The sequence below is a fragment of the Schistocerca americana genome, chromosome 6 (genome assembly GCF_021461395.2).
Source record: "Schistocerca americana isolate TAMUIC-IGC-003095 chromosome 6, iqSchAmer2.1, whole genome shotgun sequence".
In the NCBI taxonomy this organism is placed as follows: domain Eukaryota; kingdom Metazoa; phylum Arthropoda; class Insecta; order Orthoptera; family Acrididae; genus Schistocerca; species Schistocerca americana.
The window spans coordinates 155679536-155796530 of NC_060124.1; the positions used below are offsets into that span (position 1 = coordinate 155679536).

At 43.1% G+C, this 116995-nt stretch overlaps 1 protein-coding gene across 1 annotated transcript; it reads right to left on the reverse strand.

Annotated features, from left to right (window-relative positions):
• Positions 1-8101: 8101 nt before the first annotated feature.
• On the reverse strand, positions 8102-94017 carry LOC124620021. The gene is given in 4 exon segments (XM_047146687.1): positions 8102-8223; positions 8226-8702; positions 44934-45153; positions 93856-94017. Coding segments are annotated over 4 exon segments (981 nt in total).
• Positions 94018-116995: the final 22978 nt, after the last annotated feature.

Consider the following 116995-nt stretch of genomic DNA (forward strand, 5'->3'; position numbering starts at 1 on the left):
TTTTCTTTCACTCCATGTCTGTTCCGTTTAACGTATGTCACTGTTGTGCTTCATGATAGCCTTATTTACCAGATACGTGTTCTTTTCTACGTGTTGCTTTGATCTTTCTTTCCTGTTTTTACAAATGTAACTATTGTTTATTTGTGAATTTTCGATACCACTGTCGTCGCATGTAAGTTTCTGTGTGAGGAATGTCCAATTGCACCGTGTTTGGGTCACAGCGTAAAACTATAGACTCCCCTACAGTTGGTCGTTTCAAAAGCCAGCGGTATGCTACCATCGAAAGCACAGCGCCTACTATCGCACAGAGGTGTTCAAACCAACCTGCGAGCTATGATAGATTTACCTTCAACGGAAATATACTACACACATGGTCGGAAATGAAAATGTAGCGTCTCATGTAAGGAAAGGTAGCGCATACTTGAATTAACCTGGATACTGTGTAGTTGCCAAAAGACAGCGTGAGTCAGGAGAAAAGTTACACGCTTTGAGGATTGGTAGTAATTTTGAACAAACAACGTCATAGGAATGTATGTCCTGTTCTCAATGAGAACACTGGGGAATAGGACAGATGCTGGTGATAGCAAACGAAACACTGTGATCTAGTATTTTATTTAATTGTGTACATTTGCCCACGAAAGATGTTCAAAATGTTCACCATCAACTGCAAGGCATTTTGCAGATCTTGTTGACAGCTGCTGTTCAGCTCGTCTCAGCTCATTCGTACGGTCCTTTACCTGAGTACATGCATCTAAAATACGAACAAGAAGTTCCTACATTGCGTCCGCTCTGCGCGTGTAGACTGATTTCTTAAGACACCCCACAAAAGTAATCTGACGGAGTAAGATCGTGTGACCTCGGTGACCAGGAAATGACTCTACAGCGACCAAGCGAATGCCCAGGGTAAGTTTCAGAGAGGTTTTGTACAGAGTCACCGGTTGTACGGAATGTCCAGGAGCTCTATCGAGCTGGAAGTGCATACGACGTCGTGTTGCCAAAGGAATATCCAAGTATTCTGGAAAAACATTTTGAAGGAAATCAAAATACCGTGTCCCCTTCATACAGTTATCTAAAACAACTGGACCGAAGAGTTGGTCATCAATAATACCGTATCATACGTTCACCGAGAAACGCCGTTGAATTTTTTTTTTTTTTTCGACTGTAGCGTGTAAATTTTCAACTGTTCACTTGTGGGAGTTGTTCGTGTTATTGATGCTGTGGCCGGCCGCTGTGCTCAAGCGGTTCTAGGTGCTTCAGTCCGGAATCGCGCTGCTGCTACGGTCGCAGGTTCAAATCCTGCCTCGGGCATGGGTGTGTGTGATGACCTTAGCTTAGTTAGGTTTAAGTAGTTCTAAGTATAGGGGACTGATGACCTCAGATGTTATAAGTCCCATAGTGCTTAGAGCCATTTGAACCATTTTATTGATGCCGTTTCGGGTAAATGTTGACTCATCAGTAAACATAATACGTGGAATACAGCGTTCATTGGCAATGATCTATTGGAAGAATTAATCTCGTTTGGCATCATCTCCTAGCTACAGATGTTCCACACTCTACCAGTGATACGGATGCGACCCTGCTCACGCACTGTGTGGTTCAAAATGGTTCAAATGGCTCTGAGCACTAGGGGACTTAACATCTGAGGTCATCAGTCCCCTAGAACTTAGAACTTAAAAACCTAACTAACCTAAGGACATCACACACATCCATGCCCCAGGCAGGATTCGAACCTGCGACCGTAGCAGTCGCGCGGTTCCGGACTGAAGCTCCTAGAACCGCTCGGCCACCGCGGCCGGCTGTACTGTGTGCACCACTCGCGTTTGTGGGATAACAAACGGTGCAGAAATTCTTATAGAGCTGGTAGTTGAGCTACGATGTACCTTTTCAAGACTATCTCAACCTCACTAAGACCTTGCTGAACGGGACGTTCACACACAACATGTACTCTGGGATGCGTACCACGCGGACGCAATCTGCGTAACACCCCGCTAAATACCCTGATACCCGGAACTCTGCGATTAGGAAATAGTCCTTCGCATTCGCAAATAGAGGCTCTGGAATTCCCATTGCAAACCCATAGACATAGATCGCCTTACTGGGCGTGTGTGGAGTCCTTTGGTATTTTCACTACACTGATCCATTACTGTTTTGATTGTACACGTAACAACACTGTAGTAAGCTAGTGCAACTACTGTAGTACTGTAATCACGTTTTATTCAGCTTGTTGCTGCAGTTATCTTCTTTTCACTGCATTCAGTCAATCCATGCACGAGATAATTATCGACATCATCTGTAGACGTACCCATACTACTGTGCGTTACTCTTAACATACAGCTAATACTGCCATAAAAACAAAACTCAGACACAACCGAAGACTACTGAACGCAAACTTGAAGGCGAAAAGGAAAGTGGGCGTTATTGTCGTCAACAGCAAGTACCATGAGTGACTGGAGCAATTATGTTTCCAAACAGGACACACAGCACACACAGCCGACTATTCAGCGGAATGCAAATGTAAAGATAAAGAGGGGTAAGAATCAAACGAAAGGCATCTGCTCAATTGAGACTGCAGGTCTCTTATACCAAAACAGAAAATATTCCTGATTAAGTTTCGAAATTTTATCAGAGTTCAGATTCACTCTCTACAACTGCACTAAGAACGACACTGGTTTTTATTTCTTCTACAGGTGTACATTCACTTTATATACACAGCTAAAAAAGAGGAAGAGGGTGGGCTAAAAAGGTATTCTACTGCGTTAGACACTTTCAAACACAGTAATTATTTCGATACAAATAACGTCTACCTCTTAACACACCAAACGAAGCTCATTGAACTGGTCAGTACGTAGTCAGCCAAACACTTGCTACAATGGCAAACGAATAAAGTTCCATGCACTCTGGTCCAGCTTCCTAGATGCTTCGTGGAGTGGTTCGCACGATGACTCTTGCTGATGGCCCAGTACTGCAGCAATTTGCGGAAGGATTGCAGTTCTGTCACGTTGAACGATTCTCTTCAGTCGTCGTTGGTCCCGTTCTTGCAGGATCTTTTTTCTGACCACAGCGATGTCGGAGATTTGATGTGTTACCGGATCCCTGATATTCACGGTACACTCGTGAAATGTTCGCACGAGAAAATCCCCACTTCGTCGCTACATTGGAGATGCTGTGTCCCATCACTCGCGCGCCGTCTATCGCTCCAAACTCACTTAAATCTTGCTAACCTGCCATTGTACTATAGTAGCAGTCATCTACCTACTGCGCCACACACTTTTTGTCTTATATAGGCGTTACCGACCGCAGCGCCGTATTCTGCCTGTTTACATAGCTCTGTATTTGAGTACGCATGCCTATACCAGTTTCTTTGGCGCTTCAGTGTAGATAATACGTTATTCTACGGACGACACCTTCTGAAGAAGGCAGTTTTAAAACTGTCGAAACCATGGTAAAAGTTCAATAAACCTGTATTTTCCAATTGGTTGGCCGTTATTTCCAATCCACTGAAATTAAAAAATGTTCTTTAAATGTATCATGTTCCAGAAACCATTCGGATATGAGCATATATTCATATGAAGCTTTTTGCTTCACATGATCGTTCCTGTCTTATCCCTTCAAACTGAACATCCCTCCTGGGACAACTAGTATATAGTACTTTTCACTTAACAAAAAGATATTTCGTATGTCAGCACCAAATTTAATTTATGCTCACACAATTAGTAACACAAATGAAAATACGTTATTGTCATTAAAATTATTATTCAATATTTGTCACTTAACTTTACCAATTGTTAGTAAATATGACATTTAAATAAAAGTAAAAGACATCGCTACTGGAAGGATTCGAACAAGCGACTACACGATTGCAAAATTATAAATACTGCTCACTCGAAGCTGGAAATTCGAGGTAAGTTCACATGGGACCGAACTGCTGAGGTCATCGTTCCCTAGGCTTACACTTTACTTAATCTAACTTAAACTAACTTACGCTGACAGCACACACACCCATGCTCGAGGCAGGACTCGAACCTCCGACGGGGGCAGCCGCGCGAATCGTGGCAAGGCGGCTCAGACTGAGTGGCTACGCTGCGAAGCGCTGTTCAGTCGACTTCGGACAAACGAATACGTTAATAATCTAAGAGTGTTCTGAAGTTAAAGGCGCTCGGGTATCCACTGATCTCGGAAGGCACTTTTTCGGAAGTTTGTGATAATTGCGTCATACCGCATTGGGAAACTGATGTCCTATCACCGAGCGTCAAGAGCCTGTTATATGAAGGGGATGGAAGAGGCCAGCTTGTCAATCTATCTTTCTTGACTGAGAAGCCCCTCACATCTCTTTCATTCCCGCAGACAAATATAGAAGGGGTGCTCTAGGCAGGCAGGAAGGGGGGGGGGGGGAGAGGAGGGGGTTGAAGAAGAAACGTGTGGACGCGAAATGTATCTCGATGTCTGACAGCGCTCTTTTATTATTCCCTCTGACCCAGTTAGGGGCCATTCCGCCCCTCAGTAGTTCCAGGGCATCCATATATTCCGCCCCCACAGATTTATCCGCGGAGTTCCTTTCTCCGTTCCCGGATCAAGCTCGGGACATAACGGCCGAATGAAAGCATTAGAAGGATCGACGACCGCTCCCTCACCTTCCTTACATCGCCGTCACAGAGGCGCCGCGCCGCATACAAAAAGCAAAGTGGCTGACGCGGAAAGCGACACGAGAGCCGTGCTGCAGTAGCTGGGTGTTTCTGAATGGCTGCGTGCAGCTGCAAGCCAGAGGGCACCGCGGGAGTCATTCGTGGCCGCACAGGTAGGACACAGCCGGCAGGGGTCTGTGAGAAACAGCTGCGTCGCTCCTGTGGGTTTCAAGGACGACTCAGGCAACCTTCACTTGAGCTGGAAGGGCGGGGTATCCCACACATGGTCACAATGTTCGAGACACAGTTTACCCTAACAAGGGGCTGTACGAACTTCCCCTCACCGAGCTGATTCATTTTGACAGGACATGCACTGCCCGACTGGGACTTCGACGTAATTATATAGCGCGACGCAACTCTTAAGGGGGGAAGGACGTCAAACGCGCCGACTTGGAGCAGGAGAGGCACCACAGGACATTTCAATTTCCACTCTCTATATTTTTACAAATAAATTTATAAAACTTTGTCACCATGACCAGGAAGGATTCAGAATTCACACTCTTAGCAGTGGAAGTTGTAAAACATAACTAAATAATTTTTTTCATGTGAAATTTCATCATTTTTTTCACTTACTAATGGCAGCATTTGCTGCTATAGGTACACTTTTCTTCATAAATAAGAGAGATTCTTTGATGAACTTTGCACAGCATACAAACCATACTTAAAGGTGTCTGAAACTCTAGAATTTTCCAAATCTATTAAAAACTGTGGTAAAAATTGCGGTAATTAACTACAAAATTTGTGTTTTTTCTAAACATGAAATTTAAAATACAACAGCTCATTCGTTTTTTCATAAATTAAATAAATTCTAGTTTCATACACCTGGAAGTATGGTATGTATGCTATGCAAAATTCATCGAAGAATCTCTCTAACTTATGAAAAGGAGTGTACCTACAGCAATTAAATGCAGCCATTAGTAAGTGAAAAAATGATGAAATTTCACACGTAAAAAATTTTTATTTTGTTATGATTTCGAACTTCCACTGCAATGAGTGTGAATCCTGAATCATTCCTGGCGATGCTTACAAAGTTATATGAATTTATTTGTAAAAGTATAGACACTGGAAATTAAAATGTCCTGTGATGCCTCTCCTGCTCCAAGTCGGCCCGTTTGACGTCCTACGCCCCTTCAACATTTTCGACAAAATCGAGTTTGAACATTTTACGTGTTCTTACGTGCTTTTTTCCATAGAAAGCGTTTATTGAACATCAATACAAACACTATCAGTCTTACAATGTGAGAATTATGCATCACTACAAACAGTACACAAAATGCATTCTTCAAACAGTTGTGTATGAAACATTGTTTTACACTTACAGAAAACTGATTCAAAACTCATTAAACACTCCTTTGAACGTGTACGCGCTATGCAGGTCTTGGAGTCACTCACGTCCATCTAGAAAGGTAAGGCCTTATCATAAGGCTTCGGCAATATAATTGCATTTCTGAGTGTCCGATCACTGGTCAATTCTCTTATCCGTTTTTACTATTTTATATTTCTAATATTTACTGAGGTTAACGAAGGCGATGTTGGCCTGATGTAATCGACGAAGCCTCTTTAACTACACTTTCTAAAGGATCGTCCTAAGAAATACGAAATTAAGGTATTTGCTCTTTCAGTATTTGATCTATTTATACATGCTTTTAGGTTATCCAGGTCTGCACAACACGAACGTGATCCTTACATAGATGTATTTTTTCTCTCTTTTCTATGTAGATCAGCCTGAAGATGGCTAAACAAGGTGAAATGTGTAGTTGATCAATAAAAAAACCAAAATTACAACCAAGACTGTTTCCAACTAATATCATTAAACGCAGTCTTTCACATACATAATACCTACATGATGAGAAGCAGAAAAATGAAGTGTTGAATTTCTTGAGCGGAAGAACAATGACAATACGAAAAAGAATCAATCAAGCAATACAAAATTTACACTCATGCTTATAAATTAAGGATAATGCTGATACATGATGAAACAACGCTCTGGTGGGCGGTTTGCGGGTTTAAATCACCTCGGGGTATGACCATGCGGTGCATTTGACCTGCGGTCGTCGCACGGTGGAGCTGGCAGCAGTCCACATACGCAGAGGTGTGTTGGTGCATGTCAGAGCACGGTGCAGCGAGTAAGTGTTCAGACGTTGTCAGTCGTGCTAATGGTGACTGTGTGTTGAAAATGGCTAAAAGAACACACATTGATGACGTTCTGAGGGGTAGAATACTAGGGCGACTGGAGGCTGGTCAAACACAGCAGGTCGTAGCAAGGGTTCTTCGTGTGCCACGAAGTGTGATCTCAAGATTATGGCAACGATTTCAGCAGACAGGAAACGTATCCAGGAGCTACAGTACGGGGCGTCCACAGTGTACAACACAAGACCGATATCTCACCATCAGTGCCCGCAGACGGCCACGGAGTACTGCAGGTAGCCTTGCTCGGGACATTACCGCAGCCACTGGAACACTTGTCTCCAGACACACAGTCTACAGACGACTGAACAGACATGGTTTATTCACCCAGAGACCTGCAAGGTGCATTCCACTGACCCCTGGTCACAGGAGAGCCCGTAAAGCCTGGTGTCAAGAACACAGTACATGGTCATTGGAACAGGGGTCCAAGGCTATGTTCACGGACGAGTCCAGGTATAGTCTGAACAGTGATTCTCACCGGATTTTCATCTGGCGTGAACCAGGAACCAGATACCAACCCCTTAATGTCCTTGAAAGGGACCTGTATGGAGGTGGTGGTTTGATGGTGTGGGGTGTGATTATGAGTGGTGCACGTACGCCCCTGCATGTCTCTGACAGAGGAACTGTAACAGGTACGGTGTATCGGGACGTCATTTTGCACCAGTATGTCCGCCTTTTCAGGGGTGCAGTGGATCCCACCTTCCTCCTGATGGATGATAACGCACGCCCCCACCGAGCTGCCATGTTGGAGGTGTACCTTGAAACAGAAGATATCAGGCGAATGGAGTGGCCTACCTGTTCTCCAGACCTAACCCCATCGAGCACGTCTAGGATGCTCTCGGACGACGTATCGCTGCACGTCTTCAAACTCCTATGAAACTGCAGGAACTCCGACAGGCACTTGTGCAAGAATGGGAGGCTATACCCCGGCTGCTGCTCGACCACCTGATCCAGAGAGTGCCAACCCGTTGTGCGGCCTGTCTACGTGAGCATGGTGATCATATCCCATACTGACGTCGGGGTACATGTGCAGGAAACAGCACACGTGTTTCGGGACAGTTTTCTCAACTTTACAAAAAAAAAAACCGTGGACTTACAGATCTGTGTCGTGTGTGTTCCCTATGTGCCTATGCTATTAGCGCCAGTATTGTGTAGTACCACGTTGCACCACATTGTGCAATTGTGCTTAATTTAAGAGCATGAGTGTGGTTTGTACACCAGCAATGGATTATTCACTGCTCCATCTTCTCTCCTCCCTGCTGTTGCTGGATGGTAACTGCTGGAACACGCGTCTGCACAACTTGTACTACTCGCTCACCGCCCTCTGCTGGAGGGATAGCCTTGTTTGTTGCGTGATTGTGAGGACACCATCCGATGACAGTTGCGTCTGCACCTGTTCAGTCACTACGTCCTTCGGCAGCAAATAGGGAAGCTGCACGTGGCGCAATATGTAACCGTGCTCATCTCGACGCCCTTCATGTTTTGTCTCTGGCACCACTCTTTCACCCACCACTTTTACCGTCAGTTCCTCCGGTTTGAACTGCAGGACGTCTAGATTAACCTTGAAGCCATCTTTGTTGTTCTGGATGGCAGATACGACAGAGTCACTAGCTGCCAAATGACACCATGGTCTGTAGTGACCAGACAGAGCAGGAACGAGAGACAGATGAGGGAAAAGCAAGTCGTCATGTATCAGCCCCAAGCCGAAGTGCTGGTCGAAGAATGACATCTGACGGTCGATATCAGCCAAAAAGTGGTGGATCATCGGTGGCAAAGCTTTCTTCACCAAAATTATTTTTGCCCTGTATCCAAGTGAAGTTTTGTTGTAGCAATCTGTTCTATTTCCATCGCTGAACCACAGGATAAATTAATCACGTGTATACAGATGGCAACACATGGATCTTATGAAACAGCCTATTAAAATCTTTAATATTCCTCACACCAATGCGCTAAACCACAAAGGGCTGGTTAGTTTTCAGATCTTCAATATTCTTATTGAAAGTTGTATTAGTCTTGCTTATACTAGGGTAAGTAAATTATTATCCGCAATTTAGTTATATTTTTGTTTATTTTGGTAGTACTGTCGTTTTACGTTGATGACGCATGCTTTGTTCATTTGTTGTTATATCTTTGCAATTTTCAAGCTGCTAGGTTAGTTTCGTTATCGCTGCCGTGCTGTTAATCATGGCCGCTCCGCTGTCTATTTGCACCAAAGAAGAGCAACATTCAGTGATCCATTTTTTGTGGTCGGAATGCGTATCAGAGGCAGAAATTCATCGAAGACAGTACAGTATGAGAACAGTGTTTTGCACAAAGGAGTGTCTACGAATGGATTGAAAAATTCCGAAATGGTCGCACAAGTGTTACGCACGATGAAGGAGCCGGACGAGCGTCTACTGCCACAAATGAAGAAACCATTGAGCGTTCACGCGAAATGATTCTCTTAGACAGACGATTAACTATTGACGAAGTGGCACATCGTCTGCAAATAAGTCACGATTCTACCTACGAAATCACCCACTACAGACTTGGGTTTCATAAAGTTTGTGCAAGATGGGTCCCAAAACAACTCACACAGTTGCATAAACTAACGCGCTTGGACATATGCAAACAACATTTGCATCGGTATGGTAACGAAAGGGACAATTTCTTAGACAGGATCATTACTGGTGACGAGACATGGATCCATCATTACGAGCTGGAGAGTAAATGGCAGAGTATGGAATGGAAACATCCAAATTCACAGTGCAAGAGAAAGTTCAAGAGCTAACCGTCAGCAGGAAAATTGATGCTTACTGTTTTCTAGGACGCACAAGGTCTAGTACTGGAACATTATGGGGAAAAGGGCACAACGCCGAGGATTGCTGTCAAAAGGTGTTGTGTTGTTGCACGACAATGCCCGTACGCATACTACTGCCCACACTGCTGAAACGCTCCAGAAACTCACATTTGAAGTACTGCATCATGCTCCGTATAGTGCCGATCTGGCCCCTTCTGACTATCACTTTTTTGGTCCACTCAAACAGGCATTAAGGGGCCGTCGATTTGCCTCGTACGAAGCAGTGAAAGAAGCGGTGCATTCCTGGCTCGCAGCTCAACCGAGAACCTTCTTTTATGAGGGCATCAGGAAGCTTGTATAACGATGTACCAAGTGCGTTGAAACGCAAGGAGACTATGTCAAAAATGATGTTCTTGTAAGTTTCCTATTTGATTACAATAAAATGATATGACTACTTTGCGGATAATAATTGACTTACCCTAGTAAATAAAGGATGTTAGTATTTGTAATGGTGGAGACAGGAACCGTTAAATTTCAAGCAATACCCTGCTATTGTCCACAAAATATTCTTCTCTTGGATAGTTGTGAATCAGAAATTTTGTTTTTGGTCTTCTTGTATTTTTATTACCCTTTTCCGTAGCTAAAAGAATACTGTCACGTTTGTTTGGCAAATGATATCTGTCTTCAGGTAGATGACAAGTAATCTTCTGATGATTTAAAATGTTCTCTTGTACAAACTAAAATTGGTTCCTTGCCAAATAAAGGAGAAAATAAGAAATAATAAGCGTATTAACATAGGACAGTTCTGTAAGTTTTTCCGGTTTTTCTTCTTGTGATACGTTGTTTTGTACTAAATAGTGACCTTCCACCTATCACGTGTGCTTCTCTAGAAAGCAGGATGACCAGCAGAAGAAGCAGACAGCACGTAAACAAGATGCAGTCTCTGCGCCAGCTACCTTGACAGATAAACAAAGGGTACAGACACGCTACGAACGCATCGAGTGAAAAGCAGCAGTAAGGAGCTATCTGGCTAAGACGGACCGCTGCGCAAATCTATAACTTCTTTACCTTGTCTGTAAATTTAACATCTTTTGTGGATAATGGGTTTGTTATTAACAGTGTAACGCGTGACAATGGTTCTCTTTTCAGTTTTAATGTTGCTTACTCTAGAAGAAGAAAATTTTTGTCTGTTTACATGTTTCTGCTTTTTGTTGTTGTGGTCTTCAGTCCTGAGACTCGTTTGATGCAGCTCTCCATGCTACTCTATCCTGTGCAAGCTTCTTCATCTCCCAGTACCTACTGCAGCCTACATCCTTCTGAATCTGCTTAGTGTATTCATCTCTTGGTCTCCCTCTACGATTTTTACCCTCCACGCTGCCCTCCAGTACTAAATCGGTGATCCCTTGCTGCCTCAGAACATATCCTACCAACCGATCCCTTCTTCTAGTCAAGTTGTGCCATAAACTCCTCTTCTCCCCAATTCTGTTCAATACCTCTTCATTAGTTGTGTAATCTACCCATCTAATCTTCAGAATTCATCTGTAGCACCACATTTCGAAAGCTTCTATGATGCTATTTATCGTCCATGTTTCACTTCCATACATGGCTACACTCCACACAAAAATTCTTTCAGAAACGACTTCCTGACACTTAAATCAATACTCGATGTTAACAAATTTCTCTTCTTCAGAAACACTTTCCTTGCCATTGCCAGTCTACATTTTATTTCCTCTCTACTTCGACCATCATCAGTTATTTTGCTCTCCAAATAGCAAAACTCCTTTACTACTTTAAGTGTCTCATTTCCTAATCTAATTCCCTTAGCATCACCCGACTTAATTCAACTACATTCCATTATCCTCGTTTTTCTTTTGTTGATGTTCATCTTATACCCTCCTTTAAAGACACTGTCCATTCCGATCAACTGCTCTTCCAAGTCCTTTGCTGTCTCTGACAGAATTACAATGTCATCGGCGAACCTCAAAGTTTTTATTTCTTCTCCATGGATTTTAATACCTACTCCGAACTTTTCTTTTGTTTCCTTTACTGCTTGCTCAATATACAGATTGAATAGCATCGGGGAGAGGCTACAACCCTGTCTCACACCCTTCCCAACCAGTGCTTCCCTTTCATGCCCCTCGACTCTTATAACTGCCATCTGGTTTCTGTACAAATTGTAAATAGCCTTTCGCTCCCTGTATTTTACCCCTGCCATCTTCAGAATTGCAAAGACAGTATTCCAGTCAACATTGTCAAAAGCTTTCTCTAAGTCTACAAATGCTAGAAACGTAGGTTTGCCTTTCCTTAATCTATCTTCTAAGATAAGTCGTAAGGTCAGTATTGCCTCACGTGTTCCAACATTTCTACGGAATCCAAATTGATCTTCCCCGAGGTCGGCTTCTATCAGTTTTTCCATTTGTCTGTAAAGAATTCGCGTTAGTCTTTTGCAGCTGTGACTTATTAAACTGATAGTTCAGTAATTTTCACATCTGCAAACACCTGCATTCTTTGGGATTGGAATTATTATATTCTTCTTGAAGTCTGAGAGTATTTCGCCTGTCTCATACATCTTGCTCACCAGATGGTAGAGTTTTGTCAGGACTGGCTCTGCCAAGGCTGTCAGTAGTTCTAATGGAATGTTGTCTACTCCCGGGGCCTTGCTTCGACTTAGGTTTCTGCTTACAATTAAATTAATACTAACGTAAAAATTTATTTTCTTGTTCAAATTATAATAAAGTATTCAAACTTTCATTAACCTATAGTTGATTTTTAAGAAAAAACCTACGACGTTTCTAAAAATTAATACATACCAGGGTTTTATGTACCCCAATGTGTCTTTTGCACTGTCGTTTACGGGGGTAAACCAGGGTGACGCTGGATTTTTGAGCCGATATGCACGACTTTTCCAATAAAATAACGAACAAATTACGAAAGGCCTTCATGGAGTGCGAGAGCCGTTGGTTGGAGCATTGAAGGCCCCATTTTTCAATCTAGAACAAAATTTCAAAAACTGCTTTGAAACTGGTGATACTGTCTAACGTAGTTCAAAATGGCTCTGAGCACTATGGGGCTTAACGTCTGAGGTCATCAGTCCCCTAGACTTAGAACTACTTAAACCTAGCTAACCTAAGGACACGACACACGTCAATGCCCGAGGCAGGATTCGAACCTGCGACCGTAGCGGTCGCGCGGTTCCGAACTGTAGCGCCTAGAACCGCTCGGCCACTCCGACCGGCCTAACGTAGTTCGTTGGGACATTTGAAAAATAGTTTTCAACAAAATGGCGGTACTCTGAAATAAAAAATCAACGTTTTCGACAAAAAAGTCGTTATAAAAAATGTGCACCAAAAGTCTAAACTAAAATATATCGCAAAAGTCTTACGTACAGTAGTATAACAAATGCCCACTCACAAGTTACAAAAAGGTATAAGGTAATTCTTTGTATACTCGTCTTTAGTGAGTTATAGCTTCCGCCAACTTGAAAAATGTTTAAATTTTTAATTTCTGTTTTTTAATATTGAAACTGAACAAACCTCTAATCGGTAATCCGGCAGTTGGTCTTTTCACGTCCGATGTCGAAACACTTTCATTTTGACGAAATTATATCGATTAACTGGCTTCCGCTTACCAATAGTAGCGTTTTCTGCACGATTGGGATTCCTTTTCCAACCTTTTCTACCTGTATAAATACGCTTGTTTGCATTTCCGGCATTCACGTTTTGCATCGTACATAGAACAAGCGAAATGACAACTTCAGTATAAGTGAGACAAGCACGTGCTTTCAGAGTGTTTACCATAAACGTATCATGTTACGAAGAGAAATCTTGTTGAGCATACTATTTTAGTTGATACTAATGCCCTCTGTGGTACTATGTTACATTAAAACTTGTTCCATAGACCATGAATATGACATTTCGTAATTATGTGGAACGTGTCAGTTTAACATAAGTTTTCTTTACACAGAATAATTAATTTTTTTTACATTTACTACTTCATATTTAAAAATTAATCTATTGAGTAGAAGGAGTTGCCATTCAGAAATTCTTTTATTTATTTTTAAATGTTGGCTGGCTATCTGTCAGACTTTTAACGCTATTGGACAAAGGACCAAAGATTTTTGTGGCAGCATAATTCACCCCTATCTGTACCAAAGTCAGATTTACCCAGAATAGTGAAGATCGTCCTTTCTTCTAGTGTTGTAGCTACGCATTTCGCTATTATTTTTGAATTGGGAGGGGTTATTAATAACGAATTTCATAAGTGAACATATGTATTGCGAAGGTATGTGTGTATCCCGAGTTCCTGAAATAAATGTCTGTAAGACTATCTTGGGTGGTCTCCAGTTCTGATTAAATGCTTTTGTGCAATGAATACCTTTTCTCTTAACGATGATTACCCCAAAATATGATGCCATATGAAAGCAGCAAATGCAAATATGCACAGTAGGATAATTTACCGATATGTTTATCACCAAAATTTGCAATCACCCTAATAGCACAGGTAGCTGAACCTAACTGTTTCAGTAGATCATCAATGTGTTTCTTCCAATTCAATTTCCCATAAATGCACACACCCAGAAGTTCTGAATATCCTGTCTTAGCAACAGACTTTCGTTTAAAGTCTATATTTATCAATGCTGTTATGCCCTTTACTGCACAGAACTGTAATCCTGTGTTTTCTGAAAATTTAGTGAGACTCCATTTGCAGAGAACTACTTAATAGTTTTCTGAAAGACGTTGTTTACAATTTCCTCAGCTAAGAAACTATCGAAACTCACTGGACTCCTGTTCGGTCGATAACTACAGTATTATAGAATTATATCAGTCGCATTTGAGCACACGGATACGCCAGACCCTCTGCAGTAAATCGCGACATTAACATATTTCAACATTTATGGCGTACTTTATATGAATGAATCTGAAAAGCAGACTCTCTAAGTAACATTTGAAGCCCATAAAAAATTAGACTCAATAAAATTTCTACCCTGTCTACCCCGAACCCCCTCCCCCTCTTGAGAAGTGTTAACGTTTATAGCTGCCGAATTATGACACCAACTTTTTTACCACAATTCGTAGTTTCTTCTACAGCACTGGAAAAGGTCTGCGAAAAGATCTTCGTCGCCATTAACATGTGTGACAGTCGACAAAATATTGAGAAGATAATAACGCTTCAAACTACTAACCCACAGTCAGGAGAAAAGTACCAGAACCGTCTGCCCTACTGTAGGAAAAGTAAGCAAAGAAAGGAAGATTAGGATTTAACGTCCCGTCGACACGGAGGTCATTAGCGACGGAGCACTGGCTCGGACTGTGTCAATGATGGGGTAGGAACTCGGCTTCACCATTTCAAAGGAGCCATCCGGCATTTGGGTGAAGCGACGCAGGGAAATCACACAAAATCTAAATCCGGATGACCAGAGGTAGACTTGAACGGTCGTCCTCCCTAATGCGAGTCAAGTGTGCTGACGACTGCTCCAACTCGCTCGGGAAGTGTAAGTAAACGCCTAACTCAGTTACGATTCGTGAATTGACTTGAATCGAATGCCAGGGTTGAGCTGTTGTAGAGATGAGAAAGTTACTTGTCAAACTATTTGGACTTTTAGAATCTATGTGGCAGTCGAAACATTGGAAATGGTTTTCGTTTATGGCAAATATCGCCGTACTGCTCCACCTGCTGTGTGGTTGTATGTTGAATGGTATCCTTCTCGTGCCAAGCATTACGATCTGTCATTGCAAACATTGGAAAAAGAAAAAAAATCAAGAAACTGGGTGTGTGAACAGTAAAACGTGCCAATCAAAAAACGGCACCTAATGGGGAAAATGAAACTAATATTTTAGCAGCTGTAACCCACAGTCCACATGTCCACAGTAGCTAGAATGTGGGAGTGTGAGCAGACAAAGGAGTGTTCTGTGGATGCTATATTGCAACGTATTTCTCACATTCTACAATTCCACTCCATCAACAGCTTCATGACAATTACTTTCTAATTCGATGGCAGCTCACCAAATGGTTACTACAAAAACTGTAAAGTATTCCATGTAGGATATTGTTTACTGATGCAGCATTGTTTCCAAGCTATGAGCAAATCAATCCTCACAATATGCACTAAAAGTCAGCTGAAAATCCACGCTGGCTAACAGAGGTGGATGAACAACGTTCTTCGTCTGTCAACGAGTGCTTCGAGCTTTTCAACAATTGCACTGTCGGTTCTTGTTTAACTGATTGAAGTTTAACTATCTGTCTAACAAACAACATATTGAGTGCGAAGTCGCAAGTTCAATCTTTAGTAAGGCCTGTTTGAAAGTGTTGTATTAACAGCTATGGCAGGAAAAATATTTTCTGCCAATGACCATGTGAATGAGAAGGGCGACAGAGAATGAGTGTCTGGGAGGTGCAGAGACAGATCTTTTATGGTATTCATGTATTACATGTATACATGTTACCGGTTTAAAATCAATGAAAGACGCAACTTGCTTACATAAAAAATCAATTGTATATGATACAGACTCTGATTACGAATGTAACTATTCAAACAATAAGAGTACTCACTTACATAAAAACACCATGGCAGGTTGGTCACGTAGGCCGATGTGCCCTATTTCAGTGGGCTGTTGTGCCACGTCACCATATTGGAATTATTTCAGTTCATTTACGAAAAGTTTTAAACATTTATCGCTGTAAGCATTGTCAAAGTAATCCTTAAACTTTTGACTTTAATCGTGTTACTTACTGGTTTAGTTTGAGCGTTGTCTTCGAGCACACAGAAAATATCTTGCGGAAGCAAAATTTCCTTTCACTAACAAGGAAACATAAAATGCGTGCCTATCCCTTCTCGACAGTTTACCTGCAACGATGTGCTTGTGGAAAGTAGACAGTATTGTTGCTGCCAATCTCCTTGGTCGATGGCTTATTCTGCTGGCAGTTCAACGAAATAATCCCGATAGGCCATCGTGCTCCCCTCGCCCCCCCCCCCCCCCCCCCCCCCACCCACTATATATGTGTACAAGACTGTTCTGGGATTACAAATTAAGAGGACTTTAACAGATTATACAGACAGAAGTAATTCGATATATAAATGATCTTTTCTTCATTCTCATAAATACTTCCAAGGTAAACTATAGCAATAACTGTAAGGTCAATTTCCAAAACCAAATAAAATTTAAAAAATAGGTTTAAATATTGCTACTGCGTTATTTAGCATCAGAATAACAAGGCAGGAAGTAATCCAAATGTTACTAAAGAAGTTCGAACTAGTCTTCTCACGCGCACTGATAGGTTCTGGTATTGTATCTACCACTAAATACAACTAAAGGCAGTAATGGAACAGCTAATCCGCGAGAGATTTTGATAAATTTTACGACACTGCAGAATAGCTCAGAGCAAGCTAAAGCAACAATGAGATCGCTGAAGCTAGGGAAAGACGAATTTTCGTCGAGGGAACAGTCGCTGCAACTGTACTGAATGGAGAAGACCGGCAGTGGAAACTAAGATGGCTGCAGCGGAGATGGGGAGGTCTCAGCGTTTTGGCGCGGCGCCATATCTCTTGGTAAACAGTTGCCGGTATTGACGTCCGGTAAGCGCCACCTCGAAATCGGAAATCAAGCGCCAGCTGCTTAACCACGTCCATAATAATCAACTCACAGGTTTCTGCTAGCAGTAGGTATAAAACCACCCGCCTTTCTCTGGCCTTGGTATACATCCATCAACGTTCCTTCATTACCCTAGACCTATATTACATCGCGAGGACACTATTTCTTATCTTCTTCCTCCGATGTTTTGCACAATAATTTGCACCGCGAGGAAAAGTAGAGTGAAAACGAATTCCTGCGTGATTTTGTGTTGTTGTTGTGCATGAACAGTAAAATAAAGAAAATTGAAAAAGGACTCTATAATAAGGTACCAGAATGTTAATTTAAATTTTCGTGTCCTGCTTCTTTTCTCATTTGTTTGACTACTTTGCCGTTTACAGCCTAACTTTGGCCTGCAAACTGTTACATTTGGTTATATTCATGATCAAAAAGGACACAGCAGTTAAGTTTGTTATTTTCAGTGTGTTTTCTGTCTCGCACACGCAGTAATATTACTTTAGTCGTGTCACATATGTTCCCAGTCTTGTATTTGGTTGCGTGGGTCACTGTATGAAACCCGGCCACGGTGGCCGAGCGGTTCTAGGCGCTTCAGTCCGGAACCGCGCGACTAGTAAGGTCGCAGGTTCGAATCCTGCCTCAGGCATGGATGAGTGTGATGTCCTTAGGTTAGTTAGGTTTAAGTAGTTCTAAGTTCTAGGGGACTGATGACCTCAGATGTTAAGTCCCATAGCGCTCAGAGCCACTGTATGAAACTGTAGTTGTTGTTGTGGTCTTCACTCCTAAGACTGGTCTGACGCAGCTCTCCATGCTACTCTATCCTGTGCAAGCTTCTTAATCTCCAAGTACCTATTTCAACCTACATCCTTCTAAATCTGCTTAGTGTATTGATCTCTTGGTCTCCCTCTACGATTTTTACCCTCCAACCTGCCCCCCAATACTAAATTGGTGATACCTTGATGCCTCAAAATGGTTCAAATGGCTCTCAGCACTACGGGACTTAACATCTATGGTCATCAGTCCCCTAGAACTTAGAACTACTTAAACCTGACTAACCTAAGGACATCACACAACACCCAGCCATCACGAGGCAGAGAAAATCCCTGACCCCGCCGGGAATCGAACCCGGGAACCCGGGCGTGGGAAGCGAGAACGCTACCGCACGACCACGAGATGCGGGCTTGATGCCTCAGAACATGTGCTACCAACCGATCCCTTCTTCTAGTCAAGTTGTACCACAAACTCCTCTTCTCCCCAAATCTATTCAATACCTCCTCATTAGTTATGTCATCTACCCATCTAATCTTCAGCATTCTTCTGTAGCACCACATTTCGAAAGCTTCTATTCTCTTCTTGTCTAAACTATTTATCGTCCATGTTTCACTTCCATACATGGCTACACTCCACACAAATACTTTCAGAAACGACTTCCTGACACTTAAATCTATACTCGATGTTAACAAATTTCTCTTCTTCAGAAACGCTTTCCTTGCCATTGCCAGTCTACATTTTATATCCTCCCTACTTCGACCACCATCAGGTATTTTGCTCCCCAAATAGCAAAAGTGCTTTACTATTTTAAGTGTCTCATTTCCTAATCTAATTCCCGTAGCATCACCCCACTTAATTCGACTACATTCCATTATCCTAGTTTTGCTTTTGTTGATGTTTATCTTTTATCCTCCTTTCAAGACACTGTCCATTCCGTTCAACAGCTCTTCCAAGTCCTTTGCCGTCGCTGACATAATTACAATGTCATTAGCGAACCTCAATGTTTTTATTTCTTCTCCATGGATTATAATACCTACTCCGAATTTTTCTTTTTTTTCCCTTTACTGCTTGCTCAGTATACAGATTGATGAACATCGGGGAGAGGCTACAACCCTGTCTCACTCCCTTCCCAACCACTGTTTCCCTTTCATGTCCCACGACTCTTATAACTTTCCTGTACAAATTGTAAATAGCCTTTCGCTCCCTGTATTTTACCCCTGCCACCTTCAGAATTTGAAGGAGAGTTTTGCAGTTAACATTGTCAAAAGCTTTCTCTAAGTCTACAAATGGTAGAAATCTATCTTCTAAGATAAGTTGTAGGGTGGCTATTGAATACGTGTTCCAATATTTCTACGGAATCCAAACTGATCTTCCCCGAGGTCGGCTTCTACCAGTTTTTCCATTCGTCTGTAAAGAATTCACGTTAGTATTTTGCAGCCGTGACTTATTAAACTGATAGTTCTGTAATTTTCACAACTGTCAACACCTGCTTTCTTTGCGATTGGAATTATTATATTCTTCTTGAAGTCTGAGGGTATTTCGCCTGTCTCATACATCTTGCTCACCAGATGGTAGAGTTTTGTCAGGACTGGCTCTCCCAAGGCTGTCAGTAGTTCTATTGGAATGTTGTCTACTCCCGGGGCCTTGTTTCGACTCAGGTCTTTCAGTGCTCTATCAAACTCTTCACGCAGTATCATATCTCCCATTCCATCTTCATCTACATCCTCTTCCATTTCCGTAATATTGTCCTCAAGTACATCGCTCTTGTATAGACCCTCTATATACTCCTTCCACCTTTCTGCATTCCCTTGTTTGCTTAGAACTGGGTTTCCATCTGAGCTCTTGATATTCATACAAGTAGTTCTCTTTTCTCCAAAGGTCTCTTTAATTTTCCTGTAGGCAGTATGTATCTTACCCCTAGTGAGATAAGCCTCTACATCCTTACATATGGCCGAGCGGTGCTAGGCGCTTCAGTCCGGAACCGCGCGACTGCTACGGTCGCAGGTTCGAATCCTGCCTCGGGCATGGATGTGTGTGATGTCCTTAGGTTAGTTAAGTTCAAGTAGTTCTAAGTTCTAGGGGACTGATGACCACAGATGTTAAGTCCCATAGTGCTCAGAGCCATTTGAACCATTTGACCAGTATGCCGAAGCATAAGGCAACAGTACAACGGTATCTCTCCAGATTCTAATCTGACGATCGTGGTGGTGCTCGCAGACTCGGGATTTGTCGGTAGGAACAATGGCCGTCGTTCACTGCACTATTGCCAGCGCGATCGCCTTTGGCATTGACTAAGTGGTAGACGCAACAATGGACGCCTTACGGTCTCTGCTGCAAACATCGTCGAATGGTACACGCGGACACTGCTTACCTATTGTTGCGCAACAGACCGAATTTGTTGTGATATGCTTTGTGATGTGGCAGAGCGGTCCATCGCTGCCACGCCCACAGTATTCCTGTAGTGGTGCAACGAGGTGGGTCCAGCGATTACACATCCGCGTCACAGTAGCTTGGTTCCGATTTCTCCGAAGGGCAGTCCGCAATCCCTATAGGCGGCTTACGCGAAACAATAGAGATGTATAAGCCAACAGTCTCTCACCACTGTCTCCAGACTCTAATGTGACCATCGTGGTGGTCCAGTAGGTTCATATGGCCGTCTGTTTCCTTTTTGCATAGAGCCTGCAAGTGGCGCTACTGACAAATTTCACCTGATTTGAAAGTTTCCTTCAGGGTGTTGGATTTTGGGTGGCCAGCTGTGCAAATGATTTTCAAGGGGAATTTTACGTGCCCGTTCGACAAGGAGGCCGCAAATATGTCTCGTGCAATATACGTTTCATCGACATGTTTTAATAGGGACAGTAAAAAACGAAGAACAAGCAATGCTACAGCAGCGACAACACCCCCCTGGCCCGCGCTGACTGGAGTGCTCCCGCCATGCAATGGCTCTGAGCCCTACGCGACTTAACTTCTGAGGTCATCAGTCTACTAGAACTTAGAACTAATTAAACCTAACTAACCTAAGGACATCACACACATCCATACCCGAGGCAGGATTCGAATCTGCGACCGTAGCGGTCGCTCGGCTCGAGACTGTAGCGCCTAGAACCGCACGGCCACTCCGACCGTCCCCGCCATGCAGCACCGCTGCTCAGTGTTGCTGGAGTACTGTTTATTCTTCGTTTTTTACTGTCCCTGTTAATAAATATCGATAAAACGAATATTGCACAAGACTAATTTGGGAGCAGTCTTCACGATGAACACGTAAAATTGCGTTCTAAAATTCATTTTGTTTGTTATGCCATACAAACCTGCGCTTTCCGTCGACGCTGGGCTCCGCGTGATAGATGCGATGAGCAGGTTTGTTTGGGATGACGCCAGCTTCACATTGCAAAAACGAACTTGCAAAAATCTGCCGAAACACCAGAGAAAATAAACCTAACGACTCTTAGGAGGTACACAGTACATACATCGATCAGGCAGAGCATTATGATCACCGACCCACTATCGATATAAACCAGTCCAGGCGATAGTAGCTTCACCAGGCGAGGAATGATTGCTAGTCAGACACAAGGAACGGTGCTTGTAGTATCAGTGAGCGTGCTGTCCGTGTGTAGAATGGGGAAGGCACGCGATCTATCTGAGTCTGACCGAGGGCAATTTCTGATGGCCCGGAGGCTCGGCACGAGCATTTCGCCAACTGCACAGGATTGTCGGTTGTTCGAGGAGTGCTGTCGTGAGTGTCTTCAACATGTGGCGAAACCAAGGTGACACCACGTCCAGAAGTCGTAGGGTTGGTCACCTACCCCTCATCACAAATGTCGGACGACGTAGGTTGGGGAGACTGGTAAAACAAGAAAGGCGGCCATCTGTAGTGGAGTACAGGTGTGTCTGAACACACAGTGCATCGGGCATGAGCCGCAGCAGGCGACGACCCATGCATGTGCCAATGTTAACACCACGACATCGGCAACTACCACTGAAATGGGCACGTGACCATCGTCACTGGACCTTCTTCACCACGCCCATATGAGGGCGGCAATCCGTAGTCTTCCACGGAACAGCTCATTGACACCTGTACTGCGGGACGGAGACAAGCTGGCGGCGGCTCCATTATGCCCTGGAAACATTATCGTGGGCATCGATGGGTCCAGTGAGCTCGTCAAGGCACCGTGACGGCCAACGGGTATCTTACACTAGTTGCAGAACACGTACACCCCTTCATGATTATCACTCTTCCCGACGGCAGTGGCATTTCTCAACAAGATAAGTCGCCATGTCACAAGGCCAGGAGCGTGACGGAGTGGTTCGAGGTTCAAATGGCTCTGAGCACCATGGGCCCCTAGACTTAGAACTACTTAGACCTAACTAACCTAAGGGCATCACACACATCCATGCCCGAGGCAGGATTCGAACCTGCGACTGTAGCAGCAGCGCGGTTCCAGACTGAAGCGCCTAGAATGGCTCGGCATTAGCGGCCGGCATGGTTCGAGGAACACAGTGCCGAGTTCCAATTCATGTGCTGGTCCCCAACTCGTCAGATATGAACCCTATCTAACACATCTTGGATGTGATTGAACGTAGCGTCAGAGCTCATCGCCCCCTCCCCAGAATTTCCGGGGATTAGGTGACTTGTGTGTGCAGATGTGGTGCCAACTCCTTCCAGCAACCTAAGTAGGCCTCACTGATTCCATGCCACTACGCGTCGCCGCTGTTATCCGTGCTAAAGGTGGACATACCGTCTATTAGGTAAGTGTTCATAATGTTCTGGCTGGTCTGATCCTTACTAGTGAACGAAACTGAAACATTAATGGTTACTGGGATCTAAAATGCTGCCCCAAAAAAGCCTGTAGCTGTCACATGACCTTTAGCGGCTTGTGATAATCTGGTCGCAACTGGGTGGTCACCGAGCAACGGAGAAGTCAGGACATGTGAGCTGCCACACTCGATGCCGCTGTAGAGCGATCCTAACTTGACTGCTGGTATTTGCAACGTCAGAATCTGAGCGGTGATGGGGAGAGAGATGAGTTGCCACTCAGTTCCTCAATGCCAGGCTGTACGTCAACGCCCCACCTCCAAAGCGCTCCGCAGGGGCCCATAAAGAGAATTTATGAGCACAGTTGGTTGCCTCGTAAGTGGTATTCGAGAGGAGTAGTCAGTACAGCTACGTCGGTTTCATTTTCTCGCCATTCACTCGACTGCTTGCTCACCGTGCGAATACTCGAGCACAGGTCTAAGAAAGGTAATGGCGGATTACCTTAACGAGAAGGGTGGCAACATTTATTTAATCAGTTTTAGTTAGTTACATATTTCATATATCATTTTGAACGATAGACCGTAATTCATATCGCGAATTAATTTGTACATGTGGTTACATTCTGAACATCTCTAAGCTCTTTTTATGTTATTATTTTTTACTAGAAAAAGAAAAAATATTCAGATGTAAGTTAGTAATTCTTGACCACCACCTTTTTAACATTACAGTAAAAGAAATTCTTCTAGGGAATAGAAGGACTTGTCAATGAGAAACTTTCTCAGTTCTTTTTCAAATTTTACTTTGCTGTCTGTCAGACATTTTATATCATTGAGTAAGTCGTAAAAAATTTTTGCTGGATTGTTGTGCAGGCGTTATTGTGCTATAGACAACCTTAATGTGAGTAATTACAGTCATTTTTCCATCTGGTATTGTAATTATGTACATCATTGTTCCTTTAGAACTGTAGTTCTATTTGTGAAGGAGTAAATACACTGTGAAGCAATAGTCAGAATGTCCACTCCTTACACAGACGTCATCGAGATTATCGTGGCTGAGTACCACATATTATTCTTACAGCACGGTTTTCTGTAACGAAGACTTCGTTTCCTAAAGATGAGTGACCCCAGAGCATTATTCCATATGACATAATTGAATGAAAATATGCAAAATATGTAAACTTACCGATTTGTCTCTTCCCAAGATTTTCAATGATTCTAAGCGCAAATGTGGCTGAACAAGGTTGTTTTAGGAGTTCCAAAATGTGTTTCTTCCAATTTACACTACCGGCCATTAAAACCGCTACACCACGAAGACGACGTGCTACAGACGCGAAATTTAACCGACAGGAAGAAGATGCTGTGATGTGCAAATGGTTAGCTTTTCAGAGCATTCACACGAGGTTGGCGCCGGTGTCGACACCTACAACGTGATGACATGAGGAAAGATTCCAACCGATTTCTCATACACAAACAACAGTTGACCGGCGTTGCCTGGTGAAACTTTATTGTGATGCCTCGTGTAAGGAGGAGAAATGCGTACCATCACGTTTCCGACTTTGATAAAGGTCGGATTGTAGCCTATCGCGATTGTGGTTTATTGTATCGCACCATTGCTGCTCGCGTTGGTCGAGATCCAATCACTGTTAGCAGAATATGGAATCGGTGGGTTCAGAAGGGTAATACGGAACGCCGTGCTGGATCCCAACGGCCTCGTATCACTAGCAGTCGAGATGACAGACATCTTATCTGCATGTCTGTAACGGATCGTGCAGCCACATCTCGATCCCTGAGTCAACAGATGGGGAACTTTGCAAGACAACAGCCATTTGCACGAACAGTTCGACGACGTTTGCAGCAGCATGGACTATCAGCTCGGAGACCATGGCTGCGGTTACGCTTGACGTATCACAGACAGGAGCGCCTGCGATGGTGTACTCAACGACGAACCTGGGTGCACGAATGGCAAAACGTCATTTCTTCGGATGAATCCAGGCTCTGTTTACAACATCATGATGATCACATCCGTGTTTGGCGACATCACGGTGAACGCACATTGGAACCGTGTATTCGTCATCGACATACTGGCGTATCACCCGGCGTGATGGTATGGGGTGGCACTGGTTACACGTCTCGGTCACCTCTTGTTCGCAATGACGGCACTTTGAACAGTGGACGTTATATTTCAGATGTGTTACGACCCGTGGCTCTACCCTTCATTCGATCCCTGCGAAACCCTACATTTCGGGAGGATAGTGCACGACCGCATGTTGCAGGTCCTGTACGGACTGCTGTCCTGGCCAGCACATTCTCTAGATCTCTCACCAATTGAAAATGTCTGGTCAATGGTGGCCGAGCAACTGGCTTGTCACAATACGCCAGTCACTACTCTTGATGAACTGTAGTATCGTGTTGAAGCTGCATGGGCAGCTGTACCTGTACACGCCATCTGTTTGACTCAATGCCCAGGCGTATCAATGCCGTTATTACGGCCAGAGGTGGTTGTTCTGGGTACTGATTTCTCAGGATCTATGCACCCAAATTGTGTGAAAATGTAATCACATGTCAGTTCTAGTGTAATATATTTGTCCTATGAATACCCGTTTATCATCTGCATTTCTTCTTGGTGTAGAATGGCCAGTAGTGTAAATTCTCATCAGTATGAACCTCTAAGAAATTTGAAGGTTCCACCCTATTTATTATTTCCTCACCATAAGTTCCACTTCTCTTCAGTGTAGTACCCCTAGATGTGCAGAACTGAATATGTTGCGTCTTTTTAAAATTGAGGGTGAGATCATTTGCAGAAAACCAATCAATGATACTTTCTTCTGTTTCTGTACGTATGCTTGGAATGATTACGATATTAGTGATATCTACAAAAAGAACTAATTCTGATTTTCGTATTAGATGGAAGATCGTTTACATGTATGAGGAGCAGTAGTGGAGCTAAGATTGAACCTTGCAGAACCTCATGCGTGATTTCTCACTAGTCAGAATTATGGCCCTGGACTACATTGCATGAATTACTTAGTACAACCTTCTGCATTATTTTGGTTAGATACAACATTATCCATTAGTTGGCTACACCATCAATCCCATAAAACGTCAGTTTATCTCGGAGAATACTGTGATTCACACAATCAAATGTCTTAAAGAGGTTGCAGACAGTACAAGCCAGATCTATTTTATTGTTTAATGCTTGTAAAATCTGGTGAGCGAACATGTAAATGGCATACCCAGTAGAGCAACCTTTCTGAAACCCAAACTGTGATTTGCTAAGAATAGTATTGTTATTACGGTGAGATACGATTCTAGAATATATCACCCTCTCAAAAGTTTTGGAGAATGATGTTAGTAGTGAAGCAGGTCGGTAGTTACTGACAGAATGTCCTTACGTTCTTCACTTAGTAAACTCACTAAACTTCGTAAGTAGGTTTTGGTAAAGTGGCTACCTACAAGCGTCTACAACTTCAGGTTTCTCAGCATTTACGTGACCCTCTTGCGTGAATCGCACAAACCTGTCACAATTCGAGCCGCTTTTCTTTGTTTAGTCCTCTTCTGTATATGTTTGACTCACTTGAGTAATATTCAAAGATGTGTGTCACAAACTGTTTCGTAAAGCCTCCTTTTTTAAACTGACTGCTTTTTCCCAGTGTTCTGCCAGCGAACCGAAGTTCGACACCTGCATTACAACACAAATAAGTCTATGTGATCATCCCATTTCATATGGCTTCAAATTCTTACTTACGGCTATTTGCATGAGCTGACTGATTCCGTTTGTTACTCACTTGTGACATAGTCATAAGATAATACTTTACTGCATAAAACACAACATTGTGTATATTAGGATCTCTCTTCATATCACTTATTTGCTGTGCGATTGGTCACTTCGACTACCATTTCATTAACAAACACATATACATTAATGGTATGCTCTCTGTCGCACACGATGTGGCTTACAAATTAAATTATGAATCCACATGTGAAGCCGCACCTGAAACAGTCCACATACAGTATAACTTGCGAACGAAAACACCGTCATTTCACTACAGACCACATCGTATCACGTGTGAACCACAACTAGGCATTGAAGAGATGAACTTCTTGACATTTTATTTACTTACCTAGCAGCAGCTGTTCGTAAAATATTTCAATTTTCCCTCAAATCAATATTTAATCTTTTCTTAATTATCGTGATTACTTCCAAGCAATTAGATATTTTCTGCAAATCTAGACCTCGCACTGGTCTAATTGATACTCCGTTCATCCATTTCCCACTCTTCTCTTTGTTGTGTAAAACGGAACAAAATTTTTTCCTCAAATCATTAATTAAATTTTTCATAATAACTCTGAGTAATGTCGAGCAATTAAACTCTTTTTCGCGAAACTAGACATCACACTAGTCGCTAAAGAGCCTAAAGAACCTGAAAACTATGGACTCGATAGCAACGTCGGTCGTTGGCGAATATTTTTACATGTCAGTGTTTCTCGTACTCACTCCTACCCCGTGGGATGGTAGATGTTTATTACCCCCGCAACATTTTCCCACAAACAGCTAGCTAAGAAACTCGATTTTTCCCAGGTATTTATTTATATCTGTGCGTCCACGCTCGTATCATGCAGGGAGTGGCCTTGTGCTTAATGTTTACGACGTCTTATCTCCTGAACTAAGCATATACAACGGTACAATTTTGTAGGTACGTTCGGTGGTATATGTTGATAACAGTGTGGAAAATGTGTTGTGAATGGAGTTACTAGCAACAAAGTAATAAATTTAAACGTCATTTATGATGCGTCAGTTTTTCAAGCATCTCACTGTTTTTGATGTCATATCTCCTGAACTATCTATCGTAGAATGATATAACATCGTAGGATATTGTGATTGCTTTGTTCCACGAGACTGGAACTTATGCTCGGTCAATAGACGAAGCAGGGATTTTAAACGTGTGCTCTTAAGTTTTCTTGCCACGAAACTTCCTAATGTCAACAGACAACTCATCGTAACTACGAACAGGGCCCTTTTCCAAAGTATCAATAGCACATTTGACTTCCGAAGTAAGTCTTTCAGGAACTGTAGGTGCATCGAAGAGAATGTTGTAATCAGCTTTTGTTTTGCATGTTGGAGACTCTAAAAAAAATTCCTGATAAACTTTAAAATTTCCTTTTTTTCGTAAAGCTACCGTTGTCTCCATCTATTGGAATAATCTGCTTTTGTGTAACTTTCTTTAAACTTCTTTTGTTCTCTGAACTGGATCTTAGGATGGCCTCATTGTTTTTTCTTTGAATCTGTCTTTCTTTCTCTTCCCAAGGTTTACCACAATTTGGAATACTCTGGAATACTCTGTCATATAAGAAGATGGTATCTGTTCTTTCGGACATGTCTGAGATAAGTCCCTGCAGTCGCACTATCCTCTGTGTCCTTGGTGGTTCAGCTGGATAGCCACCACGGTAGCCCAGCGTGTTCGGTCAGGGAGCTGCTTGCCCTCTGCAATAAATAAAAAAAAAAAAAGAAACTGAATAAACGAATCAACGATCAACTTGAACGGATTTCATCTGACGTCCGCTCAGGCCGAACGCAACGAACAGTACCGAACAAAATGAAAAAGAAAAAAGATGGGTAGAGTGTCTGCCATGTAAGCAGGAGATCCCGGGTTCGAGTCACGGTCGTGGCACACATTTTCAACTGTCCCCGTTGACTTATATCAACGCCTGTAGGCAGCTAAGGGTATTCATTTCATTGTCATACTCTGTCATGCCTAGATCATATTGAATTTTAACTTCCCTTCTCAGTTGAAGTAAATTTCTAGTTTTATTACTAAATTTTCTAAGCTGATCTTCATTCTTACTTGTGTCAAGAACTCATTGTGCACTTGAAACGAGATCTTCTTCCACCAGACCGGTGGGACACGGACCTCCGAAAGGTGGCTGGAGTCAACTGGCTGAATGACGTCCAAGACCGTTCCTAACGGAAGAAGATGCTGCAGACATGCCTGGGCTCAGAACTTGAAGAGGGTAGAAGGAGAGCTAGATACAGACAGATAGGTTGGTATACCTGTACCTTATAGCGAACATCTGCGTAGTAAGACCGCAAGAATTTTTATGTGGAAGTTAACTGAATGTCTTAAATTCTGTTTTAAGTGGCACCCCTCTTTTTTTATATGTATGTTTGATGAGCTACGATCTTTCGTGACTTTAGCCTTGCTGTCACGAGGTTACTTCCGCATTTCTTTCTTGAAACCACTCTTTCGCTCATACAAACGTCTGACTCCTTAGACGGTTACACTTTTCATAAGTTTTTCTCTTGAACTTAGGTTGATCAGACGACGATCAGTACAGATCGAGACTAGATATAACCACAAACGGATTCTTACATACTAGCTTATGGTGTTCTCAAAATAACATTCTTTAAATTTCCGGAAATTTTGGAGTTTATATAATTTAAAATACACTTATACAAGCAATATATGACGAGATGTCTCTACAGCCTAAATTACTACGTTCAGTTACCTTTTCGGGAAGACAAATTAGTACAGGAAAAGAGAGGATCGTTGCGGAGCCCGGCGTTTTGTTACTTTCGTCTTCTGCGGGGAGGGAAGAGCAGGGCAGAGATAAGGCTTCACTGACTGTCCTACTCGCGTAGTGGCCGCTCTGGGAGTACTGCTGTCGTCCGTTCAACTTGTAACAAGCTACAACTTTTCCGGTCGCCTCCGCAGCGCCGGTGGTTGTCCCATTCGCGAAATTAGATGAAAACAAGGCCGACAGATGTGGACGTCGCCTAGCGGCGGTCCCAGACACCGTAGAATTGCTTTTCATCCGGCCGCCGGCCGCTGCAGAAATATACCACTGCCGCGTGCTCTCTACAAGAGAATTACTGAAAGATGACAGTGAGGGGGTGACTGTTCCAGTAATTGAAAAAAAAGCAGGATACATTCAAGTGAAACGTCCAGTCAAGACTGTTGTCACCAAATATTAATACACATATTACGAGTGGTGTTCGATACATAAGACACCACATTTTTTTCTCTGACAGTTCTAGCTGAAAAAATGCGGAATTTGTTATGCGACATAATGGAATATTCCCGTTTCAGTCCCTATAATTTCATGAAGTTCCTACAGGTGGCGGCACTATACGTAGTCTTCACAATAACGTCTGTAACGGAAGTGCGTTCGAAGCGGTGAGTTGTCATTGAGTTTCTTTTGGCGGAAAACCAGAGCATCGCAGATGTTCACAGGAGCCTGGAGAATGTCTAAGGACACCTGACGGTGAACAAAAGCACGGTGAGTCGTAGGGCGAGGCGTCTGTCATCTTCGCCACAAGGCTGCCCAAACCTGTCCCATCACCCTCGTGCCGACCAGCCACTCACAGCTGTGACTCCTGTAATGTTGGATCGAGGTGATCGACGGATCACTATCAAACACCCTGCTGCACTATTGGACGTGTCTGTTGGTAGTTCTGACACCATCTTTCACCAGCTGAGGTTCTTAGATGTGTGTTCCAGCTAGGTTCCTCGACAGCTTACAGAAGACCATGATGAGCAACGAAGGACCATCTGTGCTGTGTTGCTTGCGTGTTACGAGGCTGATCGTGACAATTATTTGTCGAACATCGTCACAGGCGATGAAACATGGATTCGCCTTTTCGAACCGAACAGCAATCCACAGAAGAAAAAGTCCAAAACCGCACTCTCAGCCGGTAAAGATATGGTGGCAGTCTTCTGGAACTCTGAAAGGGTTATTCTGTTTGATGTCGTCTCTCATGATGCAACGATCAATACTGAAGTATTTTGTGTTACCCTCAGGAAACTGATGAAATTACTGGATCGGGTTCGTCGCCACGAAAATGTAAACGAACTTCTCCTTCTCTATGAAAACGCAAGGACTCACACAGGCTTGCGCAGTCGAGAGGACCTCACAAAACTTCGTTGGACTGTTCTTCCTCACCCACCCTGCATCCCCCATATCGCACCGTCTGTATGGCCCAATGAAGGATGTATTCCGCGGGATCAGTAAGTGGATGATGGGGAGGTTACTCATGTAGCAAAACCTTGACTCCGGCTTCTACCAGTAGAGTGGTACCAGGCGGGCATACAGGCTCTCCCAGTAAGGCCGTCGCATTGATTGGATATTATCTTAAAAAATACGGTTTTGTTGCCAAAAGATGAGAAATAATATCATGTATTGTAGTACTGAATAAAATAATGTACACTATGTCATCAAAAGTATTGAATAAATGTACACAGTGTCATCAAAAGTATCCGGACACCTGGCTGAAAATGACTTACAAATTCGTGGCGGGCCCCATAAGGAAATGCTAGAATTCAGTATGGTGTTGGCCTACCCTTAGTCTGATGACAGCTTCCACTCTCACTGGCATACGTTCAATCAGGTGTTGGAAGGTTTCTTGGGGAATGGCAGTCCATTCTTCACGGAGTGCTGCACTCAGCAGAGGTATCGATGTCGGTCGGTGAGTCCTGGCACGAAGTCGGAGTTCCAAAACATCACAAAGATGTTCCAGAGGATTCAGGTCAGGACTCTGTTCAGGCCCGTCCATTACAGGGATTTTATTGTTGTGCAACCACTCCGCCACAGGCCCTGCATTATGAACAGGTGCTCGATCGTATTGAAAGATGTAATCGCCATCCCCGAATTGCTCTTCCAGAGTGTGAAGCAAAAAGATGTTTAAAACATCAATGTAGGTCTGTGCTGTGATAGTGCCACGCAAAACAACATGAGGTGCAAGCCCCCTCCATGAAAAACACGGCCACACCATAACACCACCGCGTCCGAATTTTACTGTTGGCACTACACACGCTGGCAGATGTCGTTCACCGGGCATTCGCCGTACCCACACCCTGCCATCGGATCGCCACATTGTGTACTGTGACTCGTCACTCTACACAACGTTTCTCCACTGTTCAATCGTCCAATGTTTATCTCGTTACACCAAGCGAGGCGTTGTATGGCATTTACCGGCGTGATGTGTAGTTTATGTGCAGCGGCTCGACCGTGGAATCGTAGTTTTCTCACCTCCCGCCTAACTGTCATTGTACTTGCAGAGGGTCCTGATGCAGTTTGGAATTTCTGTGTGATGGTCTGGATAGATGTGTGTCTATTAAACATTACGACCCTCTTCAACTGTCTGCGGTCTGTGTCAGTCAACAAACGAGGTCGGCCTGTACGCTTTTGTGCTGTACGCTTCCCTTCACGTTTCCACTTCACTATCACATCGGAAATAGTGGACCTATGGATGTTTAGGAGTGTGGAAATCTAGCGTACAGACGTATGACACAAGTGACATCCAATCACCTGACCAGGTTCGAAGGCCGTGAGTCCCGCGGAGCGCCCCATTCTGCTCTCTCACGATGTCTAATGACTACTGAGGTCGCTGCTATAGAGTACCTGGCAGCAGGTGGCAGCACAATGCACCTAATATGAAAAACGTATGTTTTTGAGGGTGTCGGGATACTTTTGTTCACATAGTATAATCTGCTTTCAGAACAAGAAACATGTTTTGCATTACTGAACGCCCCTCGTAACAAATGACATGAGAATAAAGTTGGCACAAATATGTTGAAGAAACCAGGCGGCAGTCCACATTAAACGATGCATGAAACCAATGGATACCCACAGCAGCATGACCCAACATGGATCTGAGATCATTTCCTTCAGAATACGAGCTCCACTCTTTAACCATCGAACCTGTCGCCTTTAGGTCCAAAGTGCAGGGCGCCACCAAACAGAACGCAGCTGCTGCTATAGTCATGAACTTTTTGACGTACATAACGCTGTTTTTTTGTATTTTTAATTCATTTGTTGGTGTTTGGGTACAGAATACAGCCAGTCCAAATTTACTATGCTGCCTATCCTCTGAAGGGTTGCTACAACTTCTGAAAAATAAAAACAAAGGCCCCTGGGGTCAACAAATAGATTTTAAATAAATGTAAGCAAACACCTACAAATACTCGCACACACAAACTTAATCTCATCTTTTACCACTAATTCCACAAACAATTTATAAATTTACTTACTCATTGTAGTGAAGAGTGTTTGCCCATTCGAAGGAAGTTCTTGATTCATGTCGACCAGCTCTGAAAGTATGCAATTTGATTCTGTTCTGTATCGATGTGGTTTACGTCCTGGATTAAAATTTGGTTGTTGTAATATTCAGAGAAAGACAGAGATTTAATGTATCTACAGAAATCAGCATACCCCAAACAGGTTTGTCAGGTTGTTGTTGTTGTTCTTATTGTAGTTTTCTTCAGTCCGAAGACTAGTCTTCCCCGTCCATGTCTGATACGATTGTTCGCTCACGATGCTGCTTTTAACCGGTAAGTATTGTAGTAGAAAGATCTCGAGGAAATGCAGCAAACACGGAAAAAAGTTACACTTGGTCTAATGAATGATATCTCCCATTAACTGCGCATAAACTAAGATACTGCCTATAAAAAAGACGAAGAACTATAGCACCTGATTATGAGATTAGTAGCGAGCATCTTGAGCAAATCAGACCTAAAATCACTTTAACGTGAAACCAAGAAGTCGTGTGAAATAGGAATATCACGTAAAATCAATGTTAGGGAAGACGAATTAAAGCCCTAACGTGTTAGAAAATTTCTGAACGAAATCGCACACATGGCGCTAGGGCAACCATTTCTAATTGTTGCTGTGTTTGGATCCTTATCAGGTACTGGGAACATCATCACTAACCACCTCTTGGCAGCTAATAAAAAAATTATTTACTTATACGTTTCGGGAACGGGGTATCATCAGAACATCAGATAAAAGGCTGGGGATCAGTATTAAGACTGAAATCATTTCACACGATATTGTGTATTAAGTTTTTTATGGGATACTCTGATGATGCGCTATGCACGAAATGCGTAAATAATTAATGTTCTGACTACAAGTGGACTCTTGTGTAATAGCGGCGAAAAGTAGTGACAAGACGTGCCAACTACTCATACAATGGTCACAAGCTTCCTATCCGACTTTACACCATCCAATCAGAAGTATTCGTCCACCTGTTAGTGGATATTAACGTGTGCTGTGTCCATACTTCGCCTCTGTGACAGCCTGAACAGTGCTGGGTCCACTATGAATGGCGTGTCTGAATGTGTTGGAGGAATACGAGGGTCAATCCAAAAGATATGCACCCTATTTTTTAATCGATCTTTTATTCTACATGTTTGAAAGTTTTACAGTGTGTAGATACATGCTTTAGGAACAATATTTTCATTTCTCCACATAATTTCCATCCTTCTCAAATGCCTTACGCCATCTTGAAACCAGCGCCTGTATACCAGCACGGTAAAATTCTGGACCATCTTGTTCGAGCCACTGTTTGTCAGCGTACACAAGAGAGTCATCATCTTCAAACCTTGTTCCACAAAGAGAGTCTTTCAGTTTCCCAAAGAGATGATAGTCACATGGAGTCAGGTCAGAACTGTAAAGCGGGTGTTTCAGTGTTGTCCATCCCAGTTTTGTGATCGCTTACATGGTTTTTTGACTGGCATGTGCCCGTACATTGTCATGCACCAGCAAAACATTCTGTTTTTGCCGATGTGGTCGAACACGACTCAGTCGAGCTTGAAGTTTCTTCAGTGTCGTTACATATGCATCAGAATTTATGGTGGTTCCACTTGGCATGATGTCCACAAGCAAGAGTCCTTTGGAACCGAAAAACACTGTAGCCATAACTTTTCCAGCAGAAGGTGTGGTTTTGAATTTTTTTTTCTTGGGTTAATTTGCATGATGTCACTACATTGATTGCCTCTTCGTCTCTGGTGAAAAATGATGGAGCCATGTTTATCACCTGTCACAATTTTTCCAAGAAATTCATCTCCACCATTCTCGTACTGTTCCAAAAGTTCGCTGCATACCGTTTTTCTTGTTTCTTTGTGAGCGACTGTCAAGATCCTGGGAACCTGGCACAAACCTTTTTTAACGCCAACACTTTCAGTATTCTGCAAACACTTCCTTCCCCTATCCCAACGTAGCATGACAATTCGTTCACTGTGATGCGTCTGTCAGCAGTCATTAATTCGTTAACTCTCTATACATTGTCTGGAGTGTGTGTAGTGCGAGGCCTGCCGCTGCGAGGACAGTCCTCAATATCGCCGTCCCCGCTTTCATCACGTAACCTGCTTGCCCACCGACTAACTGTATTGCGATCGACAGCAGCATCTCCATACACCTTTTACAACCTCTTGTGGATGTTTCCCATTGTCTCGTTTTCACAGCACAGGAATTCTATGACAGCACGTTGCTTCTGACTAACGTCAAGTGTAGCAGCCATCTTGAAGACATGCTGTGACGGCGCCACCACTCACAGGAACAAGTTGAACTAAGTTTAAAAACAAGCAGGAAGGATGTATCTACACACTGTAAAACTTTCATTCAGAATGAAAACTGTATTTTTACAAAAATAGTGTGCATTTCTTTTGGAGTGACCCTCGTAGGAGCCCATTATTCTTCAGGAGCCGAAAGAAGTCGAGGCAGCAACGTTGGACCCTGGGTAAGGAGTAACAGCAGAGTGGGTCAACCAGGAGAGCTCTGTGGCATCGAACGTGTGCTAGTCTGTTGGACGTGACTTGAGTAACACATCTATCGAGGACGTTTCAGCCCTTACAAAGCGGCCCAAGTCCACTGTTCGTGACGTCATTGTGGAGTACAAACACAAAGGAACAACCGAAGCCGAACCAAGGCCAGGCAGGTATCATGTCCTGACGGCCTGGGACCATCGAGCATCGCGAAGGGCGGTTGTAAAAAATTGAGCGAAATCAAATGAAATAATGACTTGTGAGCTCCAAAGTGCCACCACCAGTCCAGCTAACACAATGACTATGCGTAGGGAATTAAAAAGAAGGGGTTACAATGATCGAGCAGCTCCTCATAAGGCACACATTTTTGTACTAAGTGCTCAGCGACACTTGAGGTGGAGTAAAGAGCTACGGCAACGGACACTGGATGACTGGAAACGAGTTGCTGGGAGTGATGAGTCAGGCCATACCATTTCGCAATCCCTGGAGAACGTTACCTGCCTTCATGTGTAGTGCCAACAGTGATCTATGGAGGAGGTGGTGTTACGGTACGGTGATGCTTTCGTGGTTGTAGGTAAAAAGACTAGGGCTAGTAGAAATCCTTGGGTAACAGAAAATATATTGAATTTAATTGATGAAAGGAGAAAATAAAAAAATGCAGTAAATAAAGCAGGAAAAAGGAATACAAATGTCGCAAAAATGAGATCGACAGGAAGTGCAAAATGGCTAAGCAAGGATGGCTAGAGAACAAATGTAAGGATGTAGAGGCGCATATCACTAGGGGTAAGATAGATACTTACAGGAAAATTAAAGAGACCTTTGGAGAAAAGAGAACCACTTGCAGTTCTAAGCAAAGAAGGGAAAGCAGAAAGGTGGAAGGAGTACATAGAGGGTATGTACAAGGGCGATGTACTTGAGGACAATATTATGGAAATGGAACAGGATGTAGATGAAGATGAAATGGGAGACATAATACTGCGTGAAGAGTTTGACAGAGCACTAAAGACCTAAGTCGAAACAAGGCCCCGGGAGTAGACAACATTCCATTTGAACTACTAACGGCCTTGAGAGAGCCAGCGACGACAAAACTCTACCATCTGGTGAGCAAGGTTTATAAGACAGGCGAAATACCCTCAGACTTCAAGAAGAATATAATAATTCCAATCCCGAAGAAAGCAGGTGTTGACAGATGTGAAAATTACCGAACTATCAGTTTAATAAGTCACGGCTGCAACATACTGACGCGAATTCTTTACAGACGAATGGAAAAACTGGCAGAAGCCGACCTCAGGGAAGATCAGTTTGGATTCCGTAGAAATGTCGGAACACGTGAGGCAATACTGACCCTACGACTTATCTTAGAAGATAGATTAAGGAAAGGCAAACCTACGTATCTAGCATTTGTAAACTTAACTTTTGACAATGTTGACTGGAATACTCTATTTCAAATTCTGAAAGTGGCAGGGGTAAAATACAGGGAGCGAAATGCTATTTACAATTTGTACAGAAACCAAATGGCAGTTGTAAGAGTCGAGGGACACGAAAGCGGAGAAGTGGTTGGAAAGGGAGTGAGACGGGTTGTAGCCTTTCCCCTATGTTATTCCATCTGTATATTGATCAAGAGGTAAAGGAAACAAAAGAAAAATTCAGAGTAGGAATTAAAGTCCAGCGAGAAGAAATAAAAACCATAAGGTTTGCCGATGACATTGTAATTCTGTCAGAGACAGCAAAGGACCTGGAAGAGCAATTTAACGGAATGGACAGTGTCTTGAAAGGAGGCTATAAGATGAACATCAACAAAAGCAAAACGAAGACAATGGAATGTAGTCAGGTGACGCTGAGAAAATTAGATTAGAAAATGAGGCACTTAAAGTAATAAATGAGTTTTGCTATTTCGGAAGCAAAATAACTGATGGTGGTCAAAGTAGGAAGGATATGAATTGCAGACTGGTAATGACAAGAAAAACGTTTCCCAAGAAGAGAAATTTTTTTACGTCGAGTGTAGATTTAAGTGTCAACGAGTCATTTATGGAAGTATTTATATGGATTGTATGGATGTATGGAACTGAAAATGGGCAATAAATAGACAAGAAGAGAACAGAGGCTTTCGGAATGTGGTGCTACAGAAGAATACTGATGATTAGATGGGTAAATCACGTAACTAATGAGAAGATACTGAATAGAACTGAGGAGAAGAGGAATTTGTGGCACAGCCTGACCAAAAGAAGGGATCGGTTGGTAGGACACGTTCTGACGCATCAAAGGATCACCAATTTAGTACTTAACGGAAGCATGTGGGGTACAAAACGTAGAGGAAGAGCAAGAGATGAATACAGTGAGCAGATTCAGAGGAATGTAGGTTGCAGTAGTTACTCGGAGATGGTGAGACTTGCACAGAATAGAGTAGCGTGGAGAGTTGCATCAAACCAGTCTTCGGACTGATGATCACAACAACAACAAAAACAACAACAACATGGAAGTACGGATGAAACAAGTTGAGAACTGTGTAAGTCCTGCCTTGAGTACATTGAATTATGTTCTGTAGAACATATCAAGCAACAGCAGCACTTTCGCAACTATGATAAATTTCAGAAGTCAAAGAGTAAACAGCTTTTTCCATATTTCGCGTTATATTCTTCAAATGAATAAATATGCTGTATTATGTATTTTCTAAAACAGTCTGTGTTATGCCTCAGTGTTCAGTTTATCCCCCTACCAAATTTAATCAAAATCTGTTCAGCGGTTTAGTCGTGAAAGGGTAACAGACAGAGTTACTTTCGCATTTATAGTATTGGTATGGATTTTATCAGGCGAGTTTATTTAGAAACAAAGAGACGTCAAAACGAATGGACCAATCGCTTTTCGAAATAGGCAAACGAAACATGAAACAGAATTAAAGAGAAGTTGTCCAAAATGATGGCATCAAAAACATGAAACGTTAGTCAAAGTAAACAGTGTATGGACCAGTATGTGATAGGCGACGTGTATTAAAAAATCTGTGAATGCGCACAGAGAAAAAAACTAGCTCTTTACTCGCACAAAGTGTTGAGTGCTGTTGACAAGGGATTTCAAATTGATTCCGTATTTATGGGTTTCCGGAAGGCTTTTGACACTGTACCACACAAGCGGCTTGTAGTTAAGTTGCGTGCTTATGGAATATCGTCTCGGTTATGTGCCTGGGTTCGTTATTTCCTGACAGAGAGGGCACTGTTCGTAGTTATAGACGGAAGTTCATCGAGTAAAACAGAAGTGATTACTGGTCTTCCTCAAGGTAGTGTTATAGGCCCTTTGCTGTTCCCTATGTATATACAAACGATTTGGGAGACAATCTGAGCCGCCGTCTTAGGTTGTTTGCAAATAACGCTGTCGTTTATCGACTAGTAAAGTCATCAGAAGATCAAAACCAACTGCAAAACGATTTAGATAAGATATCTGTATGGTGCGAAAATTGGTAACAGCCCCTAAATAAGGAAAAATATGACGTCATCCACATGAGTGCTAAAAAGCGTCCGTTAAACTTCGGTTGCACGATGAATCAGTCAATTCTAAAGGCCGTAAATTCAGTTAAATACCTTTGAATTACAACTACTAACAACTTAAATTGGAAGGAACACACAGAAAATGTTTTTGGGAAGGCTAACCAAAGACTGCGTTTTACTGGGAGGACACTTGGAAAATGTAACAGATCTACTAAGTAGACTGCCTACACTACGTTTGTCCGTCCTCTTTTATAATACTGCTGCGCGGTGTGGGATCCTTACCAGATAGGACTGACGGAGTACATCTAAAAAGCTCAAGAAGGGCGGCGCGTCTTGTATTATCGCGAAATATGGTAGAGAGTGTCACTGAAATGATACAAAATTTGGGCTGGACATCATTAAAAGAAAGGCGTTTCTCGTTGCGAAGGTATCTTTTCACGAAATTCCAATTACCAACTTTCTCCTCCGAATTCGAAAATAATTTGTTGACGCCGACCTACATAGGGAGGAACGATCACCACGATAAAATAAGGGAAATCAGAGCTCGTACGGAAAGATATAGGTGTTCGTTTCTTCCGAGCGCGATACGAGATTGGAATAATAGAGAATTGTGTAGGTGGTTCGATGAACCCTCAGCCAGGCACTTAACTGTGATTTGCAGAGTATCCACGTAGATGTAGATGTAGATTTAGATGTAGAGAAAGGGCTGAAAGGGGCACATAGCGTGGGAGACACGAAGCGCTGCAGATTTGGCTGCTGTAGCACACGAAGTCTTTGCGAAGATTCGTGGCATGGAGTTTGCGAGCAAAGCATAAGCAAACGTTTTTCATCTTTTCTTTCTTTCTTTTTTTTCATTTTGCAAAAGAAAGGTGTGCATAAGCATATGACATGGTGCATCTGCACAGAACAGAACAGGAAAGCTACTCGTCAGGGGTCCAAATGCTTTCCAGGCCGGAAGTGTTACTCCGGATGGTGGACCACTTTCGGGTCGACCGTTAGTAACCACAACTGCGGACGACACCAATCAGGTGCAACAGCTGCCAGCACAAGACCAGTAACAGTCTGTGAGACCGAGATACGTCTTAGTTAACAAAAAATTGGACGGCGAAAGATTTGTCTCCGATTTCTGGCTGCACAACTGAATGAGGAGCAGAAGGCAACACTAAAAACACTGTAGGAGGTTTCTCTGATACGTGTCATCTACTTGCATATTCTCTACAAGCGTTTGTTATTGGTGATGACACTAGGTGCTGCTGGTTGGGTCTGGAGCAACTTAGGCTGTCTGTATCGCGCTTATACCGACATTTAGCGACTTACATAGCAATAATTCGCTCGATTCTACAACTAATCTATGCAAACAGTTTTCGGAATCTTTGTCTACGCGAAAGAAGTGAATTTTAGGCATTCAGGACTAATTTGACGCCAAAGAAAGTGATTTGATTTCAACCCTCCGTCTTCTTTAACAGATCATTCACCGTCACGACTCGCGTAAACGAAGACGCATCACATACTACCCCTCTTCATAGGTGAGAAGAAATGATGCGTTGAACTACAGCCCCGAATTGCCAATATCTGACTGTTCCGCAAACCTAGAACACTTTTGTTATAAGATGCTTTCTCTGTTCTGTTATAAATTGTTCGTCGAATATAACCAATAGCTTTTTCGATCATTGCAAGCATCTAGATTCTGATATTCCTAATTTTCGAAAAACATTGGTGTACTTGAGAGACTTTGGAGAGGAGATCTTGTTGACTGCGGCACGCTGTTAGAAGAAGGTATTGGATTATATAGTCTGAACTTCACAGCATTTCAGCCTCATGAATGAATGTGATAGCACTGCACCCGCGTGAAGGAACTGGCAGCTGGATCTGAAAGCGCAGACACGTAAGGCAATGAGATGTGAAATACCTAAATAAGCAAACGCCTTTATCCACGTCACTAAAAGAAAGACCAGCAGGATCAGCAACGAGGATTATCTTGAAATGTTAATGTGTGCAAATGTGGAATTCTATTATCACATTTAATTTGTGGGTAGAGCGAGACACGGCTCGACTCACTGAATGGATACTTCTTCACTGACAGGTGGTATTGAATGTCAACGGCCAAAACGAAAACTCAGAGTCGTCTCCTTGTTCATTTACGATGTGAAGATTCTACAGATACAAAATAAAGGAACCCAATTATGCTAGGAATTTACAAGAAAAAGTATGGAATGAAGTATCCATGGTATGCTGCAGCTCTCTGGGCGATATTCGGGAAGGGATGAAAGGAATGGATTATTTTCAGGAGCATAAAAGTATCCTCCCCTCCAGTGCACTTTTCCTGAGTTGAATAGAAATAACAATTGATGGTATTAACAAAACTAGTAATATCGTCTGTTGTACAATAACAACGTTTACGGCCATTTCACTCAGCTCACTGTCTTCATATGCCAGCACGCGACTCATTTCATTTGTGCACTACAAAGTAACTATTATTTCGCGGGAAATGTCGAATGGTTACAGCAGTAAAATATCTTGCGGTAAAGATTTATATGATAATGACCATTAATAAATATAATTATTCAATGCTTGTAAAAAACCATATATTTTGAGTGCTCGGTAACAAAAGAGAGCACTAGAATATCCATTAGCGTATTCTCTGTGAGATTAATCCGTCACATCAAGAACTTCATTCGCTTGTGTATTGTTACAAGATGAATTCCTTCTGTTGATCAATGAGAAAAGTAATTTGATGAACCACAACAGCCTACAAGTGTTTTCTTCTAGGAAAAACCTGAGGTGAATAAACTTCATTCACTGCATTTTGCTACTCAGTCTGAAACACATTCTCCGCAGGGAAATCTAATATTATCTGCGGTTATGAAGCATAAAATAAGTTTTCTTAGTAATATTTACAGAAATAGTTCCATATCATTCAGCTGAATATATCAAGACCCTCAAAATGCTAATTCATCGTCCCTATTAACTTTCATTTAATATTTCGCAAATGCGAATTCAGCAATATAGCATCAGTAGATATCAATGGCATTAAATCTGCTGCCTGAAACCAAACAATGGTTCAATTGGCGAGTGCTGTTTCTTCAGTGACCACGCTTTAAAAGCTATCGACTATGGGTCGCAGCAGTCCAACTTACTGCCAGGTTTTTCTTTATTTCTAAGGCTTTAACTTAGACTAAGCACAAGTAACAATGTAGTTGTACAATAGTGTGAAATAAATTACATTTTTATGAATAATGGGTTATCAGGGATACTGCAGCCACAATGTGAAGTAAACCAGTCATCTTCGCCAGTCAGGCAATTTACTATACCGTCCACGTTGCGATCCGAGGGGTCTCGTCTTCTTCAGGCAGATATGTAGCTTTTCTTTTCTTTTTAGCATGTGGCAGACGACGTAGTAAATACCTAATTTCTTTGGATGCAGCAACTGATCTGTATTATATTTACTCTGAACTAGACATTAGTTATTACGTTGGCATGGCTCAAATGCCATAGATCAAAAACCAGCATCAAACTATATACTAGAGCGTGAGCAATTTTATCATTGTTCTCAGTGGCATAAAAATTGGGTAAGATGTGACATAAACTAACTGTTTTATAGCTAACAGAAGTATTAAGCAGACGATTGACTGCATGGTGAGAATACAGCACAGAAACGTGGTTAATATATATGAAGATGGTATCTGTTCTTTCGGACATGTCCAAAAGAACAGATAGCATTGGTGATATTGCAGCTCTCGAAGAATGACATTACAATGAAATCCAGACCATTAGCTACTTACAGGGGTTGATAAATATCAACGGGGACAGTTGAAAAGTGTGGCCCGAATAAGGCTTACTGGCCAATGATCTTCTTCAGTGCGGATGCACTCACATTGCTCAATCTCTTATGGGCGTCGGTAGATTGACTGCCGCGAGTAATGAGTATAGTGGAGAGGGGCACTACAAATGTAGTGTGTGGACAGTAAGTTGGAAGTGTGGGTCTCACGGGGAGCGTGCGAGAGATACGTCCCTGCAGTCGCACTATCCTCTGTGTTCTTGGTGGCTCAGTCGGATAGAGCGTCTGCCGTGTAAGTAGGAGATCCCAGGTTCGAGTCCCGGTCGGGGCATACATTTTCAACCGTCCTCGTTGATATTCATCAACGCCTGTAAGCAGCTAATGGTCCGGATTTGATTTTAATTTCTGGTTAATGTAGCTAGCGCTGATGGTGCAGAACGAGGAAACTCGTCGTGGGCAGTACTGAAAATTGTATAACTGACACAGTTAACATTATTATGTAATATACAAACATGGATTTCAAAACGATATTCCAGTGTCGAAGGAAAAAGCAGTTAATTGCAGAAGTAGCTATATACTGGGGCTATTCAGAAAATAGGGAACAGTCAGTCGCAAAATGGAAGCAATACTGAAAATTAAAACCGGTTTTAATTGCAGCAATTAGCTACATATTCCAGCTACTTCTCTAAATAGTCGCCGCTCTGACTTAGACATTGGTCGTAATGTTGTACCAACATACCAATACCCACATCATAGAAGGCAGCCTCCTGCACTTTCCGACAATTCTCTATGCTGTACTGCTGCTTGCTGTCTGTCTAAAAAATTTGTCTTCATAGCCAGTGGTTCATTTGAGCAGAGATGCAAAATAAAGAGAGCCATGTCCGGGTAGAATGGTGTGTGATCAAACACTTCCTGTCGAAAACGCTACACGAGCATTCTCATTGCTCCTGTAGTGTAGGGGGACAACTGTGGTGATGGCAGTTATGTTATGTGGGGTTGCATGAAATCAGGCGAAATTTCTCAGCAGTTATCCCCACCTGGCGGGAGACACTATTGTTGTAGGTATCTTTACGCGATTACTGTGTGTTCAGAACTGAAAAGAGCAACGTGGCGCAATTGACAGGCATACTAGAAACTTTGCCCAACACATCTGTGAAAAGTTTCATTGGATTTCCACTGTCGTTTCCATTTCGCAACCGATCGTTCTTCACTTTTCGAATATCCCTCGTATATTCTCTACGAGAAGAAAGCGGCATTTTGAAATTTAATGGATTATGTGAATATTAAATTTCGTTCGCTGTTGATAACTGTTGATAACATCCCACTGTCACTAAGCTGAAGCAAGGAAATGCTCAAATTTGTTGCGAACAATCCAGAACCGGGCTCTTGGTTTCAAAAAGTTTCATAACTTGTCCGCTGCCAGATTCGGGCACGTGCCAAACATGGGGGCAATTCGAGCAGGATTATAATACAAGAAAACAGTCTATGCAAGGTGTTATCTCTCCAGTGATGAGGTAGCTACCATGTACTGAAAAACGTTCGGTGTATTACCTTCTCTTGTTGGCGAACCAGTGTAAAGATTATCTTTTTTTCTTTTTTGTTCACACAGTGATGCCGCTTTTTTACGATCTCTGCCACCGTTTTGACATATGTCAACGTCAGTTGATTAAGAAAAGCGTTGAATGCAGGTCACAGAAATATATTATCCGTTAAATACGCCATAATGTATGTTAATGGTTTCTCATTGTGCGTGATGTCATTCATATTATGTATGTAGGGTATGTACTCGTACTCTGTAATACGACAGCTGGTCTAAAAGGTCATAAATATGATTTTTCGAGGATATATCACAGGCAGCCGAGTCATATTTTAACGTGTATGTAATGTTTCCAAATAAGTAAAAGCGGCTTATTTCTATGCCTTGAACCGTATGAAAAGTATGCTTTATTATTATCAGTTCAACTTGCGCTTGAGGAGGACTACAACGCCGAACTGTGTAATATAACTAAACAATTAAGAGTCAAGTGGCGGAAATTTCTGTCATGAAATGCTATACGACTTTGGTCACCAACAGAGGACATATAGATAATTCTATTTAATGACAGCTGTCGCAAATATTAATGTCACTTATAGATTTCAACCATTAACTTATTCATCACTCATATTTTTAGTAAGCTGTTAGCAGATGGACGCTTATAATTTGGAACTGATTCAAATAGTCTTATGGACTATCATTTTATAAAACGTGGAAAAATGTGATGGCATGCTGTAACGACAAAGTATCTCAGGATAGCTGCTAGCAAGTGTTTCATAAACTGCCAGTAGCAGACGAGTAACTAAGTGAATGGTGACCTACGTCGGACCACGTCCGGCTACAACTCACCGGAGAGGACGCAGCAGCGCGCCAGCAGCAGCAGCAGGAGCAGCAGCAGCAGCGGCGGGGGCGGCAGCGGCGGGGCGCGCATCGCGGCGTGCGCTGGTCGCAGCTGGGCCTCGCAGGCGCAGACTCCGCGTCGTCCGCTCGGCACGCCGGCGCCGCAGACACTGTGCCGTCGCGCGCGCCGCTCTCCGCCTTTACGTGGGCGGCGCCGGCGCCACGCCGCCTGCCGGAGCGCACAGCGTCTCGCCGCCGCGCCACGCGGTTCCCGCGGGCCCCGACAGATGGCACTGGCGCAGGAGCCGGCAATTCACATTTTTCGACCCTTCCAGGGACGGCGTTATCGCATAGATGTGGTTAAAAGAGACGGAATGTCACAGAGAGGCAACACCGCGAACAGACTGATGCAAATTGAGCAATTCTCCACCACAGTCACAACAGTATCAGCTGCAAAAGTTGTTACCGTTTGACAGCTGGAGCTACACTAGCGCTCCAAGCGGCGAGAAAGCAGCGTCGTTAGGAGAATGTTTATTGTTAATTCCTTTTCTACTTATTTAATGAAATACTAAAATCAGATTGGATTCTGAAGAAATATTGGAACACGTGAGGCAATACTGATCCTACAATTTACACTATGTGATCAAACGTATTCAGACACCTCCCAAAAACATAAGTTTTTCATATTAGGTGTATTGTGCTGCCACCTACTGCCAGGTACTCTATATCAGCGACCTCAGTAGTCATTAGACATCGTGAAAGAGCAGAATGGGGCGCTCTGCGGGACTCACGAACTTCGAACGTGGCCGGGTGATTGGGAGTCACTTGTGTCATACGTCTGTACGCGAGATTTCCACACTCCTAAACATCCCTAGCTCCACTGTTTCCGATGTGATAGTGAACTGGAAACGTGAAGAGTCACGTACAGCACAAAAGCGTACAGGCCAGCCTTGTGTGGTGACTGACAGAGACCCCTGACAGTTGAAGAGGGTCGTAATGTGTAATAGGCAGACAGTCCAGACCATCACACAAGAATTCCAAACTGCATCAGGATCCAGTGCAAGTACTGTGACAGTTAGGTGCGAGGCGAGAAAACTTAGATTCCGTGGTGGAGCGGCTGCTCATACGCCACACATCACGCTGGTAAATGCAAAACGACGCCTCGGTTGTTGTAAGGAGCGTAAACATTGGACGATTGAACAGTGGAAAAACGTTGTGTGGAGTGGCGAGTCACGGTACACAATGTGGCGATCTGACGGCAGGGTGTGGGTATGGCGAATGCCCGGTGAACGTCATCTGCCAGCGTGTGTAGTGCCAACAGTAAAATTCGGAGGCGGTGGTTTTATGATGTGGTCGTGTTTTTTATGGAGGGGGCTTGCAGCATTTGTTGTTTTGCGTGCCACTATCACAGCACAAACCTACATTGATGTTTTAAGCACCTTCTTGCTTCCCACTGTTGAAGAGCAATTCGGAGATGGCGACTGCGTTTTTCAGTACAATCGAGCATCTGTTCATAATGCACGGCCTCTGGCGGAGTGGTTATAACACAGTAACATCCCTTTAATGGACTGCCCTGCACAGAGTCCCGACCTGAATCCTATAGAACACCTTTGGGATGTTTTGGAACGCCGACTTCGTGCCAGGACTCACCGACCGACATCGATACCTCTCCTCAGTGCAACACTGCGTGAAGAATGGACTGCCATTCCCCAAGAAACCTTCCAGCAGCTGATTGAACGTATGCCTGTGAGAGTGGAAGCTCTCATCAAGTCTGAGAGTGGGCCAACACCATATTGAATTCTAGCATTACCCATGGGGGACGCCAAGAACTTGTAAGTCATTTTCAGCCAGGTGTCCGGATACTTTTGATCACATAGTGTATCTTAGAAGATAGATTAAGGAAAAGCAAACCTACGTTTCTAGAATTTGTATACTTAGAGAAAGCTTTTGACAATGTTGAGAGGAAGACTCTCTTTCAAATTCTGAAGGTAGTAGGGGTAAAACACAGGGAGTGAAAGGCTATTTACAATTTGTACAGATACCAGATGACAGTTATAAAGAGCCGAGGCTCATGAAAGGGAAGCAGTGGTTGAGGAGGGAATGAGACAGGTTTGTAGCCTATCTCCGATGTTATTCAGTCTGTATATTGAGCAAGCAGTAAAGGAAACAAAAGAAAAATTTGGAGTAGGAATTAAAATCCATGGAGAATAAATAAAAACTTTGAGGTTTCCCGACGACATTGTATTTCTGTCAGAGACAGCAAGGGACATGGAAGAGAAATTGAATAGGATGGACAGTGTCTTGAAAGAAGGATATAAGATGAACATCAACAAAAGCAAAACGAGGATAATGGAATGTAGTCGAATTAAATCAGGTGATGCTGAGAAAATTACATTAGAAAATGAGGTGCTTAGACTATAAGAAGGGATCGGATGGTAGGTCACCTTCTAAGGCATCAAGGGATCATCAATTTAGTGATAGTGGGAAGCACAGAGTGTAAAAATCGTAGAGGAAGACCAAGGAATGAATACACTAAATAGATTCAGAAGGATGTAGGTTGCCGCAGTTACTAGGAGATGAAGAAGTTTGCACAGGATAGAGTAGCATGGAGACCTGCATCAAAGCAGTCTCTGGACTGAATACCACAACAACAACAGTTAGTACATTTAGCATTACACACATTATAAAATTAGCAAGGGATATGAATTATTGTAAAAAATGTAAAAACAGCTATATCACACTGATTCAATGAGATATGCGGCCAGCAAGCAACATTTCCGAATATTATATCGAACGAGTATGAATACTTATGTTTACATTGTTCTGCAACATAGTTTTTATCATAGGAAGGGTATTTAGTGCAATAAAAATCGAAATAACTAAATATTGACAGCACATTTGTCACTGTTTAGTTTTTTATGAACCCTGGGAGGTATGAAACGTTACCTTACAGGACAGTTCATTTTCGATTCTCTTTTAACGTACAGATATTTACTGAAGAATGTCGTTCCCCTTTAATAACAAAAAAATGCTGGTAAACATCAGAAGATCTGACGTTTTGCAGGAAGGCGTCGTATACCTGCCCTAGAAAATGAAGTTGTGTTCGCTAAACTTTCACACAAATCAGAGAGTGTCGAATGCAGGAAACCTGCCCGCAATGCAATACCTACATTATTTGAAGTACCAAACAAGCCACCACAACTGTAGCTGAAGGAAAAATCACACAGAAGTGATAACAAAACGTCGACGGAAATGAAACTGTTTCCCAACACAGGAGAAGTCAATTCCACAATAGTTGCTACATCGGAACAACTAACGGCAAGAATCTTCAACATATTCGCTTTTGAATAAAATGTAATTACATTTATAAAAATATTCGTGTATTAGAAAGTCGAATGAAGCCTAATAATGAGCGAATCATGAACCTCCATAAAAAATTTTCACGACTCAAGGAAAGTCCTTGTCATAATAAGAACAGACAACAACAGAAAAATACGCTTCTAAAGCATTAAATACGTCTTTATATAATCTTGCTTGGAGTGGAGTAAGCTGCACCTATACAGATACTCGAAGTATTTCTTTGTGAGTAAGTTGTAGCTTATATCATTGAATCAGTGAAATTTGGCTGCTTTCACATTTCTTTCACGATAGTTTATGTCTCTTAATAATTTACTAATGCATGGAACGCAAAATATAAAAACTATTTTATTTATATATTTATTTTAGCACGTCTACTTCCGTAGCACCAAACTGACGAGCAAATCTCCAAAGTCATGGAACGTGTCAGTACATGAAATTACAACATAAAAGTAATAACAGATAAAATAAAATGTTTATGAACCCAAAAAAAGACAAGCCATATGTTCACGTAAACTCTATCTACAATATAACACAAGAATCAGCTTAATTTTTCAAGGAACTCCCCGACAGAATAGGAGGAGTGACCCGTGAGGAAACTTCAGTTTTGATTTGAAGGCGTGTGGATAACTGCTAAGATGTCCGAATTCTTGTGGTAGCTTACTGAAAATGGATGCAGCAGTATACTGTACGCCTTTCTGCACAAGAGTCAAGGAAGTGCGATCCAATGCAGATTGCATTCTGCCTAATATTAATAGCGGAACAGGGTGGTTGTTGCCAAATTTATTCAAGATGGCGGTAATAGATATGGCAATGTCACAATGACATCATGGTGGGAAGTTCCTATTCTGGCAGGATGATAGGTCAATTGGGCTACCTCCACTAACCTGAACCCCTTCCCCTCTCCTCGCCCCACAGAAAATGGCAGGGAGTTCTAATTCCAGCAGAACAATGCAACACACCATGGCTACCTCCACTGACCTAAGAAAATGGCGGGAAAAAGGGCACCTGGGCTACCTCCACTAACCTAAGTCATCCGACTGCCACCTCTTCCTACGAACTCACGAAAAAACGACTCACCCTGTGCTGGATAGGATGGACGTAAGTCTTTAATTTTGAATGCAGTATTTATTTAAACAATTAGAGGCAATCCTCTATCCAGTGTGTTCACCACAAGGTGCGGAGTCCAACTGACCTAGTACACAGTACCACCATCAGACGCCGCTGTTGTCCTTTCCATGATGTAATCCAAGATGGCGGTCTGGAGGTGGAAAATGGCTGGTAAAGGACTCAGCCTGTACTGGGCTGCTGGATATGATGGACGTAAGTCTCTATTTTGCAGGCAGTCTTTATTTAAAGAATTTGAGGCAGTAGCTCCATCCACTGTGTCCACCATGAGGTGTGGAGTCCAACTGACCTAGTACACAGTACTGTCACCAGAGTGCGCTTTCATCCCATGGCAGTCTGGAGGGGAAAAATGGTTGGAAAATGACTCAACCTCTGCCAGGCTGCTGGAGAGAGGGGTTAGTGTACTTTATTTAGAGACAGATTTGACATAGTATATTTACTACACTGATACAAAATACTCGGCCTGACGTGCTGGGGGTCACAATACACAACATACAGACACGCAAACAGGTCGTAAATTACTGAAGTAATGCAGTACACTGATGTGCAGACACGTTCACTAATTATAAATTATCGAAATAATGCATACAATTTATTTACGGATGGATTTCACGTAGTTTATTTATTACACTGGTACAAAACACTCACACTCACGTGCTTGAGGCCGCAGTAAATAGTCTACAGACCTGCAAACTACTCGTATATCACTGAAATAATGCAGTACATTGTCGTGCAGAGACGCAAACAACTCCTAAATAGTCAAAATAATGCATATAAAATGCTCTGCAGACACACTTGCTAATCGTCAACTGTCGAAATCACGTATTTCACAGCCTACAGACCTGCTCGCAAAATAATGCAACAGACACACAAACAGCTCGTAAATTGTCAAAAAATAATGTATGTGCAACGCTAATCAAAAACGCTCAAACCCTTAAACATCCGAAAATAATGTAGTGCACAGACTTCTCAGTGCACGTATGAAACGCAACATATCAGTGAACTGTTCCAATGCTCGCACATGCTATGCTGGGCCACCCAGACACAAGCGAGTGCTGTCACAACGCTGCCATCGACAGGTGGAAGTCGCGTCTACAGTTAGAGCTCCTCGAGTTATACTGACGTCATATGTCTATTTAAATAAGCGCCAAGTCACCCTCTGGACCATGTGCACATGTTCACTATTGCTGGCGTGATGCCTCTCTATACCTGCGGTCCAGCGAAGACCTAATGGCCTAGCGACTCACCCTCACAGACGCTGCACAAATCAGTTCCATGGCTTCCCAGAATAGCACAGGCTGCTTTGTTCCTAGCGTTCCTACGGGGATATGCGAGCTGCGTCTAGCGGTGCATGTGTGTTTACCTGCCCGGCGTGGCTGACGCATCACCGCAAAACGTTTGTGCAGCGACCAGGACCTGTTTACGAAAATAGCCCAGAATAACACCGATTGCATTCTGCCCAATAGTCCTACCAAGACATCATGTGTTCCCTTCCTGGAAGTTGTGACGGCCTGCTATCAACATACATTTCAGAAACATTAAACGTTTTCACCGCTAAAAGCCTTCGTCATGTCTGTGCACATTCGCGAAAACACCGTTAGTAAAAACTATTCTCTACAGATTACCATATTGCACCTACAATTAAACCCCGCAAAGGGCCTACAGATCGTCAAATATGGAAAGACTCTTACTCAATTACACCACTCTACCACTGAGGGCAAAAGCTAGAATATTACAGCGTGAAACCTGAAGTGGACTGACAAGGCAGCCAGTCCACAGTGACGGGTAGCCGAAAGAAAGGCACGCGTACACACACACGCCGACGGGCGTCAAGTACTGGAACAGGCTACGTAATTAATGCTATGAAGAAAAGTACATAGCTGGATTAATACTTATCTTTAATCAATCATTGTGGTACATCGCTCTTGACTATACACAGGAGACTTTAATTACAATCACTGTAAGGCTAATGGCGCCTTGCTAGTTCGTAGCCATTAACTTAGCTGAAGGCTATTCTGTCTCTCGGCTAATGAGAGTGAAAGGCTTCGTACATCTAGTCGCTAGCTAGGTCGTCCGTCCAACTGGGGCGAGTGCTTGTTCGTATCACGAGACCTGCCTTGTGGTGGCGCTAGGTCTGCGATTACACAGTGGCGACACGCGGGTCCGACATGTACTAAATGGACCGCGGCCGATTTAATCTACCACCTAGCAAGTGTGGTGTCTGGCGGTGACACCACAAAACCCATCTCCAACCCGGCAATATATTCACCGTGTACTGTGCCGATGTAGTAAACATACAATTCTTATCCCGCACCATACAAAATCGCCCCTTTTATATCATTTGTACAGCTATCGACCACCACACTTGTACATATACCACAAAGACAGACAGCACCGCATATACACTTCACAGCACTAGATATTTTCCCGCAGCCGACGCGTGACCAGAGTGCCCTCAGTGGACCGAAGTCAATCTCAGACTGTTCTACAAATTCGGGATCTGTCGTACTTGTATGTAGTTTGAGGACGCACCACAGTGCAGTAACAAAATCCTAGTTCTTCTCCCAGTTCCCGTTTCCATCAAATGGTCAAAGCCCAGTCCTGTCACAGTAACTCAGCTTAGCCTGTTTCTACATGGGTTGCAGAAGGTGGTAGACATAGCTATCTCTGACTTCTACTCAGTTCCGACATACGTTGGAACGATCACATGCACAAAGCTGCAGGGATCGTAGTGCAGAGTCTGAGGGGCAGTTGCAAGATGCATAGGGACTACCTAAGACCACGTTGTAATTTTACTGTAGCACATAGGCACTCGCTTCGAGATGTGAGAGTGCCAGAAATAGGATTCACTAGTGGCTGTAATCATTAAAGGACTTCTCCATAGGATACAACGCAGGTATGTGGTTGAATGGAAAGACTTGATTCCAAATCCCAGACAGAAAGCGTAGCACTAGAGATCTGAAAAGCCAGTGTACATTTCCTACGACCTCAATTAACACACCATCTACTACCGTTTGTGATCCTTCCCAATCAACCATCGCCTATAAACCAGTCGATATATCACCATACCTCTGACATGGCAATGATACAGAATGCGTTACAAATACTGGAGAAATATCTAGCGGCGGCGTGAGGGAGTTGCAAATATCAGTTTCACACCATTCTCCTTAGCCGAATCACTTTCAAACTTCGTTAATTTTATGACGAGGTTGCACCATCAGCGGCGTGTAACCGCACTGTTGGTCTGATGCTATACACTCCGGCGATCACCGTCTATATTCAGTATCACTGCATTTGTCTGGAAAAAACCACTTCATTCAGAGGTAATGCCATACATAGATTTATAAATCCAGTATAGCTTTTAACATGGATACTTGTATGCACCTGTAGAACCAAGACCGCTTGTGATGGTAATATGGTTGTGTTTTTTAACATCTGGCGGTTTGTAAGACTCCACGACTCTCTTTCTAAGACACAGTGGTACCACTCACAAGAAAACTTATGACACATGTCCACCCATCATTGATTTTCGGTCAGTATTAGATCGTATCGCCGGCAATCTGTTATAGACGAAGTATTACACTTGGTAGTACGGGGTACCTGATAGGTTCGCCATGAGCATCAGGCTTATAAAGTATGTGTGTGTGTTCCGACATGTGCAAAGGAGATGACTATGTCCAGTCGTAAGGATGGTATAGATTTGATGTGGAACATTGAGATAGCAAAGGGAAGAGTGTGTCAAGTCATAAGAATGGTGCAGATATTTCTATTTCCAGAGCCACACCCATCCGAAAGGTGTAGGATGTAGATGACTTAACCGTGTCGTTCTCTAGACGGCCGAATAGCGATCTAATACTTAGTATGTGTTGGATAGCTTTCGTGATCGCATGGAAATTTGAGAAAATTCAATATGGACATGTGTTTGCGTTGGACCATTATTCGCTTCCATGTAATTTGGTCGGTTGACTGATTCTGCATATTTCACGCCTTTATTTAGTAGAGGAAACATCGCTTGTGGTCCGTGCATCTAGCAGGTGAAAGTCAGCTGGAAGACACGTTTCAAATGGCTCAAATAGCTGTAAGCACTATGGGACTTATCATCTGATCTCATCAGTCTCCTAGACTTAGAACTATGTAAAAATAATTAACCTAAGGACAGCACACACATTCATGCCCGAGGCAGGATTCGAATTTGCGACCGTAGCAGCCGCGTGGTTCCGGACTGAAGAGCCTAGAACCGCTCGGCCACTGCGGCCGGTGAAGACACGTCTGTGTGTTCTCTAGACATGAGAAAAACCTTAGTTGACTTTATAAATTATAGGGATGATTTGGAATCTGTTACATCACCGACATCGGGATTCGCGATTGGAAATATCAGTTTCCTCCATTTGTTTCGAGTTCTCACATAAAGGTCTTCGCAGACGGGATAAGTTTCTAGTTACTCAGTGGTTTACAGTACACTCCACCTCGCTAAAGTTTCAGGTTTGTAGAGAAATAATTCACACTCTATATCTTCGGAATTATGTTGCACGAGCGATTGGTAGAATACTGCTATGTACTTGATATCGAGAAGTATCGCGTAAATGGTATAATATTATGGCAAACAATGTGAAAATACATGTGTTCTTGTAATTCCAGAGTCTGGAGATGTGTGTAGAAAAGCAAGGAAGCAAGCAAGTCGGTTCCAGAAACAGTAACGCGTTTGTGCCGAGGGGAGACAACCCTGAATTTATAGAACAGTTCTGAGATTGACTTCGGTCCACTGAGGGCGCTCTGGTCACGCATCAGAAGTGGATGACTTGTGACCATCGGTTGCAGGAAAATATCTAGTGCTGCGAGGACTATGTACGGTGGTGTCTGTCTTCATAGTATATGTACGAGTGTTTGGTGATTGTTAGCTACATGAATGATGTAAAAGGGGCGATTTTTTATGATGCAGGACATGAATTGTATGTTTACTACATCGACACGGTACACGGTGATGGTTCAAATGGCTCTGAGCACTATGGGACTCAACTGCTGAGGTCATTAGTCCCCTAGAACTTAGAACTAGTTAAACCTAACTAACCTAAGGACATCACAAACATCCATGCCCGAGGCAGGATTCGAACCTGCGGCCGTAGCGGTCTTGCGGTTCCAGACTGCAGCGCCTTTAACCGCACGGCCACTTCGGCCGGCTACACGGTGATATATATTGCCGGGTTGGAAATGGGTTTCATGCTGTAATATTCTAGCTTCTGCCCTCAGTGGCAGATTGGTGTAATTGAGTAAGAGTCTTTCCATATTTGACGATCTGTAGGCCACTTTGCAGGGTTTAATTGTAGGTGCAATATGGTAATCTGTACAAAATAGTTTCTTTGTCGCTGAAATTCTCGTCTGCAGATAGAAAGAAACGACGGACAGTGCTTACACACCTGAGGCATCAGTAATTTGGCGGGTAATTTCAACAAGAGCCAATCATAATACTCCATTCGTTCACAAGATTAACGGTGTTTTCACAAGTGTGCACAGACATGATGAAGGCTTTTAGCGGGGAAAACGTTTAACGTTTCTGAGACGTATGTTGACAACAGGACGTCACGATTTCCAGGAAGGGAACACTTGATGTCTCTTTAAGACCATTGGGAAGAAAGCAATTAGTGTTATTCTGGGCTATTTTCGTAAACAGGTCCTGTTCACTGTGTCAACATTTTGCGGCTATGCATCAGCCACGCTGGGCAAGTAAGTATGCATACACGGCTAGACACGGCCCACAAGTCCTGTTAGGAATGTTAGGATCAATGCAGCCTGTGCTATTCTGGGAAGCAATGGAACAGATTTCAGCAGTATCTGCGGGGGTGAGTCGCTCGGCCAATAGGTCTTCGCTGGATCACAGGTAGAGAGAGTGTCGCACCAGCAATATGAACACCTGTGGGCGGTCCAGAGGGTAACTCGGCGCTTATTTAAATAGATATGTGATGTCAGTATAACATCCGAAGAACTGTAACTGTAGACGTGACTTTCACCTGCTGTAAGCAGTGGTGTCACAGCACTGGCTTGTGTCCAGTTGGCCCTGCGCGTAAAAAACGCACATGCACTGAGTGTTTGTGCACTACATTATTTTCCGGTGTTTAAGCATTGTGAGCGTGTTTGAATAGCGTTTCACATGCATTATTTTTTGACGATTTGCGAGTTGTTTTCGTGTGTGTTGCATTATTTTGTGAGCACGTCTGTAGGCTGTGCAAAGCATGATTGTGTCAGTTGATGATTAGCAAGTGGGTCTGCAGAGCATTTTGCATGCACTATTTTGACAATTTAGGAGTTGTGCGTATCTCTGCATATCAGTGTGCTGCATTATTTCTGTGATTTATGAGTAGTTTGCGGGTCTGTAGACTATTTCCTGCAACCTCAAGCATGCGAGTGTGAGTGTTTTGTACCAGTTTAATAAATAAACCACGTGAAATTCTTCCCTAAATAAATTATGTGTATTATTTCGACAGTTTATAATTAGTGAGAGTGTCTGCACATCAATGTACTGCGTTATTTCGGTAATTTACGAATAGTTTTCGAGTCTGTACACTGTGTATTGTGACCCCAAGCACGTCAGGGCAAGTGTTTTGCATCAGTGTAATAAATATATTATGTCAAATCCGTCCCTAAGTAAATTGCTCGAAAATAAATAAAGTACACTAATCCCTTTCTCCAGCAGCCCAGCACAGGTTCAGTCATTTTCCCACCATTTTTCCCCTCCTGACAGCCATGGGATGAAATCGCACTCTGGTGGCAGTACTGTGTACTAGGTCAGTTGGACTCTACGTCTCAACATGGACACAGTTGATGGAGCTACTGCCTCTAATTGTTTAAATAAAGACTGCATGCAAAAATAAAGATTTACATCCATCCTATCAATCACAATTCCCACCAGATCCTAGGAAGAGCTGGCGGTCGGATGACTTAGGTTAGTGGAGGTAGCCCAAGTGACCTTTTTTCCCGCCATTTTCTTAGGCTCTGAGCACTATAGCTCTGAGCACTATGGGACTTAACATCTATGGTCATCAGTCCCCTAGAACTACTTAAACCTAACTAACCTAAGGACGTCACACAACACCCAGTCATCACGAGGCAGAGAAAATCCCTGACCCCACCAGGAATCGAACCCGGGAACCCGGGCGTGGGAAGCGAGAACGCTACCGCACGACCATGAGCTGCGGACTCTTAGGTTAGTGGAGGTAGCTGTGGTGTGTTGCATCGTCCTGCTGGAATTAGAACTTCCTGCCATTTTCTGGAGTGGTGATGGCAGGGGAGAGGAAAGGGGGTTAGGTTATTGGAGGTAGCCCAATTGACCTATCTTCCCCCAAAATTTGAGCCTCCCACCATGACGTCATATTGACATTGCCATATCTATTGCCGCCATCTTGAATCCGTCAACTTGAATAAATTTGGCAACAATGGAGGATGGGACCACACTGCCCTTGTTCCACTACTAGTATTGACTGAGTGAAAGCTGCTAATTATTGGGAATAAGCTGATTTTGTTAAAAAGAATCGACAGTAAAGAATATATGTATTGAGAGGCCAATGTCAGAATAACCAGATAGATGAACAGGGGTCAAAAGGAGGTTCGCGAACTTACGCCAGTTATTGCCTGAACAGCCCTTTTAAGAACCAGAAATATCCGTCGAGAATGGGAAGAGTTACCCCAAAATATAATACCATACGTCATAAGCGAAGGAAAATAAGCAAAGTAGACTACTTTTCGTGTCAAACTATCGCTTACTTCAGATACCGTTCGAACAGTGAAAATGGCAAAATTAAGTCTTTGAATGTGGGCGTTCCACGACAGTTTACTATCTGAACACTTAGAAATTTCAACTGCTCAGTTTCACTAATCATATGCCCATTCTGTGAAATTAAGCCGTCGTTTTTCGTTGAATTGTGTGTTAGAAACCGTAAAAATTGAGTCTTACTGTGATTTTGCGTTAGTTTATTTTCTATAAACCATGAGCTTATGTCATAAACTGCAATATTTGAAATAGTGCCAACGTTGCACAAAACATCCTTTACTACGGAGGTAGTGTCATCAGCAAACAGAAATATTTTAGGATCACCTGTAATACTAGAGTACGTATCATTTATAAAACAAGTGTTCAGTTCGTAGTGCTGTGAAATGTGGAAATCAAAAACCCAAACTGGCAATTATAAGAAAAGTGACAGCACCAAAAATGGAACAGAAACATAATATGTAGAAAATCGTCCACGCCACCTGCCACTAAAGATGCCTTGCAGAGAATAAAGGCTAAACGCGTATGGCACGAAAATTGTGTTTCATTCAGTTGTAGTTAGACGGTCCAAGAGTAAAAACTTGTCAATGTGCCGTAACTGTACATCAGAATTTGATAACCTCAAGATTGCTGGTAGTACCAGCTATTGAGAAACGAAGTTGGTGGAGATACCGAATGGAACTTTGACCTGCTTTCATTTGCGGTAGCGCCCTCTTAAAAATATTCCTCCAGTCTGACCACTCACAAATCGGTTTACTCCTGGGAGATTCTGGGAGCGAAACCCCGACATTTTTTCGGCGCAGCAATTATCCTAAGTTAAAATGACGGAATGGCAGCTGAAGCATGGATTTACGTATGAGCGTCGGGGTGATAACCTGTTGAGTGTAATTTTCGCATTTTTTAGAAACCATTCAGCAGCCAAGCTCGCATAAAATATATATTTTTTTAAATTTAAGACAGTCGGTTTCAACAGAATACGCTGTCATCTTCAGGTCTTAAAATCTTTTGTAGTAAAACAGGTTCATTTTACGCTGACCTCACGCACAAGATGTCAAGTGGATAAAATGGCACATCATTATAGGTTTGCCATCGCTAAAATATTTGCAAACAGAAAACACTTTGTGCTTTCGATATTTTCGCTATTTCGACACTTACATGAGGTATTCGTTTTGTAAATAAAAACACCTTTGCGACGTATTTTATTTCTTCCAGACGTGTTTCGTCTTGTATTTTAAGAATCTTCAGTGGAATCTAGAATGGTACAGTTTTGTTTTGATATGCGATATGTGTAGATTAAAAAAAATTCACGTCTTGTTTTTGACGTAAATAAGTGATTGCTTACAATTCTTCTCGTTTTTGGTTGGCATCTAAGTTTCCTCTCATGTGGTCACATGCTGGAGGACGCACTATAACTTCACTTACGAAACATAAGCACGCATTCATGTTACAAACTTTTGGTTCACACTTATCATATTGTTTGCGCCACTTGGTGCGGAGCACTATTAACCATTTGTCACTAGTTACAGGTAGTGCACCGTAAACTGTGGGCCCGCATCTCGTGGTCGTGCGGTAGCGTTCTCGCTTCCCACGCCCGGGTTCCCGGGTTCGATTCCCGGCGGGGTCAGGGATTTTCTCTGCCTCGTGATGGCTGGGTGTTGTGTGCTGTCCTTAGGTTAGTTAGGTTTAAGTAGTTCTAAGTTCTAGGGGACTTATGACCACAGCAGTTGAGTCCCATAGTGCTCAGAGCCATTTGAACCATTTGAACCGTAAACTGTGATTTAAAAGTTGTAACTATTGTGTGTTCACCTTATGTCCCTTCCTGCTTGGTTTGTTTACGTATACGTTGCCAAGCTAACGAAGTATATACTGAAAACCAACGTCTATTTATTTCTGCTCTGTTTATGTGTGTGTGTGTGTGTGTGTGTGTGTGTGTGTGTGCGTGTGTGTGGTGCATATATGTGCGGGGGGGGGGGGGGGGAGGGGAGAGATAGTGTACATACAAAATGCTAATCCATACTCTCTCTTCCTTCTATTTTACACACACAAACACAAATAATAACCCATAAATATATACACTCTTTTCCTCTCTCTCTTACACACACACACACAAATATTGATAGAAAAAGAACAGAAATAAATAGACTTTAGTTTCCAGCATATACTTCGTTAGGTTGACAACGTGAACGTAAACAGACCAACAGCAAGAGACATAAATTTAACACACAGTAGTTACGATTTTAAGTCACAGTTTTCGGTAAAACGTTACAACTAGTAACAGAAAACTAATAATGCTCCACAGAAAGTGGCGCAAACAACACGAAAATTGTGAAGAGAAAGTTCATAACATGAAAGCGTGCTTACGTATCGTAAGTGGGGCTATAGCGCGATTTCCAGCATGTGACCAGATGAGAGGAAATTTAGATGCCAACCAAAGACGGGATGAACTGTAAGTAATCACTTATATAAGTCAAAAACAACACGTGTACTGTTTTATAACCTACAAATACCGTATATCAAAACAAAACTGTGTCGTTCTAGATTCCACTGAAGATACCTTAAAGTAAAAGGCGAAACGCGTCTGGAAGAAACAGAATACAGTGCAGCAAGAAAAGGCTGCTATTATTTACAAAACGAATGTTTCTGAGCTTGCTGCGGATGATGACCACTCAAACAAACTTGTCACTTATTTGGAAGCCTCATTAGTTACAACTATTGAGATTTTTCTCTGGAATGTCCAGAGTTCAGTATCTGGGGAAGGGGGCATTTTACTGTTTTCGTTATACATGTCGCAAATTAGACCACCAGAGGTCGTACATTCTCAAGTATTGAACATACAAGGCAGTTACGAGCTGTACCAGATATAGTTCATTTACTAAAATACTTAACAGGTCTGATAATACTCATCATCAGCATCATCATCATGAGAGGTGCGATACAGAAATAGTGAGACTGATAATATTGTACGAGAATCGACAATTCTGTTGCTTTCTCTCTCGCACGGCAGTTACGCTGAATCATGCTCTTGTCTTAGTATCAGCTGACTTGGTGCAGTTGATACACGATTACTGAGAACACCTGAGGTCACGTTTCGTTTGTCAAGTGTGTTACGAACATGAACCGACAAAAGCAATAGCAACGTTGTTCCATCCATTTCTGTGCATAGCTCATCGAAACCCCTGTTGCAAGTGGTTTCATGAAAACATTATTTGTCCAGATCACAAGAGTTCAGATGGCAGGCCAAGAAGAAGAGGAAAACGAAGCTTGTGTGCTAAGACCTTCAACCTCAAGAATGGTTGACAATATGGAAAGAGTAAGGTTTTTTTCATCTTAGAACGTCTACTGTAGATGCTAATGAAGAACAAGTAAGTTAAACATGAACATGGTTAGCGTCTGCCAAATTTTAAACAAGGATATTGACACCTTGATGTAATCCGTGATCTGCACTTCAAAAGTATTTATTTTCCAGACCTTAATATAGGCACACAGCCCATCACTAGTGAAATATACTGTGCACATCGACATGTTGTTGTTGTTGTGGTCTTCAGTCCTGAGACTGGTTTGATGCAGCTCTCCATGCTACTCTATCCTGTGCAAGCTTTTTCATCTCCCAGTACCTACTGCAACCTACATCCTTCTGAATCTGCTTAGTGTATTCATCTCTTGGTCTCCCTCTACGATTTTTACACTCCACGCTGCCCTCCAATACTAAATTGGTGATCCCTTGATGCCTCAGAACATGTCCTACCAACCGATACCTTCTTCTGGTCAAGTTGTGCCACAAACTTCTCTTCTCCCCAATCCTATTCAATACTTCCTCATTAGTTATGTCATCTACCCATCTAATCTTCACCATTCTTCTGTAGCACCACATTTCGAAAGCTTCTATTCTCTTCTTGTCCCAACTATTTATTGTCCATGTTTCACTTCAATACATGGCTACACTCCATACGAATACTTTCAGAAATGACTTCCTGACACTTAAATCTATACTGGATGTTAACAAATTTCTCTTCTTCAGAAACGCTTTCCTTGCCATTGCCATCCTACATTTTATATCCTCTCTACTTCGACCATCATCAGTTATTTTGTTCCCCAAATAGCAAAACTCCTTTACTACTTTAAGTGCCTCATTTCCCAATCTAATTCCCTCAGCATCACCCGACTTAATTAGACTACATTCCATTATCCTTGTTTTGCTTTTGTTGATGTTCATCTTATATCCTCCTTTCAAGACACTGTCCATTCCATTCAACTGCTCTTCCAAGTCCTTTGCTGTCTCTGACAGAATTACAATGTCATCGGCGAACCTCAAAGTTTTTATTTCTTCTCCATGAATTTTAATACCTACTCCGAATTTTTCTTTTGTTTCCTTTACTGCTTGCTCAATATACAGATTGACCAACATCGGGGAGAGGCTACAACCCTGTCTTACTCCCTTCCCAACCACTGCTTCCCTTTCATGTCCCTCGACTCTTATAACTGCCATCTGGTTTCTGTACAAATTGTAAATAGCATTTCGCTCCCTGTATTTTACCCCTGCCACCTTTAGAATTTGAAAGAGAGTATTCCAGTCAACATTGTCAAAAGCTATCTCTAAGTCTACAAATGCTAGATACGTAGGTTTGCCTTTCCTTAATCTTTCTTCTAAGATTAGTCGTAAGGTCAGTATTGCCTCACGTGTTCCAGTGTTTCTACGGAATCCAAACTGATCTTCCCCGAGGTTGGCTTCTACTAGTTTTTCCATTCGTCTGTAAAGAATTCGTGTTAGTATTTTGCAGCTGTGACTTATTAAACTGATAGTTCGGTAATTTTCACATCTGTCAACACCTGCTTTCTTTGGGATTGGAATTATTATATTCTTCTTGAAGTCTGAGGGTATTTCGCCTGTTTCATACATCTTGCTCACCAGATGGTAGAGTTTTGTCAGGACTGGCTCTCCCAAGGCCGTCAGTAGTTACAATGGAATGTTGTCTACTCCGGGGGCCTTGTTTCGACTCAGGTCTTTCAGTGCTCTGTCAAACTCTTCACGCAGTATCATATCTCCCATTTCATCTTCATCTACATCCTCTTCCATTTCCATAATATTGTCCTCAAGTACATCGCCCTTGTATAGACCCTCTATATACTCCTTCCACCTTTCTGCTTTCCCTTCTTTGCTTAGAACTGGGTTTCCATCTGAGCTCTTGATATTCACACAAGTCGTTCTCTTATCTCCAAAGGTCTCTTTAATTTTCCTGTAGGCAGTATCTATCTTATCCCTAGTGAGATAGGCCTCTACATCCTTACATTTGTCCTCTAGCCATCCCTGCTTAGCCATTTTGCACTTCCTGTCGATCTCATTTTTGAGACGTTTGTATTCCTTTTTGCCTGCTACATTTACTGCATTTTTATCGACATATGCCACTGAATGTACCCACACAAATACATCATTGTGCGACCCATAGTTGTTGTTGAGATATGGTGTAATAAACACTGAGAAGCGTGAAAAAAATGACGGACGTTCCGATAGACAGGTAGTTTGATGTAGACCCGCATAGTGTATGCCACAAATGTTGGGCTGTATGCCCGACTACCAGTCATCAAAATTTCCTTTATCGAATACGTACAAGTTGTGGGGCATCCAGCATCATACTAGATCTTCACAGGATAAGTAAATGCAGATAATCTGCACAAATACTACTTAAGAAAACTTCTAGACTGAGCAGAAGAACAATTGGAAGGTAACATTGTAATAAGTCCTCTTTGATCTGTCAGTTAGTTATTGTTAAGCAATTTGCATGACAATATGAAATACTTAAGTTAACAAAAATATCCACACATGTCATAAAAATGTATTTCAACCAAACTTGGTACACATATCCCTTACTCTCAGGCAACAATCACTGTGAGGATAAGAACCATTCACCTATCATAGTTTAGGAGATATGTCACAAACAGTGAGATGCGTGACAAACTCCCGCAGCATACATTACGTTTAAATCTATTACTTCTTAGCTACTAACTCTATTCGCAACACATTTTGCAGACAGCATCCACTTACATCGCTAATCACTTTTGATTCCGTTCTAATGGAAAACTGTCCAAATGAATACTCGGACAAAGCAAAGTTTGTCAGATATTATACTACACTGGGTGTTTCAAAATTACATCTACAAAATTTAAGGGAACGTAGAAGATGCTTAAGGAACGAAAGAGGATGGGAACCCGTGTCCAGAAACGTCACCCGACGACGCTACAGAGCCTCCAAGTTACAGGGGTCGGCGCCTGTAAATGTACCGTGCAGAGGGGTAGATTTATCAATTTGAGGTAAGGTACTCACGTCCGGAAACGAAAAAGTCGAAAGGCATAAGTGAAATCGATTTGATACCTCTTGACAGTGAATATATGAACTAGTATTGTTACTGCTGAGATTATAGGGTAGGCAACTTTCAGAGGTGGTACTTTCGGACCAAAACAAGAAAAAAATGTCCTGTAAACATAGGCTTTAAAATGCGAACCTGAGGAACTATGAGCAATTGTTCATCTTCGCTACCAACGAACACATATCCTCTACTGAACAAGTGCTCGTAGCCCTTAAGATATGCATCTTAGAGCCCATGTTTACTGTACATTTTTGTCTTTTTTTGGAACATACAACCTTCTCCAACGATGGGGAAAGGATGAAGCTTGCTGGAGAGGAGGTATACAGCCGGTGGCGCCTGTAACTTCGACGCTCTGTAGCGTCGTCGGGTGACGTTTCTGAGACGAGTTCCCATCCTCATTTTGTTTCTCAAGACACTCTCTACAGCCCCTCGTAGTTTGTCGGTGCAATACAGAACAGACACCACACACGTATACATAATGTTCATGTCTGGGGAGTTTGGTGACCAGCGGAAGTGTTTAAACTCAGAAGAGTGTTCCTGGAGTCACTCTGCAGCAATATTGCACTTGTGGGGTGTCGAATTGTCTTGCTGGAATCGCCCCAGTCTGTCGGAATGCACAACGGACATGAATGGATACAGGTGATCAAACAGGATGCTTACATACGTGTCACCTGCCAGAGTCGTTTCTAGGCTTATTAGGGGTCCCATATCACTCCAACTGCACACGCCACCCACCATTACAGACCCTCCACCAGCTTGAACAGTTCCCCGTTAACATTCAGGGTCCATGGATTCATGAGGTTGTCTCCATACCCGTACAGGTCCATCCGCTCGATACAATTTGAAGCTAGGCACGTCCGATCAGGCAACATGTTTCCAGTTACCAGCAGTCCAATTTCGGTGTTGATGGGCACGGTTGTGGGGTAAAGCTTTGTGTCGTACAGTCATCAAGGGTACACGAGTGGGCCTTCGGCTCCGAAAGTCCATATAGATGATATTTCATTGAATGGTTCGCACTCTGACACTTGACGGCCCGGTACTGAAATCTGCAGTAATTTGCGGCGGAACAGCTGCACGTCTGACATGTTGAACGATTCTTTTCAATCGTCCTTGGTCCAGTTCTTGCAGGATCTTTCGTTTAAGGTTTACGGGATTCCTGATATTCACGGTGCACTCGTAAAATTGTTGTACAGGAAAATCCCCACTTCATCGCTATCTCGTCGATGCTGTGTTCCATCGCTCGTGTGCCAATTATAACATCACGTTCAAACTCATTTAAATCGTGAAAACCTGCCATTGTAGCAGCAGTAACCGGTCTAACAAATGCGCCAGACACTTGTGTTATACAGGCGTTGCCGATTGCAGCGCCGTATTCTGCCCTGTTTACATATCTCTGTGTTTGAATATGCATGCCTATACTAGTTTCTGTGACGCTACAGTGTAGTATATCTGTATGCTTGAGTGCTATGATATCCTCAATGCGGATGCACAGTGGGGTCCGAACCTGTTGCTGGAATACAGGAAACCTTGAGGGCAAATGAGTTAAATGGACACGTACGCTACTCCGTAGTACGCTGTTGTCAAAAATTGAAGCAACAAACGGAAATTCTGCAAGGTTATGTTAATTTTCCCATAAAACAGTATAAACAGGCGTTAGTAAAGGAGAAACCATGTAAAGAATATATAACGTAAACAACTGCAACATACAAAACGGTAGACAAAAATGTTCTTCGTTTTTTCCAACTTAACGGATTTGCACACACACTTCTACAACTGGTTAATGTGCTCCGTACAGGATGTGACCACCTCTGGCATCAATACAGGGCTAGCGACGACGGGGCATGCTGTGAATGATGTCATCAGTGTCATTTTGAGGCAATAACACCAATTCTTCCTGCATACCTGCTAGCAAGTATTGGAGAGTGGTTGGTGGATGCTGACGTTATGCAAGCCGTCTCCCTAGCGCATCCCAGACATGATCTATGGGATTCGAATCGGGAGAGCGAGTGGGCCACGCCATGCATACAGTATCTTCCTTTTCCAAGAAAACATCAACCTCTATGAGGTCGACAATTATCGTATATTAATAGTAAGTCTGGGTCCACAGCACCTCGCAAGAACAGCACATGAGGTCCGAATATCTCGTCACGATACCTGACAACAATTACACCTTGCCGATTCTGTCGTACAATTTCAAGAAGAGGGATTCGAGTGGTCAGCAAAATCCCTGCCCACACCATTACAGATCCTCCTCGATATCGGTCTCTTTCCACTATGTTTGCCGGCCGCTGTGCCCGAGCGGTTCTAGGCGCTTCAGTCCGGAACCGCGCGACTGCTACGTCGCAGGTTCGAATCCTGCCTTGGGCATGGATGTATGTGATGTCCTTAGGTTAGTTAGGTTTGTTCTAAGTTCTAGGGGACTGATGACCTCAGATGTTAAGTCCCATAGTGCTCAGAGCCATTTGTACCTTTTGTACCACTATGTTTGTGTCCCGAAATCGTGTTCTACGTTGCCTCCAGATGCGAATTCATTGATAATCACTCTCCAGACTAAATTGCGACTCGTCTGTGAAAACAACATTGGCCCACTGTTGGACCGCCGAGGTGACATGTTGATGACTCCACTGTAGACGTTCGATTCTGTGAAAACGCGTCAGAGGTAGTCAGACAGCACGTCTCCGACAATAAAGGCCACACTGCCGAAGCCTTCTGCACACCGTTCGCCTCAATACAACACGTCCAGTGCATGCTGCGAGATCACATGCCAGTTGCCACGCAGTACTAAGGCGGTACCATCGCGCCCTTGCAGCCAAATAATGGTCCTCTCTTCTGACATCACACGTGGTCGGCTCTGCCCTGGTCTTCGGTATAGAGTTTCGGTCTGTACATACCGTCGCCACATTCGAAAAACGCTAAGGCGTCAGGCCACATCAGTTTGCGACTGTGGTGCTTCCTTTCTTTCTCTGGGCTGTCCACTGCAGAGAGTCTGATAGGCACCTTCTCTGTGCCATACTGCACCGTCTGTGGCTGTGTACACAGCGGTTGTGGATGTGGGGCTACGTTTCAAACAGTACATCGTTTCATAGATGCCTGACGTCATCGTTGGTGTGGTTGTCAGTTGACCGGAATGCCATCTTCCGTGCAGAACACGACTGTACAGACATCTGGTTAACAGTTTGTATGATTGTATCGTGAATTAGACACGGACGGGGAAACAGTGGTTTGTTGCTCTAATTTTGGACGCCAGTGTATATGGTGAGAATTTGGGTCGGATGGAAAGCGTGTTCGGATAGCCCAGCAGTCTGGCCTTAGCGGCCGAGCAGTGCCGACGTTGGCGTATTTCCGACTGCGGAGCGCGCGTGCTAGTTATGTTTACCTTCTGCTGTCGTTACTCGTGCGCCGTCTAGCACTCCAGAGCAATGGCGAACATACTCCGTAAATCAGCTCTCCGCTTCACGTTCTGCAATGACTATCCTAGACCAAAGGCGCTCGAGGTAGAGCGCTCTCTTCGTGGTGTAGTCAAAATCCCGGCAGACGACATACTCGCATACATTTACACTGGTGGCCATTAAAATTGCTACACCACGACGATAACGTGCTACAGACGTGAAATTTAACCGACAGGAAGAAGATGCTGTGATATGCGAATGATTAGCTTTTCAGAGCATTCACACAAGTTTGGCGCCGGTGGCGACACCTACAACGTGATGACATGAGGAGAGTTTCCAACCGATTTCTCATACACAAACAGCAGTTGACCGGCGTTGCCTGGTGAAACGTTGGTGTGGTGCCTCGTGTAACGAGGAGAAATGCGTACCATCACGTTTCCGACTTTGATAAAGGTCGGATTGTAGCCTATGGCGATTGCGGTTTATCGTATCGTGACATTGCTGCTCGCGTTGGGCGAGATCCGATGACTGTTAGCAGAATATGGAATCGGTGGGTTCAGGAGGGTAATACGGAACGCCGTGCTGGATCCCAACGGCCTCGTATCACTTGCAGTCGAGATGACAGGCATCTTATCCGCATGGCTGTAACGGATGGTGCAGCCACTTCTCGATCCCTGAGTCAACAGATGAGGACGTTTGCAAGACAACAACCATCTGCACGAACAGTTCGACGACGTTTGCAGCAGCGTGGACTATCAGCTCGGAGACCATGGCTGCGGTTACCCTTGACGCTGCATCACAGACAGGAGCGCCTGCGATGGTGTACTCAACGACGAACCTGGGTGCACGAATGGCAAAACGTCATTTTGTCTGATGAATCCAGGTTCTGTTTACAGCATCATGATGGTCGCATCCGTGTTTGGCGACATCGCGATGAACGCACATTGGAAGCGTGTATTCGTCATCGTCATACTGGCGTATCACCTGCCGTGATGGTATGGGGTGCCATTGGTTACACGTCTCGCTCACCTCTTGTTCTCATTGACGGCACTTTGAACAGTGGACGTTACATTTCAGATGTGTTACTACCCGTGGCTCTACCCTGCATTCGATCCCTGCGAAACCCTACATTTCAGAAGGATAATGCACGACCGCGTGTTGCAGGTCCTGTACGGGCCTTTCTGGATACAGAAAATGTTCAACTGCTGCCCTGGCCAGCACATTCTCCAGATCTGTCACCAATTGAAAACGTCTTGTCAATGGTGGCCGAGCAACTGGCTCTCCACAATACGCCAGTCACTACTCTTGATGAACTGTGGTATCGTGTTGAAGCTGCATGGGCAGCTGTACCTGTACACGCCATCCAAGCTCTGTTTGACTCAATGCCCAGGCGTATGAAGGCCGTTATTATGGCCAGAGGTGGTTGTTCTGGGTACTGATTTCTCAGGAACTATGCACCCAAATTGCGTGAAAATGTAATCACATGTCAGTTCTAGTATAACATCTTTGTCCAACGAATACCCGTTTATCATCTGCATTTCTTCTTGGTATAGCAGTTTTAATGGCCAGTAGTGTATCAATACTGAACAGTATGTTAAAGTCACCAATGACGAGACTTGCGATAAAATCCTTCGGTACAAGCAGCGGAGGCCCCGATTCTGCCACAACGACGGAAACGTCAGACGGTCGAACAGGCAGGTTTAAGCATGCGAACGATTCGGGTCTTTGAACTGCCGTTAGAGCTCCCAGCGGCCGACGTCAAAGACGCCTTCCGACTTTATGGCAACGTTCACAACTTTGTAGACGACCGGCAGGCACAATTTAGAACATACCCGGACCTCAATGGAGTCCGCCAGGTAGCCACAAACCTCCGTCGTCATATGCCATCTTACCTGAAGGTATGCGGCTGCAGCGCAGTCGTCATTTATGACGGCCAACCGCGGACTTGTTCAGGATGCGACAAGCAAGGGCACGTTGGATGAGAACGTCTCCAGCGTCTCATCATCAACTGCCCGCCTCTGACGTGACGACCGCACCACAACCGACGTATATTACAGTCTCCTATACGATGGCTCACACTCTCCTATACGATGGCTTCACACTGCCGCCTCGATCCTGAATCTACACCCCGCCTGGTTCCACCCGCTGACAGGACAGAGCGGCAGTCTACTCCGAAGACATTGCCCTGTTGTTCTTAGGGCGTTATGCTAGTTGCATATTTCGAGGCGACATCAACTGAGTCTTGCAACAGAAAAGTCAGGCGCTCCATTTAAACTCCTGTCAAGAACTCCGCATGATCGTCCGAGACCTATGGGTCAGCGACACTTGGAAAGAGAAGTCTGGCAATGTCAGTGTCCGCAGGCATCAAACAAGGCATTCAGAAGTCCAGAAGTCAACTTAATAGAATTAACATCTCCCCTGAGCTAGTATCTGATGTCCAAGACGCTGAACTGAGGCCGCTGACTTTCTCAGACCACAGTGCTTATATCTGCACGATTCTCCTCAAATAGCAACCAGTCAGACCTAGTTGTACAGTTGTACACTGTGGAAAACGAACGTCACACATCTCCTGGAGCCGGAATGTAAAGCACGCAAACAGAGATTTGGACGACTTGCGAATGAAGACCACCCATTTATAGAACGACTTTAAAATGGTGGTTACGATGTGCTAAGCCCTTGTTACGGCAAACTCTGACGCGATACGGAAAGGACATGGCGGAATGGCGTCGACACACAATTAGCTACTTTTGTTACATCCCAAAGACACGACCTGACCATCCCGAGGGAGCGACAGCGGATTAAGGTGCGCGTAGTTAACGATAGCCCGACGTCATCTATAGGGAGACCTCGTATGATCGCGCCTATAGAGTTCACTGGACCATGAGACACCTAAACTACATCACACATCACGACCGAGGACGACAATGACAGTTCATAACCAAACTTGTCACACCATAGGCACAGACCCTCACTCAACAATCTGAAAGAGTCATCGCTTTTGCTGATCGCCACTGGAACATCCATGACGCCGGGATTGCCGACCGACGCAACAGCAACTGGACAGGTCTTGTCTTATATCACCCGCACCACCCCTGGCAGAGAGAATACCCATTTGGTTTGAACTAATCACCGGTGAGAAGTACAGACTGCCACTGACAAGAGTGCCAATAACAAATCTCCCAGTATGAATGGTCTGCCTGTAGAGTTCTGTTGTGTCTTCCGGACATTAATGGTCCTGAGAAGTATCACCATGTTTCAAGAACTTTTCACAGCCGGCCATATTATCCCCTCCCAGCTTTGTCATGGGCCACATCACTCCTACATATAAACCACGCCGTGTGCAGCCATCAGCGACTACTGTCCACTTACCCTCCTTAATGTGATTACAAAGTCTTTGCCCACGTTTCGGTGACGTACCTTCATCCCTTTATTCCCAGCATACTTTCACCGGAACATACGACGGCAAATGGTCAGGAGACTATGCAGACAGGAGCTGGAGAATGTCGCGATGTGGCAGCACTGGCTGCGAAGTGCCGGCTTTGGGCTGCTACGGTCACAATCGAGTTCGGTAGCGCATGTGACAAAGTACATCACAGTTTCCTATTCTCTATGATGGCTTGGATGGGCTTCCAAATGGCTCTGAGCACTATGGGACTCAACTGCTGAGGTTATTAGTCCCCTAGAACTTAGAACTAGTTAAACCTAACTAACCTAAGGACATCACAAACATCCATGCCCGAGGCAGGATTCGAACCTGCGACCGTAGCGGTCTTGCGGTTCCAGACTGCAGCGCCGTTAACCGCACGGCCACTTCGGCCGGCGGATGGGCTTCCAACCCCTTCCTCAACGTCATACAAGGCATTTATGACAGCAGTAGCTCCCACATACAAGTCAACGTTCGCTTAACAAGTCGAGTTCTGATACAGCGGTCTATCTTAGAAGGCTATCCACTATCGACTCTGCTATACGACTTCATGCTGGAACCCCCCATTGGGGACATCAAATCTACACTGACAGGGTTCACGCTACAACAGGACACCTTCCATTGCCGAGCACACGCCGACGATCTGCTCCTTTGGTTTTTTTGGGACACAACAGACAACTGAAGCAATCATGACATACGGCGCAGCTGCAGGCAGCTCATGAGCGTGAATGTATCAGCAGTGGTGCCAATAGGACGCGGCCTCCCCGATGCCGATCTAGGTCCCTTCCCACGGGTGCAGACCATCAAGTACCTGAGCATTGTCTTCGGCCCTAATATATCCTGTACGACGGCCACCAATTTTCGGCGCGCATCGCAGAGCGTTCGCGTCGAGATCTAAAACAATCTACTGGGCCGTCTCGATCCTCTTCAGCGGGTGATCGACTTCAGTCGCCATATTGCTTCGAAACTGGCGCAAGTTACAGAAGTCCTACCCTTACCGCACATGACTGGACCTCGTTTGCAAGCAGGTTTCGGCTACTATATGACTGCGTGAACTATCTTTAAGGTCCAGTATGAAAAGCTTACCCACCCCTTGCGTCAGGGAAGACTAAGTCTACTCAGCGTACAGCACAGGGCTGATGCCCTGTACATGAAAATGCAGAAACAATGGACTGGGTGGACGTCCTCATGCAGCATCCACCCTTCCGCTAGTGCCGGATAGTCACATTCATACCTTATTGTCACATGTTGCAACCTTTATTGTGGCCAATAGTTACGTGAATCCCGCACTCCTGATAACGTGTGAGCCTACTACCAAGGACATCTATCTCACCCTGCCACGTCGAGTGTTGTGCAACATTGCCGAACAGAAGTACCCTGCGATCCGCTGGTCAACTGTATGGCTCCTCTTCCACCAAGTTTACCTCCCCACATATGTTCGAGCAACATGGTACTTGGTTACTGTTACGGTGCTCGCTTATTTCCAAGTCCGTATCGATCTTAGTGCTGAGTTTTCACTCAGACGGCGCTTTGGCGATAGGCGGTTGTTTCCGTGTGTGATCGCTGGCCCCAGCTTAGCTGGAGGCGTGTGAGGAGAAAAGAGGTGGCTGCCTTGGGGTGGAGACAGTTCGGCTCGGCTGGGGTTGTTTGCGTCTGGACGTCGAGTGGGGCCCGATGGGAAGACCGAACCGTGATTTTACGGTTAATAGTGTGGACAGCGGCGTGGTGTGCCGTTTAACTTGATTCGCAAGGGGAGCAAAATCTCGCCTGTTGTAGTTTGTCGAGCCTGACTTTGAAATACCTTCTATGTGCGACGGGATGTCATTTCGTCCTCCTGTCGCTCCGCCGCTGGGGTTGCAATCCTCGTTTACCGTCCCATGGATGTATATCGATGGGGTACGCTGCTCTCCATACTCTACTAGACGCTGGTGATGGAAGTGCGTCGTTAAGCGGCACGTTAGTCTAGGTGCTTTATGTTTGATCTTCAAGTGCATAGTCTACGAGTGGAACTCCTTAGAGTTTGCTTTGCGCAGTTAGATAGGAGTTTATTTTGTTTTGTGGTGCTTCAGCTTTCTGTTAACAAAGGTTAAGCTTGATTCGGCACTCCGTACGACGCTTGGCACCTCAGCAGGCGCGTCGGAGCCACCCTCGCGACTAAACGGAAGCCTTTGGACTGAGAGGTGTTTTGCATATTGTTCATAAATTGTTGTTTTGGTATTAAGTTGGCTGAGGTTTCTTATGGATTTCCCGGCATTTGGTCTGTTGTCCGGTCCCGGCTAGGTCTCGTTATTTTAAAAGTCGATCCTTGTTTTGGCTTAGTACGATTTTGGTTTACTGCCTGGTGGTTCTGGTAGTACGCCGGGTCGCTGTGGTTGTGTTATATTTTGTGTGGGGCTGTGTGCTCGGAGCCGTGGAGTACCATTTGTATGAACTGCTTCACTGGGGAGTACTGATCGGGCCATTCTTGGTCCTCTGCTGTATGAAATGATTTTATTATTGTTTTAAAGTAACACTATCACTTAAATGATTTAATTCTTGTTGCGTTAATTCCAACTTGGGCACTGAGAAATTTAGTAGTGTAATTACGGAAGATTTAATAGTGGCAGATGCTCCTTTACCTGTTTCGTAATCTGTTAATTACCGAAAGACCTTAAGCTCATAGTCATATGATGTGATTTTCTTAAATTATTGTATTTTTATGTCATGTTATTGTTTTTTTTAATTTGCTGATCACTGATGTACTGTTCCAAGTATTAAAATGCTTCAGGTAGCTATTACTTGGGTAGAACGCGCGGAACCGCAACGGAGAGAGTAGTTGCGTGCCTTAGGTGTCCGTTGTTGGCGCGGCCTGGTGTCTGTTGTTTGTTTTGGTGCACCTGAGTTAAGTACTGTGTTGCCTCCTCCCTTGCGGCCCCGTCGTGTTCTTCTCATAAACATTTCCATCAAGGCATTTTAGCTAATTTTATGCTAGTATTATTTTAATTTCTTACATTGGTAAAATTGTGCGGCCTTCATTATGCACACTGTCATAGCGGAGTTGATGTGCCATCGTAATTTCTTGAACTCCATTGTGTGTGTCCTTCGTGATACATATTGTTTGTCATAATAGATTTGAGTATGCCAATTGTAATGTCTCATATATCATGATGCGCGTGTGTAATGGTGCAATAAATGGATAATTGTTATTTCTGTTTTTGGCGCCCTTCATGCCTCCTTTCTTGTCCCTACTGGTACGCTATCCTTGTGCTTGTGTTGGTAAGCCACATCAGTTACCAATGGCAAAATTAGGACATGACAGAAGTTACATGCAATTGGACTAGCTGACACCCCATTGTGTGCTACCTGTCAGTACCTCGACGAGGACATCCACTGCTCCAAACGCGAATCAATCCTTCACATCTTTCTCTACATTCCTCCGACCATGGTTGAACCTAAGACATACACTTTTCCTGAGTACACATAATTCCCCAGCCAAAACCAATGTCACACTCTGGAGAAAAGGTTGACCGCTCAGTTTCCTCCAGCGACGGCGACGAATCAGACCTCGACTTCTGGTGCAGGTCACAGAACGCCCACGCCGATTTGGAGCGAAGACCCAGTTATCGGAGCTTGAGTGCCAACTTCTTGCGTGGTGTATTCATGTCGCTCCCGCCCTGAAGGGGCTTAATGCCCCTTATCCCCACTTGCCCCCCCCCCCCCCTCTTCCCCCGCCTAAGACTTCTCCTATTGCCGTTCTTGCTACATTTGCCTGTCACGTCCCCACCTTCTGAGGACGTCACAAAGGCGAGCGCATCTTTCGCGGGACAAGGCAGCCCACATAAGGCAGCATCATGACACTTCACTCTCTTCTCTCAAGTCACATGAACTGGGATTAAATAAATAAAATAAATAATCCCCCAACCTAACCTAATTACCACATGCACTCCCCTCCTACGCATCCGACGGTGGCCTCAATTACGACCTCTGGCCTCCCTGCCCTCGCGCTCTGCCAATGGATGGATGCGTAGTCCAGAACGTTTCTCTTCTCCCCTCCCTTCCCTTATAAACTACATTATACTATAAATACATTTCCCTATTGTTCCTCTTCGTTTTTTGCTAGTAAAATAATATATAAATTTTAAAAAAATGAGTGAAAAAGGTCGGCAGCGGACTTGCCGAGTTCGAGTCTCGGTCCGGTTTTTAATCTGCCAGGAAGTTTAATTATGCATACACAGGGTGTTGAAAAAAGTGTCAAATAATTTGAGAGGTGGTAGTACTCATCGAAACAAGAAAAATATGTACAATAAATGTAGGTCCGGAAACGCATACTTGTCGAGATGGCTCGGAGCACTATGGGACTTAACATCTGAGGTCATCAGTCCCCTAGAACTTAGAACTACTTAAACCTAACTAACCTAAGGACATCACACACATCCACGCCCGAGGCAGGATTCGAACCTGCGACCGTAGCGGTCCCGCGGTTCCACACTGAAGCGCCTAGAACCGCTCGGCTACAACGGCCGGCCTTGTCGAGATAAACACGTGTTTATAGGAAGGGCTGTGCGACGCTTGATTGCAGATATTAGCATAGTCGTTGCTTTGGCGCTCCGTATAATGTGTCGGCAGGTTATTATAATGTCTCCTTTACAGTATTCTACCTGTCTTCAGTCAGTCGTGTGGTTCGAGTCATTTTCCGCCGTGATCGTGTGCCTTATTCTACAGTACTGTCAACCCTGGGTACGTATCATGATGTTTTACCTTCTTCCAAACGCGGATTCACTTACGTGTTTATTGTTATTGCGCTGTTTGTACGTACAAATAGCGTAGCACATTTACATTTTCTCTCTTTCACCACTTGTTAGCAACGCAAACCTACTAGTCGACAAATGAAATGGCGGATATGATATTCTGCTATAGTTTAGCACATGGACGTAGCCTTCAGGCCCGTGCCCTCTACGATGAAAAATATCCACAGTGCACAGTGTCCTCAGACAAGTTGTTCGGCAGACTCTTCCAGCGTTTGAAGGATGCAGGTATCCTTGCACCTTGGAAGACTGACAGTGGAAGGCTTCGCACAGTCCGCACACCTGACATGGAAGAGCGTGTGCTACGTTCGGTGAAAGACACCCACGGGCTCAGTGTGCGACGATTAGCAGCAGCAGGAGACGTATATCGCTGTCTTGTCTGGGGAGAGGGGGGGGGGGGGTGGTAAATCATCAACAATTGCTGAATCCATATGACCTACAGCGCGTTCTGACCCTAAGGGCACACGATCTTCATGGAGGACGGCGGTTCTGTCAGTGGCTGTTGCAGAAGTGTGCCGCAGATCCTTTGTTCACATCCAAGATTTTATTTAGCGATGAGGCGGGGTTCACAAGAGATGGTGTTTTGAATTACGATAACCAGTAAGTGTAGGCAGCTGTAAATTCCCAAGCAATTCTCAATCGACGTATGGGCAGGCATACTTGGCGATGGATTAATAGTACGTGCTGCCACAAAGGCTAATTGAGGCGCATTATCTAGACTATCCCATTAATGTATTGCCTACCTTGCTGGAGGCTGTGCCACTGCGGCAACGAATACAGATGTGGTTCATGAATAATGGTGCACCAGCACACTTACGTCACAGTGTGCGCGAACATCTGACACAGAAATTTCAGGACCGCTGGATTGTTTGGCGGGGTGGTGGAGGGTACACCTTAGCCTGCTCGTTCCGCAGACCCCAGTGCCCTAGACTTTTGTTATGGGGACACTTGAAGGAACTGGTGTACGCCACGCCAATCAACGATCTGCGGACAATACAGGGCCACATGTTCAGTGTCTGCCAGCAGGTAAACAACAACAGGATATACTTCAAAGGGTACATCATTCCTTACACCAGAGGGGTACATTGTCATCAATGGACGCCACGTCGAACACATCCTGTAAACACGTGTTTATCGCAGAAATTACGTATTTCCGGACCCATGATTATTGGACTTATCTTAGAGATTATGCGTTTCCGGACCCATGTTTATTGGACTTATTTTTCTTGTTGCAATGAGTACTAGCACCTCTCGAAGTACTCGCCACTTTTTTTTGAACACTCTTTATATTCACAACATTTTCTTTCAGTTATTTGCTTCCATTAAAGGCACTTGATTCATTACGTTTACTTAAAGCAAATACTTGCTGGCATGCCACCATATTGAGCACATGCACACACACACACAAAAAAGCTGTTAAGTCAACCGCTCGTGCAAAGCAGGGAATAAGGTTCGAGTCCTATTCCGGCACAAACTTTCAACTTTCTCATTCAATTATTTCAGTGTTCAATTGCGGCTGACGCCGGTACCTCCCTCGAAATATTAAAAAATAAAATGGTTCAAATGGCTCTGAGCATTATGGGACTCAACTGCTGAGGTCATTAGTCCCCTAGAACTTGGAACTAGTTAAACCTAACTAACCTAAGCACATCACAAACATCCATGCCCGAGGCAGGATTCGAACCTGCGACCGTAGCGGTCTTGCGGTTCCAGACTGCAGCGCCTTTATCCGCACGGCCACTTCGATCGTTCATATGATTACCTATCATTAAAGCCATTAAGGCCACTGCCTATGTTAAACTTTGCAGGCGAGTTATCTCGATAACGTTACAGTCTTTCCATTTCGAAAATATCAAGCTAAAGTCCCAGTCTCTGACTGATTTTTAGGCTTTCTTCGTTTTGTGATCCTCAGTGAGAACGCGGCACTCACAACTAAAAATTCTCAAATTAGTAAGATCCATCTTTCATCCGCACTACCAACCAGAGGGACACTTTCCTTTTAGCGAAATCCCTCTAGTCTGATTTAGCTTCAACCCATAGATTCTCTTTTGGATCGTCTTCAGAAGGAGCAAGAGTTCTTCCGTCATTTTATGGCTTCCGACTAATTTTCTAATATGGCCCCAAAATAAAACACCGAAGTCGAGGGTGGCATAATGAAAACTCTCTGAAACTGAGAACGAGCAAATCTAAAACCAAATAGATGCTCATTGAATGATCGCCGGAGGACTGTCCACAAAAAATCTGTGCCTTTGGGGAAAAGTGTCAATGAGGTGTTTTATCAGGAAGTCCTCGAAAGACTCTGGGAAAGACTCAGCACTTCTGCCAACAGGCACTCGACACCCTTGGGTGCTGCACGACGACAAATCGCTCTGCAACATAACAATCTTAATCAGTGAATTTTTTGCTAGAAATGGCACTCCTATTGGTTTATTAGCACCCTCCCCTCCCCCCCCCCCCCATTCACCCGTTCTCAGCATGTGGCATCTTTTATTCCTACAGCTCAAAAACCACTTGAAAGGGCATGTTTGGTACTCCGGATAATTCAAAAGAGCGTAACTGCGAACTCAAAAGTACAAGGTTGTTGCTGCACTAGTTATTTATTTACTCGTAGTGGCGTAAGTTACACGACGACCTCGTTTCGGCAATTTGCCATTATCAAGTCTATCTGTGAAGATGTTATAACAGGTATAATATCGTTCCTTACGTCTACGTTTGTCTGTGTCCACAAATAGCACTCTATGCTTACGTCTTAGCCGGTGTGACGTGGTCCATATGGCATCTTGGAGCGAAAACATCGATTGTCTTCTTAGTTATGAGACGATCACGTTGCTTATAACTTTACTCTTTATTTGCATGGTCTTGTAAAGTTATTCTCTGACAGCTTCGGCTCCAGCGATGCTACATTTTTGTTTGTTTTGTTTTTTGACGTCTTTTTGACGTCTTTTTGACGTCTTTTTGACGTCGGTTCGACACCTTTCAGTCACTGCTGCGTAACAATAATATCTTTGTTATCTCAGTATCCGCTTCTTTCAGTGTAGCTTCGCTTTTCCTGTTCCTTATAGTTTATTATTAAACTTTATATCATTATCTGTCCGTTACGTATAAATTCGATTACATTCTTGTAGGTATTAATGTTGGGTTCAGATAGCAAGTACTCGACTGACATTGGTTGCCGAATTTTGTTCTTGACGACAACTACTGAAAACTTGTTCCTGACCTCACTATATGTTCTGCACTGAAATAATATACGATACGTATCTCCTGAGTAGTATCATCACAATCGCAGGCTGGTGTTTGGTTTACATGCAGTCCGTATAAATGCTCTGGAACAGTCCAATGATTGAGTCTTATTCTACTTAATGTGGATGTTGCTTGTTGGTTGCCATAAACGTACTCAGACCAAGGTCGTTTCGGAATTCCTGGTTGCATTTGCGCATAGTCGCTTCTTTGTGTCGTGAGCTCTGCGTCCATTCGAATGCTCTTTTCTGAATAAGTTTACCGTATTCCGTATAGGGAAGCTTTATGTCTAGTGGTGTTCCGTTGCTCATAGCCTACTTTGCCAATTGATCTGCCTTTATATTGCCAGGGTACTACAATGGCCTTCCGCCCACATAAAGCAAATTTGTTTCCGCCTTCTGAGACACTTGTAACACCAATAACGAGCTTGGAGTAGATACTTATTGGTGGTTCTTGAGACTTTTATATTTGATATTGCTTTAAGTACACATTTCGAGTCTGATAATATTGCATAGGACGTGTATTTCTCATTCGTACACCACTGTATCGTCTTTAATACTGCTACTCTTTCGGTCAGACAGGTAGAAGTAGTTGCTGGTAATTTATATTTTTGGGATGTCTGCAGCCCTGGACTAAATACAGCACATCCTGTGTTGTCCTCTCCTGCTGTCTTTGATCCACCTGCATATATGTGGTTTACTTGTCTTGTTTCCTCCATTTGTTTTTGCAGTGCTGCAATTGTCTCCAATAAATCAAATTTACCATCTGTCGTTTGGAATGAGATGCGATACCTGATGATGGAATGGTCATATTGATAAACAGGCCACTGTATACTTGTAGCAATATCTTTTCACTTATCTGCCAAATCATTACATGCCGAAACGAAATCAAAAGGCTTTCTACCCCAATTATACAAAGAAGACGAGCACAGTCGCAGAATCTGATGAATTGGATGCTGTGAACATGATAATTCCTCTACCATGTATCATTCCACGAGGATCTTCCCCTTTATATGAAGGGGCAGCTCTTGCGCTTTCACCAGGAGCGCATTTTTTGGTATTGATTGCACTCCTCCTAAGCAAGTGCGTATACAGCGGTGTTGCAATCTACCCAGCTTCTCTAACATTTTGCAAGTCTGGTATTTGTAATATACACAACCATAATCCATTCTGAATCTAATGAGGGTTTAATATAGAAGCAGTAGCACTGAGGGATACAGTCCCCACCACGCTGTAGTAAATGATCGAATAATGATAAGCATTTGCTTACTGGCTTCAATTACGATATTAATATATGCCGTCCAAGTAAGGTTGCTGTCCTGTGTCATTCCTAAGAACCCAATAAGTCCCTTGAAGTGTCTTATTTTATCATCTACATGTACTGAAAAATTTCTTGGTGTATAACATTTCCTAGTTAATATTATTATAGATGATTTCTCCAGTGTCATTATCATGCGACTTCCATGAAGCTACTCACTCAAGTTCTTTATTGATAAGGATGTTCATCACCTCCTGTCTACTAAACGGAAATAAACACACATATGTCATCTGAAAATTGTATTAATTCAAACTGGTTGAGTTATTGCCCTTTCCATATCACAGATATACAGGGTGTTACAAAAAGGTACGCCCAAACTTTCAGGAAACATTCCTCACACACAAAGAAAGAAAATATGTTACTTTCCACGTTAGAGCTCATTTTATTACTTCTCTTCAAATCACATTAATCATGGAATGGAAACACACAGCAACAGAACGTACCAGCGTGACTTCAAACACTTTGTTACAGGAAATGTTCAAAATGTCCTCCGTTAGCGAGGATACGTGCATCTATCCTCCGTCGCATGGAATCCCTGATGCGCTGATGCAGCCCTGGAGAATGGCGTATTGTATCACAGCCACCCACAATACGAGCACGAAGAGTCTCTACATTTGGTACCGGGGTTGCGTAGACAAGAGCTTTCAAATGCCCCCATAAATGAAAGTGAAGAGGGTTGAGGTCAGGAGAGCGTGGAGGCCATGGAATTGGTCCGCCTCTATCAAACCATCGGTCACCGAACCTGTTGTTGAGAAGCGTACGAACACTTCGACTGAAATGTGCAGGAGCTCCATCGTCCATGAACCACATGTCGTACTTGTAAAGGCACATGTTCTAGCAGCACAGGTAGAGTATCCCGTATGAAATCATGATAACGTGCTCCATTGAGCGTAGCTGGAAGAACATGGGGCCCAATCAAGACATCACCAACAATGCCTGCCCAAACGTTCACAGAAAATCTGTGTTGATGACGTGATTGCACAATTGCGTGCGGATTCTCGTCAGCCAACACATGTTGATTATGAAAATTTACAATTTGATCACGTTGGAATGAAGCCTCATCCGTAAAGAGAACATTTGCACTAAAATGAGGATTGACACATTGTTGGATGAACCATTCGCAGAAGTGTACCCGTGGAGGCCAATCAGCTGCTGATAGTGCCTGTACACGCTGTACATAGTACAGAAACAACTGGTTCTCCCGTAGCACTCTCCATACAGTGACGTGGTCAACGTTACCTTGTACAGCAGCAACTTCTCTGACGCTGACATTAGGGTTATCATCAACTGCACGAAGAATTGCCTCATCCATTGCAGGTGTCCTCGTCGTTCTAGGTCTTCACCAGTCGCGAGTCATAGGCTGGAATGTTCCGTGCTCCCTAAGACGCCGATCAATTGCTTCGAACTTCTTCCTGTCGGGACACTTTCGTTCTGGAAATCTGTCTCGATACAAACGTACCGCGCCACGGCTATTGCCCCGCGCTAATCCATACATCGAATGTGCATCTGCCAACTCCGCATTTGCAAGCATTGCACTGACTGCAAAACCACGTTCGTGATGAACACTGACCTGTTGATGCTACGCACTGATGTGCTTGATGCTAGTACTGTAGAGCAATGAGTCGCATGTCAACACAAGCACCGAAGGCAACATTACCTTTCTTCAATTGGGCCAACTGGCGGTGAATCGAGGAAGTACAGTACATACTGACGAAACTAAAATGAGCTCTAACATGGAAATTAAGCGTTTCCGGACACATGTCCACATAACATGTTTTCTTTATTTGTGTGTGAGGAATGTTTCCTGAAAGTTTGGCCGTACCTTTTTGTAACACCCTGCATATTGCATATAGTAGTGGGCTGAATACCGATCCTTGTGGTATGCAATTGTCCACCGTGCGTGGGCTCTTGAATCCAATATCCTTTCTAATATACACAGTTCTTTCACTTATTAACGACGACATACCTTCTATCAACTGCGGTCTAGCTCCTAAAAGTAGGAACTTATCTAATAGTATATTTGTGCCGGCCGGAGTGGCCGAGCGGTTCTAGGCGCTACAGTCTGGAACTGGGCGACCGCTACGGTCGCAGGTTCGAATCCTGCCTCGGGCATGGGTGTGTGTGATGTCCTTAGGTTAGTTAGGTTTAAGTGGTTCTAAGTTCTAGGGGACTGATGACCACAGCAGTTAAGTCCCATAGTGCTCAGAGCCATTTGAACCAAGTACATTTGTCTGAATATTATCGTATGCTTTTGCAATATCCTAAAATAATTCTGCTCTATATTTGCTCTCATCAAAGCCAGCTAACATGGAGGAAACTAATACTGAAATGTTGCCCATGCAATTTCTGCCTCAACGAAACCTGCATTGCGATCCAGCGAGTAAGGATAAAGATTCTACCTACCATTCCAGTCGCCTTTTTAGTAGTTTTTCCAATGTTTTACAAAACATGATGACAGTGCAAACTGTCTGCAAGAAGTGGCTAATAATGAATTTCCCTTTTTTATGAAATGATCGTATGGCATTGTTGGCCGGGAGGCCCCATGCGGGGAAGTTCAGCCGCCGTATTGTAAGTTCTTTTTAGTAGACGCCACTTCGGCCACTTGCGGGTCAATGATGATGAAATGATGATGAAAAACACACAACACCCAGTCATCACGAGGTAGAAAAAAATCCCTGACCCCGCCGGGAATCAAACCCGGGACCCCGTGCGCAAGAAGCAAGAAGGCTACCGCAAGACCACGAGCTGCGGACACCCTTTTTTATATATGGGGACTATGGTCCGTGTCTTCTATTCTGGAACTAGTTCTTTATTCATCCAAATTCCATTATAGATTCGAAGATGTAATTCTACAACATTGTCAGGCATGTTTTGTATCATGGAATAGGTGATCTGATCCATTACTGAGGTAGTGTTACAGATCTCTTTGATGACTGATGTCAACCCGTCAATACTTAACTGTGTACTTAGCGCATGTTGACTTGCAGGAGTTTCCTTTTGTCTCCTGAATAACTTATTGTGAACACTTGGTGGGGCAAAAAGATTACGGAATTCTTCTATCCACTCACATGATTTATATTATGGACTACAGGGGCCATATTCCTAAATCTGTTGAACTTCTGCCATATCTCTGATGAGCTAGTAGTCTTGGTCAGACTATTACAATATTTTATACAACTATTCTTATTCATGGATTTCTAGCTTTCGTTCGTTTACAGAACAAAAAGTTGTTCGCGTTAGGTTGTTTAACATATTTACATAATGCTCCTCTCCTGTCTTGTATTGCTTTACTGCAGTCTTCATTCCACCATAGATTACCCAGCCGTTCTACTTTTATTGAAAAAGGTAGTTTTTGGATGGATTCATTTGCTGCGTACTATATGCTGTTCTGTAGTTGTGTGGAGGCCATATGTAGAGGTAGTTCTTTTTCTATTGATTTTACCGATTTTACCTCTAATTCAAGAATTTGGCGATATTTATACCAATCCGCTTTGTTCATATTCCAAGTCAGTTTACTGGCAATATGTGTTCGGTTATTTTTCTTGCACTATCTATCATGGTTATAGGAAAATGATCTGATCGCATGGTATCCTGCGGAACAGAACATTCTGTGATTTTTTTTCATACAGGGAGAAGCTAATGTTATATTCTCTGCAGTTGGTCTCATCTATGGTCCTTGGTTTAATGTTACAGATCCATCATTTTATATGATCATGTTATAATCATCAGTGCAAGACGTTATTTACTCCCCTGCCTTGTCATTCATATGACACCCCCCTGCTGCGTGGTGTTCTTTGAAGTCCCCACAGATTATGAAGGGTTTTCGGTGTGTGTTGTAACATTGTGTGCGTATGTTGTTCGAAATTCCTACAAGTTGGAGAACGACTTTCTGATACAATGGAGAATCGGAATTTGTTATTACATGCTTCAAATTCTGAAGGTGGCAGGGGTAAAATACAGGGAGCGAAAGGCTATTTACAATTTGTACAGAAAGCAGATGGCAGTTATAAGAGTCGAGGTACATGAAAGGGAAGCAGTGGTTGGGAAGGGAGTGAGACAGGGTTGTAGCCTCTCCCAGATGTTATTCAATCTGTATATTGAGCAAGCAGTAGAGCAAACAAAAGAAAAGTTCGTAGTGGGTATTAAAATCCATGGAGAAGAAATAAAAACTTTGAGGTTTGCCGATGACATCGTAATTCTGTCAGAGACAGCAAAGGACTTGGAAGAGCAGTTGAACGGAATGGACAGTGTCTTGAAAGGAGGGTATAAGATGAACATCAACAAAAGCAAAACGAGGATAATGGAATGTAGCCGAATTAAGTCGGGTGATGCTGAGGGAATTAGATTAGGAAATGAGACGCTTAAAGTAGTAAAGGAGTTTTGCTATTTGGGGAGCAGAATAACTGATGGTGGTCGAAGTAGAGAGGATATAAAATGTAGACTGGTAATGGCAAGGAAAGCGTTTCTGAAGAAGAGAAATTTGTTAACATCGAGTATAGATTTAAGTGTCAGGAAGTCATTTCTGAAAGTATTTGTATGGAGTGTAGCCATGTATGGAAGTGAAACATGGACTATAAATAGTTTTGACAAGAAGAGAATAGAAGCTTTCGAAATGTGGTGCTACAGAAGAATGCTGAAGTTTAGATGGGTAGATCACATAACTGATGAGAAAGTATTGAATAGAATTGGGGAGAAGAGGAGTTTGTGGCGCAACTTGACTAGAAGAAGGGATCGATTGGTAGGACATGTTCTGAGGCATCAAGGGATTACCAATTTAGTACTGGAGGGCAGCGTGGAGGGTAAAAATCGTAGAGGGAGACCAAGAGAGGAATACACTAAGCATATTCAGAAGGATGTAGGCTGCAGTAGGTACTGGGAGATTAAGAAGCTTGCACAGGATAGAGTAGCATGGAGAGCTGCATCAAACCAGTCTCAGGACTGAAGGTCACAACAACAACAACATGCTTCTACTGTTATTGTTTGAAGGTCAAGGTTAGATAGTGGCATAGTAATTGGTTTATAGTTGAGTTTTGTACTAATCAATACAGCTACTCCACCTTTCTCATTCTCTCGGTCCGATCTTATTATTTGGTATCCTCGACATCTAACAGACATGTCTGGTTTAATCCAGGTTTCTCTTATAATGGCAACAGAGTAGTCATTAGTATAAAGTTCGCACACGAACCATTCTCTATTAGTATATAAAGGTCTGGCATTTCACTGGAGAACTTTAATATCCGTTATTCCGTGTGTGTGAGTAGAGCTTTAAGTATGGCCTATTTCTGTCCTGATCCTTTTTCTTATACTACCGATTCTTTGTTTAATAAGGTAAGCTGCGTTATTAGTTTTGTTATTCCAGCCAACAGCTGTTCAATTATCTCCGTATTCTTATCCTCTCCTCTTGATATAACTGCCTATTGTGGCTCTGGAGTTTATTGGGTGGGGGTGGGGGGGGGGGGGGGGGGAAATTCTTCCTCCGATTCCGATTTACTCCTACCAAGATTCCCTGCCACAGTGGCATAAGCTGTTTGGTTTACTTGTTCTTCAGCTTACTTAAAGGATGTATTGTATATAGATGACGCTTTATTAATCTTTTATCGTTTGAGATATATGGGGCAATGCTTACCTCTCGATGTACGGTTTCCTTTACAGTGGAGGCAGCACACATGTGGACTGAGCTGTCCGCACAATGATTACATCGAGGCTGTGACTGACATTGGTTACTAAGATGGCCATATAGAATGCATCTAAAACACTGGCGCACTAGGGGTATCTACGGTCTAATATTACACTTCATGCCATCTATTTGTCACATATTCTGGTAGAAAATGCGATGCGAACGTGACTACCACGTTTGTCGGAGTTCGTAGTTCGTCGTTTCCAAATTACTTATTCTGTTGATCATTCTGCGTACGTGAGTGACTGTAATTGTAGATTGAATGGCGTCTTTCAGCTCTAACTCTGTTAATTCCGCTTATTCATTTGTAATAACCCCGTGCCGATGTGCTCTGTGGTTTGGTATGTATGCTACCACATGTTTATGGTGTAGCAAGTTGTCCTCCACAAACTTTTTTGCAGCACGGTCCTCTCCATCTACTAGTACTGGCGTGTCATCAACAATCTGAGCTAATAGATAATTTTGTTTAGTATTGACCAGTTTGAATCGAAGAATTTCTCTTCCAACGTATTAATAAATAAGTCTGCTATGGTACCTGCAATACAGTTTCCCATAGCCAATCCATCTGATTGTGTAAGAATTTTATTTTCAAATTAAAAGTAGATTTGAGATAATGTAAACTGCAACAGGTTTATTATTTCATGCGTTTCAGTGACAGATACATTTCTGTTGTGTATGAGGTATCTCTTTATGATCTCTATTCGCACCTTATAGTAATAGACAGCCTTCTGTGGCATAGGAAGAGTAGTCAGAGAAATCCGTTTTCAGTGTAGTTTGAAATATTAGTTTTCCTTCCCTCAGGCGTTTTAAATCAATGAGTAAATGATCAAAACTTTTGGTCGCAGCATTATGAACCCATGTTTGAGCTACAGACATCCTTAACGTGGCGTAATGAATGTCATTTTTTCTTCTAGTATTGTAATTTTATACACAATTGTTCCTGCTGAAGTGCAATGAATTGCTTACAACTAACTACGAGAGGAACAACTATACTGTGAAGCGGATCACGCCGAGCAGCCGTAAGTTTTCGGCCAAAGCCTTCTTCAGAAAGGAAGCAAAACACACCCACAGAAAGACAGATTCATACGCCTAAAAACTCACACATACACATGACCGCTGTCTCCAGCTGTTCTAGCCAGAATCTTTTTTGAAGAGGGAGGAAATATGAACAATGAATTATTATCGACGGGAGGAATTTAGGGCATGAGGTGCTGCACCATCAATCCGCACGGTCATGTGGCCGTGTGTCGTGTGGGGACGAGACCGTTGAGCACGTCGGAGCGCTGAGTTTTAGAAGGCAATGAAAAATACAGGAAAGAATAAAAGCAACCAGCGCAAGCAGAAATTAGGTATACAAAAGAAAGCCGGCCGGTGTGGCCATGCGGTTCTAGGCGCTTCAGTCTGGAACTGCGGGACCGCTACGGACGCAGGTTCGAATCCTGCCTCGGGCGTGGATGTGTGTGATGTCCTTAGGTTAGTTAGGTTTAAGTAGTTCTAAGTTCTAGGGGACTGATGACCTCAGATGTTAAGTCCCATAGTGCTCAGAGCCATTTGAACCATTTTTATACAAAAGAAAATATTTCTTGATCGGCTCCACTTGCGAATGAAGTGTAGGCCTAATTCCTTTAGGCTGCGATCGGATCGATTAGTACACCCGTAAACTATGAAGGCTGGCATTTTTGATTGAACAACTACATCTCAATACAATCAAAGCACCATATGCTACTTGGGATGCGGCCGCAAAAATCGATGGATATGCACAATGGTGGAAACTGGGCATGGAGATATAAATTTCGTGAACCTAATTTTTTGGGCTATGTACTCGTAAGATAGCGGACGTCGGCTTCAAGTTTGTGGCGTAATGATAACTCTGTTCCTTTTTTATCTTTATGGAAATTCCATTGCAAACATATAGCGTCGCTGGAGTCGAAGCAGTCAAAAAAGTGCGTAATACTCGGTTCACAGCACTTCCCGGAAACGTGACGTCATGTTGACGTCACACGCAATTTCTACGATCGCATGATGGCTATCGATTTTCGTTAGCATTCGATACAGGCCTGGCATTAAGACTTCATGGGCGCGTACCGAAGATTTGCAAAACAACGTCATTCTTGGAATGATTTTTTACAGTTATTGATATAATGGTTAATACCTTCGTATAAGGGTTCTCTCTGAGGAATGAGTTGTTATCGTCAATAATTTACAAATTAAGCATGAAACACGCTTGTTTTGTAATATGCAGTATGCCATTTCACGGTAACAGAGCACTGAAAATTTATCACAAACACGACACCATTAACATTAAATGTCACTTAATAACGCACCAACTACAAAAGCCTTCAAGATAGGATATGATAACTGAGACTGGAGTTAAACATCACGTGGTTAAGTGCTAGCGTAATGAATAACGACGTGTTTTCTGGAGTTGAAAGTTGTTTGGTATATATGCAATTCTTTTTTCTCGTCTTAGCTTTGTTAACATGTTCTGCGACTTCCTTTTGATTATAATATAAGTATGTTCAGCAATATTCGATGTTATTTATATTCCGTCTCATTTGAGAACGAAGGATGAAATAAATATTCAGCCATTTCCGAGTGCGCGGTTAGGCAGGAACCTAAAAGGACAGCTTTAATTGCTGCCAATGAAACGAGCAGCTATAAAATTCATATTCTGTCTTTTCACAAATACTTGACTCTTTATTTCCGAATATGTGGTGATTTCCCCGTGTGTGGTTATTTAGGAATCTAAGAGGGCAGCTTTGAATGCTGCGACAAAAACGAGCTGCAATAAAATTCGTATTCCTTCTTCTCACAAATATTTGGCTCTTTATTTCCCAATACGTGGCGACTTCCGAGTGGGTGGCCACGAAGAAAACTAAGAGGACAGCTTATATTGCTGCGAGTGAATCGAGGAGCAATATCATTCATATTGTTTCTTGTCACAGAGTCAATAGGCGATCACGCGGTCGTCTGAATTGCGCGTGACGTCAGTATGACGGCACTTTCGCAGGAAGCGCTGTGAAACGAGTCATACCCCAAAAAAGTTACCAAAGAATAACTTTGTAAGATCGCGCAAATAAAAAGTAAATATATAAATAACATTATCGTATCATAACAAAAAGACAACCGACATTTACGCTCAAAGATGCCATGTGGATCATGTCGCACCAACTAAGACAAGCATAAGATGCCATCTATAGACATAGACTAACAAAGACGTAAGGAACAGTATTACATCTGTCATATCGTCTTCACAGGTACACTTGATAATGGCAATTTTCCGAAACGAGTTCGTCGTGTAGCATGTGTCACCATGAGTAAACAAATAAATAGTGCAGCAAAAAATGTGTACTTAAAATAAAATGTCTTTCTTCTGTCTCATGCGAGCTGCGGGCCCATTGGAAAGGAAACTGTTGAATACTTCCAGAATTGCTATGAACTATGGAAACAAAGCTTCCGTCAGTGAGTAACTGCCGAAGGACGCTATCATCGAGGGATAACTTTGATGTGTAAAACGCATAAGGTCACGATTACACAGAAATCAGTTTCATTACTTCCGTAAAATACCTCGTACATCGTTATCTATTACATGATTTTTTAAGTTGATTATTATGAGTGCATTCGACAGAGTGGTTTCATACTAGTCATGCGTGATATTCTGTCTGGATATGTGTATTAACAGGGGCAGTGTAACACGCAGAATAACTATAGCTCGAGCAGCGACAGTCAAGGACCGTAGCCTATCGCGATTGCTGTTTATCGTATCGCGACATTGCTGTTCGCGTTGGTCGAGATCCAATGACACAGCGAGAGTGCGACCTTGAAACGGGGGAAGTTGAAATGTTTGAAATGAGTAAAATGCATTAACTGAAATTAATGGATCGATGCGGATGCAATGACGTGAAATGATGTCAGAGCATATCTTTCACGTGTGCTGCACTTGCAGTGTAACGAATATGTAGTGACCGTTGAAAATTTGTGCGAGACTGGAATACATACCTCTCTAAAATTTGAGCTCTTTGATGAAATTATGCTGTTCAGATTTTATCATATGTACATGTTCAGTTTTACAGTCTGGCTTTTCCTAAACAATTTCTAGTCGTTTACCTATTTCTGCAACGTGACTGAATCCTACACTACTGGCCATTAAAATTGCTACACCACAAAGATGACGTGCTACAGACGTGAAATTTAACCGACAGGAAGAAGATGCTGCGATATGCAAATGATTAGCTTTTCAGAGCATTCACACAAGGTTTTTCGCCGGTGGCAACACCTACAACGTGCCGACATGAGGAGAGTTTCCAACCGATTTCTCATACACAAACAGCAGTTGACAGGCGTTGCCTGGTGAAACGTTGCTTTGGTGCCTCGTGTAACGAGGAGAAATGCGTACCATCACGTTTCCGACTTTGATAAACGTCGGATTGCAGCCTATCGCGATTGCTGTTTATCGTATCGCGACATTGCTGTGCGCGTTGGTCGAGATCCAATGACTGTTAGCAGAATATGGAATCGGTGGGTTCAGGAGGGTAATACGGAACGCCCTGCTGGGTCCCAACGGCCTCGTATCACTAGCAGTCGAGATGACAGGCATCTTATCCGCTTGGCTGTAACGGATCGTGCAGTCACATCTCGATCCCTGAGTCAACAGATGAGGACGTTTGCAAGACAACAACCATCTGCACGAACATTTCGACGACGTTTGCACCAACATGGACTATCCGTTCGGAGACCATGGCTGCGGTTACCCTTGACGCTGCATCACAGACAGGAGCACCAGCGATGGTGTACTCAGCGACGAACCTAGGTGCACGAATGGCAAAACGTCATTTTTTCGGATGAATCCAGGTTCTGTTTACAGCATCATGATGGTCGCATCCGTGTTTGGCGACATCGCGGTGAACGCACATTGGAAGCGTGTATTCGTTATCGTCATACTGGCGTATCACCCGGCGTGATGGTATGGGGTGTCATTGGTTACACGTCTCGGTCACCTCTTGTTCGCATTGACGGCACTTTGAACAGTGGACGTTACATTTCAGATGTTTTACGACCCGTGGCTCTACCCTTCAATCGATCCCTGCGAAACCCTACATTTCAGCAGGATAATGCATGACCGCATGTTGCAGGTCCTGTACGGGCCTTTCTGGATACAGAAAATGTTCGACTGCTGCCCTGGCCAGCACATTCTCCAGATCTCTCACCAATTGAAAACGTCTGGTCAATGGTGGACGAGCAACTGGCTCGTCACAATACGCAAGTCACTAATCTTGATGAACTGTGGTGTCGTGTTGAAGCTGCATGGGCAGCTGTACCTGTACGCGTCATCCAAGCTCTGTTTGACTCAATGCCCAAGCGTATTAAGGCCGTTATTATGGCCAGAGGTGGTTGTTCTAAGTACTGATTTCTCAGGACCTATGCACCCAAATTGAGTGAAAATGTAATCACATGTCAGTTCTAGTATAATATACGAGGGCTGTCCAGGAAGTAAGTTACGATCGGTCACGAAATGGAAACGACTATGAAAATCCGATAAAGCTTTGCAAAGATGTGTTGGGCAGTGTCTCTAATACGACTCTAGGTAGAATTATGTCGCTCTTTTCATTCCTGAGCTCTTAGTGAGCGCGTAAAGATTTTATAGAAAATCGTGTCTCCCGCCAAGTACGAGGGCCTGGTGAGAATTTTCCCAAGAAGCTATGCAACCAACATTACATAACTGTCGTGCGGTTTCTTCTTCAAGACAATTCTCAGCCTCACTCTGCAGGGGCAATGAAGATGTTCCTGCATCGTTTCAATTGGAAATGTTTGGTTACCGACAATACAGCCCGTAATTGTCTCCCACTGAGTTTCATCTCTGCTCAAACGAACCGCTGGCTATGAAGACAACATTTTGGCACAGACAACGTGCTTTAGGCCAGCGTAGAGAATTGGCGGAAAGCACTGGCGGCTGCCTTCTATGATGAGGGTATTGGAAAGTTGGTACAACGCTACGACGAATGTCTGAGTCAGAACGACGACTACGTTGAGAAGTAGCTGAAAGCTGTAGCTAACTGTTACAAATGAAACATTTCTGATTTTCACTGTGATTTTCATTTCGTGATCAATCGTAACTTACTTTCTGGACAGCCCTCGTATTTGTCCAATGAATACCCATTTATCATCTGCATTTCTTCTTGGTCATGGCCAATAGTGTATATCTAATTGAATTTTTGTCATATAACTTCTACCATTAAGTTAGGGCAGTGGAGCCCTATAGTTGACTGGTCACGGTATGTAAATGTTCTCAATCGTTGCAAAATTGTTGTCTATTTACGTCAACCCTTATTCATTTGAGAAAACTGGTCTAATACCGACTGCATAAACCCTTCCATGGTCATATTATCATCTACGAAAGCCATGTTACGCTCTTTAATTATGCAGGTAAATCTGAAATCCGTAGGTGACTATTTACATTACTAGGTGCATATCATCTGTGACTGAGTTTCACCTAAGTCTTGAAATCAAATTGTGGTTAAAACTGCTGTATTGACTTAATGAAATTTCGTATATGTATCACAAATGCATTTTCGTTCAGAAACCTCTGCACACTGCACATAAAAATGCACCCGCCAGGTTTAAGTCGCAGTGTGTGTGTGTGTGTGTGTGTGTGTGTGTGTGTGTGTGTGTTGTCGGCTGCCGCTGCCAGCGTGTAGTGCGGCTGGCGCTGTCTGTACAGAGGCTGTCTGTTGCTTCTCCTGCCATCTCTTAGTGATATTCTGTACTCCAAATCCGCCGAAAGACTGTCCGCGGTTGACATGCTCTAAACGCCTAATTCAGTAATCGACTTTTATCTCGCTGGTTAGTTTTTGGGTGATGAGATGGTGCGTACATATAAGAGTGTAGCTCAATATATTATATTTACGAGGGCTTTTTTAAAATCAAATTATTATTATTATTTGTCTCTCTCTTTTCCTATACAAGTTCCAGCCACTTCTCTACATAGTCACCGCTCTGACTTACACATTTGTCGTAGAGTTGTACCAACTTTCCAATACTCTCGCCATAGAAGGCAGCCGCCTGAGTTTTCCACAAAGCTTTACACTGATCTACAATTGCAGAGATGAAACTCAGAGGGAGCCAATTACGGGTTGTATTGTGGGTGATGAAACACTTCCCATCGAAAACGCTGCAGGAGCATCTTCATTGCACCTGCAGAGTGCGGCCTAGAATTGTCAAGAAGAAGGAACCGTATGACACTTTACGTTATGTGGGCTACATGACATCTGGCGAAATCTCTCTCTCATACTTGGCGAAAGATTTCTGGGCACCTTCACGTGTTCATCATGCGCTCAAAACTGTAAAGAGCGATAAGACGCGATCGATGGGCGTACTAGGGACAATGTTCATTGGATTTTCACCGTCATTTCCGTTTCGTGAGCGATCGGAACTTACTTCCCGAAGAGCCCTCGTATCCTGATGTTTAACTGCTTAGCAACCTATCGCTTAATGCGTTGCCGAGCTGTATTTTTTCAGGTGTAATTTCCTAAAAAAAAATTTCCGTGGTCAGATGTTTTGTTAAAAGAATTTTATGTCACTGTCGTGATGTTCTAATAATGGTGTCACAATCTTGTGTTTTGAAGCTGCACACTTTTGGTACTAGATTTCCGCTTCACTGCTCGTAATTACGCGGTGCAAACATCTTCTTATTATTAGTTTTTCCGTATTTCTTCTTGTGATTATTCGTTTTTTTGGTAGTAGTCACCGGTTGATGTCAAAGTCTTGGCTGTTTCTTCTTGTTGCGTCTTGGGGCTGACGTTAATGCGACGGTAATTCCGACATCACGTATTTATTTATTTTGCTGTTCGAACCTCGTTCCCTGTAGCAGCATTCTTCTCAAAGCGGTCGCCAAGTGCGAGAGTCCGCGGCTGTCAAACGCTTCTGCATTCAGTAAAAGTCGATAGACTCCTAACAGATACTCCTTAGTTATCCATACGTCAGCAGTTCTACTAAAAGAGTAATCCGACAACCTGAAGATAAATGCAGGAATTAATCTTCTCTTATCATACAGTGACTGAGTTGGACTAACGTATTAATGATCAAATGAACGTCATTACAAAAAACATCAATGTAGTTGACATTACCGTCCGTCTGGCGTTAAGGTCATCAATATTTCTAGGAGGTCTCTTGTTGCGAAAGTAACGAACCTTCCTACACCATGTTATTTATTTTGATAAAGCAAGGAAACTTTCTACACTGGTGACAACAATGAACACAGTCAAGTTCCAGCAACTTCTATTTTCGTGCTATGGACCCTAGTGTGCTTGGCGTCATGATCTCATTCCTTTACGTGTGTTTTGCCACCTCATGTGCAACCTAGCAACAAATGCCTACTGCTACCACCCCAACTGACACTCCACTGCACGCAGCTGCCATGCCAATGCCACACGACATTATGGCTGAGCTGACCAAGCGCCCCGCCGAACTAGAACGCTGCAATGCTGATCTGTGCACCAACTCGCAGTAGCATGACTCCAGTGGCCCAGCCCCAGATTTCAGACTCCACACCTCTGTCTGCACCAACCCTGGCTTCCGTCGCCTCCACCACCGCTCCTCCAGGCTTCGAAGTGCCACCGTCTGATTCACCACACACTGCCACCACTCCATCCAGTTGTGCCATGGCTCATCTGCCTCCCTTCAACCTACAGGACCCACACATTCAGTTTCCTTTGCCGTACACCATCTTCGCCAGCTGCTGCATTACCCAAGACACCACAAAGTTCACCATGGTGATCATCCAGCTCGAGCTGGCATATGCAATGGAAATCCACAATGTCATCTCGTCGCCCCCAGGCACCTACCACCACGAGACACTCTGGCACCGCCTCATGACCCAACTCACCCCTTCCAAAATGCAGCCCATCTGCATGTACCTTTCTCTCGAGCAGTGTGGGGACCAACAACCCACTCAACTCCTGCACCACCTTCGAAGTCTGATGGAGCCACACATGGTCTCTGATGGTTTTCTTTATAAAATTTGGTTGTCTCGGCTCCTGGCCCCAATACAGACAGCAATGGCGTTGCACCCTGACCTCTCCCTCATTGACATTTCCAATGGTGCCGAAAGGGTACATGAGAGGCAGGTCCCCCTGCCTACAACTGCCACCATCATGCGCCAACCTCACCCCTGTCTGGCAAACCCAGCTGGCTGTCACCTCGTCAGCCATCCTGCCACATGTTCACCCTTGCTGCCCGACATGTCATTAATCACGTCACCATCTGTACCCCTCCCAGCTGGCCCACAGTGCTCGACAGCCAGGAGTGTACAGCATGCCCCCCCACCTTAACAAGAACATGGCAACTTTGCAAGCAACCGTGGCCTGACTCAACTGCCACAGTCCGCGCTGCCCCAGCCGCTGGCACAACTGCTGCTGATGTCACAGCTCCAGCTGCCCTGACAATGCCCCTCCTGGGATGGACAGCCACTATTTTATCACGAGTGCTTCGGTCCAGACACTACCAATTGCAGAGGACCTTGTCCTTGGCACCCAAATGCCAATGACCACGGGGTTAGGAACACTCGGCTGCTGCTTGGTCTACCAGTGCCTGTTCGTCTGTGACACCCATTACACCACGCCATTCCTCTTAGACAATGGCTCCAAGTTGTCTATGTTCCCGCAGTGGGTCTTAAGAATGCTGGTGCTGCCTCAGCCATTCTGAGTAATTCCACATTGCTACATATGGCATTCATCATAGTGTCCTCAGTCCCAGCCTGCAACAGGATCTTCCCTGGACCTTCACTGTCGCCGACATCACTGACCCCATTGTTGGAGCGGACTTCATCAGACACCACCGCCTGCTCCCTAACGTTGCCGGCTGGCCCCTCATTGACAATGACACTGGGAGATCAACAAAGTGCACTAATTATTTTGCTGTTCTCTTTGATGTGCCGTATTCTGGGCCATACGTTGACCTCCGGCCTCAATTCTCTGGTCTCATACGACTATCAAGCGTGCCTTGGGAAGTCTGTCATGCAACTGTGCACTACATCAGTGCTGTCCCTAGACCACCTATCTTTTGCTTGCCATGCCCTCTGCCACCTCATAAACTGATGATCGCCAAGGCCCAGTTTGATCAGCTTCTTGCTGCCAGTGTACTGCAGCCTGCGATGAGCCTGTGGGCATCCATCCTTCACCTCATCAAGAAGAAGGATGGCTCCTTGTGCCCATGCTGGGATTACTGGAAGCTAAACGCCTGCACAATCTCTGACAGGTGCCCAATGCCATTCCTATGCAGATACAACAATGCACTGGCTGGGGCTACAATCTTCAGCATGATCGACTGCACCAAGGCTTTTACCTAGGTTCCAGTTGCACCTGAGGACATCCAAAAGACAGCCATCATCACGCCATTCGGACTCCACAAGAGCACCTTTATGAACTTTGGCCTGCCCAAACATGGCAGTCCTTCTTGCAGTATTTCTGAACGTCTCCAGGACGCCAGTATCATCATCAGCATAGCAAGAATGAGTGCTCAGCGCCAGCGAGGTGGAATTCATGCGCAACACGATCTCCGCCGCCAGCTCATGTCCCTTGCCCAACAAGGTACAAGTTATACTCGATTCCCTGCGCCCAAAGACATTGAACGACCTCCAACGCTTCCTCGGCATGTTAAACTTTTTCCACTGCCATTTAAGGAATGCTGCTGCCATTCAGGAGCCGCTCACCGCTGCCCTTTGCAGTATCAAAACAAAGGGCAACAACCCAGTGCTGTGGATATCCCAAATGGAAGGCAGCTTCTTGCCCACCAAGCACGACTTAGCAAACGCCACCATGCTCACCCACTCCCACCCCACCACCTTGCTTGCCGTGGTGGTTGATGCCAACCATTGATGCTGTCCTGCAGCAGCACGTGCGCAACACATGGCAACCACTCGCTTTCTTCTGCAGGAAACTTTCTCTCCCTCAACGGTGCTGAGCACATACGATAGAGAGCTCCTCACTATCTGCAAGGCTATCAAATATTTTCGGCCATCAGTGGAAGCCCGTCACTTCACGATCTTCACTGACGACAAACCCATAACGTTTGCCCTTACGAAATACATTGACCAGTGCTCCCCACCTCAATTCTGGCAGCTGTCGTTCATCTCAGAATTTACTACTAACATACATCACATGGCTGGAATTGACAACATTCTCGCTGACCGTCACAGACGCACTTGTACCATCGCTTCGTCACTGGATTGCGAGGCACTTAGCACTGCCCAGGAGCACGACCCAGAACTTGCCTGACTCCACCAGGATGGCACCTCTGGCCTCCACCTTCAACTCATGCTGGCTCCTGACTATGACGGCAGTATCTGGTGCAACGTATCCGTTGGCTCACCATGCTCCATCCCAGCCACTGGCTTCCACAAGGCCGCATTTGACCGACCACACAACCTGGCCCACTCTGGAGTGTGTCTGCTGCTCTAGTAAGACAGCACTTTGTGTGGCCAGGTATTCAGGGGGACAGCAGGACCTGGGCCAGCACCTGCTTGGCCTATCAGTGTGCCAAGGTTGGCGCCCCCATCACGGTTTTCCCAGACATCAGGCATTGCTTTGGCCACATAAATATGGACATTGTTGGCCCCTTACCTTCACCCGACGCCTGCCGCTACCTTCTTACCATGGTGGACCGGTCCCCTCGCTGGCCTGGAGCAACACCAGTGCTCGACATTACTGCCTCCTAGTGAATTGTCCATTTCGGCTGCCCATGCCGCACCACTGCAGACTGCGGGCACCATATTACATTGTTACTTTTTGTGCGCTGAGAGCTCTGTGTGAGGCATGCACCTGACATAAAGCAACCACCCAGCCGCCAACGGCATGGTGGAATGGCTACATTGCACGCTGAAGGCCGCCCTCGCCTGCCACAAGAATAGGTGGACTGCTGTATTGTCGCTGGTACTTCCCAGTCTCTGTATCGCTCACGAGGCTGACCTTGAGATATCAGCTACCAAACTTGTTTCTGAACCAGGCACTTGCCATTCCAGGTGACTTCCTGGAGCCCACCAAACTGCCCGCGGATGACGTTGTTGCTGAGTATGTCACTTGTAGGACTGCATGGGCTGCCTGTCACCCACCCCTCTCCAGCGCCACATTAAATGCAGAATTTCATTCAGAGTGACCTTGTATCACGCACTCATATTATGCTGCACATCAATGGTCACCAGCCCCCTCCCTGACCACACTACTTTGGCTCCCATCATGTCCTGAAATGGGACTCCAAGACATTTACCTTGCATTTGCGTGGCACACCGACCAGCATTTCGATAGATAAGCTGAAACCCATCTATACACTGCTCGACCCCACACCGCCAGGTGACTTTCTGGAGCCCTCCAAACTGCCCACAGATGACGCCATTCCTCAGTTCGTCACTATCTTGCAGGACTGCGTGGCTCACTTGTAACACACCCCTTCCCAGTGCAACAACAAATGCAGAAATTTCATTCACAGTAACCCTGTGTCATGCACACGTTATGCTGCACATCAATGCTCATCAGCCTCCCCTCCGACCACACTACTTGGGCCTCCAGAAGGTCCTGAAACATGACTCCATGAGATTTACCTTGCATCTGCAAAGCACACTGACCAGCATTTCGATCAGTAGGCTGAATCCTGCCTATACACTGCTCAACCCCACGCCGCCAAGCTTGACTACCATCTACATCAACAACCCACAGATGCACGCTGCCACCGATGTTAGGTCGTTTGACAATGTCGACGATATCACATCAACCACCCCCACCACCAAAGCCCATGAGACATCCATCCACAGCACTATAGCCAAAACACCATGGAAAACTTGCCACGCTATGCCGGCGCCACACCTCGCCCACCGCCAGCCACCAACACAGGCACAGAGGATGCTCACATCCCTACTTCTCTACCTCTTCCACAGCCTATGACTGAGCAGCGATTTCACCTCCACCACTGTCAGTTGCTGAGTATGCCCCCAACACCACATTGCAGCTCCTGACATTTGTACAACAGCATTATTTTGTGTGCTCCCAGTGCCATGCCCCCAACCTGCCACCACCTGTCCTGACACTGGAGGCACAGGTGACCCATGCACATGGTGCCAGGTGCATGCACTTTCAGCTGTAAAATGCAGCCACCCTCTCAACACCACCTCGCAGCCACCCAAAAAGGTCACTGCACCCTTTCCTTTGCAGTCTCACACTGGCAACTGTGCCCTGCACGTGCCCACACTTGCAAGCACAGCATCAAACACAGGCTCAGACCACACTGGTACAGCACGCCAACCCCATGTGCCACTGCATGCTGTCACCCAGCAAACTAGCACTACTGACAGCTGGCTGTCATGCCCTCCATGTGCCTGCTGCCTTGACTTTAGGCACCCACACCCACCGCAGAGCCAACACCTGTACTGTCAATGCCACCACCCTCGGCCTCACTGCTGGCACAACACAACCCTCCACCAGTATCAGCCTACACCATCTCCCCCTGACTCAACACTACAGCTCCAATCTTGAGGGTGAGGGGGGGTGAGGTGGAGGGGGTGACAGGAGTGGGAACAGGGAACTGTGTAGCAGCCTTTGCAGCAAGCTTTCTTATCAGTTCTGTATGCTCACAACTCGCTATGGCCATCTGCTAAGGCAGTTAGTTTCACCCCTCACGCACTACTTCTATCCACGGCTGTTGATCTTTCCATATGACAGGACATTTCACCACTATGGTTGCTGTAAGTAACAATAGCTGCCCCTAACGAGGCTTTCACCAAAAGAGCTTCATCAGTCTTTGTCCGTCCATTGTAGCATACACTTTGGTTGATGCTCGGCACCTACACCATGAGGAACTGCCCATGTGGTGACGCACATGATGCTATCGCAATGCTGAAAGATGCCCGCACCACACTGTCTTTTGCTTGGCAAGCAATCACTGAGGATATAGTGTTTTTGCTTCACACTCTTGTGCAGACTATAAATTTTGCCTCACATGTGTAAGTGCAGAGATAGTAAGTGTGGATATTGTGCAGTGAACACTGGGATGAGGCAACAATTTCTCCAGCTCAGTTGTTTCTACCACACTGCTCCTGGATAGTACATTCACACCATGTGTGTGTGACTGATTTACATTTTGAACCTGAGGCCATTTATGTAACTCCAGCCCTGTGCGGGCCTGTCCTTTATGTGTTTGTAACTTCATGTTTTATTTAGTTGAATAAAGTAAGGAACCTTCATACACAGTGATGTTATTTATTTCAATAAAGTAAGGAACTTTCCTGCACTTTATCCCAGCTTGGTAACAGTCCCACACAGACAAAAAAAATAAAAAAATAATCAAATTATGGGTTCACAAGTGACCTCTTTTCTGCCAAATTCACTTCCTGAGCAATTGGCTAGTAAATTAGAGCCTCGCATCTGCTTTTTCCATGGATATATTTATGCTGTCATTCCACCTCAAATAGCTCTGGACAGAAACTCCTAGAGTCCTTAACAATGTTGTAGCTGATTTGAGAGACTAATCACCAAAAACAATATCTCATATTGTCATCTGTTTACACACTTCACTTACATTTATTTATATTTACAGTCAACTGCCAATCTTTGCATCAGGTGTTGATTATGTGCAAGCCTCTGAATTTCCTAACAGATTTCTAACAATGTCCCCTCCCTGTATGGAACTGAATCACCTCTGACCAGCCTCAGAGCTACAGGAGTTAGCAGTCAGGTTAATTACAGACTCATGAACAACAGAGGCCCTCTCACATCACCTTGAGGTATTTTGCTTCTGACAATGTCCTTCCATTAAGATTAGCACAATGAGTTTTGTTTGTCAAGAAGTCTTCAGTCCAATCACATGTCTGTTCCATATGCACATATTTCATTTCCCAAGCAATTGTACTGAAGGCTTTTTGAAAATCAAGAAACACAGCACCAACCAGAGCCGCACTTTCTACAGGCGTCATATCTATACTATTCCTACTAATGCTATATGAAAAATAAACTAACACTTGTGGGTATCATATCTTCTAGGAAAAATGGCCCAAATGTATCTAAACTCAGAGGATGTGTAACACAGTGTTCTAGCAATAAATCATCAAATTGATGAGAAATGGCATACTTATAGGCCAAGAAGTATCTCCTCTCATGCATGACTGGGAAGATCAGTATTATGCCAAGCTCAGTCAGTGAAGATCCACAAAATGAAGTTGCAGTGTGAAAACAAGTAAAGGGATGCTCACCAACATCATTAAACTTAGTAAGAGATTCTCAGCCTATTGAAACAAGGTAAAACAATTGGTCTCCAGGAAATGAGTCTGCTGTACCATGACTGACTGAATTGCATAGGGCACACAACTGGGAAAAAGATGCACATCGAACCAGTGGGTAGAAGTTTGTGAAGTGTGGAGTGAGACCTGGACCAGTCTATGTGACCACAGCACTGGACAACCAGTTGATCAAAACAGACTGTACAACTTCATCCACAGTGCTGGCTTGAGGAGTGACAAAGGTCTCAGGCAATAATAGACAAATGAATGCTATACGTTCCGTCTTAAATAGCAAAATATGAGTATGACAGACAAGTCCTACTCCATCCTGTACTGTAGATATGGTTGCATATGTATCACACACTTATGTTTCTTTACTACACTGGCAGTCTGGATTGGTTCAGCATAGCATGCCTATGTCACCTGTATTGGTTTAGGACAACATCAAGCTACAGTTGGAAATGAAGATGCAAATCTTCTTGATTAATGAGAGGTCCACTATTTTCTTAGGCTGTATGTTCACCTGCAGGTGTTGCACATTAAACATGTCTGAAATATTGTAAATTTATTTGTAACAACCTTCCACTGACAACTACTTATGCTTTGATGACTTACCTAAAAATTGTGTTCAGATACTTTCAAGAACATATTTGCATTTATTTTATTGCAGTCTTCAGTAGTTCCAAATTGCTTAATTTTCTGCTGCTGGCACTGCACCTTGACAAGGGTGAGCGGTTGTGTCATGTGGATAGAGAAGAGGAGAAAGAAGGTAGGCTTAGGGAAGAATAGCTGACAGCTTCAAGTGAGAGGAAGTAGGTGCATGGGATAGGAATGTGCCACTAGTAAGTTTGTCCTCGTCACTGGCATGGGGCGTGGGCAGTAGCCTATGGCATGATGTGGAGGGATGGAATGGGAAGGGGTGGGACAGAAAACAGGAAGATGGAGTTTGTGGAGAAAATGATGTTGGTGCAGGATGAGTGAAATTAAGAGTCACGGGGCTGGTGTTGGAGGTGGATGTGGACCTGGGGCTAGCAGAGACCAGGTGGATTATGAGCTCAATGGATATGCTGCATGGATAGCTCCCTTTCATAATTCAGAGGAGGCAGTGTCATGGGAAAGGATCAAAATCATTCTGAACGCATTCTCAGAAAATTATTTTGAACAATTAGTTCAGGAGCCAACTCAAAGTGTGAATGATTGTTAAAACATACTTAACCTCTTAGGAACAAATAATCTTGAGCAAATAGTGAGCATCATGATGAATACTGTGATTAGTGATCAGTAGGTTGTTGTAATGAGACTGAGTACCGTAACATCCAGACCCACCAAAAATAAATGCAAATTCTCTTGGTGCCTTCCTAAGAGACAGTCCCCACTCTTCAAATCTGACTACATAAATGTAGACCAGATGTTATTGAAATTCAAAGCAGTAGTATCCATGGCAACTGAGAGAGACATACCATATAAACCAATAAGAGATGACATTGATTTCCCATGGCCCACAAAACAGGTCAAGAACACTGTTGCAGAAGCAATGAAAAAAGCATTAAAAATTTAAAAGCACACAAAACCCCCAGCATTGGCAAAGTTTTACAGAAGCTTGAAATTTAGTGTGAACTACAATGCAAGATACTTTTAATAGTTTCCATAATGACATCTCTCGAAACCTGCCAGAAAATTCAAAGAGATTCTGGTCATGTGTGAAGTACACCAGCAGAAAGATACAATCAAACCTTCACTGCATGATATCAATGACGATGTTACTGGTGACTGTGCCAGTAAAGCAGAGTTACTTATTACGGTTCTCTTAAACTCCTTCACCAAAGATGATGAAGTAAATATTCCAGAACTCAAATCAATAACAACTGCCAAAATGAATAACTTAGAACTCGGTGTAGCAAAGCGGCTTAAATCACTTAATAAAGACAAGGCCTCCAGTCTAGACTATACACCAGTTCACGATCCTTTCAGAGTATACTGATACAGTAGCTCTGTATTTAGCAATCACATACAACCACCCACTCATCAAAAGATCTGTGCCTTCAGATTGGAAAGCTACACAAGAAAGTTACCAAAGAAAGGAAATAGGAGTGATGCATTGAATTACAGACCTATATCACTAATGTTGATTTGCAGTAGGATTTTGGAACATATACTATGTTTGTACATTATGAGTTATCTCAAAGAAAATGACTTATCGAGAAACAGCCAACATAAATTCAGAAAATATGATTTTTGTGAAACACAACTAGCTCTTTATTTTCATGAAGTAATGAGTGCTATTGACAAGGGATGTCAAATTGATCCCATGTTTTTAGACTTTCAGAACACTTTTCTCACTGTCCCTCATAAGTAACTTCTCATCAAATTGCTTGCCCATGGAGTATCGTCTCAGTAGTGCGACTGGATTTGTGATTTCTTGTCAGAAACATCACAGCTCATAGTAACTGACTGAAGGTCAACAAGTAAAACAGAAGTAACATGAGGTGCTACCCAAAGAAAACCAAATTTATTTTCTAAATGCTATATATTTTCAAACTGTTTACAAAACAACCTTTCCCCTTCAAAGTACTCTCAATTACAAATAATAGATTCACCCCACCAGTGATTCCACTGTTTGAAACATTCTTTGTAGTCAGCTTTAGAAATGGCCGACTGCTCCTTCCTAGTTTCTTTTTTTTCTTTATTCTTTTTTTTTCCAATGTTATCAAATCAGTGTCCTTTCATGCTCCTTTTCATATGTGGAAATGAAAGAGAGTCGCACAAAACCAGTTAAGTTGAGTAAGGTGCACGAGGCAGTGGGACCATGCCATTTTCGCCAAAAACTGTCTAACACACATGGCACATGAGTGCACATGCAGGTGCACTGCCATGGTGGAAGAGCCAGTCCCTGTCTGCCACAATTTGGGCCTTTTGATGAACCCTGTTGCGCAATCTCCTTAAAAGTTCCAAGTAAAAAGTTCAAAAAGGTGGCAAAAACACACATAAAAGAAGGTTATACTTATGCAAGCTTTTGGAGCCAGTGGCTCCTTCTTCAGGCAGAAGGGTTGATGGGGAAGGAAGAGGGGTGAAGGAAAAGGACAGGAGAGGTCTAGGAAAAGGGGTAGAGTTTGGAAAAGTCGCCCAGAACAGCAGGTCATGAGAAATTTACCAGATGGGATGCCTTCACAAAAGAAAATGAAGTAAATATTCCAGAATTCGATCCAAAACAGCTGCCAACATGAGTAACGTAGAAGTAAATATCCTCGGAGTAGTGAAGCAACTTAAATCACTTAATAAGAGTAAGTCTTCTGGTCCAGACTGTATACAAATTAGGTTCCTTTCAGAGTATGCTGATGCATTAGCTCCATACTTAACAATCATATACAACTGTTCGCTCGACGAAAGATCCATACCCAAAGACTGGAAAACTGCACAGGTCACACCACTATTCAAGAAAGGTAGTAGAAGTAATCCACTAACTTACAGGCCCATATCGTTAACGTCAATATGCAGCAGGATTTTGGAACATATATTGTGTTCGAACGTTATGAATTACCTCAAAGAAAATGGTCTATTGACACAAAGTCAACATGGGTTTAGAAAACATCGTTCTTGTGAAACACAACTAGCTCTTTATTCATATGAAGTGCTGAGTGCTATTGACAAGGTATTTCAGATTGATTCCATATTTCTGGATTTCTGGAAGGCTTTTGACACTGTACCACACAAGCAGCTTGAAATGAAATTGTGTGCTTATGGAATATCGTCTCAGTTATGTGACTTGATTTGTGATTTCCTGTCAGAGAGGTCACAGTTCGTAGTAATTGATGGAAAGTCATTGAGTACAACAGAAGTGATTTCTGGCGTTCCCCAAGTTAGTGTTACAGGCCCTTTGCTGTTCCTTATCTATATAAATGATTTGGGAGACAATCTGGGCACCTTTCTTCGGTTGTTTGCAGATGACACCGTCGTTTATTGACTAATAAAGTTATCAGAAGATCAAAACAAACTGCAAAATGATTTAGAAGAAATATCAGAATGGTGCAAAAAGTGGCAGTTGACCTTAAATAACAGAAAGCGTGAGGTCATCCACATGAATGCTAAAAGGAACTCAAACTTCAGTTACGTGATAAATCAGTCTAATCTAAAAGCTGTAAATTCAACTAAATACCTAGCTATTACAATTATGAACAACTTAAATTGGAAGGAACACATAGAAAATGTTGTGGGGAAGGCTAACCAAAGACTGTGTTTTATTGGCAGGACACTTAGAAAATGTAACAGACCTACTAAGGAGACTGCTGACACTACGATTGTCCGTCCTCTTTCAGAATACTGCTGCATGGTGTGGGATCCTTACCAGATGCAGTACATTGAAAAAGTTCAAAGAAAGACAGCATGTTTTGTATTATCGCAAAATATGGGAGAGAGTGTCACAGAAATGATATAGGATTTGGGATGGACATCATTAAAAGCAAGGTGTCTTTCGTTGCGACGGAATCTTCTCATGAAATTCCAATCACCAACTCTCTCCTCTGAATGCAAAAATATTTTGTTGACACCGATTTACATAGGGAGGAATGACCACCAAGATAAAATAAGGGATATCAGAGCTCGTACAGAAAGATATAGGCGTTCATCCTTTCCGTGTGCTGTACGAGATTGGAATAATAGAGAAATGTGCAGGTGGTTCAATGAACCCTCTGCCAGGCCCTTAAATGTGATTTGCAGAGTATCCATGTAGATGTAGATGGAAAGATTGATTGTTGTGGACTGCTCCGGATGAGATTTGGAAACCTGATACCTTAAAGATGAAATAATAATATGCAAGACAGAATAATAATACACAAGGCAGAGATACTGCTAAAGCATTGTGTATGAGTTAATAAGAGTGAAAAGCTGAGTGCATTGTATGTAACAGAGGTGTGAGGGGGACGGCAAAAAATAGACAGGTAAGAAAATGAAATATGTAGAAAACTAAAATGGAATGAAATAAGGAGTAGTTACTCTGAAGAAATGATGAGACAGAAGAAATTAATGTAAATTGAGGTTGGAGGAGTGGCAAGAACCAAGGACATACTTCAGAGCTAGTTCCCACATGCGGAGTTCTGAGAAATTGGTGTCTGGGGCATCAAAATGGCATGTGTAGTGAAACAAGCACCAAAGTTACAATTGTAATGTTGTAGAACTTGCTGTGCAACAGGATATTACATGTTGCCAGTATACACCCTCTGCCTATGCCCATTCATTCTAAATGATAAATTTGGTGGTAGTCATGCTGATGTAAAAGGCTGGACAGTGTCTAAATAAAAGCTGGTATATGACATATCATTTCACAAGTGGCTCTCCCTTTGACAGTATATGTTTTGCCACTTACAGGGCTGGTATAAGTAGTGGTAGGAGGCTGCATAGGGCAAGTCTTGCAAGCAGGTATGGTCACAGGGGTAGGAGCCATAGGGCATGGAGATGGGTGCAGAAGGAGCATAGGATCTGACAAGAATATTTTGGAGATTAGGAGGGTGACAAAAAGCTATTCTAGGTCTGGTGGGCAAAATCTCAGACAGAATGGATCTCATTTCAGGGCATGATTTGAGGAACTCATGGCCCTGTTGAAATAGCTGATTAACACATTCTAGACCAAGATAACACTGAGTGACCAATGGTCTGCTCTGGAGATGTTTTTTGGAGGGATCAGCAGTACCAGGATTAGATGTGATGGCCTGGGAAATCTGCTTTTGAACTAGGCTGATGGAATAATTATGTCCAGTGAAGGCTGAGGTGTGAATGGTGGTGTATTGCAGTAAAGAGTCTGCATCTGAACCAATACATTTGCCTCAAATGCCAAAGCTGTGTGGGAAGGAACATTTGACATGGTAAGCATGGAAACTGTCAAAATGTAAGTGCTGTTGTATGTTAGTAGGTTTAATGAGGACAGAAGTGAGTAGCTGGCCTTCGGTGAAGACGAGATCAATATTGAGGAAAGTGGCACAGGATTCAGAATAGGACCATGTGCAATTTAATTAGGAGAAGGTATTCAGAGATACTTGGAATTTTAACAGGTCAGTGTCACCATGAGTCCATATGTTAAAGATGTCATCAATGTATGTAAACCAAAGCAGGGGCTGAAGACCTGGATCCCAGGAAAGCCCCCTCCAAGTGACCCATGAAAAGGTTAGCATAGGAAGGAGTCATCCTCGTTCCCATGGTCATACCCCTGATCTGTTTGTATGTCTGCTCCTCAAAGCTGAAGTAGTTGTTGGTAAGAATAAAGCTGATTCAGGATGTCACAGGTTTGGAATCAGGTGGGCACTGATTGACAAATGTTCGGCAACAGACAGACGATGTGCGTAGGGGATGTTGGTGTAGAGGGAGGTGGCATCAATAGTGACAATAGTGTGGTGGGAGTGGGATGGACACAGACTTCAGACAATCTAGGAAACTATTGGTATTTTTTATATAGCAGGGAGGGTCTTTGTATTATGAGTTGCAGGTGCTGATCAACTAAGGTAGAGATACGTCCAGTGGGTGCTTTGAAGTCAGCTTTTTGTCACCCTCCCAATCTCTACAATATTCTTGTCAGACCCCATGCTCCTTCTGCACCCATCTCCCAGCCCTATGGCTCCTACCCCTGTGATCATCCCTGCTGCAAGACTTGCCTATGCACCCTTCTACCACTGCCTATACCATCCCTGTAACTGTCAAAATTTACACTACCCATGGGAGAGCCACCTGCGAAACAACACGTCATATACCAGCTGTTACGTAGACACTGTTCAGCCTCTTACATCAGCATGACTACCACCAAATTATCAGTTAGAATGAATGGGCATAGGCAGAGGGTGTATACTGGCAACACACAATATCCTGTTGCATAGCGAGCTTTACAACATGACAATTGTGACTTTAGTTTGTGTTTCACTACACATGCCATTTTGATGCCCCAGGCACCAGTTTCTCATAACTCCACAGGTGAGAACTGGCTCTAAAGGATGTCCTTGGCTCTCGCCACTCCTCCAACCTTAATTTACATTAATTTCTTCCATCTCAACATTTCTTCACAGTAATTACTCATTTTTTCTCCACTCTAGTTTACTTTTCTACATCTTTCATTTTCTTACCTGTCTATTTTTTGCTGTCACCCTCACACCTCTGTTACATATAATGCACTTAGCTTTTCACTCTTACTAACTCGTACATGACATTTTAGCAGTATCTCTGTCTTTCCTATTATTAATCTGCCTTGCATATTATTATTCTGCCTTTAAGCTATCAGGTTTCCAAATCCCATCCGGTGCAGTCCCCAGCAATCAGTCTTTCCTTCTCATCCTGTCCAGTAAGTCTCTCCACAGCTGAGATTCTGGGTGACTTTTCTGATCTCTACCCCCTTTCCTAAACCACACCCATGCTTCTCATTCACCCCTCTTCCTTCCCCTTCAACCCTTCTGCCTGAGGAAGGAGCCACTGGCTCCAAAAGCTTGCCTAATTATAACCTTCTTTTATGTGTGTTTTCTGCCACCACTTGCTGAATAGATAATTTTTCATCTATCCACATCCATTACATTGTCAAAAATTAATTGTTATTGTTGTTACAAATAGAAGGTTTGATTGACAGCCTGATATGGGGGGAAAAATCTCCAAATGAACTATGCCCATAGCATCCAAAAAGCAAATCAGTGTTGTTTTGATGGTTGATTGGACTTGATGACATTTTTCTTAATGGGGTAACAATGACATCTACCACTGGCTTGACTGTTGCTTTGTTTCTGTGTTGTACCCATAGCACCATGACTCATCACCTTTAACAGAAAATCTGAATCAGTTTCAAGCTGTTGTTTCAAAGTATGACCATGTTTCAGCGCAACATTCCTTTTGATTCCAGAAAGATTTTCACTCTGCAGTGGAGTGTGTGCTGATATGAAACTTCCTGGCATATTAAAACTGCGGGCCAGACCGAGACTCGAACTCAGTCCGGCACGCAGTTTTAATCTGCCAGGAAGTTTCATTTCTTTTGACTGTCAGTGAGAACACGAGGAACAAACTTTGCTGAACTGAGCTCCAAGATAACCTACTAATCTCTGACAGTTGATCAATTGTCTGTGAGCACAAGCTCTCAAATTTTTTCAACATTTTCATCAATTCAGGCAGTTGATGGGCATCCAGAATGAGGTTTGTCATCAATCAACATGTTGCCATTTTTAAATCGAGTAAACCATTCGTACACTTGAGTTTTTCCCATAGTGTCATCTTGGTGAACCATTTTCAACATTAAAACAGTTTCAGCACCATTTTTACCGAATAGAAAACAAAATTGCACATCTGCACATTGTTCACTTAAATTTGCCATGATAAAAATGAAACAAAAGCAAAACAGTGCTAGCAGAAACAATCAGAGCTGATGAAAATAACAAGTCAGGTCAACAACACAGGCAGCACTGAACTGGCAATAAGTTGCGCTATACAAGCCTAGCAGCAGAAATGTGTACTACACAAGCTCTGCCCGTGTAAATGTTATTCCAGTCGCATCCCCTGTTAAGTGTTACAGGCCCTCTGCTGTTCCTGATCTACATAAAAGTTTTACTTGACAATCTGAGCACCCATATCAGATTGCAGATGATTCTGTCATTTACTGTCTTATAAAGCCATCACGTGATCAAAACCAAATGCAAAATGATTTAGACAAGATACCTGTATGGTGCAAAAGGTGGCAATTGACTCTAAATAATGAAAGGTGTGAAACTGTGCACATGAGTATTAAAGGAATCCACTAAATTTTGGTTACAGGATAAGACACACAAATCTAAGGCTGTAAATTCAGCTAAACACTTAGGAATCACAATTATGAATAACTTGAATTGGATCAATATGTAGATAATGTTGTGGGTAAAGCAAACCAAAGACTGATTTACTGGCACAACATTTAGAAAATGGAACAGGACTACTAAAGAGACTGCTTACACTACATTTGTCTGACCCCTTTCAGAATAATGCTCATCAGATAGGACTGATGGAGGATATTCAAAAAAAAAAAAAAAAAAAGGCAGCTCAATTTTTCTATTGTGAAATAAGGAAGGGAATGTCAAGGATATGATATGAAAATTGGCATGTCAATTATTGAAACAAAATAGTTTTTCACTGCAGCAGGGTCTTCTCATGAAAGTTCAATCTCAAACTTCTCCTCCGAGTGTGAAAATATTTTGCCGGCACCCACCTACATAGGGAGGAATGATCATCATAATGAAATACGAGATGTCACAGCTTGCACAAAAAGATTGAAGTGTTTGTTTTTCCTGCGCACTGTTAGAGGGTGGATCAGTAGACAAACAGCTTGAAGGTGGTTTAATGAACTCTCTGCCAGGCACTTAATTATGAATTGCAAAGTAATCATGTAGATGTAGATGGCATGGATTGTGAAGCAGCCACTGAGACTGAGTATGTTGTGCTCAGCAGTGCATTCTGCCATTCAGTGTCCAACTCTGCTCTTTGCACTGTGGCAGTGGGCACTTATTCGGGTGGATGGGTGGTCATGCCCACATAAAATGCCATGTAGAAATTAGAACAGAGCAGGTATACAATGGAAGCATTTTCACAGATGGCCCTACCCCTTAGAGGATAGGATAAAACAGTGGTGGGATGGAAATAGGATTTGGTGGGTGGGGGCACAGAACAGGTGTTGCAGCTGGGACTTCCACAGGGGAATGACCCACTTGGCAAGAAGTTGAGTGTAGGTGTGGTAGAAGGGTGGATTAGGAGATTGAATATATATCGGGTGGGTGGGTGCACACCAATTTGGAAGGGTGGAAGCCCAGATGATGGATATGATTCAGTGGCAGTTGTTCCAGTCTGATGGTACTGGATGATGGGGAGGTGCTCCTTTGCAATTGGGTTCTGGGAGCGTGTGTGTGTGTGTGTGTGTGTGTGTGTGTGTGTGTGTGTGTGTGTGTGTGTGGATACGACACAGCAGATCTGTCTATCTGTCTGTGGACTACATTTGGGAGGAATGGGGGGGGGGGGGGTTAATGTCTATTGGTGAACAACATCTTTGTGAGACCTTCAGCATACTGGGCAATGGATTTAGGTAACTACTTTGTCGCAAATTTTGATTTGATTGTAACTTGGTTTGTCTCCACATAATGCAACACTTCCACTTCTTCATTCATTCATTTATTTTCAATTTTCAAGTTTTCTGCTGTGTCACAATTGCACTATAACTCTGAGATTTGCAACACACATATCACATGTAATATTTCTCATACTTCCTCACACGTTTGCAATCATCTTTGAAGTTAATAGTCAGTCACCATCTGATGGCAGCCCAGTAACCTGGAAACTGGTTCGTAAGACAAGTATTTTAATAGCTAGCTATGTATTTATTTAACCAAGCAGGAGCTGAATCACCCATAGACACTTAAAAAGTGAGAAAAGGGCGCCTTGATTCCGTGTCACAACATTTAAAGGTTCTTATTATATCATGAGGGGTCTCCACACCGTAGTGAATTCTCAGAGTTGGAGATTACGTACAATTCTGTAATAACTTTTGTTCTGTCACATAGATAACCTCTGGTTCGATTAATACTTGATCCATAGATCATGAATACGACACTTTGTAATAATGTGGACTGTGACAATTTAACACAAGATTTCTTTATTTCAAGTATATATATATATATATATATATATATATATATATATATGCCATAGCAAATTTCACGATTATTACTGCGTAGTATTACAGTCACAACTGTTTGTGATGAAACATAGCTGAGGAATATGCATTCCACTTAATTTTAGAATTAATTTTTGTTAAAGCAAGCTGATTTTAGCAGAGAGTAATTATGGAACATTACTGAAAAATTACAAGGAAGAGAATTTTCAGCACAAATTTTATGCCCATTCTTTATTGGTTCCAATTTTTTGATGAATAAATATTTCAAAATAGTATTTACATACATACAAACTTTGTACATAGTTATCTGGTAACAACAATGTGTTCATATAAAATCATCTTTCAAAAGTAATTATTACAAAATGTTACATGTTGACTAGGAAACGGCTGTTAATTGACAAGATTTTAAACACAAATAGGAAACTGTAAATAGACAAATTATTTCCTTAGCTTTTTTTTGTATTTACAGGTTTGAAAAATGAAGCAAAAAGCTTCACAGTAAAGTAGATCGTATAACACATTTTCTGCATTGATCCAATTCTCATACCCAAGTCATTAGCTAACTAAAAGACAAGGTGGTGGTGTTTTTTTTTTTTTTTTTTTCAGAAATACAGCCCCAAGTTCTGGATAATGCATCCATTACATAGTTTTGGTTTTAACAATTTAGTGAAATTAAAGTGGTCAAAAGGTAGAAAAAATGTTTTAACTGTTGCACACAAGAAAAACTTCTACATGAAGGGGAAAAAAAATTGAACAATCTGGGCTGTGAACGATAGATTTTATTTCAGCTGTGGCACATACCCATGTCTTTACTTTTAACAATTTAATAGCTGTTGTGTATGTACAACATTTCTGTAGATAACATTTCAGAACTTTTCAATACTATTCTTTACAATAGGAGATGCCACGTGTTGTCTGCAGTACAGAAACACAGAAATCCAGTAATCAGTAACATAAAAAAAAATGTGAATTGCAATGATTTTAGCTGGTAGTAGAGCTAAAAGAAATTTAAGACTTATAGTTACCTGTGACAGAATAAAGGGCACCTTTTGTTTCATTTATCATAACCAGTGCTATGTAGTTTCCATTTATTTAATATTTTACTTGGTTACTTATTTTGTCACAGAAGTTATGTTAGTGATTTGGATAATAATTAATTAGATGGTAAATTACACCTATTGAGAATTAACCTTTTGCAGTGACTAGTCCAAATGCACAAAAAAAAAAGAGAAAATTCAAAAGCAAACAACAAATAGCTGTGCAAATATATTCAATATATACATTTGATTTTTGATCTTTTCTGCTCTTGATCAAACTGAGTAAGGTATTTTCTGTCAAGACTAGAATACAGAATGAATAGTAGACATTGCAGCACACAGGTGCCAAATGAAAAGCAATACACACTTTTTGTTCTATAAACAGTTTGTGGTCCTTTCTTTTTCATGAAGGGAATTTGTGATATGACACTAAATAAAACAAAATACATGGCACGATTTTTTTCTAGTGGCCCCATGTGCTTAAGCTGCTTACAAGGAAATTGGAAAGGTCTGGATACGAAAGAGCAACACATGGATGGCCATCATTAACCAGGAACCTTCTTGTAGTTTCACATACATTTACACCTGAATATGTCTGTATCTGATTATGAGTGAATCATATAAGAAGTAACACCACTAAGTTATAACGGTAAGGCCGAAGCTACAGGCTCATCAGAAGACACAAAATATATGTGCAACTCTATTGTTTGCAGCGTTATTTTAAAGCAGCAAGTTTTGCAAGAAATGTGCTTTAACAAGAATGGGCTAACTACAACATGTCTCATAAAACGTAACTCACTATAGTAAATCATGCAAAATAGAAAAGGAAAATGATGAAGGTGATTTAAATGCAAGATGTACTGCTACACTATCAAAAGTAAAACCACTAACAAACTAATGAACTTAAGAGATGTCCAACAGATCACAGCTTCAATGCCAATCACTGTTACTTAATGCCAAAATCACTCCAATGTAAGAAATGATGAGATATCTCTTATCCACTGATGAGAAAAACTTTGAGAATTTGTTACATTGTTTAATCTAGGAATTTACATCAGAGATTGTGCACTTCAGAGGAGTGTGGCCAGACAGGGTTTATTGCTGCAACTCTGCCTTTCATGAAAGACTGTAACAGAATAGAATGTTACACAACAAAGGAAATGATATCATTCATTAGTTGCACCTGCTGGCACACTTTTATTTGTACCACAGAGCAAACAATTAACATACCTTGATGTAAGAAAAAGACAAAGAGGTGTGGGTCTGTAGCTTATAAAAATTTATATGAAGAAAACAATGCAAGGAAGTTCCCTACATGTTTGGGGCATTATTTCTGAATGCTATTAATGTCATTTGGCAAGTCAACAGCAATATGAGTAGTTGGTAGTTTACTAGCACTGCTTTATCTTTCACTGTTTACGGCTACTAGTTGGAAACAGTGGTAGCAATCAGTCTAATTAGAACTGTTTCAGATCATACTGGCCTTATATCAAATTCATAATGTACATGAAAAGATCATCTTAAAACTTAGCAGTACCTGCAGTACACATAATGTGATTACTTGACAAGCTAATGTCTAGACATAGCTGATGACCAATTAAAAGCCTATAATAAGGAGCAAAATAAATACATGTCATACAGCAAAGAGAGATTCCCATACAAAAACATTTGGCAGCAACTCTATACATTGTCTTATACTATTACAAAATAAATGTTTCGCAGAAATTTATGACTATGATGAAAAGCCATTTCTGTCACTAAGAACAAACAGTCTGAATGTTTCTTTACAAAACAAGGAACTTATGTCTCCACATTATATTTTCACTGTGACTGTGTGCCAGCTTTATAAATTAAACATGGAGCACATTTTTAAAGGCAGCACTGATTAGAGCAAGATACAACTGTGAGACAAGAGACAACCAGAATATCTCTGTGAAGGTGAAGAGGATTCAACATTGCTGAGTAACTGAAGAAAATTTGATTTAGTCTTACATTCAGAACAACTAATTATAAAATTACAATATGGTTACAGAGAGCATATAATTTCACATCTGTTTACATCCCATAATGAAAAGAAACATGAAAAAAATATCACAGTTGTAACATCACAGAGAAAATAGTACATAACAGTTTCAAATATACAATCACAGACACACAGCACTTATTGTTAAAATTACAGGGAGACAGAAAGGCTGGCAAGAATGTTGTTTCAGGAGGCACACGCACCCCTCAACTGTTTCGTGGTCAAATCTCCCAGACAGTCACCCCTCCCCCTTCCCCCATCCCTCCAAACAGCACAGCTCTGACTGCTGTTCTTACTATTCTGGTTACCTAGTACCAGCTAGGGCTTGAATACCTCAGTACATTAATTTCTCACATCAGGCACTGAAATATAATCATCTCTCAGAAATATCCTTTCCACACAATCCACTTGTCACCTTTTGCCACCCTCCTAACCTTTACAAGATTCTTATCAGAACATTCATCATTCCCAGACCACCAATACCACCTCAAGGTTCCAGCTCCTACTACTGATTATGTTGCTTAATCGGTTCTTTGCACCCACTCACTATCGCCCTCCCAGACTCCTAACTAATTATGATCTGCCATGGCTTTCTATATTGGGATGATGAACACCAAAATGGTAGAGGGCATAAATGGACACAAAAAACTATCTGTGTTGTGAATGTCAAGCACCCAATTGCTAAGTCTCTCTCAGAGGACCAGAGTGCCTGCTATACCCCATTTGGATCCCTCTACCCAGCACCAGTTTTGCCATCTCTAAGATATCCTCATCCCGATGCCCTCCTAGGCTAACACCCCTTGCATGTATTGAGGATTTTTACAGTTCTATCCTACCTATTATTTACTTAAAATTACAAGACAGAATGATTGGCCAGCACTTACCTCAATAACAGTGCTGACAGACACCTACAAAAGTACAAGAAACTATCCTAGCTTTTGAAACTATTAATTCCTTCCACAGGGAGAATGAACAGGTGGTCCCTGTCATCCTAGCACCTGAGTGACTTGCCCTTCCTTTCTCTCTTTCCCCATCTTATCCATCTTACCTTCTCAAAGAATAAACGAACCATTACAAATGCTAGGATAGTTTCTTGTGCTTTTATATGTGTCAGCAGCACTAATAATTTTGCCTCATAAAAGTGACTACCAAGCAGCCATTATGTCTCGTAATTCTATAGTCTTCTCAGGTGAATTTTACTTTCAGCACTATTATGTCTTAAAATTTTTCACACTTTCACCCCCCCCCCCCCCCTTCGCCCTGCCTCTGCCATCCATAACAGATGCATCACACCACTGCCATCCCCCCCTTACTAACTGCATTACTCTGGCCACATTTTGTTTTCCATTCCTTTTTTCCTTCCTCTGGCCATACTACTCACTCTATCATGCCTATAATCTCTGAGCTGAAGGTAGCACAGTTCTACCTCTTACACTTTATAGTTACATTTTCATCGCCTTTGTCTTTCTTTTTCTCTTGAAACTTATGTCGCTCAAAAAGGAACCTATTGTTCTAATGCTAGGAACATGCATCTGTAGGCAGTACTGGGCTTTGCCTAACTTGAAGGTGTACACTGAGTAGTCTTCATGTCTCTTTGTAATTTTACCAATTTTCTGAATCGAATTTTTCATTTTATACAACAATTCTTTAAATGATAATTTGGTTGTTTTAGAAATATATTAGATGGTAGGAAAATGCATATATAAATACATCACATATAAATAAAAATTAACATTAATTTACTCGTAAGTTACTCTTACATTTACAGATGATTTAAGTGCTCTGGAAGTAGAGAGACATATAGCACAATAACTATAGCAATCACAGCACACACAAAATTTTCAAAAACTGCTAAAATCAGAAAAAAAGTCACATATTCATGAAGCCAACACATCAAAATAAGAATACTCCTTCATTTAAGCACCAAACATATACTTCAATGGTAAAATACATTTAAGTAGCATAGCTATAGAAATTACTACAGCAACAGAATCTTCTAAAGCTTCCTGATTGTTGTTACAATACGGATAATGAATGGCAAGACTGACCAAATATGAAATTTAAAATAAATAATTAAATTTTTATCTGAGATTATCATAAGGTGCAGATCCACAAATGAAGTTAAGCATGTCAGCCAAGTTCACTTCTTAGAGATTCTTTTTAGTGTTACCACCTCTTGGCACAAAGTAAAAGATTGTTTCTGTGCAAATCTATGTAACTAGGATTCAGCAGGAATCAGATTATACACATGTCAAGAACAATCTGAAATTATTATTTTTAATCTGCTGCATTATGCTGTGGTTCACAAGGCAGCACTTTCAGTATATTATTTAGTTTATTTTATTTTACGAAAATCATAGAATAAATCCTTGTAAAATCAGACAAAGAGAAGAAATTTCAAAGAAACCCTTATCAAAAGTGAAACATTTTGTTCTTTGGATCAAAACAAATAATAAATGTGACCAATACTGGGAAGAGTCCCCCAAAAACTGTAAAACATTAAATGTAAACATACTTCTAAAGTACAACATTAAATGACGATTCTGTACTGTAAAAATACTCGCCAAAAAGTGGTTTGAAACTGATATCTTTACGTTATGGCTTCATATTTTGTAGGTTATTCTGATGTTACAAACTTTAGGCCATTATATTTATTTCGCAGCACAAGGGTTCAAA